Here is a 144,179-nt window from a genome sequence, read left to right as displayed (position 1 = left end):
TAAATTTATTAGAACACGAGCTAAATCTAAAATTTATGAGTCTTTCTACCCTGAAAAGGAATTTCAATTCTGTTCTTGTTTCTTAAAATTTAGTTTAGAAAAGGGATTTCGAAATTTTGACTTTTACTCTAAATCTAAATTATCAATCTGGATTACGAATGTTTATTCTGGGAAAGCATTGAATGTGTTCCAAAATTGAATAGAAACCGTTACGGTTTGATAATTTTTTTTTTGTTATAATCAATTTTTAAACACATTTATGGTTTTGAATTCTAATCCTGAACTCTGGCCCTATAGAAAATTTTTGCAATCGATGTGTTAATGCTTTGACAGTAAAATGGCACTACAAGTTTTTCAACGAGTACCGTCAACTGGGGTAATATGAAACAATTTTTAAACATCAATGGCTACAAAAAAAATACCCACAGATACTTAATCATACGTTTTTTACCATACCCAGGGAAAAGGGTTATTAATTCACAATAAAATTTATTTTTAATGAAAAAAAAAAGAAAAAAGAAAACGTTTGATATTGATATTCTGTACCTATAGCGCAAGAAAAAATATTAATGTGCTGCATACCATTAGGGGTGAAAAATAATACAAATCTTTTACTTACCGTAATCCGAGGTAAGGTTGATCACTTTTTTCAATATTTGTTGATTATTTTATTCTGTTAGGGGAATGTGGCATGTTTCATATTTTTAAACCCAGTACTGGACTCCTATGAACGTAAAACATGGTTGTAGAAATTTATTAGACTACTTTAAATTTGATTCAAACATCGATTTTGTCTTTGTATAAAGCATGGATCACGATGAATCTGGACGTACTGTTTATTATACCATTGCGCTCCTAGTTGTTGGATTTGAAATGTTTTGACAGTACTTTGTTCGGAAATGTTTCATCTATCAGTGCTGAAAATTTTATTGCGATTCGTTTTGTTTCAAAAAAGTTACACGTGATGGACGCCGCGAGACGAAAATAAATTTTGGACACCCACGTCAAAAACTCGATGTGGTCGGGTTCAAAAATCGCGCAGTCGTTAAAAATTGTCAAATCAACCGTGTGCAGCGTTCTCAAACGTTTCCGTGAGATGCATACTATCGGTCAGCAAATTCATACCCAGCGTCATAGTGGAATTAAGGATCGGAAACTGCATTTGAAGGTGTTGAGAACAATCAAGGCGAACTCAGGGCAGTCGGACTATGACATCGCCAAGAAATTCAATGCCGACTGATGCACCGTCAGAAGGATTCGTCTGCGCGAAGGAATACGATCCTATCGGGCCAGTAAGCAACCAAACCGGACATTGAAGCAGAATTTAGTAGCCAAAGGATGTGCCCGGAAGTTATACAACAAGATTCCAACGAAGTACGACGGTTGCATCCTCATGGATGACGAAACGTACGTGAAGATGGATTTTGGACAGCTTCCTGGCCAAAAATTTTATAAAGCCACTGCAGTGGTGCATTGAACTGGTCGGGTTGATGTCCCCGGCAAGTTCGAGTTCGTTTTTGCCGATAAGTTTGCAAGAAAGTGTTTGATCTGGCAAGGTATTTGCAGCTGCGGACCATGGACCACGGACCATGGACTCCGAAATGTCCAAGAAGGAGTGCCTGAAAAACGTATTTTTCCGTACATTAGATCTCATAAAGGACCAGTAGAGTTTTCGCCAGATTTGGCAAGCTGCCACTACAGCAAAAGGTACTACAGTGGTATCGGGCTAACGGGTGGATTTTCTCGAAAAGGACATCAACCCACCTAAAGGCCCTTAATCCCACTCTATCGAAAAAATTTTGGGCAATTGTCAAACAGAAGATGAAGAAGAATGGTAGGACGACTCGGGATGCAACAGAGATGAAGAGATTGTGGAACAAAATGGCCGCTGAGGTCTCGAATAGGGTGTCCAAACTAAGATGAGTGGTACTTGACGAAAAGTTCGAAAATTCATCAAAACACTATCGGAATATTTTTTTTAGATTATTTTTGCTTTAAAGTGCAATAAAAAGCCTACATTTTAAGTACAAAACATTTTTATTTCGTTTACATAGCTCCGAGATAGACCCGTTTTAAGGCGTCCAGATTCATCGTGATCCATGCTTTAGTATTTGATGCTTAGCAGTAACATTGATCAATCTCTATTTTGACGGTTTTAACGACTTTTCTTGATCATTATGGATACAAAACACTTTCATAATATTTTCAAATGCTAGTTTATTAATTGCTAAGGCTGTTCGGAACAATCTCAAATGGTATAAAATTAACCTTGCAACTCTACAACATTGAACGCAATACTTTGAGGATAGAACAAGAATGGGGATACTTGACCCCTTTTTCTTGTTTCCATAATATGATATGATTATACACGGAGAAAAAAGTATAATTTTTCTAACTATATTTCGCCTATATCTTACTATATTTCTAATTGATTCTCAGCCAACTATAAATCTTAAGATTTTAAGTAAACATACAATAGATTATCTGATTGATATTTTGCGTTCAACAATACATATAATAGATTCAACTTCAATTGTATGATTCATTATATTCATTCAATTATAAATATGAGATTCAACTATATTTATTTATATTCAACATTTAACAATAGATATAGTAAATTAATTATACTCGTATAATTGATTTGATTGTAAATATAATAGATTCAATTATATTTCTATGATTGGTTTTACGAGTCCAACTATATATATATTGTAGGTTTATTTTTTTTTTAGTTCAATCATATTTTTGATTAATTTTATGGCATAATTGATTGATTGTTTGATTTTTATTTCAAATGTATTTTAAAATAGAGTTTACATTAAATTAAAAATTTTCTATGTTCATTGGGCTGCCGTAACGATAACTAATTTCTCTACAGCAGCAGGAATTGCGCTCCGCTAATTCATTCCTTACTGGGCGCTTCCGATCGATGGAATTGGTCAGCGGGAACAAGCTGTTGTTTAATAGCAGCACCAAATCCCATCTAGAATCTTCTTGTATGTCGATTTCCTCCAACGAATTGTTCTTGGGTTTTTTCGTCTGTATTATCGGATCCCTGGGTGGCATTCCGGCGATACCTTACATGCTCCAGCAAATGATTTGGCCCCAATGCAATGGGGGAAATGGGAAATCTTCCGAAAAAAACCGGCTTGTGTGTTGCTTCGGGATAGGAATTTGTCCATGACGGTCATCAAATACTCGCTGCATCCGACGAAGGACAACCTAGAAGCAGGAAAAATTATAAGTATTCGTATTGAACAAACCAAATCGGCCAAGTTTTGTCAAATTTACCTGGCGATTCCTTCTGACGGATTGAGTTTGGCATACCCACTAATAGCCATCGGAGCTGGGCTGGATGAAATTTTCAGAACAACGGGGCACGAAGGCGTTCCGACAATACATTTGACTTCTCGCTTCAACAAACGATTTGGCTGGTAGCTGACCGAAAATTTCATATTTTTCCCGGGGAATGGGAAACTTTTTGGAAGCCGTCGGTTTTTTGGAGCTGCGATAAAATTTGCGTTCTAAACGAAGGTTTTGGGACTTAGAATGAGCCATTTTGCCGATTGAGGCCGTTAAAACTTGTTGCATCCGACGGAGAATTACCTAGAAGTGAATAAATTTATAATAAAGTAATAAAATTAAACAAAGTTAAACAAACTTATCGAACCGAACCGAACCGAATTTTCCATTGCTTTTTTTTTTCTTTTTTCTACAGCATACTACACTCACGTAGTAGAACACGGCAGTTGTGGTTCAAATCAAGCTTATTGCAAAATTCAAAACTTCTAGCTGGAATTGTTGACTATAGTTCAATATTAGAGATTAATCAGAAATGTATAGTTCAATCTATTATTTTTATAGTTGAATGCCAAAAATAAAGCATGCAATTGTAGTTGAATTTATCATATTTACAGTTGAATCAATTATACTATTAAAATTGAATGTATCATATTTATAGCTAAATGTGAGAGGTCAACCAGGGTTGTATAGTTGAATCTATTATATTTATAGTTGAATGCCTAAAATCAATTATAAAATTGTAGTTCAATCAATCATATCAACAATCAAATTAATTATACCATAACAGGGGAATCTTTTATATTCATAGTTGATTGCGTAAGGTTCATCAACAGTTTGTAATTTAGTCTATTATATTTATTGTTGGATGCGAAAAATCAACTACGCTTTGATAATTGGTATAACCAGCTGAAATAATTAGAACAACTGTCGTCTTTTTTCTCCGTGTATGATTCATATCTTTTCGGAAAAATTTTGCAACTCATCGTGTTTTACATTTTCTGAGAGTGTTTAATTTCAATTTAATATGTTCCAAAAATAAAAAATATTCTTGATCCCGTTGATGTGCGGGATTTTTGCGGGATAGTGATATTTTTAAAGTTAAGGGAGACTTGATCCCATATTAAAGGAGACTTGATATTTTACTCAGTGGGCCCAAACACTTGAACAAATTAAACAAAATCGATAGCTGACTGTTTTGATCCATATAAATTAGCATTTCACAATTTATAAATGCTAGAAATAGAGTTTTTTAAATTGTATCTTCAATCCTATTGTCATTGCATATTTAAAGGCCCTATATTCTAATTTTCAGACTAAATCAAATTTTTGAGTCCTTTTTACGAAGCTATTATCCGAAAAAAACTTAATTTTTATATAAAGTTTAGTAATTCCGTATTTTCCCATGAACACTATCTATTCATAAGTAAAATATATCTTTTTGAAATCTGGGGATCAACTGAATCCACAATGAACATTTTAGAAAACTTTGTTTGGACAATAGTTGAGAGACTACCATTGCTTCGAGAATACGTCATTACAGTGAAACCCCGATTTTGTCACGCACCGATTATGTCTGCCCCCGATTTTGTCTACCCCCGATTTTGTCACCTTTTTTGACCCGATTTTGTCACTATTTTTTATTTAATGCAAAAATACTCAGTTTCAAACCTTTTGCGTGCTTTTGCTTTTGGGATGATTATTAATTGATATCGCGTTAATTGACAACATTGTTATATCACATAAAAACATCGATAGCGACTATGAATGACACAAAGAAAAGATGTCAGATTTTCTACAAGTGTTTTTATTCACATTTGAACAATAAAAACGTTGGCAAATACAATCAAAATAATAAATATAACGACACAATGGACCCTTGAAGCTAAAGGGTTAAAATTGCGAAATAGCTTATTTAAAAATAACACGCTTTCAAGGGGCTATGTTATTCCAATTTCCATATATTTTTAGAAAATTTGTATTTTTCATTCGAATGCAAAAGTAGGTATGTTAATGTTATAAAATGATGTATTTCAGCAGGTGGATGTCGGATGTAGAAATATGGCTTTAATAGAAGATCGAGTATACGGTTCCTCTTTCAAGATACTAATGAACGAGAATTTATTTTCTTATTTGAAATAGGGTATTCAAGTAATTTTTCCGTTTACTCTCGCTCTCTTGATCTATGAAAGGTTAGTTCATCTTACTCATTTTTAGGTTAAACACAACAGTAAATGAAACGAAATGAAAAATCTGAAATATGAAAAATGGAAGTTGTTTTGAACAATACATTTTTCAAACTTATTTTAACACCTAGATTTTTTTACATCATAGGGATTTTAATCACTGAGGATCTTTCATTCTTCTTGATTCCAAACAGAGTATTTTAAGAAACACATCATGATAATTTTGTGATATTTCGATGAAAAAGAGACTTAACGCTTTAATTATCAACTAATAGAACGCAAAAAATACCCTACACTTTTTTTTAATGACGCAGTAATGATGTTTCTGATTAATTTGAACAGAATTATTAAAAAAAGGGTGCTTTTTGAAAATTACCCGATTTTGTCACTGTCCCCAATTTGTCACGCTAAAATGCATCATGGGGGTGACAAAATCGGAGTTTCACTGTATAAAGTTCATATTATACTCTAACGGTTGACATATCCGAATGTAGGTAAGAAACATGTTAAATGGATAAAAAAAGATCTTCAAGTTACATTTTTTAATTTTTTTCAAACAAAGTTCAATAACTCAAAAACAATATTTGTTAATTTTTTTTTGAGCTTATAGCATGGTTGTTTTGCTTCATTTGACACATTTTTCTAGAACATTTGATCTTTGTAAAACTTTCCAGTCTCGAGATATAGCTAAGGAATCAAGTATCCCCAGGGATCATTCTCCCCTGCTTAATTATAAAATTTAAACTAAATAAAAAATAAAATGTTGCCTTTATTAAATTTCCTAGGCCTTCGCACTGTTCCCCTTCAATGTTTTACTTCAAGCTTTACCATTTGATAGCGTTTCTAGCCTTTTGTCGTAGACTGGCTTACTCTTGGAAAATTTGCCCATTTTTTTAATATCAAAAATTTCCCTCAAAATACAACAAAAACTACACCAAAACTATACAATTACTAATGAATAAGATGAACTCTCACATAAATCAACCTGCTGCTTCTAAACGCTTTGATTTCATCAGGAAGGGTGTTTGTTTGCGAGCCTTTGCAAAAATAAATATTACAAGATTTTGAAATGACATTTTTACTTAAATTTGAAATTTTCAAAAAACAAACCGAGTTTTTCCCAATTTGAAACTCAACTTACAGGTTTTTAAACGTAGAAAAAAAGTTTTAAGATATTTTAACTTTAGTTATTGATAATGATGTGGAAAAATTTCGTGTTGATCAAAGTTACGCCGGTGATTAATTATCCCGTTTTTCCAACAATTTTGACGTAGAAATTCATATTGATATTGCTTAGAAGTATGAAAGGGATGTTTTTTGAATAAATTTTTCGAGAAATATTAACTTTAAGACCCAATTAGATGTCAACCTTGTTCGTGATCCAAAATATTCTTCGTTTAGAAGTCAAATAAAAAACCCCAAAAATGGCAAACGGAGGCAGCCGAATTTGCAATATGTTGTGGTCCAGAAATGTGAGAACCTTTCCAACATAAAATAAGAGTGGAGCTAACTTTCCTTTTTTAATGAATGTTGAAGTTAAAGAATCTGAAAAATTTATCATGCCACTGGATTCCATACCAAAAATTTCAACCACAAAAACCGAATTTTTATTTAATTAGCTTAGCTTAGCTTGATTGACTACTCACATCCACCTTTGAACTTTGGAACCCGAAATACTTCATCTTGAATTTATTTATCATTAGATGATTCCATTTTTGCTTCCACATTACTTTTAATGTATTTCGAACTCCATTGTCGCAGGCGTGGCTCAGTAGAACGAATTCCACATCGCCAATGGTTGCTACTCCGTGATTGACCGAGGCCATCAGTTTTGCTCAAAGGTCAAAAGAATGGTGCTTGGGATTAGCAGTTCATCCTCAATGCACAAAACAGATGCTCTCTCTTTAAACATCAATAACGGCGCCGGCCACGTCCTAGTAGTCAATGGATAGATTGGAAAAGGTAGAAAGGGATGAAAGATCAATTTTGAGCTTTAGGACCGAGGTTACCTCTGCATCCTAGCAAAATAATTTAAAGTTGGAGGTTTGGGAGTAAAGGACATGAGCAGGATACACTTTTGACTAGTGTAAAGAAATGAAAAACCAAATCCTATACATTGTACTACGCTCGTGTTCTTCCCTAACGACACTCAAAAGTTTGAAAATACAATTACTATTAACTATGAACTTCTAATATTGAAGAATAAAATTGAAGAAAAAAATTATACCGGTGTAAAAAAAAAAAATCTTTTAACTGTCTTTCTTTTCTTTAACCATCAACATACTAAATTTAATCTTAACTTGAAAAAGTATGTATCAGATAAGTACTTTTCAATTTTTTCAAAACTTATTTTACTTTATGAAAATATTACTATTGTGTTACCAAAAAAGTTGATTATCCATTAAATGTTTAGCCAAATTTCAAAATCATGGAATCCAAGATTTATGATCCTACAAAAGTTGGAATTCCAATCAAAACTGCAACTTTCTGGCCAATTTTTATTTTTATTTTTTTTTTTTTTGTTTTGGGATTTTAAACCCATAGGTTTATTCATCCCCAAAAGGCCAATTTTTAACTTCCGAAAATGCACTTTAACGTCGAGGAATTCTGTAGTTTATTCAAAGTCAATTTCGTGACAGAAAAAAGTGACGTAGATTAACAATATATGTATGCAACTGCATATAATCAATATTACGGTCGATAATCAGAAACATAACTAAACGATTAACTCAAACCGATAAACCCGACGAAAATTAAGTCAAAGTTTTCCATTAGAAGCTAAAATTGTATCACAATTTGGAAACTGTGATTTATCAAATTCTAACCTTTGCAAAGACTAAAAATTAAAAAAAAAATACTTAGCTTTGTGCTTTCAGGCTGATAGTACCAGATTTTCTAATGAAGAGCATTCCTGGAGAAAAACCATCCGAGTCGGGAATCGGGAACCTAACTGGTAAGGATAACCAAGGATCGATCACACCAAATTCTTCCATTTCCTTGTTGAAAATCTCGTAGGTTCAGCAGTCCATTTCCTTCGCTTGATATCCTAGGTCCACAGAGCAGTTTGGGAAAACATTTGATCGAAAATTTCTGCTGCTCGCCCGTTTGGGAAAACATTTGATCGAAAATTTCTGCTGCTCGCCCGTTTGGGGAATTAGTTATTATTTTTTCTCTACACCAACACGATTGTTCCTAAAAACTCTTGAAATTTTCCAAAAACCGAATTTTTATTTAATTAGGTTCAAAATATGCCTAGCAAAAATATAAAAACAATTGTGAAGCATAATATGGATCGATAATATTTACAACTTCAAAATTGACTTTACTTTCTACAAGCTTTTATTAGAATTTTCGTAGTTAAGGGTATGAGTAGTTGAAGTTGTTTTTAGCTCCAAATGTAGAGACTGGATCATTCGGCCGAAGGTCATTCGGCTGATGAACGTTAGGCTAGACATACCTACCAGATACTGTCAGAAAAAAGCAGGACATTTTAAAAACTCTTAAAACCTAATTGTTATGACCATTCCTATACATACATATGTATATGTTCTTTCAGCTAAACAAGTTCATCAAGAGTAAAAAAATATGGATTAATGATTTTTTTTTAAATTGGAATTCACAAGAAAACTTTCAGCTTTTTATAGTGCGAGCATTCAAGTCGAAAATGTTGTAGTTGTTGTAGTTGTAGAGTAATTTAAAATCTGAATTTTGAAGAAAGTTTATTTAATTTAACTGGTTTATTCATTCATTGATTGAAAATAGTTTTTTTTCGCTCGGCAGTCCTATTCTTTTCAATCCGGTATTTGACTTTTTTTAAGCTTTACATTCAAGGGATTTTGCTAGGATTCCGGAGAAACATCTGGAGCAATCATTATTTGGAAGCGACTTAAAGAATATTTTCTTCAATAGAAAAATATTAACATCGCTAGAACGTGCTTGTGAACGCAACTGCAATAGAGCTGGGTACGGGTTATGAATTGTTTTTGATTTTTAAATAAATCCGTGGTTTTGACCAAATTCGCCCGGAAATTGGGTTGAAAATTTTGAAATCAGATGCTCGAATTTGGCCAGGTTTTCAGATAAAATTGCCCGGATTCGACCGGTCCGGATATGTCTAGTAAATATTCTGGCAACGTAAATTAAACGAGTAATTTAATCTTGTCTTGAAACTTTTAATTAATGCTGATTATTTTGCGAAAAAACACAAAAACATCATATTTGAATTATTTTCTGTGTTGAACCAATGAATTTAAATTGAGGCTAAATTTAGGTTTTTTCAGTGCAAGTCAGTGAAACTTTAAAAGTGTTACCTATTTCATTTTTAAAGCCTTATCGGTGGATGTCATGTTCTTTAAGTAAGAACTTCTCTAGTTTTCAAAATCATGAATCGATAAAAGAAGATAAGAAAAAAATTAAAGGAGTTGAAAATGATCGAGGAGAGATATTATAGCACGGACATAAATCATGGACCAACTATTTCGAAGTTGTAGAATCTGAGAGAGTTACCACAAATGTTTCTTAGAAAAAAAAAACGGGACATTTTGAGAGAAAAACGGGACGACTTGACATTTCATAAAAAAGCGCGCTTTTGCGAGACGGATGGTAACCCTACTTCAGGCCACTAGGCCAAATGGGCTGTTCGGTCGATAGTTATCCAGCCGAAGACTGTTTGGCCGAAAGGAAGTAAAGGCGAAAGGATGTAAGACTGAATGTTGATCAGAAAGAAAGATCATTAGGCTAAATGGACGGTAGGCCGAATATTCATAAGGCCGAATGGTTTTAGGCCGATTTGTTATAAGACCGAATGGTCACTACGCTGAATGTTCTTCAAAGTTTGGCCGAGTTAGCGTGCGTATCCATTCGGCTCAATATCCATTCTAATTTTTATCGTCCTAGTGACCATTCGGTCTTAAGATCATTCGACCTAACAGCCGTTTACATTAGACCTTTCGTCTTATATACAGGCAAGCGTTAAAATGTCTTATCTGCCTAGCATTCATTCGCTTTAGCGTCCATTTGGCCTAGCGATCATTCCGTTTTGTAACCATTTGGCATAACGACCATTGGGCCTAATGACCATTCGGTCTAATATCCATTCGGCCAAGTGACCACTCATCCTAACAATTTGGCCTAACCACCATTTGAGTTTATATCCATTCAGCCTGACGAACATTCGGCTAAAAAAATATTCGGCCGAAATTATGCCGAATGTTTCTTAGCCGAACAGTCTTCAGACCGAATGTATATAAACCCGAATGGTCGTTGGGCAAAATGTCACATTCGGCCTATTGTCCTATTCGGTCGAACATCCTTTGGCCGAATGTCCGGGCCCCGCAAAACTTGTATGTAATCTCGAAATTCGCTCGTTTCGGAGTGCACTTTCATATACACATCGATATTTGTTCTTGGTCCTTAGTATTTGAAAATTTGTAGATAAATTTTAATACTTAAGATTGGTTAAAAAATAAAAAAAAATTGAGCATTACTTTTTTAACTGTAAGGTTGCTTCTCGTTTCCACAGTATTGTGCTGCTTAGTCTATTGGCACATTCCCCTTGTCGGGTCGCGATCAAAAAGTTCATCAATCTGTCACGAATTTTGTTTTGCTAGTGGCCAATTAGAAACGAGGTTCTATAATTATATGCTACTTTTTTCGAATGCGCCAATCTGGTGGGCGCGCTCCAAAAACTAGGTAGGTAGGTAGGTACCTAGTTCTGAATAATCGGTTTGATTGGGGAGATGAGAGGGCAGAAAACGCTTCTTTTCATAGCGACATCAGCTCAAGATGATGCTGTATGATTATTAGGTACTTTGAAGTAAGAGATGCACCGTTAAGCAGGATCTAATATTTTCGTGTTTTGCTATTTCTTAACGCAATTGCCGACGAACGAGTTTTACTCATTCCCGGCAGATAAAATAGTGATACCACTGACAAGTTAAGATGTTGGGGAAAAATTACTTTTGCATATCTGAAGACAAGAGAGAACTACTATACAAGACCACTCGATGTTATAGGTTATTGTTAGATTGCACTTCTGTACAAATCAACTCGATGTACCTATTTAAGGCGACTTATGAAATTGTTTTCCAATAATATCTACCTTTTCAACAACTGTCTAATATAAATGAGCTCTTTCGCTGACGCATTGTGTTCGATAGACCATTTAGATTCTTCTTATCTCTTGTTTTTTCGCGAAAGATCTTTCAACTCAACTCCACCCAATAAACGGTTTTGAAAAATGCTAGCGCAAAAATCTGTCTATACGAAACACACATAGAACACCCCGAGCAGCCCGATAGCGATGAAGCAGCTAAGTAGCGGCATTACTCTATAGGAAAGGGTACCGGTACCTTGCCTACCTACTTCATCTTCTCTAGTATCTCAGGCAAATGGTACCTCGTGATGGAGCGACTTTAAATTGGGAGCAAAATTATACCCACAATGACGAAAATTAAATAATTAACAATGCTTTCATCTGTGTTATATAATCTCCCATAGTTCACCTTGTCAATGAGAGCTTGGGAATAGAAGCCATTTAATGGAAAGAATCACGACGCCTCTTTGAGTATTTTCTGCATAAGAAGGTGGGACGCCAAACGATAGGAGGAACCAGACGATCGGGTATTTGGCGCTGCTATGTGATTTTTCTTCAGCAATAAATCAAGATTTCCTATGTACTTACATTCTTATATTTTATTAAGCAATTTTACCGAAAAATAGGGCCAGCTTCTTTCATCGTGAACTTCTAAGTATACCGGTGATTGATGGACGTGCGATTGGCAAATATCTTTCTTTAAAAAAAAACGCAGCAATAAACCACGCAATTGCAAAGTTAGGCGCCAAAAAGGCAAAGGCAGATGTTGCTCGGTAGGAACCTACATATGTTGATAGGGCGTGGTGCAGATGAATTTTCGCAGACAGAAGGTTGGTTGTGTACCTAACTACTCATGATCACACACAAAAAGTAGTATAATGGATACAAGAGCAAATTTATTTCATTACTGACTGACTGACCCGCACAGAATTTCAATCAACATCTGAAAATTTGGGCATTGCCGGAGGAGCGGTCGTTTTAGGTGAACTTCATTTGTGATGCCGTTAAGCTTCTGTTGCATCAATGTGAAGTAAGAATCGAATAAAATGAACTGCCTATCAAGATACACCTTGGAGAAAACATGTTGAATACTCATGATCACAACACCTCAAACACATGAAAATAAATTATTTCCCAATGCTTAGATTCTACTTCAGTATTGGTTTAGAATTATCAATGCTTTAAATAAACAATATTAGCGAAAAGACGTTTCTATAAAGTATTTGAATCTTTTGAAAATATTTTTTCTTAGTAATAATAATTGAACTTCGGCCGTGATATTCAATGACAAAAATGACAAAAATGACAAAAAAAAAACAAAAATGACAAAATTGAAAAAAAAATGACAAAAATGACAAAATTGAAAAAAAATGACAAAAATGACGAAAACTGATGAAATTGACAAAAATGACAAAAATGACAAAAATGACAAAAATGACAAAAATGACAAAAATGACAAAAATGACAAAAATGACAAAAATGACAAAAATGACAAAAATGACAAAAATGACAAAAATGACAAAAACGACAAAAATGACAAAAATGACAAAAATGACAAAAATGACAAAAATGACAAAAATGACAAAAATGACCAAAATGACAAAAATGACAAAAATGACAAAAATGACAAAAATGACAAAAATGACAAAAATGACAAAAATGACAAAAATGACAAAAATGACAAAAATGACAAAAATGACAAAAATGACAAAAATGACAAAAATGACAAAAATGACAAAAATGACAAAAATGACAAAAATGACAAAAATGACAAAAATGACAAAAATGACAAAAATGACAAAAATGACAAAAATGACAAAAATGACAAAAATGACAAAAATGACAAAAATGACAAAAATGACAAAAATGACAAAAATGACAAAAATGACAAAAATGACAAAAATGACAAAAATGACAAAAATGACAAAAATGACAAAAATGACAAAAATGACAAAAATGACAAAAATGACAAAAATGACAAAAATGACAAAAATGACAAAAATGACAAAAATGACAAAAATGACAAAAATGACAAAAATGACAAAAATGACAAAAATGACAAAAATGCAAAAATGACAAAAATGACAAAAATGATAAAAATGACAAAAATGCCAAAAATGACAAAAATGACAAAAATGACAAAAATGACAAAAATGACAAAAATGACAAAAATGACAAAAATGACAAAAATGACAAAAATGACAAAAATGACAAAAATGACAAAAATGACAAAAATGACAAAAATGACAAAAATGACAAAAATGACAAAAATGACAAAAATGACAAAAATGACAAACATGACAAAAATGACAAAAATGACAAAAATGGCAAAAATGGCAAAAATGATAAAAATGTCAAAAATGACAAAAATGACAAAAATGACAAAAATTACAAAAATTTCAAAAATTACAAAAATTACAAAAATTGCAAAAATTTCAAAAATGATTAATATGACAAAAATGACAAAAGTTAAATAAAATATATTAAAAGACGAAATAGACAAAAATATGTTTATGAAAAATGACAAAATAGAAAAATTAAACATCGTCCTTCACCTTCGACTATAAATCCAACACAAACCAGGAAAAATAGCTCCGTTCTCCTTATAAGCTTTAAAGAATTGTTATTTTGTATGCTTTTTAGTACACAACGTTGACATATAGGTCAGACATTTGACGTGAATTCGAATTTGCGCACGAAAGAGAAAAAAATGGTTTCATGTTTTCAACTGAGTTTTTATGTATTTTTTGTTCTACATAATAATTTTATAACTTTTTTACGGGGAAAACGAATAAAATATCATTTAATGGAATTATTTTTTAATTTAGATTTTTAGGCATGTTTGACATTCTTTAAGGTGGGGGAGATAAGATCATGGCGAGCTCCTTAAGCTTAAGTGTGCTTAGTTGTGTTTAAGACATTAAGTCAAAAACTTAAGACTTTAATTGACGTGTGGTAAGAGTGGGTTGTAAGACAATTCAGCCGTCTTGGGAAAAGTAGCCGGACAGTTTTCCAGTTATTTTGATATAAGAAAAACCAAAAAAATCCCGAACAAATTCTCGAGTTTTTCCATAACATTTGAATAGTTTATAAGAAGCAAAAAGACCAGGTCACGCCTAATGGAAAACTGATCACTTCAATGGACAAATTTACAGCATTTCAAACATCTTACCGTAATGTTAAATTAGCATTTAAGGTCCCAATATCTTCTTCACTTTGAGGATGGCCAAGCTCTGAAGATTTATGACCAATCGTAGAAATTATTAAAAAGTGAAGAAACCGCAAATAGCATGATTCCGTGTGTATAGTTAACGACATTGTAACTGTTTTCTTCTAATTTTGTGAATAAAATAGATACTACATGGTACAGGCAGGAATGCACTTTATGTTTCAGCAAAAATAAAAATCAAATATTTTAGTCCTTTAACCTCATTAAGTTCTTTAAATTTTTCAAAATGGTCCTTTTATTTAAAATCAAAAGAAAGCGCTTAGAAAAGCTCACATGTTGAAGCGCCATACAGCTGTGGTGGACCGACTTTTTTCAACCTCGAAATTTTTATTGATAAATAAGATTTTTTGTTAGATAAACACTTCCACGGAGTGGGGAATTTTGTAAATTCAAGGGTATCGAGCATGGCTCAACCGAATTTTAGTTTAGTTTTGCAAAATCTTTGCATCTTGTGGCTTTGAATTTGTGGCAACTATAGTTTTTTTCACAAATTCGCAAATGATAGAAAATTCAATGTAAATAATTTCATAAGAACATATTAAAGCTCATAAATCAATAAGTTTCTTTTTAAAATAATATTTTTTAAATTGGACGGAAAATTAGACGGACACTGTCAATGATGCTTGATTATTTTCATGGGAAATTTATTTGTTAGGGACGTTATAACTCGTTATAACATAACTATTTTCTAGCTACTTCAACCGCTTTGCCGTTTCGGGAAAAGTTGTCTGGCTACATAGTCAAACAGCAGTTTTCCAGTTAGTTTTTTATAAGAACATAAAAAAGTGACATTCTCCAAACAAATTTTTACGTTATCCATACAGAATTTTAATTCAAAACAAGGATCCTTAATCTCAAGGTTATTAGATCACAAGGTTCTCTGACTTTGTCAGCAAGTAGGCGAGGAGAGCGCGGTGAGATTCAGTGAGTTTGTTTGTAAACATCGGTAAATTTTTTGAGCTGAGGGCTTTATTGGTAAACAAACTCCACGAACTCCGCAGTAGCCAAATCAAAATGCTTGAATCGGGAGTTTTGCATATCGTTACACCTCCTATATATACACACCTTGCTTAATCTGATGTTGAAAGTCTTCAAAAATTTTGTTTTGACCAAAAAGGAATCTTTTTTAGGCTACAGGCATACTGAAATTCGGAAAAAGTTGCAATTCGACAAACCTATTCTATTCTATTTCTATATGTTTAAACAGGATTTTAGCCTTTCATGGTCATTCACTCTCTGTGATTCGACAAACCTCAATATTTGCTGTCACTGAATATCTGAGAATTTAAACCCACCAGCATTACCAAACAGTTGATCTAACATTAAAAAGTTCTGATAAAACGGATTCACATATGCTTAAATTTATAATAATTGTGCTCGAAACCAAGGGCAAAAATCAAACACCGGATAGTTGTTCCGGACAAAATTGTCTATGACTGGCATCGTAGATATAATGTTGCATATAGGCCTTGTGTTGATATAAACTGCATCGTTGAATCGAAACAAAAAAAAATTGCCCTGTAGCTTAATTATCATGGAATTTAACTGGTTCAGTTTCAGATTGAAAACCTCAACCCCTATTTTTCCAACTCATTATGTTCCTTATTTTACCTATGCTAAAAATTAAGCTAGAAAGTATCCTGACTTAAATTCAAACAGAGATAATTTAAGTATGAATTCTTAGAAACAAGCCGACGATGCAGGAAAAGTGCGCAATTTTTAAACCGCTGCATATTTTGCCAAACCGGGCTGCTTTCGTTGTCGATATTTGTTTTCCATCCAGTAGGTACCACCTACAGATACAAGGTAGTTACTCGAAATCCGTTTTGCGCGAATTGCATCCCAAGCCGCACGTACCTAGGTCGAAAAATTTTCTCTGAGCTGCTGCTGCTGCTGCTCACTAGCCAAACCATCGAGATGGGTATATCTGGTGTGATCTCCCGCCATGGATGCTTCAAACGACTTCAACGAAACCAAGAGTCGAGCGAGCGTGGTACTATTTACAACATCATTCTCATCCAAACAATACTTTTGGTTTCGGGTATTGCTAGATTTGTAACCGTCAAGCCGAGCGAGATGGTACTCATATCATACGAAACTTCCAGAGCAAATAACATCAGATTGAAAAGATTTTATTCAAACTCTGGTTAAATATGTTACTGTGAGCAAACTCGAGACCAAACTTGTAGGATAATTGGAAACATAGACAAATAATGTTCAAACATTTCTTGGTTCATGAAGGTTTATAAATTAGTGGATTTATGCGCGATATGGTAGGCCTACATGACAACATTATTTGTTCCAAAATTGTTACCTTATGCAATAAATGTTAAAAAAATACACGCTCCATTTGTTTTTGGCAAACTGGAAAATTTTGTGTTCCGAAAACCGAATGGTCTTTTCATCAACTTTTTTTGCACTTTTTACACATTATTAACGCCATTTTTCATCAATTTTTGATAATTTTTAGTAAATTTTTGTAATTTCTTTCATACTTAAGAAACAGCTTTTTTGTTATGTTTAGAATGTTCGTTATTTTTATCATATTTCTAATTTTTGACGTTTCATTTTTTTTAAAGATATATTTTGTCTTTCTAGTCTTTTGTTTTAGGGTTACATGTTTTTTTTTGTTTTTTTCTTTCATTTTTGAATACCTTGAAATTTTTTATCATATTTTATCAACATACAAGATTTTATTATATTTTATCAACATACAAGAACGTTAAAACAAAGCTAGGTTGTTGGTAAAAATTTTATAAGTCAGGTAAAAGCGGATTACATATATAAGATTTAAAAGGTTGAAAAAACCGTTCGATTTTGGCAAATGTGCGAATGTTTCAAATGTTACCAAAAATGAATGTTTTCAAAATTGAATGTTGCCAAAACCGAACGATTTAAAATATTCCCAAAACTAGAATCGGGTTGAAATTAATATTTAAAGTGTCATCCAGCTTATCCACAAAGTTTATTATGTTGTTTTTTTTCAAGTTTTGCCTCAACGCCTAACCTACCTACCTAAGGGTCCAGCGCCGATTGACCGGCGCATAGGGCTGAGATAAAAGATCTCCACTGCTGGCGATCCGGAGCCAGCGTCTTCACTTGCAGCCAAGATTGCCTCTTCTTCGATGCCCATCTGGATTCCAGTCAAGCGCCTCTCTGCAAATCTCGTTTTCATCTCTTCGCAGCGTGTGCCCAATCCATCTCCACTTACGTTCCCGAATCTCGATTTCTAGCGCCTTTTGATGACACCGGCGATGAAGTTCAACGTTTGAGATCCAAGCAAGACCTTGCACGAAAATGCCTCGTACTGTGCTTCGATGAGATGGACTAGTTTCTCTGGGACCCCTCGTCGTCTAAGAGCAGCCCAGATGATTTCGTGGTTCAGTCGGTCAAATGCTTTTTCGAAATCAACGAAGACCAGTAGAAGAGAGTCCTGGAATTCGTTGATTTGTTCCAGTATTATTCGTAGCGTTGAGATGTGGTCCACACATGATCGTCCGGATCGGAATCCAGCTTGTTGCCGTCGGAGTGTAGCGTCGATTTTCTCCTGGATCCTGTTCAGGATCACTTTGCAGAGTACTTTAAGGGTTGTACAGATCAAAGTTATGCCACGCCAGTTACCGCACTCTGTTAGGTCTCCTTTCTTTGGGACCTTTACGAGGATACCCTGCATCCAGTCGGCCGGGAATGTTGCAGTATCCCAAATGTCAGCGAAAAGACGGTGCAACATTTGTGCTGACAAGGCAGGGTCGGCTTTGAGCATTTCAGCAGGAATGCAATCGATTCCAGGCGCTTTGTTGGATTTCATGTCCTTGATTGCCGCTTCTATTTCAGCCAGCGTGGGCGCTTCCGAGTTGACGCCATTAATGCGACTTACTGTGGGCGCCTCGAGGTGCGGGTTCTGTTGGCCATTGCTATTTGTAACTCGGAAAAGATGATCAAAATGCTCAGTCCAACGCTTGAGCTGATCTGTTCGATCTGTCAGCAGCTGACCTGCTCGGTTTTTCAGCGGCATTCTTGCATTAGTCCTTGCACCACTAAGGCGGCGAGAAATATCATATATATTTGCCTTAACGCGGCATTACTAAAATGTTATGAATAAAGCTAATGCTAAAATCTGCAGAATTTCTGTGTTTCCTTAGATTTCTTCGCAGTCCTTATGTTTATACATTCCGTGTGTTTATACATTTTTTTCATATCACTTTCACTTCAGATGTTATCGCGCTTTTCTCTTTTCGACATGTATGGTTTTTTTTAAATACGAATGATTAGAGGTGAACAATTTATATCATAATTTAAGCTTGAAGAAAAAATATATTTAAAAATAAAATCGGTCGGTGAAAAACTGGGGTTTTCATGTTTTTTCCCGACAAAATGTTTCAAAATTCTATACAAATTTCTGGCTCTTTCCGCGACCCCTTCCCATGGTCTGATTTGGCACAAATTTTGCATGGAACCTTGTGTTAAATATAAAGAATTTTAGTCTGAAGCGCGTATTTACTTTTCATGCAATATTTCGCTAGGCACCCTGCAGTGATGTCAATTGAATATATTGTTTATCAATGCGAAAAGACATACCCCTGTTAAGCAGCTAATAATTTTTTTGCCTAATAAGATACGAAGCTACGGTCTTCAACAAAGTTGTTAAGCGGAAAATTTCCCTTCAAGAATTTATAAATTGGCACAAAAACCATCTACAGCCTTGATTCCACAGAAGAAACAAAAATTATGTTGATTATGATGTATGATAATTCGGAAGTTTTATGAATATTTGAAACATAGAATACAAAATTCAAAAAATTAAACAAAATAATTATACTGAAATTCCATAGAAATACAGATATAAGAGTTTAAGAACTAAATACATAAAATTAGGTTATATTCAGAACCACAACTCAGTGTCTCAAATCCAAATCATAATTTCAAATCAAGTTATGAGAAACAAAATACAAATTAAATTTAAAAAAAAGATTCAAAGTTACAATCAGAGCCAAAGCCGGAATTTTCATGAGATGTTTATGAATATGATTCTCATCAGATAAAAACAATTGTTATCAAATTGTTATTCTAAATGTGACAAAAGTTTCATTAGATGCCCTCAAAGCCAAAGAGGCATAAATGGAAAAATGATCGATTGAAAAAAAAATTCAAAATAAAGATTAAATGTTCAAAACACAGAATCAGATATCATTGAAAAAAGTCATATAAGGAATCCAAATGAGTTCAGTAGCTTAAACAAAGATCCTGAGTTCTCAAAATTCAGAAAAACCTTGAAACTGAATTTCAGTTACTGAAAAAAAAAACAACACAAGACTTGATAATTTCAATTAATTGAATCTGGTAAAAGATAAGATTAAAAACATAGAAATATTAATGTTAAGAGAATCACTCAATGATATTTTCAACTCAACTATAAGATCGTTTTTATGATAATATGATGATGATTCTGAAAATGATATGCTGAATTCGGGATATTCACTTCAGTGGAGGGTTAAATTTAGGAGAAATCAGTTGAAAATGTTTCAATTTGAATTTCAAGTCTTAGACAAAAATTGGGAAGGAAATACAATAAAGAAACTCAGTCCTGTCGATTGGTCCAATTAAAGCAACCACAGTTTTTTTTACAGATTTTATTTTCAAAAAAAGGAGGAAATTTTCTAACCAACGGAAATTTCGATAATAATTATTGGAAAGTGGAAAGTTATAATAATACCCGGTATTAATCCGGATATGGCCCGGGTGAAACTCTGAAATGTTTATTATGCAGTTTAGTTGAGTAAACGTGAATATATTCATAAATTGTATATTTAACAAATTCCTGGTAAAAATGTAAAAGTTTAACCCAAGAAACCATGAGCACTCACGACTTGTGAAAATGGTATGCAACAATCAAGATAGGTAGAGAAAAAGGTATAACATTGCGCTCAACCTCAATCGAAAGAGCCGTATAAATGCAGGGTCAAAAAAAGATATGGAATGTCGAACGATATGTATGGGATTTGAAACAAAATTACAATTTATGGAAAATTAAGGGGTTTTATTGTTCAAATAAGTATACAGTTGCATTCTTTGAAATAACATGTGTGGCAATAAGTAAAATTTATGTTCAAATGCTATCATAATTCTGACTACGAGATAGTTTTTCTTTGGAAATTTAGCAGTATTTCTGCAAAATATTCGAATTTCGGAAAGCATTTTTCCAAATATAGTTGTATAAATATGCTTAAAAATGGCTTGTTGCAACTTATAATAAGTGCTACTGTATTTTAGATCCTACAAAATAAAAAAAAATCAGTTATAAGGAATTTGAAAAAAAGATATTTTTTCAACTCAATAAAAAATTCACTTAAAAATTATGTTTTTCATCCGCATAAGCGCTTAATGCATTGTAAATACTTTGGTTAACATTTTTGTCACCTTTGCTCACCTTAATTGTCCCTATTGCTCCTCCTTAATCCGGCCTTGGTTACCATCCTGGGCTACATTAAACATAATTTTTTATGATTTCAGCTAGTAGCATTTTTTGTAGTTTTTTTTACCCCTAAATGTATACAGCACACTTATGCTTTTTCTTCAATAATATTTTTGACCGAAAAAATGTAACATCTAACTCGAACAAAACCATAAATAACTGCATTTGGTGCTTTATGCGTTATGACATCACAAATATATCAAAAGCAATAAATTGTGAAAATTTTTGTTGCAACTTACCCCTTTTTCTTAGTAGGGTTAAAAAATTATTTTTACTGAGACGTGGTTATACGCAAATGAAATCTGCAACATAGCCGGGTATCAATCCTTTCACTGCACCCGTGACGAAGCAAGAGGAGGTGGAGTATCCATTTTCATTAACGAGCACTTGAACGCTCATATCGTGTACATGGAACATGAACATGAGTCTGACTTTCTTATAGTTAACTTGCCAGAATATAGAATCAATCTGTTTGGAACATACAACCCGGGAAGAAATGTTCCTACTTTTCTTAACCATTTTGATTTGTTGTTGCAAACCAATCCCAAAAGTTTGATATTTGGAGATTTTAATATCAATCTTCTCGACATAAACGATTCAACGGTTCTCAATTATTGCTGTACCGCACAAAGCAATGGATTTATGATACTGAACCCTGTAGATAAAAAATATGCTACAAGAGTTTCTAATACTATATCTACTATCATTGATCATGTGCTAACCGACTTGTGCTCAAACACTTTCCATTTCACTTTGCTCGAAAGAGATCCTGATTTATCTGATCATCAAACAATAATTTTGTCACTAAACCAGCAAATACCAACCAATCAACAAGTCCTTCCTGTTAAAACAATAATCAATTATGATAATATTTCCGGGAATGATATTTGTAAAAAAAAAGACATACACCGTCTTAGCCGATTTAGGCTTTACAGACTGAATAAATGACGTGGACAACTTAAGATTAACATTTAACACCCAGTACCGAGATGGGAATCGAACCCATGCCATCAGTGGACCAGCGATTATCGTCTTACCACGCTAACCACTCGACCACCGAGACGTACATTGTGTAGATCATGTTGATAACTTTGAATGTTTCATTGATCACTTTAAAAATGTAATTGATCGCAACACTAAAGCGATCACGGCTCGAAAATGTAAAACCAAAAAACCTTACATTACTCAGGAAATTTTGAAGTTAGTTTTGAAGAAGCGAAAACTTTTCGACGCTCTTAAACATGATATTACTATTTTAAATGAATATAAAAGGATACGAAATATGGTAAGCAATAAAATAAAACTTTCTAAAAAACATTATTACGATTCTAAAATACAAGATAATTTGAATAATCCTAAAGTTATGTGGAATCAAATAAACGAATTGATTTTCAATAAAACAAGGGGAAATGAATCCTCAAAATATACAATCCAAATAAATGGCATTTCGGTTTCAGATGAAACAACAGTATCGGACGCTTTCAATAACTTCTATGTGGATGTTTGCGATGCAATACCTGAGCCTTCGGCGTCACTAGCTCTACTCAGCAATGCCCGCATAGTTTCAATTTCTCTGTAGTTCTGCAAGACCAACTATCAAAATCTATTGATGAACTTAATAGCAATGCAGCTACTGGTCTGGACAAAATATCCACGAAGTTTATGAAGAAATATAAAAACCATTACATTTCAAAGTATGCGACCTTGGTTAATGAATGTATAAGAACCTGTAATTTTCCAGATATTCTGAAGCTAGCAAAATTAATTCCAGTTCATAAATCGGCTGATAAAACCATTCTGGGTAATTACCGTCCAATATCCGTTTTGAATGCATTTTCAAAACCCTTTGAAAAGGCCCTATATGCACAGATCCAAGAATTCTGTTTCACAAATAACATCATACACCCTAATCAATTTGGGTTTGTTCCAAAATCAAATACCTTATCCGCTGCTGTCAGCCTTGTAGATGGAATCTCTAGTGGAATAGACAAAGGAAAATTTGTAGCGTGTGTATTCATAGATGTAAAAAAAGCCTTTGATTCTGTTCACCACAAGTTACTAATGAAAAAACTTGCAAACATAGGTTTTTCTCATGCTGCACAACTTCTGATGCAATCTTATTTGCAAAATAGAAAACAAGCAGTAAAAATTAACAATACGACTAGTTCGTATCTTACGATAAAACACGGAGTTCCACAAGGATCAATCCTTGGGCCGCTATTATTTATAATTTACATAAATGATATATTTTCGTTGCCTCTAAAGGGAAAACTATAGCTTTATGCTGATGATGCTACAATTTTGTATCTCTCAGAGGACCTTATTTCGCTGAAACAAAGTATTGAATTCGACCTAGAATTACTGATGAATTTCTTTCTTTCAAATCACATGGGAATGAATTTTAAAAAAACCAACTTCATGACATTCAGTCTCCGAGGAAATTCACAAACTCTGCAGATTTCGCTACGCGGATCTCCAGTGGAACGAGTCAATTCAGTTAAGTACCTAGGTTTGTTAATAGACGAAAACATGAAATGGAACATACATACTAAACACGTCTGCACCAAAATAACCCCGTATGTATTTGCTTTGAGGAAAATACGTTCAATAACCACTGAACCAACAGCTTGGAAAATTTATTTCGCCTATATACACTCCCATATTACCTATATGAACTCTATATGGGGCAGTTGTGCTAATATATATCTGCAACCAATACGAATCTTACAAAACAAAGCTATCAAGATGATAAGAAATCTTCCCTTACTACATCCAACTGCACTGCTTTATAATTCAAGAGTGCTATCTCTGGATATGCTAAATATCTTTGAACTATGCCAGTACATAAACAAAGTTTTAAACAATCTTATCAAACATCAACTAGATTTTTCCCTTACATCTGAATCTCATAGTCATAATACTAGAAGTTCGGCACACATAAATCTGTTAACAAGAAGACTACGAACCACTTTTGCCCAAAAAAGTGTTGTGAATAGAGGAGTTAGCATGTTCAACTCACTTCCAAGTGAACTAAAATGTTTACACAGTTTTTTGAGTTTTAAAAAAGAAGTGAAATTATTCTTAAACCTTAATCAAAACAATTACCCGTTTAACGAAAATCAGCACAGTAGAGTCCTCCCGCTCTTACGAAACCACACTGTACATAGATAGTATGGCTAGTGGAGGGGTGTGATTTTACTATGCTTCTACAACCAAATACCAAAATCTATACTGCACGGACCTCCCAAGAAACAGTTTGCCACAAAAGTAACGCGTGACAAGCGCGGTAAACCTTGTCATAACCATGGGCTCTTGGGAGGAGAGGACAGGAAATGGTCTTCACAACCGTGTGCAACCTGGCGTGGGAAATTAAAGTATCACCCCAAATCCATCCTCTACCCTTCCTTTTCCAAATATTTATCCTAATCCCCATTCCCTATTCCTTCCTTCTCTTTCCCCTAGAGGCAGTTAAGAGAGTTTTAAACCTAAGTAGTGTTTAAGGAAAAGCAAACACACACTGCACTAAAAATAGTATCACCGTTTAAAGACCGTCAACAGTTTCTCAAACTTCTTCGGTCGTAATAAAGTCGAATAAAGTAAAAAAAAAAAAAAAAATCGCATGTTTTTGTAAATTATAACTGATAAAACCAATATTATTCTGACTACGACAATTTGATGCCCTATAAAACTTTTGATGTACAAGCGGTATGATTATCTGCGTATATTAAGTAAGCCATTGAAGTTGAAAAGTGTTGCATAATGCCTCAGTTGACGGTAGTATGAGAAACAAACAAATTCGTGAAATTCATAAACTTTTTCAAAATAACTGTTCAACATCTAACATGGACCGTTTCCTAAAATATATCAAAAAGTAAAGATGTTTAGAGTTAATAATGTAATAATTTTTTTAATTTAATAAGTTTGATCGATAATTGCCACATCTCATGGACAAAAATCTTCAATACGTGTCGGTTATCACACTCCTTGTAAGCTACTTAAAAGCTCAATGATGCACCTATCGACGGTAGGTGTTTTTCTCCAAAACCGAGAAAAAAAATCGTAAGGCTATTTGCACCGGGAGGGCAAATAACTGAATGAAAAACGAATGAATGAATAATCAAAGACCCCAGCACAGCATCCCATCCACCCGGGCCGAAGTCATCTCTGTCTCTCGGTAGGAAGGTACAAACCTAGGTATCTGCCTAACTAATAACGAAGAACTGAAGAGGAGCAAGTAGCAGTTGGGTGGCTGGATGGCTCGTTGGCTGCTTCTAGGTTGGTAGGAAGGTGGCTGAGCCGAATCGCCTTCCTTCTGCTGGCTGATCTGACCATGTGCGCCCGCGAGCTGCCGCTGAGCTAGACCAGAGAGCTGAGCAGGAGAGCAGCAATGAACCTCGCGAGATGCATGTGGAACATAATCTGTTGGGCCAAAATTTATAGTTTACGGCTCTCGGATCTTGGCGTTGTTTTGAAACTACTATCGAATGTAATTTTTCAAATGAAACATTCTGATGCTGGTTGCGACAGTGTAAAGACGTGCTTGTCTGCATTATTTGTACTAGAGTATCGCATCTTTTCTGGTGTGATTTGTTCGAGTGCTGGTGAATAACTTTTGTTTGAATGGCCATTATTTGCCGCCGAGCCGTTCTAGTGCTACGATCAGTTATTGATACGCTCTATTAGAAGGAAAAAAGTATTATTCTTGAAAATTAGTGAAGTTATTTTGAGTGCACTACAATTCCAGACAAAATCAACAGTGAAAGCCCATTAAATTTGTGTAGAAAATTATTCCCTAGTGTCTGAGGAAAAATCCTAACAAAACCGACACAAAAGTAAAAGTGAAAAGTGCCCCTAACATACATGAAAAATTTCTACAATATCAAGTGATTTTAAGGAAAATTTGGATAATAATTCTGGTTTCGAACAAACTCATCAGCAACAAGGCGAACAATAACTCAACGGACACGAAGCAACGAATCGCAACAGGATCATATGCGATAAAACATACCATTTCATTGCACGGATTGGATTGGGTAAGTCAGGACTGTTTTATGATACTCGTGCTGATAGATAACAAAATGTGAAAAGTATTGCAATCTATTTAATTGGATAATGGCTCTTTTCTCTCATCTTATTTCTGTTATGCTGTTGAAAAATATCAAGTTTTTAAAATGCCTTTCGATTACGCTTTGCCTTTTGAAATGAAATTATGAGTTTAACAAACTTAATATTCTTAATAATGATAAAATTTTGTTTTGAAATTACAAAACACCTATTTGACACCATCTGAAAAATTTTTGATTGTTAACTTATAAATAGAAACCAAAATACTGGATTTTTTATTTGGTAAATTGAATTGAAAGTCTGAATTTTATAAGCAAACGATCATAAAAAATTTGTAATTTGTAAATTTATAGAAATACTATTCAAAATTCAGGATTATTCAATAAAAAAAATCCTTGCAAAACTCGAAATCAAACCTAAATCCTGAATTCTTGATAATGAATTCTGAATTCAGATTCAGAAACTTCGTGTTCTAAATGCTGAAATTGAATTCAAAACCCAGAATTTAGACTTCTACATGCATAATTCAGAATTCTGAATGTTGCATTCTTAAATCTGAATTATGACTTCAGGATTCCTGAAAATTCTTTATGCTGAATTCTGAAAACACTTGCATTCTAAATTTTGAATTCTTGCATTCTAAATTTTTAATTGTAAATTTGGAATTCGAAATTCCGAATTTTGAATTTTGAATTCCAAATTCTGAATTCTGAATCCTGAATTCTGAATTTTGAATTTTGAATTTTGAATTCCAAATTCTGAATTCTGAATTCTAAATTCTGAATCCTGAATTCCAAATTCTGAATTCTAAATTCTGAATCCTGAATTCCAAATTCTGAATTCTGAATTCTGAATTCTGAATCCTGAATTCTTTATTCTTAATTCAGAATTCTGAATTCCGAATGCTGGATTTGGAATTCAATATTCAATATTCAGAATTAAGAATCCTTGAATTCTAATTTTTAAATTCCAAATTCAGAATTCTGAATTCAAAATTCAGAATTCTGAATTCAGAATTCAGAATTCAGAATTCAGAATTCAGAATTCAGAATTAAAAATTCAGAATTCAGAATTCAGAATTCAGAATTCAGAATTCAGAATTCAGAATTCAGAATTCAGAATTCAGAATTCAGAATTCAGAATTCAGAATTCAGAATTCAGAATTCAGAATTCAGAATTCAGAATTCAGAATTCAGAATTCAGAATTCAGAATTCAGAATTCAGAATTCAGAATTCAGAATTCAGAATTCTGAATTCAGAATTCAGAATTCCGAATTCTGAATTCTGAATTTGAATTTTGAATTCAGAATTCTGAATTTGGAATTTAAAAATTGGAATTCAAGGATTCTTAATTCTGAATATTGAATATTGAATTCCAAATCCAGTATTCGGAATTCAGAATTCTGAATTAAGAATTCAGAATTCAGAATTCAGAATTCAGAATTCAGAATTCAGAATTTAGAATTCAGGATTCAGAATTCAGAATTCAGAATTCCGAACTCAGAATTTGGAATTCAGGATTCAGAATTAAGAATTCAGAATTCAGAATTTGGAATTCAGGATTCAGAATTTAGAATTCAGATTCAGAATTTGGAATTCAAAATTCAAAATTCAGAATTCAGAATTCAGAATTTGGAATTCAGAATTCAGAATTCAGAATTCAGAATTCAGAATTCAGAATGCAGAATTCAGAATTCAGAATTCAGAATTCTGCATTCTGAATTCTGAATTCTGAATTCTGAATTCCAAATTCTGAATTCTGAATTCTGAATTTTGAATTTTGAATTCCAAATTCAGAATTCAGAATTCAGAATTCAGAATTCAGAATTCAGAATTCTGAATTCAGAATTCTGAATTCAGAATTCTGAATTCTGAATTTGGAATTCAGAATTCAGAAATCTGAAATCTGATTTCTGAATTCTGAAATGTGAATTCTGACTTCTGAATTCCAAGTGATGTGCTTTCTAGTAGGGACATCTTAGAATTATGAAATTTCATTGATGGATAGAAAGTTAGAAGAAATGAAAGATAGGAAATTATAAATAAGCTAAATTTGGTTTTTATTAGGAGATTTTTTATATTACTTAAAATATAATTCTAAAATCTTAAAATATCTGGTTTTTTGAAGGCTCTCAAACAAACATCTCTCCTGATCAAATTCAAGCATTTAGGAGCAAATTGGTTGTTTAATGTGAAAGTTCAACTTTTTTCTATGTTTAGGTTAAGTTAAGGTGTTGTTTTTATGGTCATTCTATGATAATTCTTGGATATTGAAAAAAAAAACGGTTATTTTCCATGAAAAAGCTCGTATAAAAAAAATTGTTAAAAACCCTACCAAATGGTTAAGTTTGAAGAACAAATAAATATGGGAACAGTGCGAAGACTTAGGGAATTGCATGAAGGTAAAATTTTATTTGTTTTTGAGGCCAAAAAATATTGAGAAATGTCTATAATTTTTGCCCCTAAATGTATGCAGCAATATTGTCCATCTTTCGAGTGTATTTGTTTTTTAAAGAAAACGTTGAAAATATTCAATTGAGTCCAAACAAAAAATACTGTTATTTATGTTTTGAGCCTTCTGTGCTTAATGGCATGAAAACAATAAATTTGAAGATGTTGAGATACGTAAAAACCATTATGATCAAAGTTACCCCGAAACTCGAAATCTGGTTTTGTAACAAACATTTAATTATAATCACAAATGTCGTTTCAATTTATTGCAATCAATGATCATGTTTAATAATCCTCACCTCACTAAGGGTTTTAAAGCTTTTAGGTATTACGAAAAAGTAACCCCTTTCAAAATATTTAAAAATGAATGAAAAAAGTGATCAAAGTTGCCCCAGTTTACGGTACTCAAAAAATCAAACTTTTTGTGTGCCTGGTTTGGTACGCTGTAACACTAATTACTAGAGATGTACCGAATATTCGGTCGGCCGAATATTCGGCGCCGAATACCGCCAAAAAACCGTTAAGCCGAATATTCGGCTCACCGAATAGTTGAGATAGGTATTCGGCCGAATAGGCCGAATAGGCCGAATATTTATTTTTATTAAATTTTAACAAAAACAGACTTCAAATTTTTCATCTGATGTTGGATAATTTATGATAAAATATCCAAAAGTAATGTTGAAAAAACTTTAAAATCATCAAAAACTCATGGTTTCAGTAAAACATTTTAGGTGTATCCGTGTATTTTTCACTGTAGATAGCTTTGTACTTATATCGTATATTCTTCTTGATATATCCAGGCTTGTCTATAAACCAAATTAAGAGTTTGATAAAAGTTAAATCTGGCCGGGATGGCACATATTTTTTTTCAACTTTCCGGATTAATTTTTTTTAATTAAAAACGAACACACACATATATCTCAGTGAAACTTCATGTTTTTTTTGAAAAGATCTAATTTTACCCTGGTTCAATCAGATTTTTTGCTAAATCAAATAAAAAACTCAAATTTTTAAACTTCGCGTTACAAAACGATTATTTGGAGTAAATTTATTCGTTGATACGATTTGAACAAAACTGTGATTCGATGAAAACTTTAAATTTTAAGTAATATTATTTCCTTTTTCTCTCGTATGTTTGAGAATAATACCTAGTTTCTGTTCAGATCTTCTTTTTTTCAAAAAATCGTTCAGACCCGACCGTGTGGATAAACGTGGAAAAACAGCTAAAATTAGACATTCATCTAATTCAATATAAAAAAAGCAATTTCAAATAGCCTGGCACCTATTTTAAAATGTTTGTCCCAGATTTCACTGGAACCCAATCTCTTTGGTGATGAACGTCCTAGAATTATACATCTGGTTGGAAATAATCGACTTAAAAACATGAGAGGCATTAAGATGGCAGATAAAGAAGAAACATGAATTTATTGATTTGGATTTCTATTGAAAACTCAACAGAATATTCGACCGAATATTCGGCCGAATATTCGGCCGAATATTCGTTTGGCCGAATAGTTAAGAAGGTCAATATTCGGTATTCGGCCGTTCGCCGAATACCACTATTCGGTACATCTCCTAAGGGTGCTTAATCGGTATAGCGCACGGCACCCTTCCAAATAAACGAATTTCAAATCAAATCAAAATCGGTACATCTCTACTAATTACAATAGTTTTTGGTTTTATTCGAGCTTAAGTTTCCTTTTTTTTCTGTTCCAAAAGCTGATATAAGAAAAATGCAAAGGTACTGCATACATTCAGGGGTAAAAACTGCGTGGCAATAAGGCCTATAGCAGTGCAGCTAGCGGTTTATTTTTGAAGCTAATAGTTCCACTCAAGATCTAATCTTAATTTTCAAAACTGCGCAATTAATTAACATTTTGATGAAAAACTCGTTACAAAAACTCGAATAATGCTTTTTTGAGCGTTTTACTACTATTTAAGTCGTTCAGAATCATTTCATAACGGTCAAGAATTACGCATATAAACGGTCAAAGTCTGCATAGATTGGTAAGAATTGCAGCAGAAAAGGCGTTTGTGTTTCAAGCTGCTAATTATATTGTTTCATTTCATAAATGTTAGCAAAAATGACAATGCTTGTATGAAAAGATCTTGAAAAAGTGTTTTTTTTTTTATATTTTGACAAGATTTATAAATAATCATCGCCTAGAGATCTTAGATAAAATTAAATAGTTCCCCACTAGATTTCGGCTAGTTCCACTCAAGATAATTTACCCTGTGTAGAAGTTCCGAAAAGTTTACGATACATGACCTTTGTAACTATGATTTCATTCTCGAAACATTAAATTGTAGTTTCATCTCTGTTTCATTCTCTGTTCTTTCTGAATAAACAAAGAGTAACATGTTGATGTGAACGAAAAAATCCCACTAGAGGTCTTATTATGTTTTGTTTAAAATTATTCACTCGCAGTTCACCTGCACAGATAGACAGTTGTTCCTATTTTGCGTTGCGTTGTGTTTATCAATAATCTTACTGTTTTTTTGTTTAGCATTGATTTTGAGCTTTAGATTTTAAAAACTTTGACATTGTTTCTGCACATTTGTTTCATGCTTTTTTTTTCTTGCTGGAAGCTTTGTTCTGAAATTAATAATTTCTCTGTAAAACTTTTCTGTTTCAAATTTTTTATTCAACTTTAGAATGTCAGTAGATTACTGGACAACCGTGAATTGAGATTCAGTAATGCTGAAGTTTGGTTAAAAATTCCAACATCAATTGCACTGTTAACGTTACAGAATCTTTTTGTAATATTTCTGTCCAACTCTGCTCTGTCTGTAGCGAATAGTAGCGATTGTCATTCTAAGCAGAGTGTGTATAGTTGAAAAAAAGAGGAACGAAATTATTTGAAAATAAAACAAATTTTAAATAATTTGATTTTACTTTTGGGTGAGTTTATCAATTTTGTTCATCACGCAAGCAAATAAATCTTTGAAAACCTTATAGGTCAAGGCGTTAAACTATCAAACTGTTGCATCAAAAATTTAACTAGGATTGCGGCGAAAATTGGGAGCCTTTGTTAAGGAAATTTTCGGAATAAACCCTGAAGGGTCGATTTTCTTTTAAGTGCAGTGGTTGTACGAGCTTGATTCTCAAGTAAACTTTTGGATTGAACAGGGCCGTAGGAAGAACTGCCTCATAGTGGAGGAGGGGGTGCAGGCAACAAATTTATATTTGTGAAATAAAATTTAGAACCAGAACATTATTTAAACCTAAGCTCACCCGATATTTTTCCGCACTTATCCGGGCAGGGAAAATCTGGACATTTTTTTTTATCTATTAACCTTGCAAAATCCGGGCATTCGATTTCAAAGTTGGCTAGTGATATAGCTCAGTTGGCAAGTCTGTTGTCTGTTGAGCCGATGTCCACGAGTTCGAGCCCAAGAGTAAACATCGAACACAGTTGTACCGGATAAGTTTTTCAATAACGATCCTGCCAACTGTAACGTTGATAAAGTTGCGAATGCCATAAAGATGGTAAAACGACTATAATCGAAACAAAAAAACAAGATTCCAAAGTTAACAACCAAAAATCTGGGCAATATCCAGGCAAATTTTGGAATTCTTCAATTGAAATCAAGAAGAAAAAACTCGAAAAATAGTTTGTTTTCATCGAAACACATCAACCAGTTAATTTGGATAAACTTTGTTAAAAAATGGTTCTAAACGCAAAATTCAAAATTATGATCACGCAATTTAAATTTAGCTTTGATTTTGCAAATCAGTAAAAACATTCGGGCAATCAGGCAACCTTAGTATGTCTAACCTTATCGAAAATTCGATATTGGAGACTGAGGACTGTAAACAAAATTCATCTACCAACTTGTTTTGTGGATATCTTTTGAAAGCGTTTTTAGAGTACAGTCTGTAAGTTTCTTACAAGTGAGAATATTTTTTTAAATCTGTAGTAGAATTGTGGACCTGAGATAAAATTTCGAGATATTGGTCTTAGCTCTGAGTCGAGATTGTTACTCTTGATTAACTTTAGTCGTTCATCAAAATTTTATTATGAATTTAGTATTTTGAGTTTAGAGAAGAACATTTTACTTGAAATTTTTTGGACCTTCATTGGGAGCGGGAGGGAATGTTTAACCCCCAAATTACCTCTCCCCCTTCCTAAGGCCATGGATTGAAACGTTTTTCTAAAAATTTATCAAATATATAATTTGAATACTTAAATCATTTCCTGCATTCCGATAATTGATCTATTTCTTTATATTTAATCTCTCATTAAATAAAAAAAAACCAATAATAAAATTTCTACCTCTTGTCGATTATAAAAATGACCTTTTTGTATTCAGCATTGTGTGAAAATACATTTCCAAATTTTTTTTGATGAATTTGCAACACAAAATTTTAGTTGTTTTTTATATTGACTTTTAGTTTCCTAAAATAAAACTTAAAAATCATTAAACATGCTTTTCTTGCCTGGCGAAACAATGGAAAGAAGGAAACTTTGAGGAAACAGAAGCAGAAAATAAAAACATCTAAGAAAAAGTGATTAATGTTGACATTTCAAATCTATGTTATCTTCCGCTTTGCAACCTCGAAATAAATATTTAATTCCAGAATTAATCTGGAAATTTTCAAATATGAACGCAGTTGCAAATACTTATGATAATAATACTTAAATAATGTCCACAAATAATCATACCGCTTGTACATCAAAAGCTTTAAGGTTGATGGGACATCAAATTGACGTAGTCAGAAAAATTATTGGTTTCACCAGTTACTTTTCTATTTACAAAAACTTGCGATTTCCACCCTTCAAAGAAAAAGAATAAGTTGCATTCAACATTGTTTTTAACGAAAAAGCAAATGAAAACGTTTGATTAGTTATGGTTTAATATTTTTTCATGTCATCACGCTAAATAAAAAATTGCAGTAATTTTTTGTTTTGTTCGAAATAAATTTTACATTTTTCTACATTCAAAATGTTACATTCAAAATGTTTTAAAGAAAAAGCATAACGGTGCTGCATACATTTAGGGGTAAAATAATACCACAAAAAATTAAAGTTCAGATGGATGAAATTTTGATGTTAACAGACGCATGATGAAAAACAATCATATTCCAGCATATGGAAACGAGATTTAAAAGGTGAATCTTTGATTTGCATTTTGATGCATTTAGTCCAGACTGGCAACTGAATTTAAACAAACATTTATTTTATAAAATTTGGTGATTGTCCAAAAATATTTTTACACCAACAGTGTTGGAATAGAATAATAAAAGGAATATAAAGTTTGTAAGTGATATCATCAAGCCAATTCGTCATATTGGGTAAAGTAAACAACGGCATCAAAAAATGTAAAAATTTGTACACCTGATTCATTATAGATTCATTATCAGATTCATTATATGTTGTGGTAAACAAATGTTGCATCTAACCCTGCTGTTTCATGATGCCCCGTTTGACGGTACTGATTTTGATTTTGAGATTCTTTCTAAATTCTCAATTGAATTAACATTATGAAGCTTAATCGTGTTTTGTGTTTGAAATCTGTATCAAAATCTGTATCATACCCTTATGACTGTAATGGGACATGGAAAAAAATCTCCAATACATTTTTCTATGATCAGAATAAATTAATACGATTTTTTTTTAATTGAAATCATCAATAAAGTTTGAATTTGTAATGGAAAACTTCACTTAAAATCTGAAGCTATTCATTCCAAATCTTAACTCCAATTTTTATTTAATTTTAAAATTGATAAACTTCAAATTCATGTCTCATCAATGGTTCAAAATGGAAGTTATGTAATCAAAATCTGAAATATGAAGAATAAAATCGAGTTTGAATTTTCCTAAACATATTTGAAGTTAAATTATTTAAAATGTTTTGATAACAAAATCTGATAAGAAATATTATCTAGCTATTAAAAGTGAGAAAATTTTGAAATCGTGCATTTGAATTTTGAACTGTGTAATGTCAATATTTTAAACTGCATTCAAAAAGCTAATCAGATTTTCAATCTATAATTTAAAAACCATTTAAAAAAAAGATATTTTTTAAAAAATTTTCATACGTTTGAAATTGAATTAAGAAAACTACACAGTAATCTTGAACATCGTCTCAAAATAAAATGTTATAGTTGGCTACAAGTTTATTCAGGTCAAGTCAAATCTGTTTGAATTGACCATTCCAGATGCTCCGAATATTCAATGAAATATTTGAAAAAAAGTTCGTTCCTTTCCGGGAGCCCGGATAAAATGGAAGAAATCCGAATTTTGACCGGACTCATTCACATTTTTTTTTGCTATTAACACTCATTTAAAGTAAGTTAAGTTGATATAATTTTAAGTTTTTTCATTTAAAAACAAAAATATTGGAGAGTTAGTTTTATAAGAATATCTGACAAAATCCAAATTTATAAAAAAGGAAAGTCTTAATTTGTATTTCGTTTTGTTTCGAGCAGAAAAAAACGTTGATTTTTTTTATAACCCCCTCATTTTGCAGGGATTTTGTTTTAAAAATTATAAATTCAACCAACGGATTTTGCTATGTTTTTAAGAAAAAAATCGCATGTGTGCACGAATTTCCTTAAACACATACTTAATTCGTTTAAGCTACCATGTTTACGCGAGATCTACGATGTGTGTAAACTTAATTGACAATAGTGATGACATCCAATTAGGTGGATCATAGAATGGATAAAGTTCACTCCATGGCTTCGTTATTTGCAGATTAATACAGATTTTATAGTGTATTTCTCCATTCCTCCTAATTAACAACCATCGCATCGAAATTAGTGAACAACCTTTTTACTCCCATTTCGGCAGTTTAGCTGCTTAACGAAGAAGCACGGATCATCTTCATGTCAAAGGTCGAAAGAACTCGCACTCGCATTAGATGGTATTATTATACAACCATACGGTTTTCGGTGTCGTCACCGTAGGAAGAAAAAAACAGTTTGGCAGCATCACCATTACCAAAAGGTCAGGCTAAGTCTATTTAAGTAAACTTTGCGCAGAAAATTACGCCCAATTTCGAGAAATGTCAGTCAGCTCAGTCAGACCGAACCGAACAAAATCGCGTGCATTCTTGCTTTTGCCCACGAGCTTCTTTGAAATCGACCTTGGATGAAGGTGGGAGTGGATGGATATGTGGATGGAAGATAGCGAAATTTTTAAGGGTGATTTGGATTGCCGCCGCCAGGAGGTAGGTCTGATTTTCTGTCCGATTCCAGCTACCGCCGCTAATTCTGCTAACGAGTGTGAATATCATCCGGTTCAAGTCCGGCGGCTAAAATGTCAGTTGCTCGCTCTTAGCTTTCGTGCTGTCTGAACATACCTGGCTGTTCTTCTTCCGAATACTTTGTCAAATTTGCTTTTAATCGTGATAAAGGCATTAAATTGCTCTCCAGCTGTAGGTAGTAAACCTTCTGCTGATTCAAAACACTAGGTATGCCCCTACTCTGGAATTGTTGCCTCATCGATAGATCAGTTCAATTTTAATCCCACCGAATTCTGGTTCTGGCTTCGGAGTATTGCGAAATGCCAACCTCGTGATTGACAACCAAGTTTGGATCCGACCTTTACCTATTGTTTATCTATTGAAAAACATTTCCTCGCATTCATTGGCAGTTATTTGTCCTATCAAAACAGTTTTGTGAGTAACCAAAACTACTTAATTACCTTGCTAGCTTGAAGGAAGTCATATCTACGGGCAATTCATACTCCTACATTTTGCATTCCATTCCATTACGCATGCCTGGTTCTATAAGGGAAATGATCGGGGTGATTTACATTTTTTTTTATTTTTAGATATTTTGATCATGTTTTGTGGATTAATTTAAGCTTCTCAAAAAAGTAAAAAAGTCGTTGGGCCTTTTAATTGCCTTTCTGATAGACTGCAGTCAAACTTTCAATTGGATAGTGATGATTTTTCCCAGTTTCCAGGCACTTCAAAAGCTCAACTTTGTTACCACTATTAAATGTTTATGAAATAAGCGACAACACTTTTATTTTTCATTTTTTTCAGAAATTAAAAAAATAAAATTTATTTATAATATCGACCTGAAAGAAAATGTCTAGATTAAGGTATATTGTACTATTAAATGTAATTTTGTATATAGAATAAAAAATCGATGTAATGATTCTCTTGTCCGAATTTCTGTCACCCCCTCAATTTACATTATAAAATAAAAAAAAATCAAGTTTTGATTTTGTGATCCTGATTCATTTTAATTCCGTTTCAAAACCATCACATCTAATATTCATATTATGAATAGCTGTGAAAAAAGGTACTGTAAAACAGAAATCGAATATAAAATTATAATTGTAACAATTGTGTTCATTAAATGCTCCTGAAATGCCGAAAATGGGAAATAATACATTTCGCTGGCATAGGATTTAGACTAAGGTTGCCAGATTGCCCGGTTTTATCCGGGTTTGCCCGGATATTCGATACAAAATTTGGGAACAGTGCGGCCCAGCCTGGTTGCTCGGATTTCATTGAAAAATGCCCAGATTTTGCCCGGATTTTTTCACTTCATTTGGCAAATCAACCAAAAAAAAAAAAAAGAAATTGTATTGTAATTTTTTTGAATTTAGTCACCAAATTAAATTTTTGAGCAGATTCTGCAAAAATAATCATGAAAGGTTTTTTCAAAGCCTAAAACACGATTAAAAATCTGTTTATGAATTTCAATGAAAAAAAAATTTTTTTCATTTTATTTATCTTGATTTTTGTTGAGTAATTTCTGGATTTTGGTTAAATTTGACCGGATATTGCCAGGGTTTTTGGTCGTCAACTTAGAGATGAAATGCTCGGATTTTGCCAGGTTTTTCATAAAAAACTGCCCGGTTTGTCCGGCCCGAACACGTGCTGAAAAAAATTCTGGCAACCTTAATTTAGACACTTCTTTGCAAACCACGAACACTTATTCTTCCTCAATTCTATCATACCGTTATTTGCCATAAAAAGTAATTCTAAAACAATGTTCAACGGTTTTGAAAATGTACCGTAAAATGGGGTAACTTTGATCACCGGGGTAAATGTGTTTGTTTGTTTGTTGTTGAATTATAGAGACTTTAAACCGGGTTAAATTTGACCAACAATAAACTTTTCCACATTACCATCAATAACTCAGTCTATAGTTTGAATTTTTGTAAACTGTTTTCTACGTTTGAAAGCCTTTTAATTGAGTATCAAATTGGCAAAATTTGGTTCGTATTTGAAATTTATTTCTGTTAGCAAAAAATCTAATTTCAAAATCTTAAAATATCTATTTTTCCAAGGCTCGCAAACAAACAACTCTCCTGATGATACCAAAAAGCATTTAGAAGCAAACGGGTTGTTAAATGTGAAAGAACAACTTTTTTCCTCTGTATATGAACAGTTATAGTGCTATTTTTATAGTCATTTTATGATAAATTTTTGATATTTAAAAATTATGGACATTTTCCAAGAGTAAGCCCGTATTGGACAAATGGATAGGAACACTATCAAATCGTTAACTTTGAAGAAAAAAATGAAAATGGAAATAGTAGGAAGGCCTAGAAGAATATGTGAATGGAAAATTTCATTTGTATTTTGAAGCTTAAAATATTTATCAATTATTACAATTTTTGCCTCTAAATGTATGCAGCATCATAGTTATTTTTTTGATTATAAATATTTTATAATTAAACGTTAAAAATCGAGGTTAAATTGATAAACTAGCATATGTAAATACTATGAAGGTGTTTTGTATCCTTTATGATCAAGAAAACTCGTTATAACCGGCAGAATAGAGACTGATCAATGTCACCCCAAAGCATCAAGTTCTGAACAGAGACGAAAACGTTTTTTAAAGCCAATTCAAAGAGGTCTAATAAATTTCTGCATCCATGTTTTACGTTCAGAGGAGTCCAGTACTGGTTTTAATAATATGAAACATGCCACATTCCCCTTAACAGAAAAAATAATCGAAAAATATTGAAAAAAGTGATCAATCTTACCCCGGATTACGGTACCTTCTCTTCGGTGCTAAAACGATTGTATCCCATTTACCCGAAAACCATTGCCCAGAATGAATTTTTCCCAGAATGACAAATACCCGAAATCAAACCCCAGAATGAACCATTTCCCAGAAAAAAAATCCCCAGAATGCACCATTTTCCAGAAATTTTTTTCCCAGAATGGACCATTTCCCAGAATTTTTTTCCCAAGAATGGAACATTTACCAGAATGGCACAAATCCCAGATTTTTTCCCCTACTATTTTTTTTTTTTTTTTTCTAATGAATTCTTGAATATTTCATATGATTCGAAATTAATTTTTTCAAAATGATTTTTTAAATGAAATTACGACTTTGAAATTTTCCAACTAAATTTATTTTAGAACCAATATTGTGCTTTGTTTCTGGATTGGTTACTTTAATTGATGAAATGCTTACCATGGTCCTTTAAAAATCCGACTCCTCACGCTGCGCGTTCGAACTTGAAAGACGTTTTGTCCTTCACGCTATCGCGTGGCGGACGGGGCTAAGGGATCACCCCTAGCTTTCACGCAGACCTAGGAAGTCCCGACAGACCTAGACCAATGTCTTAGGGCCGCCGCTTCCGACGGCGGGTCGGCGGCCTCCTCGGATTTGGGATCTTCAGTGGCTTTGTGCCGCCTCAGCCCCTTCATCCTCGTTGGTTGCGGCCTTGCCGCAAAAGAATAAGGTTATGAAACCCCATTTTTTTTTTGTAACAATTCCTTTTTTTTTTAAATAATTTCTAGTAAGGATAAATGTTTTCAATTTTCTGGGAAATGGTCCTTCTGGCGAAAAAATTTCTGGTACATGGTTCATTCTGGTGAAAAAATTTCTGGGAAATGGTACATTCTGGCGAAAATTTTTCTGGCGAATGGTTCGTCTGGGGAAAAAAAATTCTGGGGAATGGTTCTTTCTGGCGATTGGAATTCTGGGGATTTTTCATTCTGGGCAATGGTTTTCGGGTAAATGGAGTACAACCGCTAAAATAGACAACTCCAGTTAGTGGGCCGCATTTAAAAAATTAAAGGCGAATAAGAAAAAATACCATTTTTTTTACTCTCCAAGCCAAAGTTTAAAAGGAAACAACTGTCACTGTGATGAATATGATGTATACTACCTATTTTTTCTTAAAACATAAGAAAAAACCGGAAAAATTGATAAGGGTCCTGAAATATGACATTTTCGATCATGATGTTCCATTCTTAGACCTAACAACATCTCCTTAACTTTGTTTCAATTCTAACCATTCATCAACTAAGGTAAGAATCTTAAATTAGGGCATGATTTATAACTTATATTGAGCATTTTTAACAATCTTTGACTTTTATGAGAAACATATGGATTAAGAAAATCCATCGCATGAAGGGTCCAAAGTAGTGCAACTAACCCTATATACCGTTTTATTATGAAAAAATAAGTGCTTTAGCGATATACATTTGAATTCATCTCCAGAACTAAAACTAGGAAACTTAATTCACATTTTTCAGAAATAACATGAATATTTGAACTGTTTTGACTAATGCGCTGAGTCCAGATTTTAAATAAGTTTTCTTTTTCATTGTTTTCAGTATAACCTCTGAAAATAGGTTTATTAGAAAATCTGCACCCTTTTGGCAAAAGTGTAAAATTTTACAAAGCTTAAGAATATAAAGTTCTTAACTTAATGGTCAATATTTCCGAAGGTCAATTTGTGAAAAGTTATTGAATTTTCTTTTTGTTTAGTTTCACCGTTTTTTTTTCAATACGGGAATTTTGAAAAAAAAAACAACTAAACCAAAATGAATCTAAGATATTTTTAAAGTATAAGCCAAAACGCTTTACATCCTTCAATAAAATTGTTGAATATATTAATATATTTAGTAACAAATACTTGTATTAATGCTTTGAATCAATTATCAATCCAAAATCGAGTGAACCTATACTGGGTTCCAGGCCACTGTGGTATAGAAGGCAATGAAAAAGCAGATGAACTCGCTAGGAAAGGATCTGAAAGGCGCATGATTGGCCCTGAAGCTTTTTGTGGAGTATCTACTTGTGCTCTTACAAGTGAATTAAAAAAATGGGAGAACTCAAAAATCAATTTCAAATGGCTTGTAGCCATCGGTGCTAGACAATCTAAAAAATTCATAAAGCCCGATTCTAAGAAAATTTGTGAACTTCTAAGTCTATCGAAAAGGGATCTTAAAACAATTACAGACCTTTTTACAGGGCACTGTCCATGCAACTACCACTTACATAAAATAGGCAAACTCAGTAATGAGATGTGCCGGTTTTGTCAAACTGAAGTAGAAACTGCAGAACACTTAATGTGTGACTGTGGATATTTTATGACACATCGACTGAAAGTTCTTGGTAAGCGAATCTTAACGCCCGATGATATTTGGAAGATGAAAGCCAGTAAGGTGGTGGGATTCATAAGAAATACCATCCCAAACTGGAATAATGTCTCGATTTCGACTACAGCTGCCATCTCTATCAATGATGACAGTATTGCGTGACCAGACATATAATAAATTGGGTTATTCCACAATAGATCACAAAAAGTTGGTCGCAGTGGATCTTCTCATACAAAAAAAAACAAAAAAAAACAAATACTTACACAAAACGTTTTTTTTAGTTATTCAGAAATAGTAATAATGATATCTTTTCAAATGTCTGAAAATTTTAGAATTAATTTTCATTCAAAGCGTTGTATCTCAAGGCAAAATCTAGATAGTTTTTTTTCAGGAATTCACCGCTTTGTGGAAATTTTCCCTTTATCGTTGAATAAATAGAGGATTATAAATGAGGCCTTCAGAGCCAAAAGAGTATAACTGAAAAATTTATAGATTTCAAGTGAATAATGCCAAACGTTTTTTCATATTTTAAACTATATTTGATGGTTTTCGAAAAAAGACAAAATTTTGAAAAATTTACGGAATATGGCCAAACACAACAACTTAAAAGCGTGTTTTATCGAAATTAGCTTTGATGAACATTTACCCTTTTACATTCAGAGACCTCGTATGTGTATAGAATCAAAATCTTTTTTTTTCATGTAAACTGGTTTGATTAAAAAATGGATTTCACTCAACACTGATAAATTTTTAAGTTTTTTAATTGCCGTATCACCAAAACTAGAGCTGATAGACTAAATATGACAAAAAAAAACTAGAGTTCAGGAAGTAAAAATCTTCCAAAATCAGTTTTAAAACCATAGGCACCAAAAATGTGATAATGCTTTAATTATTTAATTAATTACAGCTCTAGGACCGCGCCTGTCATTACGCATAGGCATATGAATAATCTCAAATTGAATTCTGAATGCTTTATTCGAATTCAGAATTCAACTTCATAATTCTGAGTTATACATCTTAATTCCGATTCAAAATATGGATTCTAGAAGCTGAAAAATATTTTTTAACACTACATCATTCAATTTTGTTTTTATAAATTTGTTTTTTTTTCTCCTTAATACTTTTCTGCTCTCGATTCCTAATTTTGAAATTTCAAGTGATTCTCTGAATTAATTCCAATCCACTGCCAATCTATTTCGTTGAAATATCATCAATTCTGTTCAGTTGTTTTTAATATTATTAAAATCCGAATCCCGCTTAGTTTTTATCAAATTCTAGCAAATTATATTCGATTCTATTCTGTTCAAAATTCTATTCAATTCTATTCAATTCTATTAAATTCTATTAAATTCTATTAAATTCTATTCAATTCTATTTAATTCTATTCAATCCTATTCAATTCTATTCAATTCTATTCCATTCTATTCAATTCTATTCCATTCTATTCAATGCTATTCAATTCTATTCAATTCTATTCAATTCTATTCAATTCTATTCAATTCTATTCAATTCTATTCAATTCTATTCAATTCTATTCAATTCTTTTCAATTCTATTCAATTCTTATTTATTTATTTACCTACATAGTATTCCGTCTCACGACATAACTTGACGAACATAATTCCTAAAATTCCCCGGTCCATGGCAACCGTTCTCCAATTTCTCGGGCACCCCACGTTCGCCAGATCACGCTCCACTTGGTCTAGCCACCTCGCTCGTTGCGCCTCCGCTCGTCTTGTTCCTACCGGATTCGTAGCGAACACCTGTTTTGCAGGACAGTCGTCCGGCATTCTCGCATCATGTCCCACCCAGCGTATCCGGCCAGCCTTCACCACCTTCTGGATACTGGGTTCGCCGTAGAGTCGCGCGAGCTCGTGGTACATCCTTCGCCTCCACAGTCCGTTCTCCTGTATGCCGCCAAAGATGGTTCTTAACACTCGTCGCTCGAATACTCCGAGTGTACGCAGGTCCTCCTCGAGCAATATCCATGTCTCGTGCCCGTAGAGAACAACCGGTCTAATGAGCGTCATATACAGGTTACACTTTGTGCGAGGGCTAAGTCTGCTCGACCGCAGTTGCTTGTTGAGTCCATAGTAGGCACGACTTCCGCTGATAATTCGCCTCCGGATCTCACGGCTGGTGTCATTGTCTGCGGTCACCAGTGAGCCGAGATAGACAAAGTCTTCGACTATCTCCAGCTCATCGCCGTCGATCGTGACCTTGTTATCACTGGACAAGCGGGTTCGGTCGGTCTCGGATCCGCAGGCCAGCATGTAGGACTTCGTCTTGGACGTATTAATCATCAACCCAATCCTTCCTGCTTCGCGTTTCAGTTTGCGGTACATCTCCTCCACCGCCGCAGATGTTCTGCCGACTATATCAATGTCATCGGCAAAGCAGATAAAATGACTGGATCTGTTGAAAATCGTGCCCCGCATTTCGCCCACCGCTCGTCGAAAAACACCTTCTAGCGCCACGTTGAACATCATGCAGGATAGACCATCACCTTGTCGAAGCCCCCTGCGCGATTCGAATAAACTCGACAATTCACCCGAAATCCGCACACAGCACTGCGTTCCATCCATCGTCGCCTTGATCAGTCTGATCAGCTTCCCGGAAAAGCCGTTTTCGTCCATGATTTTCCATAGCTCGTTACGGTCGATCGTGTCGTATGCGGCTTTGATGTCGATGAATAGATGGTGCGTAGGGACTTGGTGTTCCCGGAATAATTGGAGGATTTGCCGTAGTGTGAATATCTGGTCAGTCGTTGACCGTCCCTCCATGAAGCCGGCCTGATGACTTCCCACGAATCTGTTTGCTTGTGGCGTCTGGCGGCGGAGTAGGATTCGGGACAACACTTTGTAGGCGGCGTTGAGGACAGTGATCGCTCGGTAGCTCTCACAGTCCAATTTGTCGCCCTTCTTGTATATGGGGCATATTACCCCCTCCTTCCACTCCTCCGGTAGCTGTTCGATGTCCCAGATCCGGGCTATCAACCGGTGTAGGCAATCGGCCAACTTGTCTGGGCCATTTTAATGAGCTCAGCTGCGATGCCATCCTTCCCAGCCGACTTGTTTCTATTCAGCTGGCGAATGGCTTCCTTAACTTCACTCATCGTTGGGAGTGGCTCTTCTACGTCATTGGCTACGCGGGCGATGTACCTTCCCCCACCGTCTGGGCCCCTTCGAAGTTTCCAAAAAAGCAGAAGGGGGGATAAATGAAGTTTGAAGTAATCTATGAAAATATTGAAGACTTTAACAAATAGCCGTAAGATTACAGAAGAAAAAAACAAATTTTAATTTTCGAAGATATTCCACTTTTTGTATTCTTGATTTTATTGAATTTTTCGATAAAAAAATACTTGTAAAAATAACTTTTCATTGTGAATTGTGGTCCTACAGTTTTATTTAAAAATCTCAATTTAATTGTGAAATAAAATATGGAAATATCTTTTTTTTTTAACTATATTCTATCAGATGCAACAAAGAGGGTTTGAATAAAATGAAAATTGTTTTTTTCTTCTTCAAAGGGCATAATATACACAATTTTTAAAACAATTTTCTTGAAATATTTAAAAATATGAAAAGAAGGAATAATTTCTGATAGCATAATTCAACAAAAATCACATTGGTGCCAAAAATTTTAGAACTGATTTTGACTGATTTGGGAGTGTTGAAAAATTTGGCCTTTTTTTAAACTGTAAACTGTTTCAAAGACATTAAAAATCGAGGTTTTAGTAGTTGTCACATTTGAGAAAAAGCTGCATAAAATTTCTGTTGGATTTTTTTACAGTTCTACGGAAGTACAGACCCCGTTCGTTTTTGGCAACATTCGATTTTGGCAACATTCGATTTTGGCAACATCCGATTTTGGCACATGTGCCAAAATCGAACGGTTTTCAGAATCAACATTACCTTTTAGTTTTCGTTATAACAGGACCAATTTAATTAAGACAAACACCATAAATACGTTTTTATATTCTGAAATGGTGATAAAATGCAACAATAAAATCAAAAGTTTTTTTTAAATGTATAAAGTACTCAAAAATGACAAAAATATGAAAAATTCAAAAAGTTGAAAAACAAATTCAAGCAAAAGACTGAAAATGACAAAAAACAACAAAAAAATGATGAAGAATGACAAAAACAGCAAATATGACAAATGAAAACAAACATTATAAACACAACAAGAAAAGTGGAAAATGTTTTAAAAACATGATGAAAAAAATTAAAAAATGACTGAAAAAGGTCGAAAATTGACTTAAACTAACGTGTTTGATAATAATAACCGATCGGTTTTGACAACATTCGATTTTGGCAACACAAAATGTACGGGCGTGTTGCCAAAATCGAACGGGGTCTGTACAGGAATTTGACCTAATTTTAATAGATTTTCAAACCTAAAAAAATCACAGATATTTTTTAAAGAAAACGTTTTGAAGTTTTCTACATAGATTTTCAATAAATTAAAATTTATAATTCAAAACAAAATTTTAATCGCGCTTTTGTGATTTCAGATATAAAAAAATTATATCACTTATATTGAATTTTCAAAAATTGTTGAAAGACATTTTTTTTTCTTACCAATCATTTTTTCTCTGAAATTATAAAATCTAGGAAAAATCATGATCCTTCGTGAAATAAAGGATATTAAATAGATTTAAATCAGTTTTCATTTTTCATTCAGCTGCAAATCCGTAAAAATAGCTTAATTTTCAAATTTTGCAAGCCATAGTACCAAAACAAGAGATGATAGACAAAATCTGTCGAAATATTTGAACAAAATCTTTCAAAATAGTTATAAAAACATATGCACCAAAACAGTTGTTTTCTTATGTATGTAGTTGATAATATTCTTTAACGTAGAGCCTCAATCAATTGCAATAATCAACATTTTTTTGTCAAATTTGAAATTGGATTATAATTTTTAATTTAAATTATCATTGAGTGAAAGATCTGAAAACAATATTGACGATATGATTGGTGTGGATCTTGACACTCAGCCGAGTTTGGAAACAAAATTCAACATATATTTCTATAGCATAAATAATGGCATTGTGATATTTAAATTTAAAACTATCCCACACATCACGTAAATTTCATGGCATTATTCTTTTTCGAGTTTCATAACTAAATGTTTATAATAGCTGATAATGAATTCAAAATCTAGGCTATGATACTGAAATCGAAACTCCATTTTTTTAAATTTATTTACTCGCTTGCATTCTGAAATCAAAGATTTGTTACAACATTTTGATGTTGGATTCATGGTTTACTTCAGATCATGAAAATATTTAAAACTACAGGAAACGTAATATGACACTTACGATAAATATAAGCAACAACGCATATTTTTTCAATTGTTTGATTTTATGGGCTTAAATTATTTGTTAGGCACACCAGAGCAATTATCGGCAAGTGCAAACGAAGTTCTAATCCTCCATCGAAAATGTTATCCAAAAAAATTAAACGTTCCCCATTGTATCTTTTATCAGTTTTATATTCGTTCGCTCTGAGCTAATTTTTTACTCATCAAGTGATTTTTTTTATTCTTAATTTTTTTTATATTCTCTTATTTAATTTATTACATTTCAGCGAATTATGAAATTCAAAGTATAATGCTTAGGACTAGGATTGGTCGATCTTGGATCGATCTATGGAAGATCGTTGGAAACTTTTTCGATTTTTTAGATCGATTTTTTTGCATGAAAAAAAGGAATATGATCGTTTCATTTTCGTTTCAATTATTCGATCTTTTGGATCCTTTTTTTCGTTGAGCCGAGTTATTTAGATCCAAATTTTAAGTACCGATTAAATTTCAAGGAGTTCCATTTGTTGGTCTTTTAATCGATTTCGATACTTAAAATTGGATTGGCTATTTTGGAATTTTTATATGGAATTTTTCAATATATTGAGGACCTTATTTCAAGCATTTATTTCTACCAAAGGTAGAAGGTTAATCCATCTTTGAAACTTCGGTTTTCTTTATCTTTTCCTTTTAATAACAAAAAATTCAACAAAATGGATAAGATCGATCTATCCGAAATTGATCCACAATTTAAAATTTAAAGGTTCGATCCATTTTTTGTCTATATTTGTAAATTCTTACTTTAATTTCCAAATCTGCTAATTGGTAAGTACCAGTATTGGGAAATTCTTTATTTTAAATTCTTTACTTTTAATTCTTAAGATAAGTTAACCACCGTTAATTAATTTTGTAAATTTATTTTTCGGCATATCGGTGAAAAGTAGTTATGAAATTGATAAAGACCGTCCGGAGTATACGTGTTTACCACATGTAGACTTCGGACCAACCAGATTTCATTGTATAGGTTAAGGTAATGCCACCTCTATCCCGGTACTACTTCTCCTAAATAATGAAATGTTGCAGGGTAAAGTATGGTGTACGTTAATAAGTTTCCTCGCAAAAATGCTCTTTCGCTCTTTTAGAAGTAGGCGTTGTCCTGATGGCATCGCACGTGCTTTTTTTTCGTTCCAGTGAAAATGAACAATAATTTCATAATTTCTATATGAATTTTGTGAGAAATCTTTTAAAAATGTGTTAAACGCCTAGACGGATGTGTGTTGAATGATTTAAAACCAAAAGTCGGTGGTCTTGTGGTTTTGGTTCACCTGCTGTCTTAAATTTTGTATTAGAGAATGTGTTGAACAGTCTGTTTGTTTTACTAGACTAAGCTTCAGCCGGGCAAGAAGAGAATAATTTTTTCTGGGCCTAGAATTCGTATCCTATTAACTAGAAGCTCTGCATTTTGTTGGTCAAATTAATAAAATGCTTTTGGGCGAAGAAATATGATTCAGTCATGTGATTCGTTATGATTCGGCTGAAATAGTTGGGGCAGTGGTTTATTTTTGGAATTGAGTTTGGTGATGTTGAAGTACTCAAATCCCGAAAAGTGATTCATATGCACTTGCTGGATTATTAAGTAACAGTGACTGGAAGGTGTAGGGATGGTCACCATTAGTACAACAGGACCATCAAATACAAATCAATCCATGCTGCCTCCTTTCCTCATCGCCTATCAATGGACTTTGGTGAGATTGTTTCATTTTATTTTAATCAATTTTTCGTTAATTCTATTTGTCATGTAGGATATCCCACTTAAACATCCCTTCCAAAACCTTTCTGAAACAGCTTCATGGGTCGTATGAGTTCTCTGCACCTAAAAAGTTATTTTTGCTGTTTCAGATAATTCCTTCTATGATTACATTGACTTGTCATGGTGTACATCATGGTACCACACTGATCTTCAAGGCCAGCACTTGAAATGAACATTGAATCCAGATACTCATTTTGGCATCTTGGGTTGTCCTTGATTATCAGTTGTACCTCGTGTATCAGCCAATGCAAGATGTGTGTAGTCACCCTATGCTATGCTATGCTATGCTATGCTATGCTGTATTCTATGATTAGATAATCATCATTAAGAATTAAACTCGGAAGCTATTTGGTATTATCCGGAAATGTTTTATAGCATGTTAGAGTTGATTTACTGCCAATCATAAAACACTGCATTGCTAAATGTTCTTCTTCCATATCTTAGAAACAATACCATTGGGAGCATCCTTCAGATTCGTCACTCTTTATTGTGCTAGTAGCTCAATCTAAAATAAATGAGAAGCGGAATGTCCATGACGAAAGTGGGATGTTCGTCGCGTATCTTAGAACCTTGCCAATGTGCATCATCATTCTATTCAAATCAATCTTTAAAAAAATGAATACTTACTGAAGGAAACTAATTTATTGTTTGATATTCTTAGTTCTGCTGGATTTAGCTTGGCCTAACTATGTTTAATTGTTTTTGTTCTGTTCAGCGTTAAATTGAATTTTGTGTTGCATCATTTATTGTTGGAAATAGTAGAATAAAATTAAACATAAAAAAAATGTTATGAACCACCAAACTGGAATCAAATTTGAAGGTTTATTTTTTGGGCTCATTTTTTTAAGAGCAAACAGAAGGTGGTCAGAATATTATGTCGAATAGGTTCAAATGATTTAATTTTTTTTGAATATTACAATCTTCTGATGGTCTGTTCAATCACTATAAAAAAAAACTCGTAAGATTGCAACACAACCTTAGCTGTCTATAAAGGTGGATCCCAGATGCTGCGGTATCTCTTCCATCGATGCTGTTAAGCTAACTTTGGATCGATAGTCATATTTAGCTCAGGTACTCAATAAACATCACAAATGGGAAACCTTCAGGGGCAGGAGCGTACAATTATCGATAAAGAAACAATTTGATTTGGTATTGCCAAACTGCTAGGTAAGCTAAGTTCAGCCTGAGCTGAACATATGCTAATCTATGTATACTTGTATACGAGCACTCAAACTGAATTCTCTTTATTCTGACCATGGTCAAAGATGGCACGCAAAAATATCAAGAATACAGCTCTCAGCAGAACGATACTATCAAATCAAGACCTCAGAGAGTCGAGTTGAATACTTAGGCACTAGTGGGGGTGCCAAAACATGCTGGTGTTATTTGTAATGAGTTTGTTTAGCCAATTTTGCTGCAATCAAGATTTCAGGTCACCACCGATTGTGGAAGAAAAGGTGATTTCAGCTGTAGGTTGAAATCGCTGCAAGAAAATCGCTACCTCTTAGCATTGATCGCATTAAGTAACGAAAACTACTAACAAAAAAATAGTTCCCATAGTTAAGTCGAGAGTGCAATAGAGAAGTACATCATCAGCCGAGCACAATGCAGAGCTCGCTTCTATCGCGTCACGTTCGCGATGTTGCAGCGGATTTGGTGGGCTGTGAGGCCTACACCTAATTATTATGTTTCAGACCTAGCATACTTTTGACCATCCCCTACAGTTGCTTGCTGATTGCCAGCAAATTTCCTGCTGGAGCCGGGGTACCGAATCTTTTTCCCGCACAGCGATCGATAAAAATCAGCCAGAAACGATAACGTGTCTGAGACTTACCTGCCTTTGCTACGGAGCTCTTTTCCGACCTTAACCAACTAAATTGCTGATTCTGGGGGTAAGATTCAATTCTTAACTGGGTAATAATTTCATTATTGATGGAATGGAGGTCTTACCAATGCATCGTCAGTTATTACAAAATTTATTCGCAACATAATATGAATGAATTTAACTTGTGAAACTGTTTAACACTAATGTAAATTCACTTACTAGTTTTTCAATTATATTGTAAATACAAAAAAAGTCGAAAAATTCAAAAAAAAAACATAGTTGAAAGTTCTTTCAAGGTCACAGCTCTGCTCAACACTCGGATAAAATCGAAAATTGTAGAATAATGCACTGTTTAAAATCGACAACTAAGAAGGTTATCAAACGTTTAACCTTAACATTTACCTAATATTTCATGAGTCTGTCTTTTACTGAAAAATTTTATAATCATAGGATCATGGAGTAAATTCATTTTGGGATCAATATCAGAGAAATAAATTTTATAAATCCAATGAAGGTGTAATCAAAAAGTTCGTCGCTTACGACGTAGCGCAAGTCTTTTGCATGCATGAACACTTTTCTTGAAGCGCCTTCAAGTAGGCCATGCATATAATATTATCTGGAAATTATGATGGATTTGAAGTTGTTAAAACATATTGAAAAAAAAAATCCTTTAATATGTTTTCAAAGTTACATTGGTTACCTTGCAAAACTTTAGAATGTAATGTAATAACGGGAGTTAGACCAACGTAATTTGTAATTCTTCCAGACACTTGACACAGACAGTACATTTTTCATGTACCTAACAGCTGAAAACATGAGTTTTGTATAGTATAGAACCGGGGACAATAATTTATAAAAAAATTTAAGCTTGATAGTGCAAACAGTAAATATAACTTGAATATAAAAAGATTTATGATATAGAATGGTTTGAATCAGGACAGTTTTCGGACTCTTTTCGTTAAATTTCTGTGAAATTCAGAGTTATCATCCCACAATTTGCATTAGTTTATGTGAGTTGTTTGTTAATCCAATTTCCTCCATTTTTTGTTTTTATGCACCCCCACGGTGTCTCTGATGGAACGATTTTATTTATCGAAAATTAGCATCGCTAATTTTTGCACCATTCGAAAGGTGGGACTTTCCCCTTTCATTTGAGCCCAAATTTGAAATAAATTTTGAAGATTTTTTACTTTTTTGATGTTTATTTTCAAAGACAAAATCATACTAATCACTTTGAAAACGCTCGTCTCACCTTTAGCGTCAATCTAACATCTTAACATAACAATTAAATAATAGGAAATTCTCCTGGCTACAATTTTGTAGAAGATATTAAAGTGATACAAATTGAAAAAAAGCTTAATGATGCGACAAACAGAGTGATTTCATTTGAAAAATCTAATAAAACCGCTCACCACTGATTGTACTAAGTCCAGAAATAGTATTATACGATCTTAGTTATTGATTGAGAGTCTATAAATGTTCAGGATGCTTTATTTACATTAAAAAATCAATCTTCCATTTTTCATGTTCAGTATAATCTGAAGTTTTGAGCATTTGTTGGGTTTAATTCTGAAAAAATATGTCTCCCGCTTTTCATGAAAATTTAGTTATTTATATTGTGAGCTAAGTTAGTGTTAATACTTCATGCACAAACATTTGAGACTAGGAAACAAATTAGATTTACTTTTCACATTTAAGCCCAAATTTTAAATAATTCACCTGGATTTCAAAACCAAACATCTTTGTTGAAAATCTTTCTTCTTTTTTGATGATTTCTGAAGGTTTTCATACTTTTCACTTTGAATTGATTATAAAACCTTAGACACGGGTATCACTAGCATGATAAAGTGTCATATATAAAATTTAAAAAAAAAATCAACCTATTGGTTATGTTTGATTGCATAAATTAGTGTTTTTAGAGGCACTCGTCTATGTAAAACTGTGGTGGAATTTGAGTTTTCAAGCAAAAATTCTAGATTGTTCATTTTTGTCAAAACTACACGAACTGAACCTAATGTCTTTCATTGATTTTTTTTTCGATAAAAAGGAAAAAGAAGATTACAAAATATCAACATCAACTTTGTTTTTAACAATTTGAAGAGGTTGATTTGATGTAATACTATTATCTGAAATTATTCTCTCAATTCACTTTAAATTTTCAAATCTAAAGTCATCAGATTTTTTTGGCGAATTTTTTATTTCGTTTTCTGAAAAATTGGCATTTGTTCCAACTGATGAGTTTTAGATAAAATTAAAAAAAATGGGTTTTTATCTGATAGTATAGAACACTGCAAACATTTGTCTGTGGATTTCTGCATTTTGGCTTTCTTCTGGAATGTTGTTTTCTTACTTCTTTGAAAACAAAATATCGTGTCATGATCAGTATTTAAAGCAATGGCTCGAACTGCTTAAAATAATGTTTCTACATTTGCTTCTATTTGCCCCCCTATCAAAATGTAATATTGCTCAAAGTATGAAATGAGTAGCAAAATTTTCAAGTCAAGCAGGTGCCATTTATTTTTTTTATATGGCGACTATTTATATGAAATCTATCTTTTGTCATTTGGAGTTGAAACATCACGAAGAGGGCGGGATTCAAAAAAAATAAAAATTAATTCAAATTTTCAAAACATTGGAAAAAAATTGAACCAAAGCAGGCTTGCAACAATCTAAATTGCACAAAATCAAACAATCGAGAAAATTGAGATCAAACATTTGAAAAAAATTCTTAAACAACAGGTGATGTTGCTCCTCTACAGTCTGGCTTTCGCTCTTTCAACTGTTTGAGTTATCGAAGAATGTATCAAAATTTTGTATAAAATACTTTAAACTTTATTTATTCCCTACTTCGAGATTTTTCGAAAAATCGGAGTGACATAATAAAAGAATTTGATATTTGTTCCGGAATAATAAAATGCTTATAACTTCAGATAATCCTGATCAATTTTATGTAAAAGATTGATTTTTTAATGTAATTAAACCGTTTTGAACATTTAAACACTCTACAATCAATAGCTAAGCTCGGATAATACTTTTTATGGTCTTAGTAGAATCAGTGGTGAAATGTTTCATTAGATTTTTTAAATTAAATAAAAGTCACTCTGTTTGTGACATTCCAACTCTTTTCTCTCAATTTGTATCACTTTGATGTCTTCTCCAAATTGTAGCCATGGAAATATCCTATTATATCATGTTATTGACATATGATGTTGGATTTACGCTAAAGGTAAGAAGAGCGTTTTCACATTGATTAGTATGATTTTGTCTTTAAAAAAAACCATTAAAAAGGTTAAAAAATCTTCAAAAAAATAAAATGTTCTAGACCCGCTGCTGGATTATTCCAAATTTGGGCTCAAATGAAAGGGGAAAGTCCCAGTTTTCGAATGGTGCGAAAATTAGTGATGCTAATTTTCGAAAAATAAAGTTTTCTCCCAGAGACACCGTGATATGTTTTCCAACTAAACGAATCATGATCACAACTTAGCACGATATATCTTTCTCCAAAAACTAATGTCAATTAAACGATTTCCTGGTTAAAAAACTCAAAAGATTGCATTTTTTTCGTAGGTGATGGAAAGAATTTCAGAAACATGAGCTATCGAAGAACGAAAGAACATAAGCCGTAAATATCATGATTTTTTCGCAAACGATACAACGGCTCACCGGCAGCACTCGAACCTGCAATCTTCGCTTCAGTACCTACAAAGGCGCGTTAGCCAATTTCACCACGGTGAACGTGATGAAACCGGCCAACACGAGCAATCGAGCTCTGCCAATCAACTGCTGGACCTTCTATCGAAAACACCATGTACCTATATCCAGCGTTGCCACATTTTAATCTGTATTTTCGAGCCAAAAAATCTTTTTAATCTATATAAAATCTTTAAAATCTGTATTGAAATCTGTATCAAAATTTTCATTCCGGGTCCCTCCGCTGAACAACGGTGACAATTTCTATAATGCGTAGCGCACTCATTTGGACTACGCTGCTCATTACTGCGAGCTACTATTTGTGCGACATGTCAAACCAGTGTTAAACATGATATTTTGTATACGCGAACCGTTTTTGGTTTAACCTTGTCCGATTAATTGTAATGGACAAAATACATGTCCGCTACGTGTGAAAAATAAGGTTAGGTACGCAAAGTTTTTGGTCGATATATTTCGTAAAAATATAACGAACTGTGTTCTTCTGGGGTTTAACAATCAGTTGGGATTTGAACATTGTATCAATAGTCCTTATCATTGAAAGTTACAGTTCCTATAATGCAATGACCAATTTTGGTAGCAAAAAAAGTATTGCGATATTATATTAAATACCTGCACATAACTTGAGTCGCAAAAGGTACCTAATTTTACATTGTCTTGATGTACCCGCCTGTTTGGAGACTAAGAATGTGTTTCGTACCGTTGATCCATATCTATGGGCCAAATTTCCTTAAATATGAAAGATAATGAAATTTATTTCAAAAGCTGTGGGTTTGTTTATATTTTTAATTTATTTTGGTAGTACTTACAAGCCAAACAAATACAGCTGAGGTCCGTAAACCGTTTCTTAATTTTGGAAATGAAATCAAATTTGAACGTCAACAGAGGAAAACATTGACTACTTCATGCGATATCACATAGAAGGTTGTGATATTACACTTAACGACGTATTCACGTGTGTACATCGTTTAGATGTATTATTGCAACAGAAATCCGTAATCCCCAGACATTACATCGTCCATCGTTACATTTTTTTTTGCTGTGTATGATTCTTAAACGTAGGTTTTAAAACTTTATTAAACCCTTTGCTAGTTGTAGTGCATTTTAACGGTTCCAAACTCTAATCTAGAAGTTTTTCCTTTTTGCAAGCGTTATAATTGATGGATGATTGAATCATCAAAGTAGATGATTATTGATTGACTCGGCAGTTGATCGGCAGAGCTCGATTGCTCGTGTTGACCGGTTTCATCACGTTCACCGTGGTGAAATTGGCTAACGCGCCGTTGTACTGAAGCGGAGATTGCAGGTTTAAGTCCTGCCGGTTAGCTGTTGTATCTTTTTCGAAAAATTCATGATATTTACGGCTTATGTTCTTTCGTTCTTTGATAGCTCATGTTTCTGTAATTTTTTCCATCACCAACGAAAATGTGATTATTTTCAGGCACAAAGATGTACCAAGCGATTTCATAACATCAGTATTGATTTCAAAAGATTGATTTAGACTAGGGTTACCATATCCCGTGACACCAAAAAGAGAACATGGAGATCATTTATCCAAAAAGTCAGTAGAAACGTTAAACAGTAGAATCCCATTTATCCGAACTCCAGTTTTTTGAGCTTCTGCGTTATCCCAGCCATCAGATTGACATTAGATCCATATATTTATCGAGCTTTGTGCCCGGATGATATGCAAAAAGATGAACAGTAGAACACCGCTTACCCGAGGTAGTTGAGGGAGGGACCACCTTAGATAAATGAAACCTTGGATACACGAAATATAGTAACAAACCCTATCCTTTTGCTCTGGTATTGCATATCTTTCAGGCGCTTAGCTCGGTTCTTATATGGATTTTGTTATTCTATTGAATCGACTTTTCTGGCAAGTTTAGATTTTAAACTTGCCAAAAACGTCAATTTAATAACAATATATTGCGATGATAAAACACATTTTAACATGAATTTTGGTTAAAAATGGTGTCTCCGACAACGCGGAAGCTCGGATAAGCGGGGTTTTACTGTACATATTCCGTGCTATCTGTGGCACCGAGATATTTTAATTTAATAAAATCCTGTTAATGTCTTACATGACAATTATAAATTTTCTTATAAAAAAATTTTGTACTATACCTAAATTTTGTGCAAATTTATTACTGTTTGCATACACAAAGGCGCTTATCGCGCTTACTGTGTATAAGGACTAAAAATACATGTTTATTACATATAACAAAATGTAAAAGTAATTTGTTGTAAGCTGTATTCCTTTCGTAGTTTTCGAAAGAGATATGATACAACTTTATAAAATTTTAGAAATAAGTTGGTTTTGTTTATCAAATGTCTTTCAACAAAAAAGAGTACATTTCGTGAAATTTCACAAAAATAAGAGTACGCCTATTTCTCGATCGAACTTAAAAGAGTACGTATGGGACCGTCAAACGGGACATTCCTCATGCTATATCAACACTGTAGTTGTGAAAATATTTTTCGAACATTCATTCAATTTTCTTAAATAAATATTTTTATAATTCAGTTAGGTGTCTGGGGTAAAATGCAACAAAATGCAAATCAAAAAAACACCTTGTAAATCTCGTTTCCATATGCTGGAATATGAATGTTTTGCATCACGCGTTTGTAAACATTGAATTGATTTATCCAAACATTTCAGCTTGTAGAATTTTTGTGTAATTGTCTTTAAGGCATCGCAAATATATTAAAAACTATAAATTTTCATACGTGTTCATAAGATTTTTCATTAAAAACAAAGTTTGTTGCAAGTTACCCCATTTTCTAAGGAGAGTGAAAATCGCATGTTTTAGAAAATTAAAAATAGATAAAGATTTCTAACTACACCAATTTGATTTCCCATAATTCTTAAAACTGTTGATGTATAAGGAGTAGGATTAACTGTGAACATTAGTTTTTTAGAAGCCATTGAAATTGAAAATTTTTGCATGTTGGTATCCCAAATTTAGACTTATAAATATAGAATTCCGCCTGAAAGTATGCTATGGCTTTTTGGTCACAAACTTTTAGAATTCTTTTTATCAAAGACTTTAAAACTGAGAAATAAGATTGCAAAAAAAACAGTCAATCTACGTCGTATCTTTACGGAAATCCTTCTAATTCATGTTCTAGTTTTCGAAGCATAGAAACTTGAAATTACATGCTGTCAGAATCTGTAAAAGACTGAAAAATTTTTCAAGAAAGGTATGATAGAAACTGAAAAATTACAATTTCAAATCTTTGTACTTCTGTAACGATTTAGAGTTGAAGCTTAATATTGAACGAAATTACTATTACCAGAATTTTTTCCAGCTCATATCCGGACCGGGCAAATCCAGGCTATTTTATCTAAAACTGGCAAAATCTGGGCATTTGATTCCAACCTTAAATACGGCCATATCCGGGCAAATTTGGTGAAAAAAGTCAGGGACTTTTAACATACACCGAGAAGTAAAACATTTGAATTTTTATTCTTTAATCTAAATACATCAGCAGATTTCAAATTGTATTTTAGGCTTCCACAAAATCTGTCATGGTTGTATAAGTAAACCTTGATTAAAATAATGTTTTTGAAAGCTAAAAATTAAAATTGTTTGAGTTTTTTGTTTGTTTAAGAAAAAAAAATAGAATAAAGCCGGGCAAAACCTGGGCTTGTTCCAACGAAATCCGGGCAACATTTTCGTACGCTGAAGCCCAGTTGGAGCAGTAGTATTTCCCTTTTTGTTTTTTCTCTCATTCATTCGAACGAAATCAATAATGTCCCTAGTCCGTCATACGTATTTCCGATTGTTACGAAAATTCTGAATGGACTAATGAAGCCTCTGATAATTTACAATTAAATCGTTAAATTGTTTTTATCTCTGGAGCTTAAATGTGCTTAAAGCATCAAGATACTGTGATTAGACAATCTAAAGAGCTGTCGAGGTGCTCTCTGAATGTTATGCATTGCAGCTTCGCGCGGATTGTCATTCAATTTGTACGACCTTGTCTTGTCGGACTTCCGTTTCGAAGATCTCGCGTTGTTCTAAAAGTGGAGGAAGCTTTAAAAAATATTGAGGTCAGCCCGTTGATACACTTCATCTCGAATCTAATCCAGCAAATACTCGGTTTCAAATTAAGTAGAACAGATCGTTCAACATAATGGATAAACGTGCAGGGTTTTGCTGCAACCAATCCCAAAAGTTCTCACGGCCATTGTTGTATCACATCGCACCGCCACCAGACAGACAGACATCAATGGAATTGTGTTTCGGTTCACACCATGAACTAATAATACACCGCTGATTACGTAGTAATTTCATGATGATTTGCCGATTAACACTTTTTCCTCCACCTGATTTTTGAGCCACTTAGACTTACACCTTTTATGCTGCTTGCTCGGTGCTCCAGCGTGTTTTTCCACTATTTCATCTCTTCGACTTCATCTACCTATTTCATCTTCTTTGCGCGAGTCGAGTGCGCTGTTGTTGCGGATTGCGTTTTCATTCCTCTTTGTAAGCGTTTTTTTTCTCTCATTTTATTTAATTAGACCAAAATGTCACAAACTGTTACACTTGGAGCAATGCCATGAGAAAACAAACACTGCGAGGCGGGGTGGTTTGATGCATTTTAATATTTTGTCTTAATTGATTGTTGCGAAATTGAAATCGATTCAACTCTAGAACGGATGTAGGATTTTATTTAAATTTTCTACGACTCTGATTCAACACGTTCAAAGGTTTTTTAAAAACATATGTTTTTTTTTGTTCAAAATGCTGAATTATCCACGTTATAATCCAATCTAATAGGAATCGTTCAATTTAAATTTATACATCTAAGTCAACAGCATGGAAACATTCGAAGAAAAAAAACAGTTAAAGGAGAGAGGATGAATTGAAAGGAGCAACATGCATGTCTTATCTCATCTCATGTTGTTTTTCATATTAGGCTTAGTAGGTACAAGACGGCATCTTCTGAAAATTTCCAATTAGCTGGTGGCGTAACCCGGAAAAATGATGTCAGTTTAACAAAACATAAGTGAAGGGATGTTTTCGAGAATGCCAACGCAAAGTTGAGCGCTGTCCAATCACTGCGGACCATTTTCTAGGAATTTAATTAAGTAAGTTTTTGTTCATGGTATCTTCTGTTTTATTATATTGACTGATTAAATTCATTCAAGCCTCTACTGCGAACGAACCGTAATTGATTTGATTGTTTGACCTAATTCAGCATTGTAAAAATTTTCAGACTATTTTTGTGTACTGAAAGTTTAATTAGCAGTTACTTAACCTGGAAAAATTTAAATTAATTTTTCAAAACAAATGAAACAATTAAAGCTTTAGAAAAACACTGTTTTTTGGCATCAATTTTTTAGAGGAAAACTTTTTTTTCATTGATTTCATAATCCATGCAGTAGAGGCATTCATAAAGCACCAATAACAGTATTTTTTTGGTTTTGTTCGAATTAAATTTTACATTTTTTCTGTCAAATATGTTTTTAAAGAAAAAGCATAAAGGAGCTGCATACATTTAGGGGTAAAAAATACTACAGGGTCCGGTTATTGAATTGCTACATTATTTCAACAGCAATTATTTCGTTGCACACGAAACAATATTGAACGACCCCTAGTCGCTTTGTTTACAATCAGTCTTAGCTATCATTGGATGTAAGTGTTACTTTTGTAATCAGGTGTTATCCGGAAAAATGGATCTCGAACAGAAACGTAGTGTGGTTGCCTTGTTCCTAGCTGGCAAACGGCAGAAGGACATATTTCGTGAGCTGTCCGATATAAGTGTGTGCAGAAGTTTTGTATACCGTACAGTTAAAAGATACCTGGAGACCGGAAGTGCCAAAAAACGGTATGGCGAGGGACGCCGACCTACTGTGGTGACATCTGCCATGACGAAGATCGTCAAGAAGCGCCTTAAGAGAAATCTTCGTCGTAGTGCCACTAAATTGGCAGAAGATCTCAACATATCGGATCGAAGTCACCGTCGGATCCTGAAAGATAAACTTCAGACCAAGCCCTACAAGATCCAAAAGGTTCAAGACCTAACGGTGAAGCAGAAAAAAAAGGGTAAAAAGAGCGAAGGCGCTGCTGAAGGAACCGCGGAAGGAAGGTTGAAGAATATCGTGTTTACCGACGAGAAACTCTTCACCGTACAGCAGCTCGTGAATAAGCAGAACGACAGAGTTTGGTTGCCAGACAGATCACGAAGCCATGCGACTTGCTGACGGCCACCCGACGACAGAAACCAGCATCGGTGATGGTTTGGGCCGGAATCACTCGTGATGGCTGGACTCCGTTGGTTTTTGTACCTGAAGGAGTGAAGATCAACCAAAATACATATCGGTAACTACATGAATAGTTATACAGAATGTCGTCGAACCGTGGGCACGTCGACATTTTGGTTACAGGGATTGGGTTTTCCAAAAGCGAAAAAAAAAACCAACTTTGGATTGCTCAACATTTTCCAGGGTTCATTTCGAGCTCCGAGTGGCTGGCGAGTTCGCCAGACCTGAACCCTATGGACTTCGCTGTTGGGAGTATGTTGGAGCCCGAAGTCTGCTCTAAGAAACATGAAGGTGTAGAGGTCCTGAAGCGACATCTGGTGACAGCCTGGGATAAAATACCACAAGAACACCTGAGGGCCTCATACGATGCGTTCCTCGGCCGTCTGCGGCGAACAAGTCGAACTTTACCAGTAAATTTTTAAAAAGTAATTTGTTTTCAATTGAATGAATTTGAAATAAAAAGTTGTTGTTTTGATCAATTTGTATGTTTATTTCAATGTAGCACTTCAATTGCTGGACTCTGTATTAAAAATCTACTAACTGAAATCATAAAAATTAATGTTCTGATGGATGAAATTAACAAACGGGCTATTCAAAACAATCAGAGATTAAAAACAATATAAAGTTTGTAGGTGATATCATTAAGCCCTCATACTGAATAAATTGTACATAAAAAATTGTGCATCAATTACTATATGTTTTGAATTTTCTAGAATAAAAATTTCAAAAAACTATCCCACAATGTGAGAAACGCTTTCATCATCAGTTTGTTATCCTTAAACCACTGACCATACTGACTGGACACTCGATTTCGTTTGTTGGATAATTTTACCAACAGTACGCAATGTCGACTCCAGAGTGCGTATCGATCGATTTGAAGAAATGCTATCCCACTTAGAAAGTGCCACCCAACTTTCAAAAAAATAGAGGCGATTTTCTTCGACAAAATCGGGCTAAACAGGTACATTTTTCCTACAGGGCATTTTTTTGTTACATTTTGCAGGTTCGCCACCTACCGTCGGTATTGCGAACCTGCAAAATTTTACAAAAAAAAATTATTCCAGCATATGGAATCGGGATTTTCAAGGTGTTTCTTTGATTTGCATTTTGTTGCATTTTACCCCAGACAGGTAACTGAATTATAAAAATATTTATTTAACAAAAATGGTGATTGCTCGAAAGATATTTTTACTCCAACAGTAAGGGAGAGTGGGGATACTTGATCCCCTTTTCTTATTTTCACCATATCTTTTTGGAAAAATTGAGCAACTCGCCGTCTTTGACACTTTCTGACAGCTTGTAACTTCAAGTTTCTATGCTCCAAAAATTAGAACGATACTTGAACCCGTTGATGAACTAGAAGTATTTTTGGGGGAGTAAAAAAATGCGATTTTTCTGAAGACTTGATCCCCTATAAGGGTATATACGGGCGCCAGTATTGGCGAAAAATTGGCCTCAGCCATAACCTCAAACTTTGATAAGCTGACGGCCTCACCAGTGATGCTAGGCGCGTTACTAAAATCAGTATTTGTTTTTTTTTTAAACTAATTATAATATTTCTAAATTGATTAAATTTTTAAACAATCAACAGCTTATCGTTTGAATTCATTACGGGGCGTCTCTAATAAAATTGATGAAAATAAGCCATCTTCCGCTAATGAATTTTCAAGGTGAATTTAAAATATCTGAAATATATTTTCATGTAGGGGAAGAGGGGGCATAATGCCCACGTTAAGAAGAAAGCCTGGTTTTAGAATACATTTGAAAAGATTAACTTTAATTTTCGATTGTGTTTGGAAGTTTGGTTTATTTTTTGTCTAAATCTGATAGTTAGAATAACTGGAAGGTCAAAAAGGCCACAAATTTAATAAAGTTTGAAGAGTAGGTTGAAAATTGGATTTCAGATTCAGTAGGGGCATAATGCGCATATGTGTGTACCCAATCGCGCCGTTTAACGTTTAATAAGTGCTTATTGATCCAAGTGCCTCCGAAAGTGTTTGCCAGGTAAAAACACTTATATTCTACTTCACAGATGGACAAATGTATTGCTACGCGCAGTGCTGCCAGATATACTGAAATTCTTGTGAAAAGTTAATTAAATCTATATTAAATTTAGGAATTTTAAATATATTCGTTTATATTCAAGTTATGTTTTCCAATACAACTTATAAATATCTTTAAAATTGTTATGATTAAACTGCATATGAATTCATGCAAATATGAAACATGCTTAGAGATAAACGGACATGGCGCGTTTTGCCCTACATAGACATGTTTATTAAAAATCGTTCAAAATAACAGAAAAAATAATTGAATATGGAAATTTTTCGTTTTGTGATAATTTTCGAGACCAATGTTCATCATTGTAACAGATGTCAGGAAAATTTTTTGTCGATAGATGCCGTAATTCCTTACGAAAGTCAAGGCACAAATTGCAAGAAATATGGCTTGAAAAGTATTTTTGGATTTTTGCAGGGATTTATCGCATATTTGATGCTAATTTTTTGTACAAAAGGTTTCTACTGTTAATTAGAAGGGAATAGCGTTCCGAATTCTTAAAATAAGTGTATATCTAGCTAGATATCGCAGTGGGGCGTTTTGCCCACACTGGGCATTATACCCCCAGTTCCCCTACTGCTCGGTAAAGTAAAAAGAGTTGTTTCCAACTTCTAAACGAATGCTAAATCATTCACTGTTACAAAAAAAAGTAAATTAATAAAAACCACCTTGATGTTGACTATGAAAATAATAGCCTGCATGCTCTGATTATTTATAACATTTTCACATAATTCGCTACATCGTTTAAGTGTGCGATACAGACAGTTGTTATTCTGTTCAGATAAATGTTGCGTTTAATTTCATATTCTAATAGAAATCTAGGGGAAAGTTGCAAATTCTCAGTACTCATGAAAACGTTTTTCAATAAAAATTCAATTTAAAATATAATCATTTTCCAAATATCAATGCACTTGGCAGCCCTGACCACCCAAAAAAATCAAAACACGAGCATCTGTGTGTCGCTTTTCCACAGGGCGAATTTGTCGATGTTAGTACCGCAAAATCGCGTTTATCGTGCGCCCTTCTCAAAAATTGATTCTGTTCTCCCATGGTTTGAGGTTAGGGCTGAGGCCTCCTGCTAAGGTGGTGTTCGTGTAAAACTGTCAATATATCCTAATAAGGGTATATACGGACGATAGTATTTGCGAAAAATTGGCCTCAGCCATAACCTCAAATTTTGATTTGCTGGCGGCCTCACCAGTGATGCTAGGTGCGTTACTAAAATCAGTATTTGCTTATTTTAAACTAATTATAATACTTCTGAGTTGATTAAATTTTTTAACTCTCAACAGCTGAATGTTTGAATTCATTACGGGGCGTCTCTAAACGGATGAAGATAAGCCATCTTTTTCTAATGAATTTTCAAGGTGAATTCAAAACACCTGAAATATATTTTCATGTACTGCTTGGTTGATTAAAAAAAGAGTGGTTTCTAACTTCTAAACGAATGCAAAATTATTCACTGTTACAAAGAAGTAAATTAATGAAAGCCCCGATTATGTTGAGTTTGAAAATAATCGCCTACATGCTCTGATTATTTTAAACATATTCACATAATTCGCTACTTCGTTAAAGAGAGCGATATAGTAAGTTGTTATTTCGGTCAGATAAATGATGCGTTTAATTTCACATTCGATAGAAATCTACGGCAAAGTTGTAAAATTCTCAGTACTCATGAAAAGGTTTTTCAATAACATTCCATTAGAAAAAATATTATCATTTTCCAAATATCAATGCACTTGGGAGCCATGAACACCCAAAAAATCAAAACACGAACACCTGTGTATCGCTTTTCCACAGGGCGAATTTGTCGATATTAGTGCTGGAAAATCGCGTTTATCGTGCGCCCTTCTCAAAAATCGATTCTGTTCTCCCATGGTTTGAGGTTAGGGCTGAGGCCTCCTGCTAAGGTGGTGTTCGTGTAGAACTGTCAATATATCCTAATTGAAGGAGACTTGATCTTTTATTCAGGAAGACCTAATCCCTGTATAAAAATCAAACAAAACCCAAAGATAGAATGTTAATTGACTATTTTGGTCATGTTTGTTCTCATTTCACAATTTATAGCAGACATAAGAAGAAAATTCTATAACATTGTCTCAACGCTAATAACATTGCATACTTAAAGGCGCTATTTTTTATAATTAAGAGAAAATTAATTATTTTTGCTCTTTTCTTCAGACAATTGTTGGATAAATATTAGTTTTTGGATAAATATTAGTAATTTCGTAATCAGCAATCATAACGATCAATTCAGAAGAAGAATATGCCGTTTGGAAGGGGGATCAATTGTACCCAACTCTATGGGATCAATTGTACCCATAATCAACATTTTAGAAAACTTTTTCTGAAAAAAGTTGAGAGTTTTCCATTGCTTTGAAAATATGGCATTATGAAGTTCATTTTACGCTCGAACGATTGATACATTGGAACAAATGTTTTTTCAAAATTTTCCCATGTAAGGAACATTTTAAAGTGATGCAAAAAGATCATCAAGTTACATTTTGTGAATTCAATTACTCAAACAATTATTTTGTTAAAAAAATTTTAAACTACAAGCATTGTTATTTTGCTCATTTTGGCACATTTTTCTAGAATATTTGATCTTTGTAAGACATTCCAGTTTGAGATATACACACTATTAATTTTTTGGTGTAAATTTATGTCAAATAGGATGCACAAAACAAAAGCATCACTTTTTACATAAAATTACACTTGAAAAGACAGAAACGCTTGAAGCCATAAAATGTAAAGATTTAATTAAATAACACATTCGACATAATATTACATCATCGATGATGTAAATTTATGTCAACTTGGACGCACAAAAGCGTAGCATCTTTTTTGACATAAATTTAGATTATTGATGATGTAATATTGCGTCGTACGTTCTAATATGTGAATAACTCTTCTGAATCGAAGCAATGGAAAATTTCCTTTCAATTCAACCACGGTATTTGAAAAGTTCAGAAACCGGAATTTCGATAGCAACTTACTATCTCTTTCAGCGAGTGTTTTCGATCGAAGTAGTAAGTTGCTGTTGAAACACCGGTATCTGAACCTCTCTTATACCATGGTTGAATTAAAAGGAATCTTTCCATTGTTTTGATTCAGCGTCGTACATATTTTGTGATAAGAGCATTCGGAGAAACAATTTTTAGAAGCATATATTTCATTTTAATACTGGAATGGAAGTGAAATATGAATTCTGTAACAGGCTGCTGAGAAAATATTCAATTGAGCTACATATGTTATGGCGGACTTGTGGGCAGCATTCAAGACATTGAACAAACTTGTATAAGTTTGGGTACGGATATTTCTTAAAAAAAAAAAACTACATGATAACGTAATAATCTAGTTTATTTTTGAACATCATATTGAAATTTTACCTAACTGTTTCACGTGTATTGGAATAAATAATATAATTTTATAACATAAATTGAATATCTTTTTTTTTACTTGTGTAAATTTTAATTTTCTATGTGCGCAAAAAATACTTTCGACCCAAAAAATATCAAAATATCAGTATCAAATAAAGAAAAAAAGCAAAGGAAGAATGACCTAGATGAGTTAAACTCCTATCAAAAACGAAAAAAAAGAAATCAAAATGAAGAAAAAGTTCTTCAAAGTTGTCAAGGTGCTCGATTTCTCATTTATATTTTTTATTCGAGCAGTTTTAGTTCAAACAAAAGTGCAAATTTTTTTTCAAAAATAACTGAGTTTTGCACCAGATGTAAATTAAAATATGGCGAATCGAATGATTTACTCAACTTTTGACTCTAACTCTGCACCCCTCTGATTCTTAAGGCCTCAGTTATCAAATTATTTGAATAACTCATTCTTGCTAATTTCGTTTCGATTCTAACATCATAGCTTGAGTATTGTACCTTACCTTACCTGTAATTTTAATCATGAAAAATAGTGTCGACCCATCCTTTTCCTGGTGAAGCATCGTAATGGTCAACCAACCAATTTTCGGACCTTCGAGAAATACTTTGTATATCCGGAATAGAAACGGTGGCCTCCGAAGTATTGCAGCCTTTGCATCGTAATTTTCGTTTCAGCTTTATCGGATTGATAACGATGTTGTGCAGGTCGAATCATTTCCATTACCGTATACCAACAGTTCAGGAAATGTAAACATTGAGGTTTTCATAATGGACCGCCAGACTCAACGACGAAAAGCACCGTTCGACGAGGTCTTCAGCTTCATCCTCTTGTCTGCGCAGACAACGAAACTTTTTAAATAAAAAATTTAAAGAACGAAGTCGTGAAACCACAAAAATAACTTACCAGAAATATCAACGCAATCTGACGTCCCTTAATTCAAACAAACCCATAGATGCTGTTCTTCCCGTCTTGTACGAATACGTCAATACGAAAATATCCTGACCCAGGCAGCGGCTGCAATTGTTATGCTGGTGAATGGCATAAAATCGAAGGATGTTTCAGGATGGTCAACGCCAGATTGTCAAGGGAGAACTGTATCGACCGGAAGATACCGCGGTCTTCTATATAGAAAAATATGTTTTGTGCATCGATTGCCCACTAGGCCATAATGCCGCTCCACCGGAACGTATCCAACCTTTGGAATAACAATCATTAATTAAGTTGATTCAGCGTATAAGATAATACAAGCAACTTACCTGCTATTTGGCATCGTCGAAGAATACATTCGTCAACGGACTGGCCGATCGAATCGAATCGGGTTCGGTTAAAGATCCAGATAATTGTGCTGCAATCGGTGCCCGCCTTGGTTTTGGTTATTATTTTTTTAACTTTGTTTACATTTTAGCCCCTACACGCTTCCAGCAAAGAAAGTAATATATTTTAGTTTTCGCCCATGTAATACAAAATGTGAATAGGGCTGAATTTAAATTCATGTTTGTCAAACAGAAACACATTTACAAACGGTGTAAAATATTACTAAATGATTTATTCTTTCGAAGGTTCAAATTTATGAGATTGTGAGTGTGATGTTTTTTGGCTTCGTTTGTTAGAAATTTAAATTGGTTTGTTTAGTGGTAATCAATTAAAAGTTAATGATTGCCATAGAAGGATATGTTGATTTTTTGTTTGCAATAATTCTGGCAACCGAAATAGAAATTGAAACTGTTATGTTTATTAACAAGAAACACTTCAAATAAATAACTTTTTCTTTTCTTACAATTTGAAAATCTGCGCGTCACGGCCGCTACCAGACATATTAGGTATAATTTTGATATTTTGTGCAATATTTGCCGCTAGCCTTTGATATTCACTTTTCACGATACATGTTTGGAATCCAAATAAAAGCACTTTTTCACAATTTGATGGAATCCTTTGAATAATTCATATTCAAATTTTCATTGGTACGTATGGTTTTTCGATACAATTCCATTCATCCAAGTTTGCCATGATTCGTGGCTGAATTTGGCATGGATCATATTTTCTGTCCTTATGATCTCGTTCCATTGAGAGGTTTGCACTTTATAACACCAAATTAAAATAAAACAAATCATACGCGATCAGATTTATTGTAAGAACTTTGTTAAACGATCGTTTTTCAGGAAGTCCACGATAAAACTAAACACGATGTGGTAATTAGATGCGAGATGAAATAGAATTAGATCTTAGTAATGTAAAATTACATCTTCTTTGAATTAAATCATAAAAAAAATAGGTGTTTAAGCGTTTCTGGCTCGTGTAATTTTACAAATTTTTTGGTGTGTAGCTAAGGAATCAAGTATCCCAAGGGATCAAGTATCCTCATTCTCCCCTAATGATTTAGAATGAGGAAACCAGTAAAAAGTTTGTGGATGATATTGTTAGTCCAATCCATCATACTGGGTAAAGTTTTTTACGGCATCGAAAAATGATAAAAATTGTACATTTATTGCTCGATTTTTCAAATTGTATATGAAAATCAAAACCTTTAAAAACTACTTAAGATGCGAGAAATTATGTCATCATCATTCATCATCATCATTGAATGATAACTTTATCAAATTACAATACATTTAATCAGTGTGGTGTTATATCAATGTTTCATCTAACCCCGCTGTTGCATGATGATGATGACGGTAATAAATTAAAATAATTAAAAAAAAATTATTAAATTCTACTAAGGCTGTTCCAGTTCCACCATATATGTTTCCACTTATTCTTAAGCGTTTATTTTTTGCCGATACAGATTCACCATTTGAAAGATTAACAATTCAACTTTTTTTTGACTACAGTAACAAGACGCAAAGTGGTAGTGTTTTTCTTGTTTGCAGTTGTCTGAAAATATAGACATTTTCAGAAATTTGTTATGCAATTTTCATAACTATAGAATAAGTCATAAATCTAAAACAAATTCAGCCAACTTATAAACTGCGCTTATTGAACGTTTTCTGAAAACCTTTAATTTTGATTGATAATTAAATAAAATACATTTGGTAATTAACAAGCCAAATGAAAAATGTCTTGATTGAATCACCTAATACCTAGTACCTATGTATATGAAATTCTTCACTTTGGTCTTTGCCTCCAATGCAAAAAAAAAAAAATTTAATTTACTGTATTATATATCAATGTTGGACAATCAATTTATTGATCGAATTCGATTTAAAAAAAAAATACAACCCTATCTTGTGTTATGCCGATCGTGAGTTGGGTACCAATTCATTTCGGGATTTTTGATTTTAAAATTAGTCTGGCTTCGTGACAGTGTGGAGATTATTATGTTCGTAATAAACGATTTGATGAGTTCTGAATTCATGGTAAGCTAAATGTTTAATAGTTCAATAATAGTTAACTAATAAAAAATACAAAAGTATATAAAACAAAATTAAAAACATAATTTCTTAATTTTCAAAACTGTGTTGGCTGATTGGTTGGTGTTTTCTTCCATGCGTATCCGTACACGCGAGCAAGTGTGCGTTAAAAATGTCAAAACCATTTCATTAGCTTTTCGGAACATTTTATTCGTTTATTTGTTGAAATTTTGATGTGGAAGCATGCGACGAATTCACGCTCACTTTGAATTAAGCGATTGTACGTGCAAAAATTCAAAAAGTGGTTGAAAAATTCAAAATGTAGCCAAAAAATAATGAAAATCCCGCATGAGCAAATACTGTACGCTGAATCTTCCGTATCATTCAATTCAGATTACATTAATAGTAACGTTCGATATTGCATCTTGGCTTAATGTGCCTTTGCTTGAACGGATAAAATATTATTCCCGAAAGATACGATGAATATTCTTAGGAACAAAATGATTAATTTTGCAACGCGATCAAATAATAGAGAATTATTCAAGAAAGATACAACTAATGGTCTTCAGAATTAATTGAGTATTTTAGCAACACGCGCGTGGCCAAACTTTGGTAAAAAAAAAGTTTCTCCCGGATGAGGTCGGGCAAATTTTAACATAGGAGTCGTTCAGTTCCGAAATTGGAATGCTGGAACTGGAAGACGAAGGATATACAGCAAAAAATTTCTAAAAGTATACGGAATCTAAAACACGAGTGATCTATTTTTTCGCAAGTGTAATCAAAAACAGATGTAATTTTCAACTGTTTTTGATGTAATTTTAGTCTTTTTTCAAAAAATGAATAGAAATAAACTGTTTTGGTTTAATATTACATTCCGGAATGCAAAGTTCAAACGATCGATGAAATTTATATCACAAATAGTGTAAATTTATATTTGTTGAATGAGATATTACAAGTTTGATCTAAAATTACATCAATAACTGTGTGAAACATAACAGATGCAATGTTTTTTCGCGGCATAAGTGTTTATTATTTTGACTCGAGATGGTGGTTCTTGCACGACTAGCCAAAAACTGTTGCTCGGAAGTCTCGGTTGTTATCCGCCCAGGCAAAATTCTGTCGGATAGGTGTATTGTAAAGTGGTAGGTATATGAAATGGAATAAAAGAATTTTAATATGAAATTACTAAAATTCTTTTTTATTTATAGAAACGGCCAATTATTGAGAATCGACCAGGGGAATGATGTGAAGTTTCCTGCAATTATCATAGTAGTCAGGTGCAATCCGAGCACGCTGAAAACACTGACCCGTAAAAATACTAATAATAAAGAAATCATCATATACAACATTTCCAGCCTAGCCCTGTTCGTGGTAGTGGATGGCCGTTTTTTGTAAGGTGTTATTTTGTAAATACATACCACACGAAAATCAAAACCCATGACTTTTTTCAATAATTAGAGTCGTAACACCGAAAACCATAATTTTTTACTAATATTTTTTAATATTAACGATGAAAAGACTTTTAATTCACATCCCTGTGTATTTTTACACGACAGCTTTCTTCGTCGGATTTCGTGCATCGACTTCGATCTAAATTTACACGCTCCCAAAATTACATCATTGGAAAAATACACCGTGATAGAATTTTAGGTCAAAATCGATGTTCCGTTTTCGTGCATCGTTTTCAATCTAAAATTACACGATTTTTTCTTGCTGTGTACAAGTATATATGAGGGTAAGTAAAATACCTATTTGTATTTATGCGAGAAGCTGAAATCGTCTTTTTTTATTCTCGGGCACAGGCTGGAGGAAAATTCCGAAGAAACTTTTTCTTCCGGAGACAGAATGACTACCAATGCAAGGAAAAACATCACTACCCGCCAACAACTGTAGCAGCAGCGCATTTAGAAAGGTTTTGCAGTGCCGCAGCAGCAGGCAAAAGTTCGTAAGTGCTGCAGCGATGGAACATCCGGAATTTGTTCCTGCGAACATCCGCGGAAGGTTGCGGATGTTTTTTTTTATTAATCATTTCAAAGGAATAATAAAAAATATATGAAACAAAATGAATAAAAGTAAATTAAGCCTCTTTTTCCGGAAATCGAAATGCGATTTAATAAAATTAACAAAACCCCAAATTGGGGTTGAATCTTTTCATTATTAGGTGACGATATGCTCTATCGTTACTTTGTTATGAGAGGATCATTAAATGAAGATAAAACGAATGGTTAAACCTTTTTAGAACGAGTAGAAAAAAGCATATAAAATGAATGGTTACTCTACTTAACCCTGTATCATTAAGTGTGTCCAAACGATTCCATTTCATGAAAAAATGATAAGACTGATCTTACATTTATAATCCAAAACTATAGAAGTAATCTTTTGGGTGTCTTGGGAAGAAGATAATGGGAATAGTCACTGTATAATACTGACTTATGCGGGTGTGCAACAGGATCTGAGGAGCAGTTTGACAACAACCAAGCCGATTTTTTTCTAACTTCACGGTGGTCGCACCACAAACAGTCGTCGCTTGGGATGGCAGCTTAAAAGAGGAGGGAACCGTTGACTTACATAAGTTTTGGCGACAGGTGACCCCAATATTAGGCAAAATCATTGCATTTATTTAAAAGTCTGGTAGATCAAACTTAGTTGATTTGGGCATAAAATAAGCTTTTTTTAGGAAAATCTACCATTTAAAAAAAACGTATTTTTTTTTTCTGAGCAGGGAAAAGCCCGCGGGAGTTGAACTACTTTCAAGTTCATGCTCCCGTAGGCATAAAACCTCCTCTTCATTCTTTATTTTTTTTTTTACATAAGTTTTTTTCCAAGCACTGGGTTTACAAAGGTATTTCATTAATTCATTAATTTGTGCACTCATTCACAATATTTAAAAGTTCATCATGATTTTTGGGAGTTGTAATGTTGGCGTTGGTGTATTTATTGACGGTTTTGATATCGAAGATAGGGCGGTTGGTGGTGGCGGTTGGTGGTGGCGGTTTGTGGCGGCGGTTGGCGGTGGTCGGTGGCCGGTGGTGGTGGTGGTTGGCGGAAATGAGAAAAATTAGATGTTGCAGCGTATTAGAATGTAGGTTTAAATTCGTTTAAGCGTGGGGGTGGAATTTTGTGCACTGGTGGGTGGGTGAATCGTGGTGGAGGGGTAAAAGGATGAAGAGGATGTATGGGGCGGATTGCACTCCCAGTGAGAATAATCTCTTTGAAGGGAGTACAAGTCAGCTGTCATATCTTGGAATCGTTGATCGGCTCAAAGCTGACCGTTACGATGCTTCAATTCAAGAAGGTTTCCAATTTCGCTCTCAGATGTTTTTTCAATAAATTTTTGAACTTTTCGTTCGTTTTCACCAATTTTATATGTGGGGGAAGTACGTTGTAACGAGTTATACCGTAATAATGAAACGCATTTTTGGCTAACTCTGTCGTTGGACGTTTCGTTCTAAGAGTAGTTTGGTTTCTCAGTCGATACCTATGGTTTGGTCGACTATAAGATTGGTTGTGGTGGGTTTGAGGATTATTCAGATGGTTGTGGATTATTGTAAGTGCTTGATGTTCTCTCATAGCCTTGATTGGTAAGATCGAGATATCGGCTTCATTATACAACTGAAGCGAGGAATACAGCCTTGGACGCTTGTAAACCGCTTTTAGGCAGCGATTTTGGGCACGTTGTAGTTTTTTCAGATTGACCTCCGATGTCGCCCCCCATATGAACATCAGGTACTGCATCTTTGATTGGATGAAGGCATGATACATCAACAAAAGTTGTCTCGAAGGGACAAAACTCTTCATCTTCCACAGCAGTCCACACGCAGAATTGATATCCTTCAATAACGTTTCTACATGGTTGGTCCATTTTAATGTGGAATCAATGGTTAGGCCGAGATACCGGAAGTGAGAAACTTTCTCAATTTGTGTATTATCAATCATGAAGTCATCATGTGGCGGATTATTCGTTCGAGCAGAATGTAAAATCATATATTTAGATTTTGAAACGTTGAGTGACAGTAAGTTTTCATCAAAGTATTTCTTGAGAATAACCATGTCATTGGACATCTTACGAACGATCGTGTTGGCATCAACATCTTCATAGCATAGAGATGTATCATCCGCGAACAATCTTGGTTTCCCGAGAAGTGGTAATTCAGGTAGATCGTTTATGTACACAAGAAATAGCAAGGGACCTAGATTACTGCCTTGAGGTACACCTACTTTCAGAGGGCGATAGCTACTGTTTACTCCATTCACCACGACGTACTGATCCCTTTCATCTAGAAAGCTTTCGATGAGCTGGTGTACTCGTCCACGTATTCCGTAATAAAACAATTTTTCGAGAAGAATGGTATGGTCTATCGTGTCGAAAGCTTTCTTCAGATCCAAAAATAGTAGCCCGACTTGTTTTTTTGAGTTGATCGCATCATATACGCTTGTGAACAATTCTCCAGTAGCGGTTGCCGTACTTGATCCTGAACGAAAGCCAAATTGGCTCTCGTACAAGATATTTTTTGAACGAAAGAAGCTGGTTATCCGACATACCAACATTTGCTCCAATATTTTACTGATAACAGATAATATGGAAATGGGTCTATAGTTGTTGACATCCGTTTTTGAGCCTCCTTTGTGAATTGGTATAACTCTTGCAGTTTTCAAGCATGAAGGATATTTTCCATTTTCCAAACTTTCATTAAAGACGTCTCGAATAAGCTCAGAGAAGATTTGATGGTGGTGCTTGATGAAGTTTGCTTGTAGGCCGTCTGGTCCAGCGCTTTTATTTTGGTCAAGGTTTTTTATTTTTAGGATAACTTCTTGCTTAGTGGCAGGCTCCATAAAAATCGAATCAGGGATAGGTGTTAGTGTGTTGAATCTGTTCACATCTCGATTACTGGGGATGGTGGAAGCAAGCTGAGGCCCGATGTTGCTGAAGAAATTGTTGAACTTATTTGCAACTACTGTTCCTTCACTAACGATTTTTCCGTCGATTTCGATCTTGATGGTTGGCTCTAGTTGTTTACTTTTACCAGCTAGGAAATTTAACGTTTTCCACATATTCTTACTATCTGATCTTTGGAATAGTTTACTATAGTATTCCTGCTTAGTTTGCTGCTTGAGTTGCTGAAGTTTTTTAGATACGTGAGCAAGCGTGTCTCGCGCTTGGATATCATCAGGGTTTCTTTTACATTTGGCAAGTAAATTATCTTTAATTTTGATCCATTTCCAAATATCGAAAGTCATCCATGGGCATTGACCTTTAATTTTTGCGGTAATTTGAACTTTTTTAGAGCATTCCTTTTTGAGTTTTTCATAAATTTCGATGGCACTACTTAGGCGAGTTTCTGCCGAAGTTTGTGGTAATTCCGTTATTGCAATATTAAACCGCTCATTCAATAAGGTATGATTTGTTATAACCTTTTCTAATTCCCTTACAGAAAGGGCTTTTCGTAGGGTTACCGCGGAAATTATGAGGCAGTGGTCGCTGATATCGCTAAAAATTGTATTATTGATTATCTTTGATTCTAAGGCCTCCGAACAAATAACATGGTCTAAGATATTTCCACTAGCAGGTCTTGTTATATGAGAATTAGTTGGTTGAAAGTTATAGCCTTTTAGAAGGTCTAAAAATTCTACCGTCTGGTGGTTATTGGATTTATTCAAGGGAATGTTGATGTCTCCAACTATGATTGAAGATGATCCTGGACTTGAACTGGCAAGAATAGCTTCCAAATCAGAGTAAAAATCCGCAAAAATGTAATTTGGTGGTCTATAAATCGCATGGATGTTAAAATGTTGTCCTCTTGACTTTAGACGCACATGAATGTGATGATATCCATTCACGTGTCTGTTTGCTACCTCATCACAATCAAAAGTGGCTTTAACAAATATAGCAAGGCCTCCTCCATTGCTGTTTTCCCGGCAAGAAAACATTCCTTTGTAGCCAGATATTTGTATCAAATCGGTTTGTGCTGCTTTCACCCACGTTTCTCCCAAAACTATAACATCTAGATCCATAGAAATACGTTCAATGGCAAGTTTGATATCATCCATCTTATCTGCGTTATTTATTCCTCTTGCATTTAACTGCAAAATTTTGAGATTAAAACAGTTTCCTTTCGTTTGTTTTATACTTTTATTAAATTCTTCAACACTATTGTAGAAATTATTATTATCAAAATCCATATTAAAATACATAAATCAACAGTTTGATCTTAGTTTACTTAGTTGTTTTGCTGAAGACGTTTTGGAGATGACATCATGAATGATGAATTATTGGAAAAATTTAGGGTACGTTTATTCTTCGATTCGATGAACGATTGCAGATCCAATTTGGAGCTCACCTTCTCAATTCTGGAACCATCGCTTCTTTTGATTAAGATTTTGCCATCACGGCCGGGCCATACATATTTGAAATTCAATTCCTCCTGAACTTTCCTTGCTTCCTTCAATAGACTTTTTCCATAGCTGGTCATTTCGTCTCGGATGGAGATTGTCTGCGATGAACCTTTGAATAAATCCCCTACTTCCGATGCTTTAAGTACTCCGAGTGCCCGCTTCTTTTCAAAAAACTCTTCCTTGCGCGTTTCAGATTTAAAGACAGCTAGTATAGGAGCAGATCTGGTTGAAGATTTCGGGCCGTTTAAGCGTCTTGCGGTGACTATTTCTCCTTCGCCTAGGGTGCATTCCACTTTATCTGCAATGCTATGGACAATCTGCAGTACATTCTCGTTTTCAATCATAGGCACGCCTAAAAGTATCACGTTTTTCGATAACGATTTTCGGTGTAGATTATCCAATTCCATCTCAAGGCTATCTAGTCGATTGGAAAGTAAACCATTCTGCTGTTTGTAGCTAAGCATTTCTTGTTTCAGTTCTAAATTTTCCGTTTTCAAAGAAGTCATTTCCGCTTGAAATTCTTTTAAACCATTATTCAGCATCTCAAACTTCTCGGCTAGAAACTCTTGCGACGCCTCAATTTGCTTGTTCGACTCAATCAGTTGGCCTATCTGCATCTGCATTTGTAGTTGAGTTTTTTCGAACGCTATACGCATGGTCGCCGACTCCTGTCGTGACTCGCGTACAACTTGCCCCAGGGCACGCATCTCTTTTATAATTTGATCATTTTCGGTATCCTTCTGATTTATACGGGAATGTCGATCAAAACAATCGTTCGAGCAAAAAAAGGGTAGTTTTTTTGCTCTTTGGATTGCATTGCCACGAAGCTTCTTGTATTCTATACTCAAATCAAGCAAGTTCAAATTATTCTTCAAATTCAAAGAATTTAGCCTTTGATGAAAACAAATAAAATTTTCAAAAAAAAAAAAATAAAATAAAAAATAAAAATTATCAAATTTTCGGATTAAATTTTCTTGATGCAAATTTGAACCAAATTATTAATATTAGTTTAAAAATTGGCTTTAAAAAAACTGCAATAATATTACATTGCGGACCAAATACGAGATATTTCGTGTTTTCACTAGCCGCTAGTATGCTCTTTTAAAAAGTATAATTAAAATGAGATAAATCTAATAATGAAACCTCATTCTACAAAATGGAATACGACACTTCCCGTTACTCAAATATCTATATTAAATTAGCAGAATTTTGTCTATTGGGTTCTGGAACATAAAATGTCAAATTTTGGTGCTCTTAATGTGTGGAAAATGTCAAACAATGCACTGGAAAAATATAGAAATTTGTGCAGGATTTTAAGGTGAAAATTTTTCTTTACCAGTAAATATGTCCTATAAAGAATGATAAGGATAATTTATTTAAATGACATATGTTTTTTTGCGTATAAAATTTTAAAAAAAACTCAAATTCTAACTTTTATTTGTGGTTTTCAGCTAAATTGTGTTTCCAAACTATTTTTGTTGATAAAATTGAAACCTGGAATTTGAATTGACAAGCAATTTCAACACATTAAGAACCGCCAAGAAATTCGGCATTCTATATCTCATAAACTCCTTGACTTTTATAAGTAACAAAAAATGTTGTGTTCAATTATGTCGAATAAATTCAGTCCATTCGAGTTATATTTCAAAGTGTAGCACAATAAAAAATTGCGGTTTGAATTTGTATCCGAATTTCTATACGATTTCTGAAATGTTTAAAAAATACGATTTTGGAATCTTATTCCAGATCAGAATTTTATGAGCCAAGTTGTAGAGCCCTCATTCATCAATCTATTTATTAAATTCTGTATTTCAGGTTTAATTTAAATTCGCTATTTAAATTACTCATTTTTGATCTGTATTGTGAATCAGATTAAAATATAAATTTACAAAGATGTAAGAATAAAGTTCAAGAATTTCGAAATTGAATATAAAACAAATTTTATCTTTTTTTATATTTATAAAACTTTAATCTAAATATTGAAAATTTGATCTCATGATCTCGAAAAACATGATTAAAGTTTTATATGAATTGCATAACCAAATTTGAACCATGGTTTCAAAGCAGCTTTTTATTTTTAATTTCTTATGATTATTTGAACTGAAAATCAAGAATCCTAAACAGGATACAGAATTCGAAATACGAAAATAGGAATACAATTTGGGTAATGGGAATTATGGAATCAGATCCTCTGAAATGGGTTTAATTTAATTTGATTTTTTTTATATTCAGCCCTGAATTTCAATGACCAAATGAGAAAATTTTGAAAAAGAATAGCAGAATTTTGGACTTGAGATGGGTTTTTGAAATTTTGGCATTAGATTTTAGTCTGGATTGTTACTCTTGATTAACCTTACTCCATTATCATAATTTGGTTCTGAATTCAAAATTTTTAGTGTAGAGTAGAATATCTCGCTTGCTGTTTTGGATCCTTATGGGGGGAGGTTAAACCACCAAAACCTCCCCCCCCCCCCCCCGTTCCTACGGCCATGCCGTGTTCTAAACCCTTGTTCTTCCAAATTAAAGAATGTGATTATTTTTCAACCACACCGGGGATGTTGGAAAATTGTTCATTTTTCAACAAAACGCAATCGTCCGATTTTGCCGGATGGACTATATATTGCAAAAGATAGATCGATAAATGAAGAAAAAAAAGATAAAAGTTCCATTGACTTTTTTGGCCATATTAGTTTATAAGTGTTAAACAAAAAGAATTCTAAACGTTTGTCTAATGTCCTATATTCATTGCATACCTAAAGGCGCAATTTGAAGAAATAAGATAAAAGCACTTTTTTGAGTCCTTTTTATCAGGAAATTTATATTGGAGAAATATTAGTCGTTGGTTAAAATACATTTAGAAGAAAAAATATATCTTTATAGAATCGAGGGATCAAGTGAGCCCATAACATACATTTTGAAAAACTTTGTTTTTAAATGAGAGTTTACTATTGCTTTGAAAATAAGGCATTAAGAAGTTCATATTATACTCTATCGATTGACAAATTCGAATATTTTGATTGTAATGTTTTCGTGTGGGAAACATCTTAAAATGATAAAAAAAAGATCATTTAGTCACATATTGTTAGTGCATGAATCCTATTGCCGTAACTTTTTATATGGTGTTGCCTACATTGAAGGTCTATATAGAAGAATGATTGTTCGTGGCCAAGCCTTCTTCATTATTTTGAAGTAACGTTGTCTTGTAACTTCATAATACCATATTTTTAAAACAATGGTAAACTCTCAACATTTTTCAGATAGAGTTTCCTAAAATGTTTATTATGGGTTCAATTGATCTCTAAAGTTCAAAATTTTCTCTGTGATTTTCTCTTAAATTCAGAAAAAAGCGCCTTAAAGTATGCAATGAAATTTGGGTTGAGACTTAGTTTTGGAATTTTCTTCTTCTGGCATTTATAAATTGTGAGATATTAAAAAACATGACCAAAATAGTCAATTGACACTCTTTTTGTATTTTTTGTATGATTTTTTCCAAGGACTTGGGCCCCCAGAATAAAGGAATCCTTCAATAAAGGATCAAGTCTCCCTTAACTTAAAAAATATTGCATTTTTTTTACGTCCACGAAAATGCTTCTAGTTCATCTACGAATGCATCTATCGTTTCAACTTTTGGAGCATATAAACTTGAAATTACAAGCTGTCAGAAAATGCAAAAGACGGCTAGTTGCTAAATTTTCACAAAAAGATATGAGAAAAATAAGAAAAGGGGATCAATTATCTTCATTCTCCCCTATAATTTATTACAGCGAAATTCTATTCCAGACTCTATTCTATTTCAAACTCATACAACCGAAGCAATAATGGTCGAATTAAAGTTATCATAGCTTTAAAAGATAATGAGCTTCTACAGGAATCCTAACAATTCCAGAATTTTTACATGTTTCAGCATCTATATTTATGCACCATCATAATTGTTTTTCTCAAGTTTAAGAGTTACTTAGTGAGAAAATTTGAATTTTATTTACGAAGGTAGATAAGCTGTGGACCAAGATTATATCTTTATCCATCTGTCAATCAATGTCTATAAAAAATCGTGTTCATGGGATATCATGTTTGTATGTATTCCTGACTTCATAAAGAAATTGTGGAAATTAAACTGAGGAATTTTCTCCCTGTGCTGAGGGTACGGACTAATAGCCTGTAGCACTAATAGAGAGCGTTTAGCCTTGTAAGTGTTTCTAAGCTGTGAAATTACCCCTGGCTTTTCGCACAGAAGCGATTTTCGACGTTAATTGTATGTCGTGACTGGGAACAAGCCAACACGTGTCCACAAACTATGCGGAAAAGCCATCCTTACAATACTCTCTACGTACGAATTTTCGATTCGGGTAGGTAGGACGTACAACGTTGCCATTTGAACGATTTGACATGGCCATTATTGGTCCCGCTCATCTTCCCTGGGTCGGTTTTGAGGTAGACCTACACGGGTGATACCAAATATGCACCATTCAACACGTTCCGCCTCATCGAAAATGACGATCCTATCGTTCCGTGGATTGTTTGTGAAGCTTCCCGTTCAAAGATGAAGACTGTTTTTGGTGAGGCGGAATGCTCGAGGATCCAACATTTGAGAATCTGGGGGGAGAAATTTTCATCATTCCTTACATTCATACATTCCAATGAAAGGTTAAAAAGTGAATAAAATTGTGGTCAATCTTTGAAATTAAACATGAGTTCAGTGGGCCCTTTATTTCTAGTAGCTTGATCACTATTCAAGTAAATGGAAATTCGAACCTTTTTATTTTCAGTTAACTAGACCACCATGGCTTTTCGATCAGTTCGCGCAACATATTCCTTAGTTGTTTCTTGAAAATTAAATGTTTTTGTATCAGAAAGGCGTACACAGCAAAAAAATCTCAATCCTTAAAAGCACTGAAAATGAAAACCCCTGTTATTACATGACATAGAACGCGATTTCGTAATGTGAATTTACAAAATCAAAACAGTTGAACCTTTCACGGCACTGAAATTTGAATCAAACAAATTTTACATGACACAGAACACGATTTCCTAATGTAAAATTCCGTCATTTATGATGCTTTTTTTTATTTACATCATATGTGATTATGTGACTGATTCCTCTGCTTCTATTTTGAAGCTGATTTGGATAAGTGATACCGAAAAAAAATAATGGCTTTCCAGCCACCCGTTTTCAACACACCGACACAGGATATTGTAATTAGATAGGTTCCCTTGCATGGTGTTGCACAATTTAAACTGTCATCGATGAAGTCAGATTTATCTGAAATGGCCCGTGAAAGTTCGCAAGAGATTTGCTGCTTCCCCATAAAAACTTAGTGTGTGTTTTCCGGCTTTTTTTTCTCTCTCTCTCTCTGTACAACCCATGCAGGTTTTCAATCTCGCGCAGGAAAAGTCCCAAACAAGTTTGAATTTTCACTTATCCAATCCCGTATTCAATTTCAATGCCCCGATTCGCGCCAACAGGAAGAAAGGTGGTCGCAGCCGCGGAATCAAATCGAAGGTTGGTTGTTTGGCTTGGAGGCTCTATCAGATGCCAAACATCATTGCCATTTTTACTTTCATTATCGGGAAACAGCTTCGGGATGAGATCGTGACATCGAACCAAACCTGTAAGGGGTCCATCTTTGTAGGCCTATGGATGTCTGGGTTTTTATTTAGTTCTCGTTAGGCGCTTAACGTGTTTGTTTTTTTTGCGGCAACCAGTTAATGCGAGCTCCTCTGCTATGCCCGGTAATCCGTAGCAGCATCTGAAGCGCTGAAGACCTCCTACCCATGAGATGCGACGCGATGTGCTATGACCTTTACCATCCGGGACTGCCGCTCACCGCTGCTCGTAAGGTAGATTTAAGTGTTCGCACATTTGTGAAGTGAATCCATACCATCTCGAAGCGTATAGGTACCTACTCATTTTTGCCACATACGGCGAAGGTTGGTCTTCAAATAGTTGTAAGCTGATTTAGAAAGTTGTCAATATTCTAGTTGTATTTCTTGCGATTTAATAGAAGCAATTGGAGTAGTTTTTATTTGACTGATTTTGACGAAGACAGCTCAATGTTGATTTGAGTAATAAGATGTTCAGCTTATTCCTTTCAATTATAAATCTGTCGACAAATGTCCACATTATAAAATCATTCACACTTTTAAATCACTGTCCGCCAAAAGACATTAAACAAGAGTTGAAAAAAATAACGGTGGAAATGATTGAGGATACGCTAGATCGGAGTATTGCTTCCATAGTGTTTTTGTATGAAATTTTGGCAATTTATTTCACATTTGTTTTGTTCGCAGCAATATGAGTATAATGAATTGGAATGACGAAAATTTCAATAGAAGAATTGATAAAAATGATCATTTTTCCTGACTGGTTCGTCTAGCTAACTAATAAACAGGCCTGACTTCATTTCTACTAGGTAGAAAAGTTGACCACCTGTTAAAAAAAAAACAAAATACGGTGGTCAAATCGTGCGCAGAATATTTGGCCCCCCTAGTGGGGCGATACTTTGATTAGTTTCGTAATTGACAGCTCTTTAGCGGGCATCTGTCAGGTATCCAGCCAGAAACTTTCCGTTTACTAGTCTCGCCTGTATTGTCAATGAAGTTGAAATCCGAAGTTTTCGCGCTGGCGATTGGCAACCTTGCCAAACAGCGACGATGAACAATTCTTCAAACACCTCGGCGATTGCCAACCTGTTCTTTTGTTTGGTTCCGACACTCGGAAGATGTTTGACAGATGTCTGGTCAACATGGAATGTCGTCAGTGATGTCCGGTTTGGGGATTCAGCGACAATATTTCCCGGAAATAAACAAGAAGAAAAATTTGAAAAACTTGATGTCTAGTACTGGTCCTCTAAGTCAGTGTTACAGAACGATTGACACGATAAATGGAAATATACAAAGAAGACTCCCTCCAAATGCGACAGTTTTCCCTGTAAAGCTTTAAGGAAGATCCTTCAAAGTTTATACTAGGTACATTTTGGTATGATCAAGAATCCTGCCATTAAGTGAAAATTGCGGTAAAGAACATGAGGACCTGAAGAATTCAACGGCCGTTTTGATGTCTTCATATAAAAAAAATTACAATTAAATTAGTTGAATTATTTATCATACATAACACAGGGCAATGAAATTCATTTTTTTTTTTCGAGTTGCAAAGAATTTAAAAGCTTATTTTGAATAATTTTTGAGGACGCCGATTCCAAATATGCATTCAGTTTTATTTTCTATCAGCTCTGATTTTCGAGGTAATTTCTGAAAATATGTATAAATTCATTAAATGAATTTGGGCACTTTTTCGGCAAAACTATAGAAAATTACAAAGATTTGGAGAAATGGAAACCTTTGATATTTCTAAAAACTAAATTCAAATCAGTTTGCAGTCTTCAACAACAACATTGAGTAAAAATCTTCATTATGAAATTTTCAATACTTTCCTGAATGATGTCAGATGCGAAATGTTCATAAAGAAGTTCAGTTTCAGCTTCAAAATCAGATAATTTTGGTGAAAATTTTGGCCACTGATGTTCTGCATTAAAGTGTTCAAAATATGCTGCTGAAAACTTAACACAGATACAAAATTATTGGTTTATGGCTAAATAAAACAAAAAGCTGTTTTTCCGACACAAAAAAAGTGATTCATAAACAAATGTCTAAATACAATTTTCACGGAACAATACAACTTTTTCTAAAACTTTCAGCAACGAAATAAATAAAGAAAACCAGCATCCAATAACATACAGTTTAATCTTTATATGAATTTAAAATATTCATATTTTTTTAAATCCAAATCTTTCAATAAATCATAAAATATTACTTTCTGGCGTTTGTATGTACATAGTAGTTAAACCACGGAGATTGGCAAAATGTATGTATGTATGTATGTATAAGAACCCACCAGTGGCTGATAGGTCTTTCGACCCAATTCGGTACGGGAAGTCTCGATCGCACATTCAAATATTGTTCATGCTTAACTCATCAACAATAGCTGCAGCACTACCAAGGGGTCCGTTACCACTGGTTTGGGACAGGTTTGACTCATCTTACTCCCTCACAACTGTTCGAAACAAAATAAGAATCTTGAAAAGGTACCTAAGTGACCAACTCATGACTCCGGCTGGCTTGAACCCACAATACATCGTATATCAGTTTTCCGATCGTTTGATGTCCTGTCCTACCCCCCACTTATCCCCAGTAGTAGAGTTAAGCTACTATACATTTGATAAGATAATCATTGACATTTTATAGAACTTACAATACCACCAACGGAAATTATATATCAAGGATACTTATCTTTGCTCAGCATCTTTAGTAATCTTCCAGGTCAAAGTAAGTCGTGACAAAGATGACGTTTTGGGTACCGGTGCAGGAATAAAGAAACAACTCGTTCCAAGACATTCACTATAATAATTTGATTCTAGTGGAAATTTAAGTAAACCGTTGCACTCACATTCTTCTTCTATATTTGAACTTTATACTTCTCATTCGAAAAACGGAGGACACTACCTCTCCATCTTTTCTAAGTTCAAATCGTTTTTCTTCAGCAATGCTTTTTCCACCAATATTTAAAATATCGCAATTATCACGAAATCCTGCATCGGAAACCGCAGATTAACTGATGATAAATATTATCCACTGTTTTCCGTTAAGAACCCAAATTCAATCTTCATTATTTTGAGCTTGTTCTTGAATTCAGTACTGCTTCTCGTCCCCATAAACGAATCAATATGTAGGGGAGAATGAGGATACTTGATCCCTGGGGATACTTGATTCCTTAGCTATATCTCGAAACTGGAATGTCTTACAAAGATCAAATGTTCAAGAAAAATGTACCAAAATGAGCAAAATAACAATGCTTATGGTTTAAAAAATTTTAACAAAAAAATTGTTTGAGTAATTGAACTTTGTTTGAAAAATTTCCCAAATTGTAACTAGAAGATCTTTTTCATCACTTTAAAATGTTCCTTACATGGGAAAATTATGAAAAAAATATGTGTTCCAATGTATCAATCGTTCGAGCGTAAAATGAACTTCTGAATGCCATATTTTCAAAGCAATGGAAAACTCTCAACTTTTTTCAGAAAAAAATTTCTAAAATGTTGATTATGGGTACAATTGATCCCCTAGAGTTGGGTACAATTGATCCCCCTTCTAAACGGCATATTCTTCTGAATTGATCGTTATGATTGCTGATTGCGAAATTACTAATATTTATCCAAAAACTAATATTTATCAAACAATTGTCTGAAGAAAAGAGCAAAAATAATTAATTTTCTCTTAATTATAAAAACCAGCGCCTTTAAGTATGCAATGTTATAAGCGTTAAGACAAAGTTACAGAACTTTCTTCTTATGTCTGCTACAAACTGTGAAATGAGAACAAACATGACCAAAATAGTCAATTAACATTCTATCTTGGGGTTTTGTTTGATTTTTATACAAGGATTAGGGCTTCCTGAATTAAAGATCAAGTCTCCTTCAATAGGGGATCAAATCTCCCCTTACTTCAGAAAAATCGCATTTTTTTTACTCCCACGAAAATGCTTCTAGTTCATCAACGGGTTCAAGTATCGTTTTAAGTTTTGGAGCATAGAAACTTGAAGTTACAAGCTGTCAGAAAATGTCAAAGATGGCGAGTTGCTAAATTTTTCCAAAAAGATATGGTGAAAATAAGAAAAAGGGATCAAGTATCCCCACTCTCCCCTACGCATTTTCTCCCATAATTTCAAAGCAATTTCAAACCTCGCTCGTTCCTCTTGGCATTTCGATCAGCCCCTGTATTCAAACCAAGCCCCCAACTAGTCACAAACACTTTCTACATATACTCCTAGCTATCACCATATTTTCTGTTACAGAAATCTTCGAAACTATAAAATTTTTGAAAATAAATTTGATAGAAATTTTATCGCACGAAAAAAAACACGGTTCAGCACCCGCTTACTCTTTTTCTTTAAAAAGGATACTTATCTTTAAACCATAAAAGGCATCAGGAATATTCTATGGTTGGCTGGTCGCAGCATGCCGATCTTTCTATAGCGTTCATCCGAATCCAAAAAATTTATTTTTCCCCATCAAAATTTACCAGATTTTTGAAAATAGCATTTCTAAAAACTATGCCAATTTTATTATTCATGCTTCCAACTTGATGTTATATCTCATCATTAGGTAGCATCCATGGATTTGGATCAACAAACACTTTTCACTAAATGTGCAAAAATTGCAACCATAGTTGCACAGACAAAAACCACTTGCTTAGAACAAACTTTATGATCGTACAAGCCCGTTCAAAACACTTCTGTTGATCAGTATTTCATTAAATATTTGGTCACGCGTTGAACATTTTTTCGACCAATTAGGGTAAGTGAGCCTTAACTTGGCATGCTCCTTATCTTGGCATGCCAAAATGCATTTTGGTGATTTTCATGTCAAACATACGCCTGAAAATAGAATAAAAATCAAACATAAAAGAAAATCGCATATGGCAACATTCTGCATAGCATTTGTCTATGCTTACTTACTAGTTGTCAATCGATTCGGACGTGTTTTTTCCGCTCCTCCGTACTCTGCGTTTAACTTTTTTTTATCGCCCGCTGTTTTTAAATTAATTAAAATGAAGTGTGAAATTTGTTCTCTGGACTCTGCCACTGATTCAATCATGTGGAAGTGCATTGGTTGCCCGCGAGTTTTCCATGCATCCTGTGTGGGAGTTGTTATTCAAAGAAACACATTGAGGAGCAAAAAAGTGGATTCCAGTGCGTACCTCTTACCGTGCTGTCAAACTTGCCAGGAGCTCGTTAATGCTAAGCTAGAAATCAACAGTTTAGCTGAAGAACAAAAAAAACTAGCTGAGCTGATTCACAAAAACACGGAGGTGGCGCATCGCTTTGCGCTTCAGCATGATCAGTCAAACATGATCTTAGAGGCGATCGAAGGGCTAGAAATAGCTATGCAGGCCATTAAATTAGAGCTCACTACAATTAATAAAAACAGCACTCTAGCTGGATCTGTCGCTGCGTTGAAAAACCATGCGACATCGCTTTTCGACACGGCTATGTTGACTTCGCAGGAATGCCTAACAAAGTCAATTAATTCAGTGACGTCAGGTCTTTCCAAAGACCTGTGCAACATAAATGAGGAACTCAGTCAGCTACAACAGCTGTCGATGGAAATCGCCTCAAGTTGCACGATTACGTCAAACCCAGTATTGGAGCTTGATATACTGGATGAGTTAAAAACATTATCAGCCAACATAGCCTCTGCCCGTTGTCGTTCTCCCTCACCTCCGACACCAGATTACCCAAGCCTAGATATCGAGCTAAACAGAAAATTAAAATTAAATGACTCAGGTTGGCGACTTCTGGGTACAAAAAAGGTGTGGAAAGCTGACTGGGCAGAGTTCGATATTCGCCAGTCGCGTCGCAGAGAGCAACAAAAAAACGCTGATAAAGCGAAAAAACGAAGAAAACGTCAACGTCAAATCAAACCGATCAAAAAGCCTTCCACTGACAAAGAACTGCTTGCTGCCGCCAAGGTCACGTTTAATAGGAAACCTCAGCCGAAAACAAAGATCCCGACCTTCATCAATTTTCAACGTGGAGATACTCTAAACCCTGGACCCTCTACTGTATCATCAAATACACCACCACTGGACCCTGGACCCTCTTCTGTGTCACCTAATACGCCACCACATCATGATAGGCTACCGGTTAGGTTCCCGACTACTGCTGCGGCAACGACTTCACCGTACCAAGCAAATATGTGCACACATCATCCATCGACTTCCATGCCGCCATATGCAACGTTCAATCCGTGTCCCACTTCATTCAGTGCACCCTTTGCCGGCCCCTGCTACCACCATGGCCCTAATGCATTTGATTTCAACAACTCGGTAATGTATCCATATTTTCTGCCCCATCGACGCGTGCCACTATAGGTACTAGCTCTTTGATTAATGTTGACCAAGCGGATCGCGTTACAATTCGTTCGCGCGACCATAGAACATCTTCTGCCCTGAATACATCCGCTATAGTAAATAATAATGAAATTGTGGCTTATTGTCAAAATTTTAACAGAATGCGAAGTGCATCGAAATTGAATATAATTTATAAAAATTTAGCAGCTAGTAGTTATACTATAATTTTGGGAACAGAAACAAGCTGGGATGTAAACATAAAGAGCGAAGAAATTTTTGGTTCTAGTTTCAACGTGTTTAGAGATGATAGAAACTTTTTTCTTTCTGACAAGAAATCTGGCGGTGGTGTGGTTGTGGCAATCAGCTCTGTCTTCGATTCTGAGCTCATTCCTACGACTAAACACAAAGAATTCGAGCAGGTGTGGGTCAAAGCCCGCATCTTCAATGAAACGCATATTTTTGGGTCGATTTACTTTCCGCCAGAATATGCCACTAAAGAATATTTTCAAAAGTTTCTGTTTGACATTACTGAAATGTTCGCAAATTTTGAGCCCGAATTTAAAATACACCTTTATGGCGACTTTAACCAATCAAGTCTCCAATTCTTAATTGATGAAGATAATGAAAGCATTCTCTTGCCGATCTGTGGTGATAATGAAACACTGCAAATTCTTTTTGATAATCTGGCTTCTTTGTGTCTTAATCAAATAAATCATGTAAAAAATGCCTGTAGTCGATATCTGGACTTATTATTTTCCAATTTGACTGATGATTTTTGTGTTGTAGAAGCTTCAGATCCAATTTGGAAAAACGAGGTCTTCCACACTGCTATCGAATTCTCAATCATATGTCCTGATCAAAAACGTTTACCAGATGATTACGAGTTTATAGAGACGTTTGACTTTTTTCATGCTAACTATAATATGATTAAAACAAAATTACAAGTTGTTGATTGGCAAACTATATTCCGAGCTGAAAACTCAACAGACAATCAAGTGGAGATTTTTTACAAAATTCTTGGTAATATTCTCAATGAATACGTTCCAACAAAATTAAAGCGACGAACAAATAATAACAAAAATCCGCCATGGTTCACGAAAGAGCTTGTGCATTTAAGAAATAAAAAGCAGAAGGCACATAAAAACTGGAAAAAGAATCCATCATTAGTCACTAAGTTAGAACACCAAGAAGCCAGTAATCGACTAGCAATACGCTTAAATACTTCTTTCCAAGACTATAATATAAAAATTGAGCAAAACATAAAATCGAACCCAAGAAACTTTTTTAGATATGTCAATACAAAATTAAAAAATAATAGTTTTCCATCTCGCATGCACTTTGGCAGCATAGAAGGTCAAAATTCCGACGAAATTTGTAATCTATTCGCCGACTTTTTCCAAAATGTTTACACTAGTTTTTCCGAGCAAGATCGTGATACCTCGTTTTTTAGTTATCTCTCTGATTCAACGGTACTTACTGTAGTAGAATCAATTTCCTTTGAAGAAATATGTAAAACCATTTCTTCCTTAGACAGCACTAAAGGGCCCGGGCCTGATGGAATTCCTCCACTTCTTTTAAAAAATCTAGTAAATGAACTGAGTATGCCATTGTTTCTTCTATTTAACTCTTCATTGAAATCAGGTGTTTTTCCTCAAGTATGGAAAGAATCATTTCTTGTACCCATATTCAAGTCAGGAAAAAAATCTGACATAAACAATTACAGGGGCATAGCCATTTTATCGTGCATACCAAAACTTTTCGAAGCTATAGTGAATGCAAAAATATATAACCAAATTAAAACACTCATTACTGAAAAGCAACATGGATTTGTTAAAGGAAGATCTACAGCCACTAATTTACTCGAGTTTGTTACCTATAATATTAGCTGTATGGATCGCGGTAATTCTGTACAGGCTTTATACACGGACTTCAGTAAAGCTTTTGACAGAATTGACATCCCCATGTTAATTTTTAAATTAAATAAACAGGGTTTCAGTTCACACCTACTGAAATGGATAAGGTCCTATTTAACGAACCGCTCACAAGTTGTTAGATTTAATGGTTCACTTTCAAAAAGTATCTCCGTTACTTCTGGTGTGCCTCAAGGCTCCCATCTCGGCCCCTTATTATTTATTTTATACGTAAATGATATAACTTGTCTTCTCAAGCAGTCAAATGTGCTAATTTATGCTGATGATATGAAACTTTATATGAAAGTGAATAGCGAAGAAGACTTTAGAATCTTTCAAAACGAAGTTAATGTATTTAACAAATGGTGCATTAAAAGTCTGCTCAAACTTAACGTGGCAAAATGTTCAAATATTGTATTTACCAGAAGAAAATGTCAGTCATATGAAATTGTCAAATTGGGAGATGATCCTGTCGAGAGAGTCAACAAGATTAGAGACCTTGGAGTTATATTGGACTCAAAACTTACCTTTGTAGATCACTATAACTCAATAATCCAGAAATCAAACGGTATGTTAGCATTTATAAAACGTTTCAGTTATAATTTTAAAGACCCATACACAATAAAAACATTGTACACAGCTTATGTTAGATCTATTCTTGAGTATTGTAGCGTTGTGTGGTCGCCTTTTCAAATTTTACATAAAAACCGTTTGGAATCAGTCCAGAAACAATTTGTTCTATTCGCTTTACGAAATTTAGGATGGTCTCAGAACCAATTACCTAGCTATGAATCACGTTGCCTGCTTATAAACATGGAAACATTAAGTGTAAGAAGAGAGTTTGCTGCAATCTGTTTTGTAAACGACATAATTAATCAGCGCGTTCAGTCTGCTTATCTACTAAATCAATTAAACTTTTATTGTCCTTGCCGTCATTTAAGAACAAGAAATCTTTTCATTATAACCTCTACTCGAACTGATTATGGAAAATATAGTCCTGTTAATTGTTTAATGTATAGTTATAATAAACATTATGAGAATATAGACTTAACTATGTCAAAACAGCAGCTGAAAAAAGGTTTTTACGGTAACAGGCACCGAAGAACCTGACTTTGTAAATGTAAAGAAAAATTATTATTATTAAGCTTATTTGAACATTGTAATCTCTAGGTTTAAGTTATTATATATATGTAGCCTACACTGTTTGGCGGAATAAATAAATAAATAAATTATTAAATCCAAATAACTGCGTAATATTTTTTTTCGCATGACAAACTGCAAATTAAACTATGATCTTCGGAAAAAATCTAAAATGAACCTACCTTGCTAGTGCATCTGCCGTCTTCGTATTGATTTTAAAAACACACTTCCTTATGGAAAAATCACTAAAAATTACCACTGGTTACAGCAAAACATGGCAAAAAATATAAAATTATAACTTACTCCAAACAACGTACATTTTCTATGTAGAATTGAAGAAAATATAAACATTTTTTTTGCCTTATCTTGGCATGCAATTCCACAAATAAAAGTATGTATGTATGTGTGAAAACGACATAGCAGGCAGTCGGTAGCCCGCGGCCGTTCGTCGGCCGACGGTGCACAGTGGTCTGGAAATTGAAAAGCCGGTCGAAAGTAAAATGAATGATTGAAATAATTTAAAAATATCATGAATGTATTTTGGACTATAATCAATTTATTTATCTCTCAAGCCGACTCAAGCGTATTTGGCATCTTAGTTAGAATTATAATACTACAATTTGAGCTGCTCTTTCATGGTAAATTTCGAGAACTTTTATTCTCAATAAAATTTACCTCTCAATAAATTAATTTACCGGTTCCGGATCCGAATTGATATCTTGGATCTCAATGTTGTTACTATATCCATACCTTAAAAAATCCACATTTGGAAATGTGGTTTAACGTATTTTGAATTCATTTGATTTGTATTGAAGATGAACATTTGCTGCATATGTGTCGCTTTGAAAGGAATTGTTTTAAAGTTCAAATTATGACACTCTAAATATTAATATCAAAAATAACTGCAATGCAATGTTGAAATACTCTGTTGTGACGAGCTTGAATTTTTATTGTTTTCAATTTCATGTGAAATAAAAAATAATATTTTGACCAAGATTGTTTTTTATTATACATCACTGTGCATCAGCAGGAGGTGATGACGTTGTTCTCTGTAGGAAAGGAATATGCAAAGGAAGCGCTGCCTAGTTCGGGTGATAATTTTGCATAAGTGCGAAAGGGATGCAGCCTTTATTTCATCCAGCTTTTGAGTTTGCTATTCGCTTCCATTGCCTATAGTTCCCAAACGAACGAGTGAGATGCAATATATTTCTATCAGGCTGGCTGGAGTAGGCGAAAGTTTGTCTTGTATTGCTATCCGAGTGTACGCATACGATTGCTAGAAAATTCCTAAGGGCGACATTTTAAACATTTATGATTCAAAGAATCGTTCGCTTACTTTAGCTTAAGCTTTAGTTTGCTTCTTGCCTCGGTCATAATGGTTTTTAAAATTTCGATCCTCCTTTTAATGGAGTGGAATAAAATATATGAATATATGAACATTTACTATCTTATGTTAACCTGTTAACTTCAATGGAAACAGATCTTTCATGATTGCATGTTAAAAATTGAGCGAACGATTTGTTTGCTTCATTTATAAACATTTTTATGTCAACCAGTGCAATAGTTTGGAACCTGTTTGTTTTAGATTATCATTCTTATAATAGAAATTTTAAATACACAAAAACTGAAATAAACAAGTTAAACTTTTTTACCTAAGATTATCATTCTACATGCAAATATCAATTCTAAAAGTTGATTGACATTTCGTACATCCGACTTTTTGAAAACAATACAGAACATTCCTTCCGGGATAGTTTTAATGAATTCGTGGGGGCTGTTGTTGTATTAGTGAGGCAAGTTTATTCTAGAGACGGTCAATTTAAGGAACTCATAAAGGGCCAAAATTCGGCGCGGGGGCTACAATAAGGAGCATTTCAATCAAAAGTTTGATCAGGTTTATCTCAAATTATCAACCGCTTTCAAGCAAAGACATATTTTTGCTGCATTTCAGGCTAGTAAGCAATCATATTTGTCGAAGGACTTATGAAGGTACACATTACACTACTAGACTACTATCATGGGAAATCTAGTCAACCATGCCTTAGGGGCCAAGATTGGGTACATTTACCCTAATCACAAAATTATTTTTAAAAACAATCAAAGAGATGAAAATTTTTTCTGACCCGAAAAAACACGTCCGTTGCCATCAAGGCAACGCTTACTCCTCCTAAAATATTACTTTCTGGCGTTTTAAATTTAAAAGTATCTTCGTCATCTGATACTATTTTTTTAAAGTTTATCTCTAATTAGGCCCGTGCGAAGGACCCGTCTATATCTATCAGCTTTTGTTTTCTAGATATCTTTTGAAAATAAGTAAAAATCATAAAATAAATTTGTACACTTTTTTGGCAATATTGTAGCACATTAGAAATATAACGGAAACATAAATTTTTGACTCAATGCTAAACTTTTCCGAAGAACGCAAGTAATTATAATTCTGTGAAAAATGTTATTGAAGTTGTCTTTTTGTAAATCCCCAAATCTGCCGAAAAAAAAGGAAATATTGACATGTAAGTTCATTAGTTTGATCAATTCTACTAAAAACTAATCAATTTTAAAAGTTCTAATCTTAATTTACATTTCTTTTCTAAATTTACAAATTAAGGGTTGTTTTAAAATTTCGCTGCAATATTTTGAATTTCAAAATATATTTAATCATGATTAGAAATGTGAACTCTCAATTAGAAATTTTCATTTTGTACTAAAAAGATTTTTTTCAAAACTCAAAATTGATCATTAAAATCAATGTATAAAATAAGGAAAAAATAACTTTCAAATAAATTCATCAAGTGCAGATATAATAGTTCAAAATTTTAAGCTCTAAACTTTTTTTCCGAATAAGTTGAAATGTTAGTTCTTGGAAAGGACAAAGCTAGAAACTATGTTTCAACGATATTTAATTGCTTATTTTTTAATGATTGATTTGGTAGATTTTCTCGTCCTGAATTCATATCTTAATTTCTTCAGATTTTATCTATCAGCTCCAATTTTTTTCTATGGAGTTAATAAGTTTAAAAATGAATCTGTTTTGAAAAGAAATTATTCAAAGTTTGTTAATTATACTTCATTGAATTTAGAAATAATACTTTGATGATGATTAAATTCTTCAGTTTTTCAAATTTAACAAAGATGTCCGTTCGATTTTGAACGTACTGGTCACCCTGGAATGAATAACGCTTAAAAGTAGACAAGCTATGTTGCAACGTATTTCCAAACGTAATAATGTTGCCACTCCGTTAATATATTCCTGTATTGTTCAGAAACGTAGGAAAAGTTGTAATTACGAATACCTTGGAATAATGTGGCTTTGTGCCATTTTTCAAAACCCGTTGGAATGTGGCATTTAAATAAACGCTAATCCGCTAATCGCTAATTAGTCCGCTAACTTTCGGTTAGCGAATTTATTTTCCCGCTAAGATTTTTCTTCAGCTAGGCGGATAAGAAAGTTCCGCTAATTTTCAGTTCCGCTAACTGAAGCACGCTAACTCTTCGAAGTGTTAATTTGGCCATAGACTTATAGATAATAGATTCGGCATAATTCAGATTAAAATTTTTGAGCCCGATCAGGTATGTAAATTTTCGTTAAAGATTGGTTTTAGAAGCTATTCGATCTCGATTTTGACTGGAATCATAGGAATAATCATCTTTTTTAATTGGCTTTACTTGAATTTATGTTTGAAGCAAAATTAAGCCTTCTTTGAATTTAAAAGAGATGAAAAAGTTGTGCAAAATTTAAATTTCCAGGACGAAATAAGTCAATAAATCAATAAATCTTTTGAGTTTAACGTAAAAAAAAAGAAAAACTATTTCGGAAAAACAAAACATCTACCTAAACAGAATCTTTGCATTAACTGATGTATAAAATTGATAAACGGGGAATATTTTGAAAAAAAAGATTCAAAAGTTTTTCTTTTCTACTTTCCACCAAATACGCTAACTAAAACTTAAAGTGCACAAGGCCAGCGGCTTCGGCGTAGTGGTTAGAGTTCAAGTCATCTACGCCAAAGTTCATGAGATCGAATCCCGGTCATGGCATACATAGTACACTTTCTGTGGTCTGGTGGTTTTAGCATTTGTGAGATGCTAGCCATCATTACTTCGAAAGATGTACGCCTAGAAAGAGACGAACCAGCCCAAGGCTGAAGGTCTCTATAATAAGAAAAAAAAAAAAAAATTAAAGTGCACAGACGCAACAAATTAAGTTCGAAAATGCCCCTTTTGATATCCTTTAACAACTTTTCTAGTCAATATTGAAAATAAAGATGGCTGCCAAATTTGTTTTGCTTATCTTTTACAAAACTTTCTACTATCGATTAGCGATTAGCGCTTTATTATAGAACGATAACTTTTATGTAACATTTAGCGGTTTTAATTAGCGATCGCTAACTTCGACTGAGTTAGCGACCTAATTAGCGCCGCTAACTTTTCAGTTATCGATGCCGAACACTGGTAATTACGGATTAAATTTCGCCGGGGGCGAGCCAATTTTTTGACACATTTGTTAGCACTTATTTATTTTGTACTACGGTAAATTCATTACTTCATATGACAATTGTACTTGGAAAAAATCTTTTTAGATAACAGGTTTGTTGTTTTGTTCTATTTGGCGAATATTTCTAGAACATTTGATTTATGTAAGACATTTCAGTTTTGAGATATAGCTGAGGAATCAATTATCCCCAGGGATCAAGTATCCTCTTTCTCCCCTATTGTTATTGTACTTTCGCAAGGTTGCAAAAATCACAGGAAAATCTATTATTTCAAAGATTTTTGAGCGAATTTTCATCACAGAATCTGTTTCACAACACACAAAATTTCAGAAATATTCACAGATTTAAAATTTTGTACGTATTTCCCAAATTAGAAATTTTATGTCAACATAAATTACGAATTTCTAACTTTGTTTTAGAAATTATGCTAAGATTGGTAATGTTAATTGATTATTATTGAGTAAAATATGAAAAAGACTAATTTCTTCATGATTTTAAAAGAAATTTATGCTGTTTCCATTACAGAAAACCAACACAGCATTTTTGGGTAAAATCACAGAAAGTTAGATTATGCAAAAAAACAGATTTTTTTATGGCAAACTTGTTCCCAACAGCGCCTTTAGACGGGGTTTAAGCTTCATCTTTCCTTTGGATTTTTTTTTCTCAAAAATCAATGCAGAATTGTGGTAACTCTTCGACCTTACTGCCAATAATTCTTTTTAAATATAAAAACTCAGCTTTTGACAACTTTTTGTAAAATAGTTTTCATTCGAATGGATTGTTAGTTTACCATATTTTGAAAGATTCTGCGTAAAAAGTGAATATAAAAATATCATTGAAGAACAATGTTTGGCAATTTTCCAAAAAAAAAAGTTCTTAAAAATCGAATTATATAAAACTGCTTAAAAGCCTTATTTTTATACAATTTTTGCTAAAATTGCTTCCCAAATTACTGAGTTTTTCCAACTTATACGAAATGTAAACTTTGTACACGTTTGTAAAATATTTTCGGTTTTTTCAACCCCGCATCAATACGGGGTGTATCTCTTCTACCTTACTACGGATATTTTTTTTCTCAAAAATCAAACCAGAATTGTTGTAACTCCTAGACATAGCTGCCATCAATTTTGTTTTAGAACACTTGGAACAAGGATTCTCGACGCTACCAAAATGTTATTTTTTTGAAAAATTTAACCATTTCGAGTTTTCTCATGTTTGTAAGCTTTTCTGGAGTTTTTGACAATTGAGTGTGTATGTATGAATTGTTAGATTGACATGGTTTGCAACAAATTCAAAAAATTGGTTTTATTCCGATTGCAGTAAACGCCGTCTAAAGGCGGGGTTTGGTTTTAGAAGGTAAGTAGTGTTAAGTATTTACCGAAGTTATTGCATAAATTTAGGAGTATACTGTGATAGAACATTTCACCACGCATTTTATATTTTAGATACATTACACTCGCGTCGATGAATTTTCCAAAACTCTTACTCAGTTGAAAGCCACAATTATGTAGATACCTTCACTAGAGTGCTAAATTAAGTGACATTAGAGGTAATGTAAATACATATTCATAATTATATTAATCCGAAGAAAAACACGTGTCTGCAAGCTTCTTAAGAAGCTCACCTTTAAATTATTTGCCTATGTGCGTTTTAGGCACACAGGTCAATAAAGCAACGATTCTTTCTCGGCGAATGTCTTCTGCTAAATGGTGATCTCAATTATGCACAAAACTGATGCATCACGTGTGACCTTATGGTTGTGCCTCTCAAGAGCGTCCATTTGTCGGCTTGCGCCTGCCGGTTATTTAATCCTCTTTTGCAATGATGCATCTAGTGTTTTGTGATCTTTAACCATGTGCCATTGCCTGAAAAACCTTCACATCTACAGCAAAAGTACCGAAGCTAAAACTATATTTCAGTGATAAAAACGAACATTAGAAAGTTGAACCTTTTAGGCCCATATGAGCTAATGAAATTGGAGCACTAAATTAAAGTGTGGTTGACTGATGGCTAGCGACCCATCCATTAGGTAGGTACTACACACATTAGCTAGAGAATCTCGAACCGGACTCGCTCACTGGCCCTAGTCATGCTAATAGTTCATCAGCATCATTGGGAACATTTTTTACTGCCTACAAAGATGAGTACTCGATGCATAATTGGTTTGCCAATGCATGTTATGCCAATTCAGTACAAAACAAGGATTTTGTTATCATTTTTTAACGCAAATCACACAAAGGGAACAACAAACGGTCGGTTTTCTTGACAAAAGAATATAAGTTGAAACAATAATATTCAGAATTTTAAACTTAGACAAAATACAGAATAAGAATGTTTTATGTATTGAAAAGGTAGTTGCAGAATTGGTCGTTTGCAGATGTTTGTTCAATATTGAAAGTACGAAATTTTGAGATGTAGATAGATGTTTTAAAGCTAACATTTACACAAGATTTAACGAAATTGAGATTAACCGAAACTTGAGTCCACAGTTGAGATCTGCTTGGAATAAAATTATTGAAATCAGCATTTCAAATCATTGCAATTTACAATATAATTTTTCTTCATTTTTTAAATTGACAATTTCTGTACGTGTTATCGTAATATTGGGGTTAAAAAAGATTATACTTTACTCATTTCAGAAAATATCGATCAATGTCATATAGCCTAATAAGAGACTTCAGAATCTTTTTTATTACGGAAATGCTACCACGCGCTCAATTATTCATCCTCCCAAACGCGAAATTACCTGATCGGAAATAATCATCTCCCCGCGCCGATGAACCTGTTTCAATCAATTGAATCCACGTCGTCGAGCCGAGTCCTTGAATGCGATCCAGTTTTCTTGAAACTATTCTCCTTAAAGGTTAAGGTGATGGTTAAATATCACTGGGGCTGCAGGGTTTACTGAATTGTGTACCGTAAACCAGGTTAACCTTCATTGTGCACAGTGCAGCCGCTCTTCCAAAATAAAAGAAATGAGCAGCAAAAAAAACTTGACCACACGAGATAATATGCGGTAGTTTCTGGAAACCAGTTCCTGGGTAATAACGTGGCTTGAGGATTACGATTCAATAACCTTTTACAGGAATTTCGACCGGAGGCGCATCGAAAAGTGTATCATTTTGTTTACACATTGCACTACCTAGGTGTACGTTGATATTGCCCAGGTTTCTAGTTCAGGTTGCTCATAGAGGATGTGGTAATTAAATTTTATGGCATAACATAAATTCAACTGATGTGATTTCTATCAAAATGAAGATATTTTTTTAATCATTTGGAAATGCGTTATTGAGTTTTTGTGCAATATGCATTAAAGCAAAAGCAAAAATCAACGTATTGTTGATACATAAAAATATACTTTCTACCTATTTCAAAATTTACTATTCCGTTACTGTCCAGAAAAGAGAATAGGAAGCAATATAAAATTTTACGCCTGAAAGTAGTTTGCGTAAAAAAATATTTATTTTTTTATTCCCCACTCTGCAAATGGTAGCGAAATGCAATCAGATGATATTTATTCTATAATTGGTCTACTAAAAAATTATGTACTTTCGAAAATTTGTTAAGAAATAACTAACCCTTTCTCCATACTTCAAATGGTGTATTGCCTTCGAAAGCCGTCAAATCTTAATATGAAATCTGGAGATAACAACTCAAAAATGTACAAACATCATTTCATAAATATTTCAAGAGTTAAATTGTGATCCAAGAAAGTTTCAAATAAAAGTTCAATTAAAAAAAACATCGACAGTGTTTGATTCAGTGTTAAGAAACAAATTTGAATATGTATGTACATTAGAGTGCCCCAAATGACCCGACTTTTGAAAAAGTTATACGCTGCAGGCTAAAATTGATCCTTGGCCTAGTACAAGATCTCATGCCAAATTTGGGCCAGATCGGATCACGTTTAGGGGTCGCTCAACGAGCCTGAAGTTTGTATGGGATTTTGAGACATTTTGTTCGGGATAAACATGAAAAACCAGTTTTTCATCAATAACTTTGGTTCCCGTCGGCCGATTTCTTTCAAAAACGGGTTTTCCTAAAGCCTAAATTATGAAAAATATTTCATGCGAAGACTGCATTTCGATAAAAGTTAAGCTAAAAAAGTTACAAGGCTTCAAAAATGGGCTAACTTTTTTAACGGTGGTATTCAGCACTGTTAATGAGGCGTCAATATGTTCGACCGGCTCGACTCATTAACAGTGATGAATACCATCCTGAAAAAAGTTAACCCATTTTTGAAGCCTTATAACTTTCTTATCTTAACTCTAATTGAAATGCAGTCTTCGGATGAAATATTTTTCATAATTTAGGCTTTAGGAAAGCCCATTTTTGAAAGAAATCGGCCTACGAGAACTAAAGTTATTGATGAAAAACTGGTTTTTCATGTTTCTCCCGAACAAAATGTCTCAAAATCTCATACAAACTTCAGGCTCGTTGAGCGACCCCTAAACGTGATCCGATCTGGCCCAAATTTGGTATGAGATGTTGTACTAGGCCTAGGATCAATTTTAACCTGTAGCGCATAACATTTCACAGGTTTTGAATTTCCCATACAAATTTGGGGCAGTCTAATGTACATACAGTACCGTTCATAATTGTATAGAAATTGGAAGCACGCGCACTATCACTTCGACTTTGACCTTCCATAACTTTTTACTCTGATGATATTTTTTGATCAAAATTTTTTGCGTTAGATAGAACAACTATCACACTATTATACCACAAAATTTGAGCTTTTTGGGGTTTGTGTGGCCTGAGATACAGTAATTCTACGTAAATCGGACTTTTTGGACTTTTCTCATTCAAACTGCAGTATCTCAGAAACTACGCTACATTTTGTATTGAAATTTTGCAGAGTGATTGTTGAAACATGAAGCTAGCATGTCTGAAGTTTTCGAAAAGTTCTATCGATGAGATCAAAAGCACGCGAGGTGCAATATTTCAGGCATGAACCTAGAAATGCGATTTCTATAGAATTTTGGACGATTCATGAGAACAATATCGTTTCCATTAAACAATCAGACAAAAAGTGTTTGGCAAAAGCAATGAAGAAAACAAAAAATGGAATAAATGATCCATTTGTGTTTTAAAATCAGAATCTCACGATATTGTTTTGATTTTTTGGTTGAAATAAACAGAGAATATGATTTTCCTATGGAAACATTCGTCCATAATTCTATAGAAATCGGAATCAACCAAATCATCTCAAATTTTACACTGATGCCCACTGGTGACCCAAAAGGCATCGAAAAAACATATGGGAGCGAAAAGTCATTTTTTGCAGCGGTCTAGTGGACATACTTATCTCACCTCATAAATATTTTCAAAAGATGCTTAAATTACGTTTTACATAATTACAATGGGCTCGTGATATAGCTCAGTTGGCAAGTCGGTTGTCTCCTGAGCCGATGTCCGCGAGTTCGAGCCCAAGAGTAAACATCGAACACAGTTGTACCGGATAGTTTTTCAATAACGATCCGCCAACTGCAACGTTGATAAAGTCGCGAATGCCATAAAGATGGTAAAACGACTATAATCGAAACCAAAAAAAAAAAAAAATAAAATAATTACAATCTTTAAATTTCTTGCATCAAAATTAATAAAATAAATATTATAAGACTTTTGAAAAAATTATATTTTACTTTGAGGTTACATTGAATATTAAAATTCTTCATGAAATATAAAGTTGAGACTTATATTCGGGATAAAACTGCTTCAATTAGACAAAAAAATGTCCACTAGAGCCGTCAATTTTCGTCTATTTTTCTCTAGCAATCTGAAGTTACTTTCCCACGCAATCCAATTTTAAGTTCAAACTACATTAGGCTCATATGTTTTCAATATCTGAATTTTGCCAAGGATAATTCATATACGAGAAATGGCTATGCAACTCAGGGAACAAGTGTCATTGCTTTCCTCCATTGAGTGGGCAATAAAAAGCAATTAGTAGCCACTCACAAACAATAGGGCTTTTGCTACACACACATACAAGAGGTCTGTTGGGCACACATTAGAGGATTTTATATGAGAAAAAAGCAAAATTTCATCAAAATGTTGGTTTTCCCTTAAATGAATCCTCAATTTATCTGAACAACATTCATAAAGTATATGTATTTCGGATCATTTGCTAACAAGAGGAAACGATTCTGTGAGTATTTAATTGGATATCAGTGCGGAACCAAGCCAAACCAAAATAAAAAAAAAAAAAACAAGCCAACCATCAATGTAAAGCACATTAAACGGTTCCCCCAGATCTTTTGCCCACGTATTGGGGTCTATCATATAAAATTTAGAACCAGGATGATGAAATTAAGACTTTTCGTCACGAAACTGATTTAGAAACTTTAGCAAGATTTGTCCTGCTTCCACTAAAAACGCTCGCTTCCTTCATTTTCGTTAAAGAACCTCACCCAAAATTATAAAAAAAATCACAAACAAGTCAAAAATGTTCTAGCTTTTGAAAAATGTGTCGTTCATAAGAAACTTTTCAATAGTTTTCATAAATTCTTCAAAAAATATCATTCCTTCGTCGATTTGTATTCATTTCACATGGGGCTGTCACATTTGTTTGCCCAACGGCTTACTAATACTAATGCACTATGCAAAAGCCTTGATTGATGAATTTCATTGAGGAAAAGTTAATTCGTTTTCCAAAACCAACCATTTCGATAACAAAAGGTCGAAGAGAAGCGTTTTCTTACTTAAATATTGCATTTAGAAAACAAACAAGATTTCGAAACTGTCCACGTGGACATCCGAGGAGGGGGTTAGGGTAGGCTTGCCAGATACTTTAAGAAAAAAGTAGGACATTTCACGAAAAAAGCGAGATACAGCCAAAAAAAAGTGGGGCATTTGAGAAACTCTTTAAAAAAGCTTAATTGTATAGTAGACTGAGTCGATTTGGGGTCATTTTTGAATTCCTCGAACCCTGGGGTCTAAAAAGCTTCGTCGTGGTCCAAAACTCATCCATGATTTTTTGCAGAATTTTTAAGTAACGTTCACATGAGTAAATTTGAACTTTTAAGTTTGTATGGGAAAATGGAATATTTTGTACTGAAAAATCAACATCGTTTTTGTTTCTTCTGTAAAACCAAGCCAGCTAATGGTTTTTGTGCCAATTTATAAAATTCTTTTAAGAAATTTTCCGCTGAACAACTTTGTCGAAGACCGTAACTTCGTATCTTATTAGGCAAAAAAGTTATTAGCAGTTTAATAGGGGTATGTCTTTTCGCATTGATAAACATCAAATTCAATTGACATCACTGCAGGGCGCCTAACGAGGTATTGCATGACTACTTTTCATGCAATACTTCGCGAGGCTCCTCTCACATTCCTCTTACTTCGTGGGATCAATTATCATCACTGTTATTCAAATTTTACCACACTATGGGGTCCTCTAATCTAATCTAATCGATTTACCATTTGAACTTTTGTCGAAAAGTTGATTTCCAGCTAGTTTTTGGGTCCCCAACTGGATAAATGTTAACTGGTTTGGTTGGTTTCTTCAATAAAAATTAAACAAAATTCGTTCAAGAATTGTTATTTATTTAAGATAATAGGGACTTTTACCTTTATAATTAATGTTGGAATGCAGAAAATTATTGTTGCTTCCTCACGGTCATCTTCTTCGAGTTCTTCCGAGGAACCTTGGCCGCTGAATCCTCTTGCATTGCGTTGACATTCACATCCTTCTCCTTCGATTGATCCGGTAAGGTCCCGCTTTTCCGGAATGATTTGTGGGAAGTTCCGGAATGTCGGCCAATCTGTAACAAAAGCAAAGTATTATGACGAGAACCAGCACTATTAAAGAAATCTAAGAAAACATTTACCGTCCTGTTCCGATTTTCACATATTGGGCACAAAGCAAAACTTGTTCCTGAATGACAAAACAGCTTAACCTCTATAAACGAGTTCGGCAAATTGTTACTTTTTTCAAGATGAACTGTACCGTTTTGTTTAGCTCAATCCAGGTCAACTTCACCTCGCTACGAGGTAAGTTTTACCTTTTTTGGTTCACCTTTTTTATAAGTGGATTGTACCTTTTTATTCAGCTTAATTCAGGTAAACTTTACCTCGCTGTGAGGTGAGTTTCACCTCAAAAAGGTAGAAGTTACCTTTTTGGCTTTCACGAGCGTTCACCTTTTTATCTCGGTAAATTTTACCTTTTTATTATTTTCCGTCTACATTCAATATTGGAAACGTTTTGTAAAAATAAATTTCGGTTATAAGATGTATTAAGCAAAGTTTACGAAACTCAAAGGATCGATTTCAGTTCAAATTTTTTTTCTATTTAGCAATTTTAAGATTTTTCTTGAAATAAAACCATGTAGGAAATCAATTTGATAGTGTACATCTAATTAAAGTGAATAATGTTGATTTTAAATAAGTATTCAAAGAAAACTGCATCTAAAAATTATCTTCTGCACATTTTAAATTTCAATATTTTAATCTTCACACCCTAGATTAGCTAGAAAGATAAACTTTTCGAAACATATTTTGAAATTTGCTCAACTTAGACTTTTAAAGTTTGTTTCTTGAAATTCTCTTTATGGGTAGATAATTCTTTCTTTTACATGTGTATAAAATCAGAAATCTGAGTCCGTTTAACATATTCTAAGGCAAAGCAAGCAGAACTTCATTTTGATCATCCAAAATTATCCATTCATACAATACTAAAGACTGCCCAATCAATATTACGCACACCAATCTTTCAAATAAACAAATTAAAAAATAAATCAGAGACACTTTTCTTTTTTCAAAAACGCTTAAATTCACCTACATCTTTATATGATTTGCGTAACCAAAAAAGTCAACGTTTGGTTACGCAGCGGCTTACCAAGTACAGATAACAACACGAGCATTAGCGTGACGTTAAAATACTTATGTGTATTATTGCAAATGTTTTTAAAATACAAATGACGATTTTAAACACTATACAACTAAAGTAAGTTCAATGGCATTTTCATATCATTGAATACTTATATACCATAACATAAACCATGAAAAATGTCATGGACAGGGACGTTCTACACAGAAAAAGTATTTCCTGTAAAATTACACAAATGTCCTGTAACAAAAAGGAGCAGGACATTTACCGTAATTTTACAGGTCGAAAACATGATTACGTGACATTTAATTTTTAGTGTACAACTTTTTTACAGGACATTTGCTGTAATAATAAATGAATCTTCGTTTACTTTCAAGGAAAACAATTTAAAATTACAGGTTTTGTTAATTGGTGATTTATTTTGAAGGTTGCAGTTTTCAGTGACACATAATAGTCAAAAAAAATTTCTGTGTACACTTTTGAAAGAAAATTAAAGTCCTGGAAATGGTTTCGCAATTATTTCTCAAAAAGCGCGATAAAATCGAAATTACAACCGTGATAAAATCGAGCGTTAATTTGGCGAGTATTGATAAAATCGAACAGTGATAAAATAGAAAAACTACTGTATTTTAAAAACCATTTGACAGATTGTCACCAAATTTTGAACACGTACCCATTACATTACAAAATTACAAAAGATATTCACAAAAAAAGTGTTTCATTTTTTTTCGAATACACTCCTTAGCTATTGAATAGGAGTATGTATGTCTTTTGGCATTGAAAACCAATCAACTAAACTGACATCACTGCTGGTGCCTCCTGGAATATAGCTTGAAAAGTAGCAATGCAAGGCGCAAACATTTTCCTAAATCAGTTATTAAAACATAGGCAACAAAAATGTTATTCACTTGAATAATGCAAACGACTCGAGGGCATTTGGTGCAGTTCAAGAAAAAAACACTCAATCCCCATACGCTTTGTGTTAATATAAATAAAAATTCGAATTTTTTTTTGGAAACTTAAATGCGTGATTTTCGAAAAAAAAAGCCTTATTTAGGATCTTTCTGAAAGCTTTTTAGTCGCTTCCTTTTTATAAGTCGATAGTCCGGATCCTTTTTTAGCTTCATGCACGGCCGTAGACGATATTCCCAACTTATGTGCTACATCTCGAATGGAGAGGTCGGGGTTGTGCTTGAAAGCGCTAGCCACTCTTCTGTTCCTTTCGATTTTCCCGAGATCCCGGCTTCCTAGTCGTCGACAAACGTTCCCCGAACACTTTTATTAATTTGGTGATGGTTGATTTCGCCACATTCAACAATTTTGCTATTTCCGCGTTCGTGTAGTTTGGATTTTCACGAGGCATGTACGAAGTTTTTAATTCGTAGCTTCTCTTGCTTGGACGCTATTTTGATAATTGAAGATGTAATGCCAAAATTCAAAGCATCAGGAAGCATCATTCTACACACAATAACAAACACATACCTACAAAATTGGGAATGTTCAGTTTTTTTATATGAATTATAAGAAAAATATACAGCAAATTTAAGTTGACCATTTTTTTAATCGAACAAACTTTATGACTCATACAAGAATTGAATATAAAGAACTGATGTTCAATCAATCATTTTCAATTTTTGGCATCAAAATTAAGAAATCATAATTTATGTGTAAGGCTTGTTATATAGCTCAGTCTGTTGTCTTCTGAGCCGATGTCCGTGAGTTCGAGTCCAAGAGTAAACATCGAATACAGTTGTACCGGATAAGTTTTTCGATAACGATCCGCCAACTGCAACGTTGATAAAGTCGCGAATCCCATAAAGATGATAAAACGACTATAATCGAAACATTTATGTGCAAGTGCAAAAGAGGGAAAAAGCATGTCATAGTTTGTAAGGATTTAATTTTTAGTATGTTAAGATATGATTTAAAATTTTCAGTAGGTAAAAATGCAAAAAGCTTTCGAATGATACAGAAAGGTGATCATTCTGTACCGGCGAAAAGCTTCTGTGGGTGGCATCTGGCATCTCCCTAAGCGCCGTCTGCCCGAGCGCAAGGTTGATTCAAGTGGTTTTTCTTTCGTACCTACTCATATATCCAAATTAGTAAATAGGAAGTAACTCAAAACAGCCTCCCGCACCGCCTCTATTTGTTATGCGATTAAACAAGTGATTATTCTTCCTTCGGCGCTTTTCCAGTCCATTGTTCAAACATCTGCATTAACCTTTCTTTCGGATTCGAAGAGAGGTTTATTTTGTTAAGCCATTTTATACGGACTAAGTATTGAATGGAACGAGCTATGGGAGAAAAATGAAATCAACCAAGAAAATGCCGAAGCCTTAGCGTAAATATGTAAAGCGGTGGGTAAACTCGCCGCAAAAAGGTCAATCGAATGGTAACCTAATGATTTGGAAATTATCTAACAGTACGCTGCAATTTTCCGCCAATGGAGCTATTTATGCTGTCTTCAAGTTGCCAAGATTAATGGATTGTTGATGGCTATTGATACATGATATTAAACACCGATGGAACTCACAGAATGAAAACCTGACGAGACTTTTTGTTGGAACGGGAAAATATGATTATTTGTAATAGGTACGTTCGTCAATTTTTAGCAAATTTTTAAACTAATTTTTGTTTGACTTCAGGATCTGAAGTTTAGTGTGATGATTCCGAAATTTTGTCTGCGTAAACAGTGTTTATGAGTTCACATATATCTGCGTTGTGGTTTTCGCAGTGTTCGGCATCGCTAACTGAAAAAATAGCGTCGCTAATTAGATCGCTAACTTATTCAAAGTTAGCGATCGCTAATAAAATACGCTAAATGTGCCGAAAAAGTTATCGCTTTAAGCTTAAAGCGCTAATCGCTAATCGCTAACTGTTGAACAACATAAAGGCCGGAACAAATATCGAATTCTCGATTTTTCCAACTCCTCAAGGGGGAATAAATAATGTTTCAAGTATTTCATTTAAAATTAGATAAATTGATCGAATTTTCATACAATTATATGAGCAAAACAAAAACTGTCAAAGATGAGAATTTCAACAACTCTCTGTGTTCTACTATTACAGCAAAAGAACAGAATGTAGAAAGATGGGAGATATCTCTTTTTTTATTTAAATTTAGGTTAAAAATTTACCCAATTTATCTGCTTTGTGCAAAGTAGATAGTATGCAATTTCGTTGCAAACAATCTTTTGTGCAATTCATTTCTTTTTGTTGTTTTTTGAATTATTTTACATTCTCATAATTTAAAATCTTCAAACTGTTCTCCCCTTTTTCAAACTTGCAGGAGCATTGTCAAACGTAAACATATATACAATTTCTATTTGAACTGAAAACGAATGCTACAATGGTTATGTTATCTTATTTTTATATGAACTGATCTGTAAAATTTCTTAAAAATTGTATTGTGAAAAGTAAATATCTTAACCATTTGAAGACAAATGTTGATGAATGGATGTTAAAAATAGTTTTGTATTGTTTAGTACCTTTTCTTGTTATCTTTTTCTGTTGCGAAAAAAAGTGCTAGAAAAGAGAGAAATGACACTAATTACATCTTTTCTCTAACTCGAGTACCCAATCCTCCAACTAGTCTAATTAAGCAATCAGGCTGATGCCCAATGTCACCTTAACTTGATTAATGACAAAAAGTTTATTTTGTCACTTATAATTCGGGAAGTTGATACAAATAAATGAGAGTTAGCGATCTTCAATTAGCGGAACCAAAAAAATAGCGGAACTTTTTAATTCGCTAGATCACTCAAAACTTAGCGGCAAAATTAATCCGCTAACGAAAAGTTAGCGGACTAACTAGCGAATAGCGGATTAGCGCTTTTGTGCCGAACACTGGGTTTTCGAATTGAATGTGATTTCTGAAAAACTGATTCTATAAGCGAAATGAATTGAAGCATATCGTCTAAACACGAATTTAGAACGGCATCGATTTAACATAGTATACTTTCAGATGCTTTCTTGTAGTAAAAACTAACTGATTTCCCTATTTACGTTCACTGATGCATCTCAACTTTTAAGTTCAAGTGAACCGAAATAATGCTCTAAACTCCTGCTTTCAACTCAACTTGAAAACTTCTTTTATGTATTACAGCATTATTTTGTATTCGGTTTCATTTGTTTTAATATTCTCTTAAAAAATAAAATTTTAACTTTTCATTACAATTAGTATGATCACAAGCTACGCAAAAGTTGTCTTGAGATTTAAAAAAGTATTTAAAAATTAAACTTAACGTACTTTGCGTCAAAACATTTTGATTTTTCTTGTGAGTCATAAACTAAGTTTAAACTCCCCCCATTTATTCGTTGCGAACAACCAATTTAAATTCTGTATGTTATCGAGTTGTTTGAGCATGATAGCATCGAGCATATTTGCATACATTTGTAAGAACTTCAATGCATTGTTCATCTCTGAAGTAGGTGACCCTCGAAGAAAACTCTCAACTACTTGCTGTTTGATTTCTGCCACTCTGCCAGGGTGGGCTAGCCGATAATTGCACAAATTGAAAAAGGCACTTTATTTAAATTAAAGACATTTGAACAGAAGTTTTCAATAAAAATTTATAGCCACTAAATATTTTAAAATCAAATTTCAATAACAAAATAACCTTTTATGATAATTATTTCAAAAAAGTCCAGCTACCTTAAGTGTGAAATTATTAGCTTTTATTAAGCTTAGTACGAGGGCTTTTATCTGAGCAGTAGTGAATAGCTGGCCTATACCTGAGAGAATGCGATTGACACATCATGCCGTTTTTTGCGGAAAACGGTTATGAATTTTTGCATTGTGTTCATGCATGATTTCATAACTGATCTTACTGCTCTTCAGATGATTTGGAAATGTCTGAAGTGTGGAGGGAAAACTTTGTAGAACCTGACGGCTACATGAGCTTTGGATGTTGGTACAGTTTTTTGGATAAGCGTACGTAGTTCTTGTTGGTATAGTCTTTTTTTTATTTGAGAGGTTTTCAGCCACAGGCTGCTTCGGCTCTAGGTAAAGTATTTTAATTTATAAAATAAAACAGACATATTTGAATGTGTGGATCAAAATATTGTAATTACAGATATATTACATTGAAATTAAACAACCAACAACAACTCTGTTTATGATTTTCGTAATAACTTTCAAGAGTTTAAATTTTACGTGACAAATTATGTACCGCAGTGCTTTGTTCAAGTTAACTTTTAATTTGCAATCAATAAAAGTTTTTTTTATGCAGTGGTTTACAAGATAAAGCCTTTTTACGACGATGCTTCACGTCAGGTGACTTTTGAGCGTTTTCAAAAGCGTTCTTTACGGCATCGAAGATTTCTGCTTTGTTTAGCGACAGAATTTAACGAAATTTTGTGAAAATGTTCTGCATAAATTGACAAAAAAAAATTGGTTGACCACTTGTAGTTTTGGGTTTTCAATTTAATTGCGTTTTTTCAAATTTAGTTTAAATTTACCCATGAAAACGTTACTTAAAAATTCTGCAAAAGATCATGAATGAGTTTTGAACCAAAAAGAAAATGACCCAGAATTGACGCAGTCTAATAACCCATGTAGTGACAAAATTTTTAATCATTCATCAAAAAGTACATTTATACAATTCAGTGTTGGAAACTGAACATTTCAACACTGAAAATAGTATCGAAAAGTGCTACTTTATAGCACTGAATTTAGTACCTTCCACGACCTACTTGATCCCAAATTTTCAGTCGTTGGCGTGCCGCTAAAAGGATCGAACAGATCAGCTTAAACGATGGTTGCGCGAGCGACTACCAGAGAGAGAATTTCATTTCCGATTTTTTTTTTACAGCCTTGTCGTTTGTGACTGCGGCGGCGTTAATAAATTCCTTTGAGGAAAAGCAAACACGCCTCGTTAGTCTATTTTATATTTTGTTTCAGATGATTTGTATAGGAAGTAAAAGAATCATGCAACTTACCTTTAGTATCTCAATCTCCTTGCTATACTCGCACTCCAATAACTTTCCTTACCACGTGAGCTGTTGAAAATTGTAAATTAGGTTCGAATTTAAATGTCTAGCTCTTTCAGTTACCTGGCGAATTGGTATTGAAGCTATATAGATCCTGATTGGTCTTCCTGGCACTGTCTGTAGCTGTTGTATCTAAACATTTTAAACAAATTTAACATTAATTGAGATTAATTTAATGATTTTCATTTTACCTACGCTTTTGCACAACTAACACTTGCTTTCCTCACAGACTTATGAATCCAAAAACTATCAGATTGCTATGATCACTTCAAATCCTGCAGACTTATGAATTCAAAAACTATCAGATTGCTGTGATCAGTTTAATCATACAGACTTATCTAACGGCAAGAAACAAGATATATAGGTACTACGGAAGGTGCTTGACTCCATAGGTTGTGACAGATGGACTGAGCACTTCGAACAACTCTTTCGAGTCATGAATTGCGATGGCCAACAAGAATCCCAGCTAGAAGCGCCAACAGTAAGTCGCATAAATGGCGTCAACTCGGAAGCGCCTTCGCTGGCTGAAATAAAAGCGGCAATCAAAGACATGAAATCCAACAAAGCACCTGGGATGGATTGCATCCCTGCTGAAATGCTGAAAGCCGACCCTGTCTTGTCAGCACAAATGTTGCACCGTCTTTTCGCTGAAATCTGGGATACTGCAACATTCCAGGCCGACTGGATGCAGGGTATCCTTGTAAAGGTCCTGGAGAAAGGAGACCTGACAGAGTGCGATAACTGACGAGGCATAACGTTGATATGTACAACCCTCAAAGTACTCTGCAAAGTGGTCCTGAACAGGATCCAGGAGAAAATCGAAGCTACACTACGACGGTAACAAGCTGGATTCCGATCCGGAAGATCATGTGTGGACCATATCACAACGCTACGAATAATACTGGAACAAATCAACGAATTTCAGGACTCTCTTCTGCTGGTGTTCGTTGATTTCGGAAAAAGCATTCGACCGACTTAACCATGAAAACATCTGGGCGGCTCTAAGGCGACGAGGAGTCCCAGAGAAACTAGTCCATCTCATCGAACACAGTACGAGGATTTTAGTGCAGGGTCCTGCACGACGGTGTCTTGTCTGATCCAATCCCGGTAACTGCTGGAGTGAGACAAGGATGTATCTTATCACCGCTACTCTTTATCATCGCAATGGATGATATTTTGACTGGATCGATTGACTGTATAGACCGAACCGAGGATTGGAATCCTTCAACAATGGAGCAACTAAACGACCTTGACCTGGCTGACGATATTGTTTTGCTCGCCCAAACACAACCAGATATGCAAAGACGACCTCACCGAAAGCTCCAAGGCAGCAGGTCTCAAAGCCAATGTCGGAAAGACCAAGTCGATGGAAATCAACACAGGAAATCCCTCCATTTTCATGGTAGCTGGGCAACAAGTTGAGAAAGTGGAGTGCTTCCAGTACCATGGTAGCCAGATAACGCCTGATGGTGGTACCAAGAAAGACATCGAAACCCGGATCAGAAAAGCCCGATTTGCGTTTGAAAGTCACCGAAACATCTGGCGCTCTCGCCAGATCTCTCTACGAACTGAGATCCGAATCTTCAACTTAAACGTCAAATCCGTATTGCTGTACAGGTGCGAAACTTGGTACACATATGCGGTGACGACGCGAAAACTCCAAGTTTTTGTGAATCGATGCCTGCCGAACACCATCAAATGTCCTATTTCTAAAAGTTTTATTCAAAAAAAAATCTGCGCGCAAGTGGTGTAACATTTTGCAAATACTGTCAAAAATGTCCACAAAGTTCCATGCAAAGCACATTAAAGTGTGTATTTGCTAGTTGTTTTTTTTTTTTAATAAAATGATTTCCAAGACTCTGCTCCTGCCTGTGAAAAAAAACCAATTTCAAAACATAAACTATGATTTTCGCTGTTTTTCAAAGCTTAAAAAAGTATTCTTATATGTACATTTCGCAACCTACGATCTTAACTAACCGATTATAATTTATATTCAATCTCATGATGGTTTTATTTCGTTTTCGTTAGATTTTGCCAGCAGAATTCTAGTAAAAACAAAAATAATCAAGTTTCGATAATTTTTAAACAGCTGAATCCACCAAATCGGCCTCAGTTTCTTTCAAAAGAGAATTATTGGGCCAAAAAGTAGCGGAAATTAAAGGAGAAGGATGCAGCCACCCAAAATACAAAATTGACGAAGTATAAATGGGAAAAACTGATCAATATCATGACTGAAAAAAGGGTGCGCCACCCGATGGGAGATACCCAGAATAATGTAAAAAAATTTCTTACAAAAAAACGATGGATATTTTTTTCAAAATTTTTCATGAATTATCATAAGATCAACTACCTATATTTTCTTTATAAAAAGTATTGCGATCAAACGAATAGTTTTTTAGATACACGCATTCGTAACTGTCCCATTTCTAAATGAACTAAGCTTTATGCAACAAGCTGCAAGAACTGATTTGAAATCACTTGTTAATTTTCTTTCAATTTTACAACCAGGGATTTTATTTTTAAATTACCTTTTGCATTTGCTATCTCTTCGCTAATCATCAGGAAAAAAAATCAATGTCATCAGAAACGGTTTCCAAACTATGAATATGCGCATTCCTATTACCGTAAAACGGGGTAACTTTATTCAACGGGGTAACTTTGGCCAACAATAAATTTTTCCACATTACCATCAATAACTCAGTCTATAGTCTATGAATTTTCGAAAACTGTTTTCTACGTTTGAAAGCCTGTTAATTGAGTATCAAATAGGTAAAATTTGGTGTGCATTCGAAATTATTTTCTGTTAGTAAAAATGTAATTTCAAAATCTTTAAATATCTGTTTTTTCCAAAGCTGGCAATCAAACAGCTCTCCTGATGAAACCAAAAAGCATTTAGAAGCAAACGGGTTGTTGAATGTGAAAGAACAACTTTTTTCTTTGTATATGTATAGTTTTAGTGCTACTTTTATAGTCATTTAGTCATAAGTTTTTTATATTTAAAAAATAAGGACATTTTCCAAGAGTAAGCTCGTATTGGACAAATGGATAGAAATCTTATCAAATGGTTAACTTTGAAGAAAAAATTAAAGTTGAAATAATAGGAGGACCTAGGGGAATGTGTGAAGGTAAAATCGCATTTGTATTTTGAAGCTAAAACTATTAAGAAATTACTATAATTTTTGCCCCTAAATGTATGCAGCATCATTGTTCGTTTTTCGATTATAAATGTTTTTAAAAGAAAACGTTGAAAAGCAAGGTTAAATGGATAAACCAGCATTTGGGTTTTTGTATTCTTTATGATCAAGAAAACTCGTCAAAACCGTCAAAATAGAGACTGATCAATGTCACCCCAAAGCGTTAAATTCTGAACAGAGAAAAAATCGATTTTTCAATCAAATTTAAAACAGGTCAATCAATTTCTGCAACCATATTTCACGTTCATAGGAGTCCAGTACTGGTTTTAAAAATATGAAACATGCCACATTCACCTTAACAGAAGAAATAATCGAAAAATATTGAAAAAAAAGTGATCAATATTACCCCGGATTACGGTACCTTATTCCGTTTAACTTATTGCTGAAAGGTGTACAACGGAAGGCAATAAGATTTCAGAAGCAAATGCAAAAATGGCTCGATTTGGAAAACCCAAACGATCAGGGTTAAAGTGCACTCACCACGTTCTATAGTCTGAGAAACGAATGCTTGAGATCTGATCTGATCCGAACCACAAAGTCGTCTTGGCTGTGTCGGTCCGGAATAATTCTATCAAAACCAGTGCGAGAGTTGAGCAGCTCTTCATGACCCTGCGGCGGGCAGTCACAAAAAAGAACTATGGGAAAATAATTTGCAGTTGCCTGCCGACGAAGCCTGGCAATTTCAATTGGTCTTTTATGCCCCTGCATATTGATGAACGTTTGGAGAGGTCAACAAATCATAAGATAATTGTCTCTAATTAGGTAGAAAAGTATTCGACGTTCCATCGGCAGTGCAATAAATTTTTGAAATTGCGAAAAATTAATAAGCTATCTGAAATTTGAGCATGCAGTGGGAAAATAGGTAAAAGTACTGATCAGCATATTGATTGTCTCTGTGGCGTATTTCAAATTAGCCAATCAAGTTCGATGAACCTTTTCTCAGTCTAGGGAGAATTACGTGTTTTTCTGTGCGTTAGGATATTGAACGTTTTTTTTCATATTTGGGTTCTATTTTCGAAACTAATCATCTGTATGATAATTCTAGGGTCTATGGGAAACCTGTGTGGACTTGTTAAATATACATTTATCTGAATGGATACTGAAAATGCTCAACTTCCGTGGTAACCAGTTCAAAAGAATAAAAAATGTTTTGATCAAGATGTAACTAACTTTTCTTTTTCTTTTTTCAGATTTCCAATCAAAGATGCATGTTTGGAGTCCAACCATACTGCAAACATGTAAGTAAACAGTTATTCTGTTCAATTTTTATTTCAAATTCGAAATTACCTACCGCATACATACATAATGAACGGAGAAGTGCAATCGCCTAAGCTGCTAAGCTTGATAAACTTCAGTGCCCCATCGAGAAATCTACGATCTAATTCGTTACTCGCAAGTCAAATTCACCGAACTTCGTAGGCTTCAATGAGCCACTAAGTGCAATGATGCGTATGTTCCTGGATACTGAACATCTATACCAGTTTGGAGAACCTTCTAGTCGTTTTGTTCGTCGTATACGCCAATCCAGATTTTTTAATTCAGTTTGACCGTGTTTTTACTATTCATTTAAACTTTTATGTTCGATGAATTAATAATAATAATAATAATAATAATATGGTTGCCCCTTATGCTTACCCCCAACACTGACAACTTCTACGGGTTGCAACAGCCTGCTTGATTTGATTTGATTTGTTTATTTTCATCAACAGATCACATATTGATCTAAATTATAGGTTAAAAATTAAAGACAAACTACAATTACACGGAATTTACCCTATACCACTATACTTAAAGCACTAAGGATTCTTCTTCGGAATAATTCACTCACTACATTTATTATCACATTTCATCTGACTGAATAGTCTACATGAAAGATTAATTCTAAGTTTAACGGGAACATTACAAATATAATTCACTAAAATGTATAATTTTCTATCGAGACAATCAGATTTCTAAGTTGTGGCGAATTTCTTATTCTAGATCTAAAACAGTTAGTTGTAATGTCAAATTCGTAAAGTTCAAAAAACCAGTTGAAGATCCGACTCATGCTTCTTATTGGTTCATGTTGTCCGTAATTAGTTCGTCGGAAGTCGATTTGAAGGAAATCTCGTTGCCTTAATGTTCTTGCCGGAACGTTGATATTAAAGGAGCTGAGTAATTCCGGGCAGTCGATAGTGCCTGTGAAGATCTTGTTTACAAGTAAAGCTCGTGCTGTGACTCTTCTCTCCAAAAGAGTGTCTAGACCAAGCAGTCTGCAACGTTCGCTGTAGTCAGTGAGCTCCTGGGGCTGGTTCCACGGCAGGAATCTGAGTGCGTATTTCACAAATCTCGATTGAACAGCTTCAAGTCTTTTGGACCAAACCATCGTATAAGGGGACCAAACTTCCGAGGCATACTCTAGTAATGAGCGCACTAGGGAACAGTATAAAGATCGAAGGCAGTAAGGGTCTCGAAACTCTTTCGATACTCTTTTGAGGAATCCGAGGTTGCGATTTGCTCTGGAGATTATATGAGAATAATGGTCGCGAAAGGTCAATTTCGAGTCTAGAAGCACTCCGAGGTCCTTAAAAGCAACCACTCTATCGATTTGTGTGTTACAAATATGATAAGGAAACTGTATTGGATCGACTCTTCGGCTGAACGATATAATAGCGCATTTGTTAACACTAACGCAGAGACAGTTTGTTTCACACCATTTGATGAATTTATCGATGAGAGTTTGTAAAGTGAAACAGTCAACATCAGATCTGATTTTAGCGAAAACTTTAAGATCATCTGCGTAAGACATCCTGCATTCTTGTGGGAGCAGCAAGTGTACATCATTGAAAAAAATTGAGAACAACAGGGGACCTAGGTTGCTGCCTTGGGGGACTCCAGAAAAGTTGGTGAATTCGCTGGACTCACAGCTGCCTAATTTAACGGTCATTTTCCTGTCTGTTAGGTAGGATTTTAGCCATTGAACTAATTCGCTTGAGAATCCCAGTCGTTGTAGCTTGGCTAGTAGAAGTTGATGGTTAACTCTATCAAAGGCGGCTTTCAGATCTGTATATATTGTGTCGATCTGAAACCCATCCTCAATTGCTTTCAGACAGGTCGAAGTAAACAGCAGAAGATTCGTAGTTGTCGAGCGTCCTGGGTAGAATCCGTGTTGGTCTAATGATATGTATGCTTTGACATTTGTGAGAATTGTCGTTGATATCAGTATTTCCATGAGCTTAGAACATGCACAGAGTGAGGTAACGCCTCTGTAGTTCCGAACGTCCTGTTTGTCTCCTTTTTTAAATGCGGGAAACATTGTCGAATTTTTCCATCGTGAAGGAAACGTAGATGTCTGCAGCGAACGGTTGAAAAGAATCGTCAATGGTTTACAGAGAGCATGGGCGCAGTTTTTTAGCACTATTGTGGGTATACCATCTGGCCCTGGGCAAGTGGACGGTTTCAGTTTCGTGATCGCTATTCGAACTTCCTCTTCGGTGTATGTAGGAACGGAAATGTGGAATGAATCAGCAGGGAGATTTTCGAGTGCTTTCTGGATATCTGAATCATGAATTAGATCGTTCGAAAAGACGCAAGAGAAATGCTCCCCGAAAAGCTCGCAATGTTCGCTGGCGTTGTTGCTGTTTTTGTTCCCGAGGTACATCGTTAAGGGAAGGCCATTTTCCTTCCTTTTGTTGTTCACAAAATTCCAGAAGCTCTTAGGGTTGCGTTTAAGGTTTGATTGAGATTGCAATACATAACGCCGGTAAAGAAAACGGTTTTGCTTCTTGTAAGCGTTACTTGCTGCAGTAAAAGCAGCTTTCGAGGTAGGATTTCTGTTATTTTTTTTTTTTTTTTTTTTTTTAAATTGAGCAGGGAAAAGCCCCTGGGAGTTGGTTTATTTCCAAAAACCATTCTCCCAAAGGCATAAAACCTCCTCACATATTTATTGATTTTTTCTGATTTTTTTCAAAACAATATGACAATTTTCAAGTTTGACATTTCTTCTTTTTAACACTATTGCATTATTTGATTTGTTATTTGCGGCGATATTGTGGATGGCGGTTTCGTGGTGGCGGTTTGGTGGCGGGTGGTTTTGTGGTGGGCAGTTATGTGGCGGCGGTGGCTGGCAGAGAAGGAATATAGAGAACAGTCGTATTGTGGGGATTAGTGGTAGGTATATTCAGAGTGAGGAATTTGACTTCTTCAAAACCCCCAGTGAGATTGCTCTCTGTTAAGGGGGCTTTTACGAACTGGTTTGCTAATAGGTTCGTTCACGATTCAGTTTGTTTTATTTGTAGGTCATACTAAATAATTTGCTAAGTTGGTTTTGAGGTGGACTTTTACTTGGCGTTTGAAATCTACTTTGTTGGGTATGATTTTTAAGTATGCCGGAAGCGTGTTAAATTTTGATTTGCTGAAGTATTCAGGTGACTTTTTCATTTTTTCGGTGTTTGCTCTTCGTAGTGTCAGATTTTCCCTCGTTCGTGTGGGAAATCTGTGGTTCATCTGGTGGATTTGTTGGTTGTGGTGGAAAACTGGGTTGTGTAGCATATTGTGGATTTGGATAACACTTTGGAGTTCCCTTAGTGCGGCTATTGGTAATACTGATGGCGCGGATTGGTGGAATAAGTTGTACGTGGAGAAAAGTCTGGGTCGTTTGTACACAGCTTTGAGGCATCGATTCTGCATAGCTTGAAGTGGTTTAACGTCCGTTTTCCTTGCAGCTCCCCAAATGGAGACCATGTATTGCAATTTCGATTGCACAAATGCATGATACAGGCTTGTTAGTTGCTTGGTGGGAATAAACCACGAAATTTTCCAAATTATACTGTGTATGGTGCCCAGATCCTTCCTGAGACAATCTATGTGTTTGTCCCATCTTATGTGTTCATCAAAATTAAGGCCCAAGTATTTAAAAGTTCTGACTCGCTCAATCACCGTTGTGCCGAGTTCGAGCTGACAGTGGTTGGTGGTGCGCCGATGAGCTGAACTAAAGATGACATATTTGGTCTTTTCTAGGTTGAGCGAAAGAAGGTTCGCATCAAAGTATGCTTTCAGTTTTACCAAGTCGCTTGACATTTGAGAGATAATTACTCCGATGTCGTGGTGCTCGTAAGACAACGATGTATCATCTGCGAACAATCTGGGTTTACCATGTAATCGTAGCTGGTGCAAATCGTTCACATAGAGGATAAACAGAAGTGGTCCAAGGTTACTGCCTTGGGGGACTCCAACAGGCAGGTTTCCAAAGTCACTAGTTGACTGATTGATTTGGACGTACTGCTTTCTGTTAGCAAGATAACTAGCAAATAGAGACAATGCGTTACCTCTGATTCCAAAAGAATTCAGCTTTCGAAGCAGAATAGCATGGTCAATCGTGTCGAAAGCTTTTTTCAGGTCCAAGAATAGCACTCCCATAAGCTTGCGGTTATCCAGGGCATTGTGAATAGCGTCTACTAGCTCAGTTGCTGCTGTCAGAGTACTTGACCCTTCGCGAAAACCGTATTGATGGCTGTATAGTATATTATGGTGCTTCAAGAAGTGCAAGACCCGGTCTGCTATCAGCTGCTCTATAATCTTACTAAAAACCGATAGTATGGATATCGGTCGGTAATTGCTACAATCCGTTTTTTTTCCCCGCTTTGTATATTGGTATTACCCGCGCTATTTTGAGAAATTCAGGAAACTCTCCGATCTGAGTACAGTGATTAAAAGTGTCGCTTATCAATGGTGCCAAAATAAGATGGTTTGCTTTGACGAAATGCGCTGGAATTCCATCCGGACCTGGGCTTTTCGAAGCATCGAGTTTGTTTATTTTGATGATGACTTCTTGTTCAGTTGTTGGTCGAAGGTAAATACTGCCACTATTATCGATATAGTGTTGTTCAGGAGCATGAATGTTTCTAGGAATAGTGGCCGCAAGCTGAGTTCCAATACTAGTAAAATATTGGTTGAAAACATTGGCAACTACTTTTCCTTCCTCCGTAACGGCTCCATTCAACTCTATCTTGATTTTCTCCTTTTCCGCATTGTGTGCTCCTATTAAGTTGTTTAAACTTTTCCACGTTTCTTTCTGGGATGATTTTTGAAAAAGTTTATGATAATAGCTTTTCTTCGCCTCAGTTTTGGCATGTTTAAGTTGTTTTGAAACTTGTAACAAGATATCCTTTAATTCATCGTTTGCAGGGTACTTTTTGCAACGCGTAATGGCCTTTTCTTTGATTCGAATCAAGTTCCATACATCAAGTGACATCCACGGGCAGTAACCTTTGATTTTGACCTCTGCTGAAACTGTTCTAGAATATCGGTCTTTCAGATGGCTATACAGTATGCTGAGCTTCTCTAACTTTTCTGTGGGACTGTTCGCATGTATGTTATGAAATTCAACTCGGAAGGCTTCGTTGATCTTTTCATGTTGTACAATCACTTTTTCCAACTTTCGATAAACTCTAGGTTTTTTTAAATTGATCGTAGTCAACACCAGACTGTGGTCACTCACATCGATTGGAACGGTTTCATTTAAGGTTTGATCTAAGATCGAATCTGAGCATACAACGTGATCAAGGATGTTGCAACTTGCTGGACGGGTTACATATGTGTTGGACACTTGGCACCCATAACATCTCAGAATATCTAAATATTGTTCGACTACGGGACAGCTAGATTTATTTACTGGGATGTTGACATCGCCTAGCATCAAAAAATGGGAATTAGGCTTTAAAGAGGCAAGAACGGCATCAAGTTTTTCAAAATAGAGCTGCGGATTTTGAGAAGGAGGTCGGTAAACTGCATGCACTTCAATTGGCGGGCCACCCGTTTCAAGACGCAAATGTACATAGTGGAATCCATCATCATGTAAGTTTTCAATCTCAGTTACTACGAGCGATTCTTTTATAAGAACTGCTAGTCCACCGCTACTTGAATTAGGACGACAGGATAGAAAGGTACGATATCCATTCACAGCTGCTAAATATTTTCTATCTTCTTTCAGCCAAGTCTCCCCAAGTACTAGGACATCAATAGATGCAGGGAATTGCTCCAAAAATATTTTGATAAAATCTAATTTGCTCGGATCATTAAGGCCTCTAACATTCAATTGGAGAAATCTCAGAAAATGACGGTTATTTTTATTTCGGTTGTTTTCACGAAGAGAATGTAGCGAGTCGTGTAATATATTTTTATTTTTATTATCCATTGTTTTTTTAAGGTACAGGTTACAATATAAAATACGGTGACTTTCTACATAACTCCTGCTCCAGTGTTGATACGTTTCGGTGAAGACATTTCTGGTATTGTAATGTTGGATGTTTCTAAGTCGGCTGAATGGTTCAAAGAGCGCTTCTGAGTGGATTTAGCGAGTGTACGTAGGTCATTTCTGTTTCCAATTTGCTCGATTTTTGCCCCTTCGTGACGTTTGACAAGGATTTTGCCATCTCGTCCTGGCCAAACGAATTTTAAGCCAAGCTCGTTCTGCATATTCTTGGTTTCCGTTAACAGTTCTTTCCCAAAAGTCGTTAATTCATCCCGGATTGTCACTTTATTTGCGGATCCTGCAAAGGCACTATCGATCTTCGCTGCATGCAAAACTCCATGCTCACGCTTTTTTTGAAAAAGCAGCTCCTTAGTAGTCGAACAATCGAAGGTTACAAGAAGCGGTGCAGATCTGGATGAAGAATTTTTACTCAATAATCGTCTCGCCTCGGTGACGTCACCATCCTTCAGTGGGCACCCAACTGCATCTGCCAATTTGTGAACTGCGCGGGTTTTCAGCAATTCGTCTCGAACTTCACTACGGACAGATGATTGATCCTCCTTAATTCCTCGAACGTATTCCGTTAGCTTTCGGATATCCTCACTAACGGAATCAGTACGATTTACTGCTTGGGACACTCGGGTAAACATGTCGATACACTCCGGCGAGCAGAAAAACGGGTTCTTTTTTGTTTTCAGAATACTGTTGCCATAGATTTTCTTGCACCGAAAGTGCACTGCCCTGTGACAGTGCACGCACTCAATCACTTTCGATGGATCTTGCACCAAACTCTCGCAAAGAAAACAGAATACATTTTTTTCATCCTCCATTCTGTAATATTTTCACTCTGTGCGGAAACTTTTGAGCGGCGGTGTAAAATCAAAGCACTCGATCGAGTCAGATACCGAGAACGATCTCTAAGAGAAGTGAGCAGTGATAGACTGATGACAGCAATAAGCAATGATGTGGATTGTTTATGATAAAGAAGAGACGGAAAAAGAAATCTATTCCGTTATACTGCACCAAAATTCAGAAACGAAGTCCAGCGGAAGGTCCTGTGTGCGTACTCCTGATTGAAGATAGGCCTGAGATTCCACCAATCAAAATGCGACCAACTAATAGTACACCAGGTAAGTTTTGCCACCCAAACGAAGCTTTTTAGCAGGGAGTTTAATTAAACAAAACAAACGATCGGAACGTGAGACGTGAATTGATTATGCGTATAAAGTTTCAATGTTGAGGCTCTTTTGCGTTTTAAAACTTTTAGTTGACGGTTAGACCACGGTGGTTTCGGGCAGGGGTGACTTCTGGGTACTGTGATCTGGAACATATCGGTTATCAGATTTGTGAAAAGTGTGACGGAATCATCGATTGTTTGACATGAAGCAAGTTGAGTCCAGTCCACAGTGCGGAGCATTTCATTAAGCAGAATAAAATCTGTTCTTTTAAAGTTCAGACGGTCTGTATCCTGCGGTACATGGTACTGAATTGATGGTTTGATTAGGAGGGTAGTTAATGTTGCGGGATGGTGTAGATCAAGTGGGATGAGCGGTTCGGGAGCAGTGGTCGTATCACTGTACAGCAGCGCATTTTCATTAACGAAGATGAGGTCAAGCAATCGCCCATTCACGTTAGGAACCGGATTTACTTGACGAAGATCAGCAAGACACATTCCATCAATCAGCGCGGAGCTTGAAGGGTTCAGCGACGATCGAGATGGGTCGGGGAACCAGTGGCCGTCAGGATGAGCAGCCCATCTCAGACCTGGCTGATTGTAGTCACCGAACATTAGTTTCAAATCACGAGGAGCGAGATTTTCTACTATGGTAAAGAGCGAGTCTAGATGTTTGGAGACGGTCGGTTCTAGTCCAGCTATGTCAGGACTCAGATATACAACACCAATGAAAACATTTTCAAACGGAGTAGTAATTTTTACCCACAGGTGTTCAATTCCGTTTTCAGCAACAGATATTCTCTGCGAATTCCATTTGTTGGAGACTGCAACAAGTACGCCGCCGCCGAGTTTTTTTCCTGTCAGGATGGGATCACGATCTTTCCGGTAGACCGAATAGCCGTCACTAAAGAGCTGCTTCGAATGGATTTCATCATTGAGCCACGTCTCCGAAAGAACAATGACGTCATACTCGTCAGCATGAATCGATGTGAGCAGGTTCTCTGTTTTCGTCCGAAGTCCACGTACGTTTTGATAGTAGATGGTCATTTGTTGTGAATTCCCATGTGAAGAGGAATTTGCAGAATCCGATCCGTGTATTGGTTGTGATAATATCTGTTGGGAAGGGATACTTTTATGGTGTGCAGGTACTGAGAGAGCTTCGGCAAGACATATACTATTCAGAGCGTTACCTGAGAGACCAGGAGTTTCGACTGGCTCTGATTCCGGGAATCGGAGGAATGTGTGTGTCTCGATGGATGACTTCGTTGGATAGCGCGATAACAGTGTGCGTAGCTGGAAGTTATGATTATTTAACGGGTGTGTATGCACTGTGGGAGCTTCGGCGGAGCATATACTATTCAGAGCTTTACCTGAGAGACCAGGAGTATCGACTGGCTCTGACTCTCGGCATCTAGTGTGCTGCTCGTTGGGTGATGGTAGTACTTGGGCAGCGAGATGTGCTGCATCGGGAACGGTGGTATCAATACATGTGAACGGTTGTTGCTATGTGGAGTAATCGATTCTCAGCTTCGCATTATTCCACCGTTTCTGGTAAATCGGACAAATACTACTCCACGCAGAGTGTGTTGGGTCAATGGGAGCATCATTTTCATTGACGAGTTTGCTAGCCATTACACAGTTGATGCATTTCTGTGTACTGGAGCTGCATTCAGATACTTCATGATTGCCAGCGCATATGGGACAACAGGCCGGGTTGGTACATTGACTAGAAATATGTCCATATACTGAGCAGTGGAAACAGCGGCGAACGTTTATCTGTTCGGTCACCTTGCAGCGATCCCAACCGATGCTAACTATTTTACGTCGCAGAAGTAAACAAATGTCGGAGGGTCGGATTTAATAATAGCCTGCATGTCCTTATTTTTCAGAGCCGCATATTTAATTATTCGTATGACAGATGAGTCAGGAAGACTATTTTGTTGTTTGAGGCATTGAACAAATTCATCTTGATCAATATCGTTCGAAAAGCCGGTGATTTTCAGCCGAGGTTTAAGAGGGGCTTGTATTTCGGTACCGTATTGAGGCATGGTGTTATTTACAGTGTCCAACAGTTGATGTGCAGATGTTGCTGAGGCACAGCGAATGGCAATATCACCACTGGGAAAAGTTTTAACGTCTTTAACGCCGAAGTCAACAGGGTTAAGAAATTTCTTCAGATCAGATTTGGTGATGTCTGCGTGCTGAGTCACATTCGGTTTGATGAGAACAGTTTCTTGCATTCTGGTCAGTTGTTTTGATTTGATGCGCGGAGAGATGTGAAGAACTGGAGAAGGAACTGAGACGTGTTCTTCTCGAGTCTTTGCCGGTGTTCGAGATGTGCTAGTCTTGGTTTGTCTGAAGGGAACTGTGAGAAGCCGTGGCTTTCCAGAGCTACTACACTAAGGGTCCAGCGCTGATTGACCGGCGCATAGGGCTGAGATAAAAGATCTCCACTGCTGGCGATCCGGAGCCAGCGTCTTCACTTGCTGCCAGCCAAGGTTCTCGTCAACTGTGCGAAATTCCCTCGAAATGTCAAAATCAAAATGATCGGAGAAGCGGTGAAACGTCCTTATTGCACCAATTAGCGCTGTATTAGCTCCGTAGTTATTCTGTCGGAGAGAAGCAAAGAGCTGAAGATTACGATTCCTCAAGCCTCGGAATCGTACGCTGAGTTGGAGTGCTTCTAGCAGTGCAGGGCAGTCGGTTCTCGACAAAAGCAGATCGGAAACAATAGAGGCTCGTGTTGCGGTCCGGCGGGCCTGCAGCGTGTCGATGTCGATAAGGCGGCAACGGTTTTCGTAGCTGGGAAGTCGGAACGGGTCTTGCCAGTTCAGGTTCCGGAAAGCGAAGCGCAAAAACGCCTTTGGATGGCCGCGATACGCTCCGAGCCATTTTGGTAGTAGGGGCAGCATACAGCCGAGGCATATTCGAGGGACGATCGAACCAAGCTGCAGTAAAGACTCTTGAGACAATAAATATCCTTAAAGTCTTTTGTCATGCGGAATAAAAGACCCAGGCATCTGGAAGTTTTATCGACGATGTAGTTTGTGTGGATCTTGAAATCCAGCCGTTTGTCCAGGATCACACCAAGGTCTTTCACATGCTCAACTCGTGCAACTGCCTCATGTCCCAGAAAATAATCAGCCGATAGCGAAAGCCGCTCGCGTGAAAACGAAATTACCGTACATTTGTTGCGATTCAAGGGAAGGCAATTGACATCACACCAGGCGGCGAAGATGTAAAACTGGCTCTGCAAGACGTTGACATCTTCGGGGCTGTTGATGGATTGAAACAATTTCAAGTCGTCGGCATACGCCAGTTTTGGTCCATCGAGAAGCAGCAGCACGTCGTTGATGTAGTTCAGGAATATGATGGGTCCTAAGTGGCTCCCTTGAGGTACTCCAGAAGAGGCAGGGAATCGATTGAAAAATGATTCACCTGATCGTACAATAAGTTTCCGTCCTACCAGGTAGCTATGGAACCATTCCAGTAAAGAGCCGCGAATACCGATACGATCTAGTTTGGCTATGGCTATTTTGTGGTTTACCTTGTCGAAGGCTGCGGTCAGGTCGGTGTAGATTACGTCGGTTTGAGATCCCTTGGTAAAACTGTCTTGCACGGAAGATGTGAACGTCAACAAGTTTGTTGTCGTAGAGCGTTTGGGCATGAATCCATGTTGTTCGTTAGAGAAATAAGATTTGCAATACGAGAAAAATGGACCTAATACAACCAGCTCAAACAGTTTGGCGATCGCACATAGGTCACCTTTTTTGTAGACCGGAAACATGTAAGCCTCTTTCCAAATGGGAGAGAACGTGGATTCCGTGAGCGATGATTGGAAGATTTGTTTTATAGGAGTCAGCATATGTAATATATAGCGTTTTAGAAAAGTCGCTGGAATGCCATCCGGACCTGCAGAAAAACTGGATTTCAGCTTAGCAGTCGCCTCCAAGATGGTATCGTCATCGATTACGATGTGATGAAAGGAAGTGCTCTGACGTGGGACGTTACTAGCCGCCATAGTCAATTGGTCCGTGGATATTGAACCAGAATCAAAAGTACTACGGAATTTGTCAGCGAAGAGGTTACAAATATCAAGGTCCGATGTCGCCGACTTGTCTTCCAAAAACATGTAGGACGGTAAGCCCGATTCTTTCCGTTGGTCCTTAATGTATTTACTGCCAAAACGATTTGGGACTAGTTTTAAAACCACGCTGAATCCGGATAAGGTAGCCCTGGTAACAACGCGTGCATACTTTTTTATAAGCTGCGTTAAGTTTGCGATATTGGTTTTTGGCGTGGAGAGACTTGTGCCTCAAGTAGTAGCGGAGGACTTTGTTCTTGAGTGCTTTCATTTGTCACAACTCTTTCGTGACCCAGGGAGCACGTAGGTCAGAGGCTGCTGAGCGTTTTGGTACGTGACGATCGATGATATAGTTGATGATATGGGAGAACTTCATAGCAGCGGCGTTTGGATCGGAAGATTCGAGTTCAGAATTCCAGTCGATGGCGTCAAGCGTTTGTGCAATAGCGACAAAATCGGAGTTCTTGAAATCGAGAAAAAAGAATGCCGGCTTCTTGATAGGAGTCACAACTTCAGAGATTTCAAGCGAAAGCAGCAGTGCCTGCTTGAGGTTCAAACCTCGGGAAAAACTAGTGGACTTCTGAATTAATGAACGAACACAATAACAGCCGAAGTTTTTATGGGATTTTGAGACATTTTATACGGGAGGAACATGAAAAAAACAGTTTTTGATCAATAATATTGTGAAACAATTTTGACAAGAACTAAATAGAAGTTTAGAGTAGGTAGTATATAGTCAGTCAGTCTTAAAATATTTCCATTTTAAGGAAAACAATTGTTGCTGTGTGTAGAAACTACAATCGGAAAGTCATGTTCCTTAGCCCCTGTGGTTATGCAATTTAAAAAAAATATCAAAAAATTTTCCTCAACGATAAAGTTTTTTGTAGAACAAAAGTTGTTTGAAATCTTATAATTGAACTTCTGTGAATATTTTAGCAAAAAATTAGGATTTTAGCGGGGGTCATTTTTCCTGAAAGATATGATGAAAATAGAAAACGGGATAAAGTTATCCACCTGTCTCCTACTCTTCAAACTATCATTTGAATTTTATCCACAACAAAATATTTGCAAAATCTACAGATTTTGCAATCTAACGCAACGGAAATTGTTGAAATCAGTCGTTATTTGACGAAATGGGATGCATTTCAAATTGAGTATTCCAGTCGAGGCGATCGAACATTTTCACGCCTCACACAGTGGTGAATATCGTCCTTAAAAGCGAGAGCCCAATTTTAAAGCCTTATAACTTATTTATCTTAACTCTTCGGATGAAATATTTTTCATAATTAAAAGTTTATGAAAATCAATATTCAAAATAAATCGGCTGAAGATGACCAAAATTATTGATCAAAAACTGGTTTTTCATGCTCCTCCAGAACAAAATGTCTCAAAATCCTATACAAACTTCACGCTCGTTCACCCCTTCTCGTGGTCCGATCTGGCCCAAATTTGGCATGGGACCTTGTACTAGGCCTAGAATCAATTTCAGCCTGCAGCGCATAACATTTCACAAGTTTCAAATCTTCCATATAAATTTGGGGCACTCTAGGGTGCATCCAAATAAAAAAAAATCTTGGGGGATCCTCAATGAATTTTGAAATCTTTAATCTGGCATCATTACTTTTTTATGGACGCACCCTGAAAGCCCAGGAAAAAAAAAACTCCGTTATCAGACCTTGATTGTCAATTCGACACTCCTCGCTTAAAACCTCTAAATCTCTCTTGTTTCTAAACCGATTTTTACAAATTTATAGTTATGGAAACCTTCTCAGACATTATTCAGCTTCAGTTTTCCGTTATCCAAAGTCTAAATAAAAAAAAATCCGAAAACATGCGTCGGAAAAAGACTGTAGATCAGCTACGGAATGCTCGAAAACAATTTCACTTAGTGTCCAAGACAGCTTAAGTTTAGAAACTATACGTTGCACATAAGGATTTTTTTAAATTTTTTCATGTCCTCAAAAAATGTAAAAAAAGTGGTGCAAAAATCGTACGTTTCAATAAATGAATCGTTAAAATTATTTAAGTCACACCAGGTAGATTTTGAAAAGAGGATTGAAAAGATGACATAATTTGGCACATTTTTGCTGAAAACTGACGTATTGTAGGTGAATATTTTCGAAACTCAAATTTAGCCAAAAATTATAACAATACCAAAAATAATAACAATACCAAAAATGGCCAATAAATAAGGAAATAAATTTCAAACACCATTTTCAAAATTATGATTACCACACAAACTCAAAAAATAAAAAAAATCTACTAATAAAATTAATGAAAATTTCCAAAACAAATCATAATGGAAGTTTCGAATGAAGTCATTGATAATTTTTTTAAAACGAACTAGAAATTTGCTTCAATGTGAATTCTAAGTAGTTTAGATTTCAATTTTAGAACAAATATTTTCGAAATACAGATTTTAAAAAATCTGAATTAAAAAAAAAGTCAAATCAGGATAAAAATTATCCACAATCAAAATTTGTTAGGAAAATGATAATAATTTTTATTTATTATTTATCTTAATTTACATTTTTTCTTCATTTTCAATTGAAGGGTTGATTGCAAAATTCCACTATAGGGGAGAGTGGGGATACTTGATCCCCTTTTCTTATTTTCACCATATCTTTTTGGAAAAATTTAGCAACTCGCCGACTTTGACATTTTCTGACAGCTTGTAACTTCAAGTTTCTATGCTCCAAAAATTAGAACGATACTTGAACCCGTTGATGAACTAGAAGCATTTTCGTGGGAGTAAAAAAATTGCGATTTTTCTGAAGTTATGGGAGACTTGATCCCTTTTTAAGGAGACTTGATCTTTTATTAAGGAAGCCCTAATCCTTGTATAAAAATCAAACAAAACCCCAAGATAGAATGTTAATTGACTATTTTGGTCATGTTTGTTCTCATTTCGCAATTTATAGCAGACATAAGAAGAAAATTCTATAACTTTGTCACAACGCTAATAACATTGCATACTTAAAGGCGCTATTTTTTATAATTAAGAGAAAATTAACTATTTTTGCTCTTTTCTTCAGGCAATTGTTTGATAAATATTAGTTTTTAGATAAATATTATTAATTTCGTAATCAGCAATCATATCGATCAATTCAGAAGAAGAATACGCCGTTTGGAAGGGGGGATCAATTGTACCCAACTCTAGGGGATCAATTGTACCCATAATCAACATTTAAGAAAACTTTTTCTGAAAAAAGTTGAGAGTTTTCCATTACTTTAAAAATATGGCATTATGAAGTTCATTTTACGCTCGAACGATTGATATATTAGAACAAATATTTTTTTCATGATTTTCCCATGTAAGGAACATTTTAAAGTGATGAAAAAAGATCTTCAAGTTACATTTTGTGAAATTTTTTAAACAAAGTTCAATTACTCAAACAATTATTTTGTTATAATTTTTTAAACTACAAGAAATTTTATTTTGCCCATTTGGGCACATTTTTCTAGAACATTTGATCTTTGTAAGACATTCCAGTTTCGAGATATAGCTAAGGAATCAAGTATCCCCAGGGATAAAGTATCCTCATTCTCCCTAATATTTTAAATTTCAACAAAAAAATTAATCACAATTTTAAATCTGTTGATGATATAGTTGATGATTGAATTAAATTTGATAAAAAGAAGAAATTATTTAATATTACTTCATGAGTGTCTGTTCAGGATTGCCCCTGACGGCTTCGGCGATAGCATCAGAAATTTCTCGATAACAGTTAACTAAACTCAATCATTCACAACATTACAAAGTGGACTGTATTTCTTACTTTACTATTCTAATAAATCTAAGTGGACTTCTGACACAATACACTAACTGGCCAATCAGGCCTTGGACTCTGCCCATTCTGGGCCTCTAACACAGGCCACCCTGGCCGCTTACTTGTGATCCTTACTCTAGGATGGCTGGTCGGGAAAAGAGGTCGAACCAAGGACCTACTTTTGCTCGACCCTGCCTAGAATCATCTTCGGTGCCGATGATACCCGATGTATTTTGGCGCGCATTGTTGGCCGTTAATGCTACCAGCATGGCGATGTATCTGCTGGGCCTTTTTCTTACTTAGGGTGGTTCAGCGCGACCTGCTCGTTCCAGAACATGCCGCCCGCCTTGAAATACGACGGAACGTTCGCATTTCGAAACCTTGACCACATCTGTAGCGCCGCCCGCCGTAACTGCGCCAAATGCCTTGCACATTGCTCTTATCGTCGGTGTAGATATTGTAATGCCGACCTATTGCCTTTTTGATTGCAACCTCTCTGGTTATCCGCCTTCGTTAAGTGGTAGTCGACGCTGGGTGATGAAAAGGAAGTATCACTTTCAAATTTTGCAAAAGAATTAATGTATACTTGACCTTTTACATTGAGCGCTGATCCGATTTTCTACAACCACGATCAGCGCTCTGGTGCTGACTCAATGTTGACTTGATTCGTGAATATGTCCCAGACTTGCCTGGTTTTTTTTAGATTCACCGACCATTTGTCCAAGCTTTATAACATAACTGACTTATGAGCCGAACATTCTAGTTCCCGGGCTCTCTAGCTCAAATCATTCTCAGGTTCTGTCTCAAATAAGCTGAACATAACGGTTCCAAGCTCTCTGACCCCAAACTCAAGCTGACGTTTGAGTCGAACATCTCAGACCTCTCAGACTCTAAAGCAAATCCAGACACAACTACTGACACATTATTAAAATTTTGATTGACGCGAATTCCAACACACATAACTTAAAGCTCATTCTTCTCTTATTTTGCTCTTTTCCCTTCCTTACTCGGAATGCTCAATTTATTTTCCGTCCTGTGTGTAACTTTTCTCTTTAAATTTTATCATCCCGAAATGGGACATTCCTACTGTCATTATCTTTTTTAAATGATTGTATGCTCCGCTCTTTTAATTCCTTTTTTGCTCTTTGGGTTGTTTTTCGATAGATCTCCCTATCTCAGAATTGGCCTTCAGCTGAATTGACAAGTTGTAATCATGGTTAGATGGATGGGTGGTTATGCCTTACAAACACTGACTCATTTCACACAAAAAAACACTCTATCAGTTTTTGAGCGGTTGCCGAGGAGGCACTGACAAATGCGGTTTTAGGTCTATCCGGACTACTCACGGCTTCGACATAAAACGGGCCTCTGGACTTGGCCAGACACTCCCTGCATTTGCCCCTCTAGAGGATACCAACCTGATCCGAACGATCAGGTCCCTCACCGACTCATAACTGAATGATAAACTAACTAATTTCGAGGCGCACCCAATACGAAGTAACTGGGCCCCTACAAGTGATATTAACTCAAAAAACCAACTTAAATTGATGTACTAACCCGATCCTCCCAATCAGGCCCCTCACACTAACTCAAAACTCATTTACAATAACCGTGGTGGAGCAGAGGGTTCAACCTGATCACAACCTGATCAAGCCCCTCAAAAGCAAAAACAACAAACCGGCTCAACACCAAACTTAAATTCAATCAAATATATGGTGAAGTAGAGGATCCGACCTGATCACAACCTGATCAGGCCCCTCAAAACAGCTAATTAAACACAAAAAAAAATTAAACCGAATATGTGGTGGAGTAGAGGGTCCAACCTGACTTCCTTGATCAGGCCCCTCATAAACAAAAATCAACTCTACACCAAACTCAAACAACACTAAATTTAATCCATTATGTGGTGGAGTAAAGAAATCAGCCTGATCTTCTTGATCAGGCCCCTCGAAAACACAACACATACTCAACACCAACAACCTTAAAAATCAACTTTAACCGGAACCACCAAATGGAAATGAAAGCAACTCTAACTAACAGCAACCCTCAGGGTGGAGGTATTGACGAATCTCCAACCTGATCCCTCTGACCAGGCTTATTAACGCATGAATACAACTTAAGCACTGAAATTCAAACTGATCAAAAACAACCGAAATATGGAGTTACTCTTAGATAATAACTCAATACTCTTTCATACATCAAGAATTGGAGCATAATTATTTATGTGAATGCATATCGAATGCATCTTAGCTTTGAACACAACTGGGCGGAAACGTATTGAACCTTATGAATCCTCTGAAAAGATTATTCTGAAACTTGGCACCTCTGAGTGAATATGGAGCGAAATGGACTCACCAGACGAAATACTTTTATCAACTCTACATAACATAAAACAATCAAATTATAACTGCAGGTTCCAAGAAACCAATAAACAGCTGATCTTATGGTAAAGTACTCACATAATTGAAATCCAGAATTTCACAACCAAATAAAAATTCGTTACACTCATATTGCAGTTATTTCACGAAAATCATCTTCATGCTCATCACCGCAATGACGCATACAAAATGTTGATATATGGCACTGAATAATGCTGAAGAAAAATTGAACTTCTTGCAGAATTTGTTCTTATTTCATCGTTTTGACCGTTGGCCCTTTGGTTCTCTACGGACCACACCAATCACCTTTCAAATCGCCAAATTTTAATAAATTTTACAACGATGTTCGTCAGCTCAATAACACCAGATTATGACAATGAAATAATTTCAACCAATACTGGGTGATAAAATCCTCGAACTGTTAGGTATAGAGTTCATTGTGACGAATCTGCATGGGGGATTTGCAATTTTCCTGCTGCTTAGGATTTTTATGGACTCCTGCACCTGCACCTGCACATGTCAAACTAAATAGTTTTAGAAGCAAGCTCGTACATATGGATAGTCGAAAACATTCGGATTGCATTGTGACTGGCAAGAACTCGAAAATAATGTTATCACGGTAATTCAATGGGTTGGATAGAATTCACACACGCTGGCATACACATACTCACTCTTTTTCATCTGATGCATATCGCTTTTTGATAAAATCTGTATCTGGCTCGGTAGGACCAAATTTTCAGGATTGCCCCTGACGGCTTCGGCGATAGCATCAGAAATTCTCGATAACAGTTAACTAAACTCAATCATTCACAACATTACAAAGTGGACTGTATTTCTTACTTTACTATTCTAATAAATCTAAGTGGACTTCTGACACAATACACTAACTGGCCAATCAGGCCTTGGACTCTGCCCATTCTGGGCCTCTAACACAGGCCACCCTGGCCGCTTACTTGTGATCCTTACTCTAGGATGGCTGGTCGGGAAAAGAGGTCGAACCAAGGACCTACTTTTGCTCGACCCTGCCTAGAATCATCTTCGGTGCCGATGATACCCGATGTATTTTGGCGCGCATTGTTGGCCGTTAATGCTACCAGCATGGCGATGTATCTGCTGGGCCTTTTTCTTACTTAGGGTGGTTCAGCGCGACCTGCTCGTTCCAGAACAGTGTCAGTGATCAAAGTGAGTGATAAAATCCTTTTCTACAAAAAAAATCTTCCAGTTATCAAAATAAAAGGCAAAAAAGTTCATTGTTGAAACTCAAAATAATAACTTAATATATTTAAAATACATCATGTTCATCACATTCTGACACAGTACCTGTTTTGATAAAGAATCAAAAATAAGGAATTCCAAGTTTTGTTTATATATTGAAAGCACAAAGCAAATATAAATTTAGTTAACTTTGCGCATTTCATTAAGTTCAAAAGTTGCTTTTTAGTAACATTTTTCGAACTTTTTGAAGATTAATTCAAAAATCATGATCGATTCACAAAACATGATTGGTTATAATAAAGATAAATTGTTTAGTTACACTTATACATGTCATGTCTATGTTAAGTTTAGAGATTCAATTCAAAAGATTGATTGAATTGCAAATCGAAATTTACAATTAAAATTAAGTTTCAATTCGTGAAATATCTCAAGCCAAGGTTGATTTTAGACAAAATTCCGCCAGAGGCGAGCCAAATTTCTGGCTTGCTTGTTGACACTTAGTTTTAAACACCTTTTAAGATCAAGTAATTTTCCGTTACTACGGTGAAAAATTTTCTGAAACAATCTTCATGGACGGGGAGTTAAACCCCTTACCTGCATTTAAGAGAAGCGACATCTGATCCCTCTTAAAATAAAATATCTGGCCACATCGCTTGGACAAAAAAAAATCCTCAGCACTGTTTTGTGGTTCAATGTTCAAGCTCTAAAGTGAACGCTCAATAAATCCAACAGAACAACATTGAATTTGATGCCCCGTGGATCGCGATAAACGGTAAGAATTACTTGAATTTTGTTAACAATCAGATAGTTTTCTAACTACGAACACGAACCACCAGAGCAGTGAAAAAAATTGCTCTTTATCAGAAATTCATACGACGAGCTTTAAAATTATTTGATACAACGGCAACAGCAATCACAATACTCTCCTTGATTGAGTTTTAAATGAGGAAGCAAAAAGCTCCCAATCGATCTTTACAGTTATTTTGTATCGATTGGAATTTTGTCTTTCAGATGTCGCTTTTCTTACATGTAGGTTTACTTATTAAAGGGTGTTCGGATCAAAAAGTGGTTCGAGCCCATAGTAAACATCGATCACAGTTGTACCGGATAAGTTTTTCAATGATTGTCCGCCAACTGCATCGTTGATATAAATCGCGAATGACATAAAGATATTAAAACGACTATAATCGAAAAAAAAACCCGACACTAGTCACTACCCAGCAAACATTTAAGAAGGTATATCGCAGGAACAACAGAATTATTCAAACAAGTATACCAGATGAAAAGATTGTATTAAACTTACCAAAACAGCATATAGCTACAAAAGTGGAGGCGATATATCTACAATGACATGATTCCAACGAAACGATTTCCCCACAAAAAGCAAAATAAACGATTTCAGGTAATTTGAATAAAACGAAAAAAAATTTCCGCGACCGAGATTTGGACTCCAGCCCTCCGAGTTCGCTCTCGGGTATCTTTCCACGATGCCAACTCATCAGTTGATATGAACAACGCTATTGCCCTATATGAGATTTTCTTTTAACGAACCGGTCAAAGGAAGGGAGAGAACGGAGAGAATGACAAGGACCGCCCATTTATCGTAAATCAGTTCACTCAAATCGTAAATGTCGAATAAGCATATTCTCAACTTTATGGAGACATATTTACGAATTGACTAAACTGCTATACGATTCAACTTTTTGTTGGCAAAGCTTGTCGTAAATGAATGAAAGAAAACTAAATACCATCTTGTTTACGATGGTTATTGAAAATGTCTTAATATTCGATTTAGATTATCATTTCTATTACGATTTCATGTTAGCTGGGTAGTCTGGAATGTTTCTCTTCAACTGTTTTCAAGTAAAATAAACTGTCCCTAAGCATTAAAAATGCATCTCCGAAAAAAAATAATAGAAATAAAGTATTTGAAATAAAACGGTCTAGTCTGAAGATCATGTGTTGTATTTTACCCGTTAAATTTCATAACCCAAGTATAATTGAAATACATATAAAAATGAAAAAAAGTAAAATTAAGGAACGGGCTCACAAGAAAGTCGCATTGGAGGTCACTTAATTGGTTCTCAAAAGTTTATCCAGTTTTTTTTTCGTTCAGTTTCCAGATTTCGAAATATACTTCTATTTTTAATGTAATGACAGAAAAAACGCAACGTTTTTCTTCGGCCACAGCCTACCTTTCCATTTTTTTCATCCCAGCGTTTTTAAGCCGAACACTGCTTATTTGAACTGAAACACCTTCTACCTTCAAGTCAACCCACTTTCATTATCGATATCATTGAACGTAAACATGTTGAGAAATTTTAATAATAACATAAAATTTATCTTTTAGGTGTTCTGATATCATGCTACACTTCGATCGCCGTGTGTTCAATGGTAAGGATGTTGCGTTCCTATATGCATTTTCTTGATCCACAAACTCATTAACTATGCCTCTTTCTGCTAGCGCTTCTCGACCTCCGCTCGTGTCCTAGCTGCACGAACGGGAGCGGCACAATTTCAGGAATACGCCGAAGAAAACGCCGGTCCTCGACAGCCTAAAAATGAACAAAACGTGCAAATCCCGAACCAAAGAAGATTTCAAAAAAGGCTCATTATTGACACTGGCAACATAGATCCCGATTACTATCAAGGTGTTGTGGGGCGCCCTGGAGTAGACTTTCCCATTATGACTGGAATTCCAAACACGAACTTTAATTGTCGACAGTATGGTAATGGTTACTTTGCGGATTTGGACACAAAATGTCAGGTATCGCAGAATGGGAACACACGTGGAAAGGAACAGTACATGCTCTCCGCATGTTTTCAAATCGTATCAATCATCAAATGTATGAGCCGATTTTAAAATTTCTTTTCTTTCTAGGTATTTCACATTTGCGACGAAGGTAAAAAGATATCATTTTTGTGTCCCAATGGAACCATTTTCCGTCAGCTGGATCTCATTTGCGATTGGTGGTTTAAGGTCGACTGTGATGCTGCTCCAAATCATTACGCTGAGAGTTCGGAAATGTTGAGTCTAGCTCAGAAAGCTCGATTGCAGAGCAAGCATCCCGTTCCACAACCTATCAAATCACCGGAACAATTTTCGCTCAACATACAACGGAAGCACGCACTACTAAACAATCCAGCAGGCCCAAATCTTGCCGCTTTGGCATTCAATAGACGTATGGATACTAGCGTCGAAGAGTCAAATGAAAGTATCGATTTCGAAGACATTTCTCTGAAGCGCAATAATGTCCGTAGAAGCAACAAGGTTTTTCGAACTATTGATGGTAGTTCAGAAGAAACCCAGGCCACGGATGAAACCTCTTCCTTTACACGAGCTGGTAAACTGTTGAATGGTTACAATTATCCGATGCCCGATAAAATGTTTGATACAATTGAGAAAAATGAAGGATACGAATATGAAAAACCTGCCAAATTCATAACACAAAACGATAAAAATCAAACTTTGCGTACCGGGAAAGTTTTAGAAGGCGGCAGTATTGGAAATCAGTTCGGTATGAGAAATTCATTCCCAACAGATGCAAAACCATTCATCGCTCGAACCACAGAAGTGCCGACAACTATTACAACAACCACGCTTAGGAAACAAACTGTTAAACCGACAACAGCTTCAACTATAAATCGTGGTAGTACAACTTATCAAACAAGTACGCTGAATCAAAAATCTTCAGAAAGGAAACCATTGCAGATGTTTGAAGTGCGTAATGTGAAACCAGGGGCAACACCAGCGCCTGAAAATTCAAATTTCCCTGCGTACACGACGGCCCGTAAGCCTAGCACAAAAGCAAAAGAAAAGCCATTTTATACGCCAACCATACCCACTTTGGTAAATCGTGGTAATCCTGAAAGTACAACACCTATCACACCAACCCTAGCCACAGCATCAGGTGCGGTAGAACACGCAATGGAAATGATGAAAACACTCAAAGAACTGGAGCATGCACCAGAGAATCGACCAGCTGTGGAGGTACCACCTTCCTCTGGACCGAATGTTTTGCACTCGTTGGCTCTCTATTTTGCCAATGACTCTGGAAAAAACACTTCAACAACCACTAGCCCGATCACTACGCGACTTCAGACAGACAAGCTTGATACTGAGGAAAATCGCCAAACAGTCAGTGCTACCCTTCTTACCCAAAGAACTCTCGATAGATATCAGCAGTTGTTCAATGCACGAGACTCCAGCCCAGAAGAAGATAACTTAGACCTTGAAACGCGTTTTGCCGAAGACTCTGGTAATGATCTTGAAGGACAATACTCTAGACATCCAATATTCGGATCATCAGCATCCCCTCAAATACGAGAACTGGCTCAAGTGTTTACTCATGCGTTATCGGCATATCTTCAGGATCCCGATTCATTCAGACGAATCCTATCAGAAATTCGCCCTAAGCCTCCTTCAAAACCGATCACAAGTAATCAAATTGATAATCGGGCCAACAAATTCGATGATATTTCAACGGAAGAAGCTTCCTACTACTCTTCACGACAGCAAATAACTCCATCTCCTCGAGCGGCTTTGAGAGAAGAATTAGAAGTGCTTGACTTTTCGGATGTCACGATGCCTACAACGGTAAAACGAGAAACCACCGTCGAAAACTCGGAAACAACAACTGAAATTCCTACAACGATAGCAGCTGATTTGTTGAAACCTACCAATAAAGTGAAGAAAACTCCTGCATCAAATTTGCTATCAGAAGAATTGGAAAAAAATGCCCTAGCTTATAAAGATCGTCAGCAGAAAACTTTCAAATCACCCGTTAAGGAAAAGCTTGTGAAAAACGAGTTGGCTGATGAAGTTAACGAAGAATTAGGAACATTGAAACCCCCTGCATTCCGGGTAGTAGAAAGCGTTGAAGAAACTGAGGACAAAACAGATAACTCGAGCTACTTCCCTTCACTGAAAGCAGGAAATGATAAAAAATCTACCCCCGTACCGTATGGCAAAGATGTCAAGCCGGCCAATAGTACCCCAATTACGGATACATTCCCAACGGCTCTAGCAGATACCCAAGCAATTCCACTACGCTGGGGCGAAGAACTTTCAACATTAACAACAACGACCGATTCTTCGCCTACGGTCTATTTCGAATTATTGCCACCCCATCAAGGATCCAGGAAACAAAATTTGAATAACGAAGAAGTTCTAGAGGATGATGAACAGTTACAAAGGGCACAAAGTCAATCTATCGTGGCCAGTCGTAATCAAGTGCAGAATGATCAAAAAGCAAAAACCATCTACAGTTTCCTAAACTTGGACCATGAACTGCAACAGAGTAGCAAAGCCACGTCATCTGCCGTGACTCCTACGTCGAATCCCAGTACTGTTAAAGGCCATTATATAACAAAACAATTTGGAAGCGAATCAACTACGGTGTCGTCGGATATAGCTACGCCATCAATTCCTGATACTGGAAAGCTGAGTCCCAATTCAAAAACAACACTATCGTACACTGTATTTTTGGATCCTCTCACAATAAACGACGGACTGATGGACTCCAGTGAGGAAGAAAAATCAACTACCGTTTTAAATGCCCATACATATCTGCCCAGAAATCCAAAGGCATCTGCCAACAGCTTATTTGCATCCACCACACCCAGTACAACACTAAGTACCAATGCGAAAATTGTTCAAACGCGAATGGGAAAAAGTGGCATACGAACAAGAACCGGAGAACAAGAATCCAACGAAAATGAGCTGATGGAAACTATGCAGCGAAAGGCAAATCAAATGTTTGGAGACCTCAATGACTCTGAAGCTGATCATCTGATGAACGTCATCAAAACGGCCGATACAAATAAGTCTGTTCGAAGATTGATTTTGTTACTGATACAAACTTGCGACGATGACTATAACAAAACTGTAGAAGATTCCAGAAAGGCACTGTTGAATGCTTTGATTAGTATGGACAGCAAGGAAAATGACAGTAGCGAGATTCGTATCGTAACAAATAAGTCAAGCAAAAAAAGCAAAAGCCTAAAATATACTACAACAATGTCTACTCCAATAACGACTTATCGGAACGTACAGTTTGAACGATTAACCGGTACAACAACCGGCTTTAATGGAAGATCTGGCTTCGATGCAGCCGAAACAACTACCGTGGGATTCGATGAATTAAAGTCAACCAACTTGGATTTGGCCGTTGAAACATCAACTAGAATAATTGACTCCAGGTTCAATGCGGAAGAAATTGAAAGCACTACACAAATGAACCTGTATTCGGAACAATTCACTACAACAAACATTCCCAGTACAACGATTGACATTGAAACAACTACAGCAGCTCTTACAACGACAGATCTTCCGACAACTACGTCAGCCGCAGCTCCGGTTGCCTTTTCGCAGAGAATTTCTCCGACGGAGCAAACGTCGACAGTCACTGCTAGACGATCGTCTAGGGGCAAATCGAGCACCCCAGCATCGGTTAGCAATAGGGTGCAGAAAAGTCTTGGCTCAGCAACAGATTTCCTGGCGGAATCAAGCAGAAAACAATCGTCTAACAACCATCATTCCGATACTCGAGCGTTAGAAATACTTCGATCTTTGTATTCTCTCGCATCGAGGTGGGGTTGACGAATTAGCCAGAGTTGAACATTTACCTTTTGTAAGAAAGAATTTTGGTAACTAGGTGACTTATGAACAATCTATACCTACCTATTCAAATGTTCAAATTTCTGTTAACGGTGTACCATAGGGCATGTTTAATGTTGCAATTGCCTGAGCCATATTTATTGTATTAGGATAAACTATTTATAATGGTGATCGATACTGATGTGCGTGTTTAGATTGATCGTTGTATCGGGGTTCAAGAATCGATGACAAAAGCTCGCACTGCTACTGGACAATAGAGATATTTGACTTTTTTGTGTTCTAGTTGTTTGTCGAGATCAGCTCAGAGTTGGTGATTTTTGGATAAATTTTAGAAGAAGTTCATAAAAACTCTCAACAGACCCGCTTTTGAATCATAAAACCGAAAAAAGGAACTTTTTCTTTGAATGAAAATGTGCGTTTAAAGGAATTGTTCCTCTTTTAAGTGAAATATGTATGACTATGGAAGATATTTACTTTAAGAATATTGACGCTATACAACTCACGAATATTTAGTTGAAAATTTCTATGGCTAACGAGTGGGGTTGTTTTACGAACAAATGAGTCAATCAATCCTTTTAAGTTGACGATATCAAGAATATGATTGTTTAATTTTTTTCCTCCTAAAAACCCCAGATAAAAAGAATTCCAATTATCGAAAACATCGCGGTATATATAGTTATTATAAATCGAATCTAACCATTTATGTTAATTTTGAATCTTTTTTCTTCAATCTATCGGATATACTTTGTGGGAGCTATTATAACCAAATTTCACAATCCATCTGATAAAACCTTTTCACTCTCCTCAGAGACGTACACAAAATAGCATGATATATAACCACTATATAACTGCAAAGTTTTACAACTCGATGTACATAACTACGTAACTTTCCTTTCCTGCGAAGTTAGATTATATACTTTATTTGACTTCTGTTATTTGTGTCATAAATTTAAAGGAAACTTATTTTGGTTTCGAAAATGATCGAAAAAAATGTGTACCACTAATCACACCGATTATACACCTTCAAAAATAAACTTTAAAACTGATGTATTTGCATCTGAACTTTTCGACAAAAAACTGAGCAGTTTTTGAAAAGAGTTGTTGCAATTGTTTTAGATAAAAATTCATGCCGGAACCAACCAAAATCATCAAAACTTTTGTTTTATGTATAAGGCATGCTTGCAAACCTGTTCAACGAAAAACTTTCTTAAAGACTTAAAAAAAGTTTTTATAATGATCATTCTCAACAATCAAAATTGGATACTCACTAGGGTGGCCCAAAATTGTACTATGTCTGGGATGTTGGGGGCTCAAGCTTTAAATCATAGCTTAGGGTGTAAGAAACAATATTTTATATGGCGGCGACTCAGAAAAATGATGTTTAGAGGTCGCACTGGTTCGATTTTTGAAAAAAGGTCATTTTTTCGAAATTTTGTCCTGATAACATTTTCAGATTTTGAAAAAGTATCAAACATGTGTCTCTAATATTTTTTAAATTTTCTTTATAATGTAAGTTTTAAACTAAAAATTTATTGGGACTATTTTGGACTCTCAATTTGTATGTATCATTTTTTTAATTACACAATACTGTGAATTTTTGTAAAAAAAATAATTAAAATTAACAAAAAAGTGTACTTTGGATTAAGATTTTTAATCAATATTGAATTCAAAAGATGCGCGACGTTAAAATGTGTAACTTTGCAGAAAAAAGTGTATAGCTATGACTTGTCGTTTCAAAGTAATTCAAGTTTCACTGTGGAAAAAAGTCACAATTTTCAAATTTTTGCTAAGAATTGTTCTATATTATGATGTTGTTGAGTTTCGAGCAATCAAAGAACCAAATAAACTTCTAATATCAAACTTTTTCATCCTTTTATCGATCCTTCAATCAGCAGAAACAACCATGACTAGTTTCTAGATTTTTATTTTAAATTTTTTTAGTGGTTGTAGCCATAACACATTCACCAAACCGTCACCCAAGTATAGGTAACACGACCTTCAATCAATAAAAAATCTAGAAACTTGGAATGGTTCTTTCTGGTGATTTAAGGATCGAAAAAAGGATGAAAAAATTTGATATCTGGAGTTTATTTGGTTCTTTGATTGCTCGAAACTCATCAACATCATAATATAGAGCAATTCTTAGCAAAAATTTGAAAATTGTGACTTTTTTCCACAGAGAAACTTGAATTACTTTGAAACGACAAGTTATAGCTGTACACTTTCTACTGCAAAGTTGCACATTTTAACGTCGCGCATCTTTTAAATTCAATATTGATTAAAAATCTTAATCCAAAGTACACTTTTTTGTTAATTTTAATTATTTTTTTTTACAAAAATTCACAGTATTGCGTAATTATAAAAATCATACATACAAATTGAGAGTCCAAAACAGTCCCAATAAATTTTTAGTTTAAAACTTACATTATAAAGAAAATTTAAAAAATATTAGAGACACATGTTTGATACTTTTTCAAGATCTGAAAATGTTATTAGGACAAAATTTCGAAAAAATGGCCTTTTTTCAAAAATCGAACCAGTGCGACCTCTAAACATCATTTTTCTGAGTCGCCGCCATATAAAATATTGTTTCTTACACCCTAAGCTATCATTTAAAGCTTGAGCCCCCAACATCCCAGACATAGTACAATTTTGGGCCACCCTAATACTCACTCACTGATCGGTTTTGGTTTACCGTCAAACGTGGCATCATGCAAAATTTGCAAACTTTACTCAGTATAATAGATTGGCTTAATGATATCGCCTACAAAGCTTATATTGCCTTTTTTATCCTATACCAACACTGTTGGTGTAAACATATTTTTGAGACAATAACCCATTTTTTTAAATAAATATTTTTATAATTCAGTTACCAGTCTGGACTAGAATGCATCAAATGCAAATCAAAGATTCACCTTTTTAATCTCGTTTCCATATCTTGGAATATGATTGTTTTGCATAAATCGTTTGTCAACTTCAAAATTTCATCCAACCAAACATTAAATTTTATGATTTCAGTTCGAAGAATTTTGTGTAGTATTTTTTATCCCTAAAGGTATGCAGCACCCTTATGCTTTTTCGTTAAAAATAATTTTGACAGAAAACATGTAAAATTCAATTCGAACAAAACCAAAAATAACTGCAATTGGTACTTTACGCGCAACGACATCACAAATATATCAAAAACTGTAAATTTTCAAACTTTTTCATTAGAAACAAAGTTTGTTGCAACTTACCCCTTTTTCGTCGTATGGTGAAAATCGCATGTTTTTGTAAATTTGAAAATACCTGGTGAAAGCAATAACATTTCTGATTACGTCAATTTGATGTCCCAGAAACCTTAAAACTATTGATATACAAGCGGTATGATTATCTGTGAAACCGGAACTTTTTTTTTAGAAACCGGAAGTTGAAAAGTGTTGAATGATGCCCCATTGACAATAGACAGAAACAAAAACCATGATCCTGATAACCTGAGTTAATTTCAAGTTTATATTCTTCAAAAGTTAGAACGATACATTACCCATATATAAACTAGAAATATTCTAGTGAAGGAGACTTGATCCTTCATTCAAGAAGCAATTACCCTTGGCAAAAAATCAGGCAAAATAAAAAGACTAAAGAACCGTTGACTATTTTTGACCATTAGTTCTCATTTCATAGTTAATAAGTGTCAGGCAAAAAGAATTCTAAAAGTTTAGTCTTCTACCCTTTAGTCATTGCATACTTAAAGGCGTAATTTTCTAAGCTTCAGATAAAAAAGCAGTTTTTGAGTCCTTTTTATCAGATAATTACTGTATGAATGTTCACAATTCATACATATCATACATTTTGAAAAATATTTTCTCAACAAAAATAAAGTGTTGACCGTGGCTTTGAAAATATGGAACTGGGAAGTTCATATTTTACTTTAACGATTGTCATATTGGAATAAATATGTTTAATATAATTTTTCCATGTGGAAACATTTTAAAGCGATCAAAAAGATCTTCAAGTAACATTTTATAAAATTTAAAAAAAAAAGTTCAATAACTCAAAAATCAAATTTTTGAAAATTTTTTGAGATAACAGTATTGTTGTTTTGTTCTATTTGGCACATTTTTCTAGAAAATTTAATCTTCGTAAGACATTCCGGTTTCGAGGTAGAGCGAAGGAACCAAGTATCCTCATTCTCCCCAATAGTACCTCAAAATATTCTGTTCTGCACAGACAAAAATAGCTTTTCGCTATTTATAAGATCGATGATTTTTTCTTCTATAATTTGTTTCAAACTGTTGAATATCAATTTAAATCATAAATTTACTTTTTTTTTCTATGAAACTATTTGCATTGAGCCCCAAAACATGATGCGAAATAGAAAAAAAAGCATCACTGTATGTTCTTCTACGAAACCAATCTTATATACTTTAATTTACCATGTATACGTGAATAATAATGTTTTTACAAAATGTTCAAGCATTATTTATCAAATTCTATAATTTCATCAGGATTTCATGGGTTTTACAAGATTTTTTTCTAGCACTCACGAATTTATCATTTGAGCAATAATTCATCATCAACCTACTTTTTTTAAATTAAATGGCGTGAAATGATAAACGATGGCGTAAAAAAATCGAGATTTTTGAAGTGCCAGCCAATTCTCGGATATTTACTTAACGAGAATTTCTTTTTTATCATTTTTTGCCATGTTGATTAACAAAACAAGCAGGTGGATATCGAATTACAGCTCAAAATGTCAAATTAGTGAGAGTGTAAAGAAAAACTCGTAAAAAACGCTTTAAATCATGGGTGGCCAAACCATGGCCCGCGGGCCACATGTGGCCCGCGACCAACTTTTTGTGGCCCGCGAAGCTTTCTTTGGAAAGCCACGGTCTAAATATTTAACGTTTTTCTTGGTCTGCGTATATCATTTGGATAAATATATCTGAATCTGAACTAACTAAATTGAAAACAGAGATCTAAAAATCTTTTTGAAGGGATATAAGCCAAAGGGGTGAAAGTGTATAAAAACTAATATCGAGAAA

At 34.9% G+C, this 144,179-nt stretch overlaps 1 protein-coding gene and 1 long non-coding RNA gene across 2 annotated transcripts; one reads left to right on the top strand and one right to left on the bottom strand.

The window, feature by feature from the left end:
• The first annotated feature begins 25,766 nt into the window (after nt 1-25,766).
• Nucleotides 25,767-140,435, top strand: LOC129746436 (mucin-2). Its single transcript, XM_055740086.1, has 5 exons — nt 25,767-26,317; nt 113,875-113,922; nt 134,887-134,930; nt 135,001-135,303; nt 135,418-140,435. Exons 2-5 carry the CDS (start codon nt 113,889-113,891, stop codon nt 139,135-139,137), a joined length of 4,101 nt encoding a protein of 1,366 aa, XP_055596061.1. The 5' UTR covers nt 25,767-26,317; nt 113,875-113,888; the 3' UTR covers nt 139,138-140,435.
• Nucleotides 65,679-66,886, bottom strand: LOC129746437 (uncharacterized). The gene is made up of 3 exons (XR_008737300.1): nt 66,742-66,886; nt 66,389-66,680; nt 65,679-66,316 (listed from the first exon to the last, which is right to left on the bottom strand). It is a non-coding gene; the product is annotated as an uncharacterized LOC129746437 (long non-coding RNA).
• Nucleotides 140,436-144,179: the final 3,744 nt, after the last annotated feature.

Source organism: Uranotaenia lowii, chromosome 2 (genome assembly GCF_029784155.1).
Source record: "Uranotaenia lowii strain MFRU-FL chromosome 2, ASM2978415v1, whole genome shotgun sequence".
In the NCBI taxonomy this organism is placed as follows: Eukaryota; Metazoa; Arthropoda; class Insecta; order Diptera; family Culicidae; genus Uranotaenia; species Uranotaenia lowii.
The sequence above is the reverse complement of the archived record's forward strand: the minus strand, read 5'-3'. Positions and strand labels throughout refer to the sequence as shown.

Bases quoted from the DNA above. Each gene is read 5' to 3' on its own strand.
- LOC129746436 (XM_055740086.1), top strand. From the start codon at position 113,889: ATGCATGTTTGGAGTCCAACCATACTGCAAACAT. The intron at 113,923-134,886 runs GTAAGTAAACAG...TTTATCTTTTAG, and splicing joins TCCAACCATACTGCAAACAT to GTGTTCTGATATCATGCTAC. The intron at 134,931-135,000 runs GTAAGGATGTTG...TCTTTCTGCTAG, and splicing joins CGATCGCCGTGTGTTCAATG to CGCTTCTCGACCTCCGCTCG.